Source organism: Dendrobates tinctorius, unplaced genomic scaffold (genome assembly GCF_039654945.1).
Source record: "Dendrobates tinctorius isolate UK_male_01 unplaced genomic scaffold, ASM3965494v1 ptg000254l, whole genome shotgun sequence".
NCBI classification, from domain to species: Eukaryota; Metazoa; Chordata; class Amphibia; order Anura; family Dendrobatidae; genus Dendrobates; species Dendrobates tinctorius.
Window position 1 is genome coordinate 26811390 of NW_027361921.1, and position 144179 is coordinate 26955568.

Genomic DNA, 144179 nt, shown 5'->3' on the forward strand with positions numbered 1-144179 from the left:
ATGAGCATCCCACTTATGCGTCTGCTCATGCAAACTTTGACGCACCTTAAGGAGCAGGCGTCTGCAGCCAATGTTGATGAGGAGGAAGAAGAGGAGGGAATCCTTGATGACATTCAGCCATTGTCTGCTCAGGGACCTCTCCTGGACGAGGTGGAGGAAGAAGAGGAGGAGGAGGAGGATGATGGGGATGATTACTTAGGGGAGGAGGATGCATCTCGTGGGACAAGTGAAAATGTTGGCGTGGCAAGGTCTGGTACAGGGTTTGTGCGTGACTGGAGGGATGTGGATTTGCCAGAAAGTGCTCCTCCACCCAGCACTCGCAGTGCATCATTGACACCGGGAACATTGGCCCACATGTCAGATTATGCCTTGCGGATCCTAAAAAGGGACCCCCGCATTGCCAAAATGATGAACGATGACGACTACTGGTTGGCCAGCATCCTGGATCCACGCTATAAAGGCAATTTACAAAACATCATGCCACAGGAGAACCTTGACCTAATATTGGCTAATAAACAAGCAACTCTGGTAAATCGGTTGCTTGAGGCATTCCCAGCACACAGCAGCGGTGATGGTTCTCACACGAGCCGTACGGGCCAGGGGCAGCTTGGCAGAGGTGTTCGTGGTGCACACAGCAGAAGTGGCGTTGGAGACAGGGGTTTCATGACAATGTTGTGGACTGATTTTTCAAATACCGCTCACACAACTGGTAATACTGCATCGATGGAAAGTGACAGGAGACAGCAGTTGTCAACTATGGTTACAAACTACTTTTCCTCCCATATCGATGTTCTCCCACACAGGTCATTCCCCTTTGACTATTGGGCCGCTAAACTGGACACCTGGCCTGAATTGGCCCAATATGCCTTACAGGAGCTCGCTTGCCCAGCTGCAAGTGTGCTATCGGAAAGAGTCTTCAGTGCAGCTGGATCAATCCTGACAGAAAAAAGGACCCGTCTGTCAACCCAAAATGTGGATGATCTAACCTTCATTAAAATGAACCACGCATGGATTTCCAAGGATTTTGTCCCACCATCCCCTGATGACACATAGGGTGACAGAAAAATGGCTTGCTTTGGTCCACCTCTTCCTGGTACTTCACCTATTTCGCCTTTTGCATCAGCTGAATGTCCAACATCAACATATGCCACTTTCTAAAACTCCCTAACTGTGCTGCCTCCCCCCCCATGGCCGGGGTAACCACCTAGCGCACGACACCGTGCGAGTGCCGTTGCCCTGGACAGGTGGGTAGGCCGACTCTTGGGCGCGGGCACTGGCACAGGGTCCCTCATAGTGCAACCAAGTGTCTCTGATGGTGGTGGTGCACACCCGCCGTCAGACACACCGCTGTACTATGAGGGGCCCAGTGCCAGTACCGACGCCCAAGAGTGGGCCCCCCTTGCTTGGGCAGGGCCCCAGCATTTGCAATCTTTACCTCTCCCTGCTCCTCCGCTGTGTAATCTGGGCCGTCAAATCCATACTGTGCCTGACACCGTCTGAGCCTGCCTCCTGAGACATATATTTTGAATGTGTACGCTATCCATACATGTTATCCAGGGATACGGTACCCTTTCTAACCTTTGTGCAATGACGTGCAATCCATACTGGGCCTAACACCGTCTGAGCCTGCCTCATGCTGTATAGACATATATTTTGAATGTGTACGCTATCCATACATGTTATCCGGGGATACGGTACCCTTTCTAACCTTTGTGCAATGACGTGCAATCCATACTGGGCCTAACAACGTCTGAGCCTGCCTCATGCTGTATAGACATATATTTTGAATGTGTACGCTATCCATACATGTTATCCGGGGATACGGTACCCTTTCTAACCTTTGTGCAATGACGTGCAATCCATACTGGGCCTAACAACGTCTGAGCCTGCCTCATGCTGTATAGACATATATTTTGAATGTGTACGCTATCCATACATGTTATCCAGGGATACGGTACCCTTTCTAACCTTTGTGCAATGACGTGCAATCCATACTGGGCCTAACACCGTCTGAGCCTGCCTCATGCTGTATAGACATATATTTTGAATGTGTACGCTATGCATACATGTTATCCGGGGATACGGTACCCTTTCTAACCTTTGTGCAAAGACGTGCAATCCATACTGGGCCTAACACCGTCTGAGCCTGCCTCATGCTTTATAGACATATATTTTGAATGTGTACGCTATCCATACATGTTATCCAGGGATACGGTACCCTTTCTAACCTTTGTGCAATGACGTGCAATCCATACTGGGCCTAACACCGTCTGAGCCTGCCTCATGCTGTATAGACATATATTTTGAATGTGTACGCTATCCATACATGTTATCCGGGGATACGGTACCCTTTCTAACCTTTGTGCAATGACGTGCAATCCATACTGGGCCTAACACAGTCTGAGCCTGCCTCATGCTGTATAGACATATATTTTGAATGTGTACGCTATCCATACATGTTATCCAGGGATACGGTACCCTTTCTAACCTTTGTGCAATCACGTGCAATCCATACTGGGACTAACACCGTCTGAGCCTGCCTCATGCTGTATAGACATATATTTTGAATGTGTACGCTATCCATACATGTTATCCGGGGATACGGTACCCTTTCTAACCTTTGTGCAATGACGTGCAATCCATACTGGGCCTTACACCGTCTGAGCCTGCCTCATGCTGTATAGACATATATTTTGAATGTGTACGCTATCCATACATGTTATCCGGGGATTCGGTACCCTTTCTAACCTTTGTGCAATGACGTGCAATCCATACTGGGCCTAACAACGTCTGAGCCTGCCTCATGCTGTATAGACATATATTTTGAATGTGTACGCTATCCATACATGTTATCCGGGGATACGGTACCCTTGCTAACCTTTGTGCAATGACGTGCAATCCATACTGGGCCTAACACCGTCTGAGCCTGCCTCATGCTGTATAGACATATATTTTGAATGTGTACGCTATCCATACATGTTATCCAGGGATACGGTACCCTTTCTAACCTTTGTGCAATGACGTGCAATCCATACTGGGCCTAACACCGTCTGAGCCTGCCTCATGCTGTATAGACATATATTTTGAATGTGTACGCTATCCATACATGTTATCCAGGGATACGGTACCCTTTCTAACCTTTGTGCAATGACGTGCAATACATAATGGGCCTAACACCATCTGAGCCTGCCTCATGCTGTATAGACATATATTTTGAATGTGTACGCTATCCATACATGTTATCCAGGGATACGGTACCCTTTCTAACCTTTGTGCAATGACGTGCAATCCATACTGGGCCTAACACCGTCTGAGCCTGCCTCATGCTGTATAGACATATATTTTGAATGTGTACGCTATCCATACATGTTATCCGGGGATACGGTACCCTTTCTAACCTTTGTGCAATGACGTGCAATCCATACTGGCCTATCAACGTCTGAGCCTGCCTCATGCTGTATAGACATATATTTTGAATGTGTACGCTATCCATACATGTTATCCGGGGATACGGTACCCTTTCTAACCTTTGTGCAATGACGTGCAATCCATACTGGGCCTAACAACGTCTGAGCCTGCCTCATGCTGTATAGACATATATTTTGAATGTGTACGCTATCCATACATGTTATCCAGGTATACGGTACCCTTTCTAACCTTTGTGCAATGACATGCAATCCATACTGGGCCTAACACCGTCTGAGCCTGCCTCATGCTGTATAGACATATATTTTGAATGTGTACGCTATCCATACATGTTATCCGGGGATACGGTACCCTTTCTAACCTTTGTGCAATGACGTGCAATCCATACTGGGCCTAACACCGTCTGAGCCTGCCTCATGCTGTATAGACATATATTTTGAATGTGTACGCTATCCATATATGTTATCCAGGGATACGGTACCCTTTCTAACCTTTGTGCAATGACGTGCAATCCATACTGGGCCTAACACCGTCTGAGCCTGCCTCATGCTGTATAGACATATATTTTGAATGTGTACACTATCCATACATGTTATCCGGGGATACGGTACCCTTTCTAACCTTTGTGCAATGACGTGCAATCCATACTGGGCCTAACACCGTCTGAGCCTGCCTCATGCTGTATAGACATATATTTTGAATGTGTACGCTATCCATACATGTTATCCAGGGATACGGTACCCTTTCTAACCTTTGTGCAATGACGTGCAATCCATACTGGGCCTAACACCGTCTGAGCCTGCCTCATGCTGTATAGACATATATTTTGAATGTGTACGCTATCCATACATGTTATCCAGGGATACGGTACCCTTTCTAACCTTTGTGCAATGACGTGCAATCCATACTGGGCCTAACACCGTCTGAGCCTGCCTCATGCTGTTTAGACATATATTTTGAATGTGTACGCTATCCATACATGTTATCCGGGGATACGGTACCCTTTCTAACCTTTGTGCAATGACGTGCAATCCATACTGGGCCTAACACCGTCTGAGCCTGCCTCATGCTGTATAGACATATATTTTGAATGTGTACGCTATCCATACATGTTATCCGGGGATTCGGTACCCTTTCTAACCTTTGTGCAATGACGTGCAATCCATACTGGGCCTAACAACGTCTGAGCCTGCCTCATGCTGTATAGACATATATTTTGAATGTGTACGCTATCCATACATGTTATCCGGGGATACGGTACCCTTGCTAACCTTTGTGCAATGACGTGCAATCCATACTGGACCTAACACCGTCTGAGCCTGCCTCATGCTGTATAGACATATATTTTGAATGTGTACGCTATCCATACATGTTATCCAGGGATACGGTACCCTTTCTAACCTTTGTGCAATGACGTGCAATCCATACTGGGCCTAACACCGTCTGAGCCTGCCTCATGCTGTATAGACATAGATTTTGAATGTGTACGCTATCCATACATGTTATCCAGGGATACGGTACCCTTTCTAACCTTTGTGCAATGACGTGCAATCCATACTGGGCCTAACACCATCTGAGCCTGCCTCATGCTGTATAGCCATATATTTTGAATGTGTACGGAATCCATACATGTTATCCAGGGATACGGTACCCTTTCTAACCTTTGTGCAATGACGTGCAATCCATACTGGGCCTAACACCGTCTGAGCCTGCCTCATGCTGTATAGACATATATTTTGAATGTGTACGCTATCCATACATGTTATCCGGGGATACGGTACCCTTTCTAACCTTTGTGCAATGACGTGCAATCCATACTGGGCCTATCAACGTCTGAGCCTGCCTCATGCTGTATAGACATATATTTTGAATGTGTACGCTATCCATACATGTTATCCAGGGATACGGTACCCTTTCTAACCTTTGTGCAATGACGTGCAATCCATACTGGGCCTAACACCGTCTGAGCCTGCCTCATGCTGTATAGACATATATTTTGAATGTGTACGCTATGCATACATGTTATCCGGGGATACGGTACCCTTTCTAACCTTTGTGCAATGACGTGCAATCCATACTGGGCCTAACAACGTCTGAGCCTGCCTCATGCTGTATAGACATATATTTTGAATGTGTACGCTATCCATACATGTTATCCGGGGATACGGTACCCTTTCTAACCTTTGTGCAATGACGTGCAATCCATACTGGGCCTAACACCGTCTGAGCCTGCCTCATGCTGTATAGACATATATTTTGAATGTGTAAGCTATCCATACATGTTATCCGGGGATACGGTACCCTTTCTAACCTTTGTGCAATGACGTGCAATCCATACTGGGCCTAACACCGTCTGAGCCTGCCTCATGCTTTATAGACATATATTTTGAATGTGTACGCTATCCATACATGTTATCCAGGGATACGGTACCCTTTCTAACCTTTGTGCAATGACGTGCAATCCATACTGGGCCTAACACCGTCTGAGCCTGCCTCATGCTGTATAGACATATATTTTGAATGTGTACGCTATCCATACATGTTATCCGGGGATACGGTACCCTTTCTAACCTTTGTGCAATGACGTGCAATCCATACTGGGCCTAACACCGTCTGAGCCTGCCTCATGCTGTATAGACATATATTTTGAATGTGTACGCTATCCATACATGTTATCCAGGGATACGGTACCCTTTCTAACCTTTGTGCAATGACGTGCAATCCATACTGGGCCTAACACCGTCTGAGCCTGCCTCATGCTGTATAGACATATATTTTGAATGTGTACGCTATCCATACATGTTATCCAGGGATACGGTACCCTTTCTAACCTTTGTGCAATCACGTGCAATCCATACTGGGACTAACACCGTCTGAGCCTGCCTCATGCTGTATAGACATATATTTTGAATGTGTACGCTATCCATACATGTTATCCGGGGATACGGTACCCTTTCTAACCTTTGTGCAATGACGTGCAATCCATACTGGGCCTAACACCGTCTGAGCCTGCCTCATGCTGTATAGACATATATTTTGAATGTGTACGCTATCCATACATGTTATCTGGGGATTCGGTACCCTTTCTAACCTTTGTGCAATGATGTGCAATCCATACTGGGCCTAACAACGTCTGAGCCTGCCTCATGCTGTATAGACATATATTTTGAATGTGTACGCTATCCATACATGTTATCCGGGGATACGGTACCCTTGCTAACCTTTGTGCAATGACGTGCAATCCATACTGGGCCTAACACCGTCTGAGCCTGCCTCATGCTGTATAGACATATATTTTGAATGTGTACGCTATCCATACATGTTATCCAGGGATACGGTACCCTTTCTAACCTTTGTGCAATGACGTGCAATCCATACTGGGCCTAACACCGTCTGAGCCTGCCTCATGCTGTATAGACATATATTTTGAATGTGTACGCTATCCATACATGTTATCCAGGGATACGGTACCCTTTCTAACCTTTGTGCAATGACGTGCAATCCATACTGGGCCTAACACCATCTGAGCCTGCCTCATGCTGTATAGACATATATTTTGAATGTGTACGCTATCCATACATGTTATCCAGGGATACGGTACCCTTTCTAACCTTTGTGCAATGACGTGCAATCCATACTGGGCCTAACACCGTCTGAGCCTGCCTCATGCTGTATAGACATATATTTTGAATGTGTACGCTATCCATACATGTTATCCGGGGATACGGTACCCTTTCTAACCTTTGTGCAATGACGTGCAATCCATACTGGGCCTATCAACGTCTGAGCCTGCCTCATGCTGTATAGACATATATTTTGAATGTGTACGCTATCCATACATGTTATCCGTGGATTCGGTACCCTTTCTAACCTTTGTGCAATGACGTGCAATCCATACTGGGCCTAACAACGTCTGAGCCTGCCTCATGCTGTATAGACATATATTTTGAATGTGTACGCTATCCATACATGTTTTCCAGGGATACGGTACCCTTTCTAACCTTTGTGCAATGACATGCAATCCATACTGGGCCTAACACCGTCTGAGCCTGCCTCAAGCTGTATAGACATATATTTTGAATGTGTACGCTATCCATACATGTTATCCGGGGATACGGTACCCTTTCTAACCTTTGTGCAATGACGTGCAATCCATACTGGGCCTAACACCGTCTGAGCCTGCCTCATGCTGTATAGACATATATTTTGAATGTGTACGCTATCCATATATGTTATCCAGGGATACGGTACCCTTTCTAACCTTTGTGCAATGACGTGCAATCCATACTGGGCCTAACACCGTCTGAGCCTGCCTTATGCTGTATAGACATATATTTTGAATGTGTACGCTATCCATACATGTTATCCGGGGATACGGTACCCTTTCTAACCTTTGTGCAATGACGTGCAATCCATACTGGGCCTAACACCATCTGAGCCTGCCTCATGCTGTATAGACATATATTTTGAATGTGTACGCTATCCATACATGTTATCCAGGGATACGGTACCCTTTCTAACCTTTGTGCAATGACGTGCAATCCATACTGGGCCTAACAACGTCTGAGCCTGCCTCATGCTGTATAGACATATATTTTGAATGTGTACGCTATCCATACATGTTATCCGGGGATACGGTACCCTTTCTAACCTTTGTGCAATGACGTGCAATCCATACTGGGCCTATCAACGTCTGAGCCTGCCTCATGCTGTATAGACATATATTTTGAATGTGTACGCTATCCATACATGTTATCCGGGGATACGGTACCCTTTCTAACCTTTGTGCAATGACGTGCAATCCATACTGGGCCTAACAACGTCTGAGCCTGCCTCATGCTGTATAGACATATATTTTGAATGTGTACGCTATCCATACATGTTATCCAGGGATACGGTACCCTTTCTAACCTTTGTGCAATGACATGCAATCCATACTGGGCCTAACACCGTCTGAGCCTGCCTCATGCTGTATAGACATATATTTTGAATGTGTACGCTATCCATACATGTTATCCGGGGATACGGTACCCTTTCTAACCTTTGTGCAATGACGTGCAATCCATACTGGGCCTAACACCGTCTGAGCCTGCCTCATGCTGTATAGACATATATTTTGAATGTGTACGCTATCCATACATGTTATCCAGGGATACGGTACCCTTTCTAACCTTTGTGCAATGACGTGCAATCCATACTGGGCCTAACAACGTCTGAGCCTGCCTCATGCTGTATAGACATATATTTTGAATGTGTACGCTATCCATACATGTTATCCGGGGATACGGTACCCTTTCTAACCTTTGTGCAATGACGTGCAATCCATACTGGGCCTATCAACGTCTGAGCCTGCCTCATGCTGTATAGACATATATTTTGAATGTGTACGCTATCCATACATGTTATCCGGGGATACGGTACCCTTTCTAACCTTTGTGCAATGACGTGCAATCCATACTGGGCCTAACAACGTCTGAGCCTGCCTCATGCTGTATAGACATATATTTTGAATGTGTACGCTATCCATACATGTTATCCAGGGATACGGTACCCTTTCTAACCTTTGTGCAATGACATGCAATCCATACTGGGCCTAACACCGTCTGAGCCTGCCTCATGCTGTATAGACATATATTTTGAATGTGTACGCTATCCATACATGTATTCCGGGGATACGGTACCCTTTCTAACCTTTGTGCAATGACGTGCAATCCATACTGGGCCTAACACCGTCTGAGCCTGCCTCATGCTGTATAGACATATATTTTGAATGTGTACGCTATCCATATATGTTATCCAGGGATACGGTACCCTTTCTAACCTTTGTGCAATGACGTGCAATCCATACTGGGCCTAACACCGTCTGAGCCTGCCTCATGCTGTATAGACATATATTTTGAATGTGTACGCTATCCATACATGTTATCCGGGGATACGGTACCCTTTCTAACCTTTGTGCAATGACGTGCAATCCATACTGGGCCTAACACCGTCTGAGCCTGCCTCATGCTGTATAGACATATATTTTGAATGTGTACGCTATCCATACATGTTATCCAGGGATACGGTACCCTTTCTAACCTTTGTGCAATGACGTGCAATCCATACTGGTCCTAACACCGTCTGAGCCTGCCTCATGCTGTATAGACATATATTTTGAATGTGTACGCTATCCATACATGTTATCCAGGGATACGGTACCCTTTCTAACCTTTGTGCAATGACGTGCAATCCATACTGGGCCTAACACCGTCTGAGCCTGCCTCATGCTGTTTAGACATATATTTTGAATGTGTACGCTATCCATACATGTTATCCGGGGATACGGTACCCTTTCTAACCTTTGTGCAATGACGTGCAATCCATACTGGGCCTAACACCGTCTGAGCCTGCCTCATGCTGTATAGACATATATTTTGAATGTGTACGCTATCCATACATGTTATCCGGGGATACGGTATCCTTTCTAACCTTTGTGCAATGACGTGCAATCCATACTGGGCCTAACAACGTCTGAGCCTGCCTCATGCTGTATAGACATATATTTTGAATGTGTACGCTATCCATACATGTTATCCGGGGATACGGTACCCTTTCTAACCTTTGTGCAATGACGTGCAATCCATACTGGGCCTAACAACGTCTGAGCCTGCCTCATGCTGTATAGACATATATTTTGAATGTGTACGCTATCCATACATGTTATCCGGGGATACGGTACCCTTTCTAACCTTTGTGCAATGACGTGCAATCCATACTGGGCCTAACACCGTCTGAGCCTGCCTCATGCTGTATAGACATATATTTTGAATGTGTACGCTATCCATACATGTTATCCAGGGATATGGTACCCTTTCTAACCTTTGTGCAATCACGTGCAATCCATACTGGGTGTGAGAACGGCTGGCGAGCTGTTAAGCAAGCTACAGCACCTGTCCAGACAAGTACAGGGATTCCCTAGCGAGGAGACTTATTTGATTGTTTTCAATGTTGGGACAGCAATTTTTGGGGAGCACTATACTCTGGAGAATGATAGATGGGGCCCACCATACACTGGAACATTCCAAAGGTGGACATCAGACACTGGAGCAGCATTTACAGGGCCCATTATACACTAGAGCATTAGAAATGGGGCCCATTATGTTTGGAGCATTATTTGGGCCCATAAGACAGTGGAGCTTCATCCATGGGGACCAACATATACTGTAGCATTATGTGGAGCTCATCATATACTGTTTCAAACATTATATGGGACCAATGATTCTGTATGGAGAAATAGATGGGCCTCGTCATGAGATGTAAAAAGTGAGGTATTTTTCATTGTACTATACCGCTATTTATCTGCCGTATCGGAGCATGATGAGTTGTGGTATGTGTTAAAGGGGCGCTCTTTCGCCCAGGGCACATGAAAACCTGCAGCCAGCCCTCCCCCCCACAACTTTAGCCAAATAACACCCATTTTTCAGTGCGTAACTAGTATTATGAAGTTAATTAAGGTTGACAAGCTTAAGTAAGAAGAATTGATGCTTTTGGCATTCAAATGGGCACTGTTGGTGTGTTTCCTGTCCTCCTCTCACTGCCGACTTTTATTCCCCATTGACTTACATTGGGTTTCGTGTTTCGGGACGACCCCGACTTTTCCCTATAATCGGACGATCTTGCTCGACCCGACTTTTGGAAAAGTCGGGTTTCACGAAACGAAACGCGACCCTAAAAAAACAAAAGTCGCTCAACTCTAGTGTTCAGTAATGCCAGCTGTTCCCCTGCTGTGTAGACGGCAAAGTCTCCTGCTCCATCCACATGCCAACAACATCAGACCTCAGCCTGCTCCATGCCTCAACCTGGGCTCCAACAATGCTAGTTGGTGCTCAGAAGTGCCGTCTTCACAGAGCAAAACACACTAGCTCCTGTGTTAGTGGGTTTCAGTAATGCCAGCTGTTCCCCTGCTGTGTAGACTGCAATGTCTCCTGCTGCCTCCACATGCAAACTACTACTGATTTTTAACCGTGCTCCACTTAGGCCTCCGGCTCCACTGTCTCTAGTTTTTCCCCTGGCCTCCAACCCTGCTAGTTGCTGCTCTGCAGTGGCGTCTGCACAATCCACACTTGTTCCTGAGTTACTGGGGCTCAGTCACGTCAGTTGATCCCCTGATGTGTGTCTGGCAAGGTCTCCTGCTCTGTCCACATTCCCATTACTAGTAGTGTGAATGAGGACAGAGCAGGAGACTTTGCCAAACACACATCAGGGGATCAACTGACGTGACTGAGTCACAGTTACACAGGAACAAGTGTGGATTGTGCAGATGCCACTTCAGAGCAGCAACTGGCGGGGTTGGAGGCCAGGGGAAATACTACAGACAGTGGAGCCGGAGGCCGTAGTGGAGCATGGTTACAATCAGTAGTAGTCTTCAACCTCTATAAAACCAGCTGCAAGTTGGCCTCCGCCTGCTGCATGCTTCATCCTGGGCTACAACACAGCCAGTTGTAGCCTGGAAGTGGCGTCCGCACAGATTGAAACACTCGCTCTGGTGTCTGTGGGGTTCAGTAACGCCAGCTGTTCCCCTGCTGTGTGGATGGCAAAATCTCCTGCTGCCTCCAAACTCACACTACTACTGATTTTTAACCGTTCTCCACTTAGGCCTCTGGCTCCACTGTCTCTAGTTTTTCGCCTGGCCTCCAACCCCGCCAGTCGCTGCTCTGAAGTGGCGTCTGCACAATCCACACTTGTTCCTAAGTTACTGTGGCTCAGTCACGTCAGTTGATTCCCTGATGTGTGTCCGGCAAGATTTCCCGCTCTGTCCCCAATCCCATTACTAGTAGTGGGAAAATGGACAGAGCAGGAGACCTTGCCGGACACACATCAGTGGTTCAACTGACGTAAATGAGCCCCAGTCACACAGGAACAAGTGTGGATTGTGCACACGCCACTTCAGAGCAGCGACTGGCGGGGTTGGAGGCCAGGGGAAATACTAGAGACAGTAGAGCCAGAGGCCTAAGTGGAGCCCGGTTAAAATCAGTTCTTGTGTACAACCAATATAAAACTCGCTCCAAGTAGGCCTCAGCCTGCTGCATGATTGACCCCTGGGCTCCAACATCGCCAGTTGCAGCTCAGAAGTGTGTTTGGCATGGGCACTCCCTCCAGCCCAGCCTGGTTCCAGCACGCCTTCTGTTTCCGGGTAGTGTCAACGTCACTTTGCGACCGATACGTTGTCCTGTCGTGTTGCGTCGGGTTAGCCGTGCCTATGGTGCCTGCAGTTTTGGTGCTTCCTATGTGGGCTGCGGGTTCTGGTAATAAAGGCTGGTTCTGTAGTGCCAATAGGACAAGCACTCCCTGTTGGACTGTGGGTTTCGGAAACTGCGTCCTGCTCGCCGCCTTGCAACTTTGTTGATCATGGGTACCTTCTGCTACCCATCCGGGTTCCAGCACCGTCTGCTGGTTCCCGGCAGAGCCTTTAGCATTGTTGCCTCCTTGTCGGTATCTGAGTTCCAGCAACGTCTGCTGGTTCTTGGTAGTGCTTTTTAGCACAGGTAACTCCTGCTTAGAAACCGTGTTCCAGCACCGTCAGCTGGTTCACGGTTGTGCCATTGGCTCTTGTTCCTTCTGCTGCCCCTCTGGGTTCCAGCACCGTCAGCTGGTTCTCGGTAGTTCCATTGACTCTTGTAGCTTCTGCTACCCATCCGGGTTCCAGCACCGTCAGCTGGTTTTCGGCAGTGTCTTTGGCAGGGGTACTCCCTCCTGCCCAGCCTGGTTCCAGCACTCCTGCTGTTTCCGGGTAGTGTCAACGTCACTTTGCCACCGATACGTTTGCCGAGTCTATGGTACCTGCAGTTTTGGTGCTTCCTATGTGGGCTGCGGGTTCTGGTAATAAAGGCTGGTTCTGTAGTGCCAATAGGACAAGCACCCCCTGTTGGACTATGGGTTTCGGAAAATGCGTCCTGCTCGCGGCCTTGCAACTTTGTTGATCATGGGTACCTTCTGCTACCCATCCGGGTTCCAGCACCGTCTGCTGGTTCCCGGCAGAGTCTTTGGCAATAGAGTTGAGTGAAACGTGTCAAAAAATTTCAAAAGTTGCGACTTTTGGTAAAGTCGGGTTTCATGAAACAAAACCCGACCCTAGGGTGAGGTCTGCCACGAGCTTGGCGACTTTAGCGCCAAAGTCGCGTTTCAAAAGTTTGTTTTCCGCCCTTTTTCAGCCAATCAGGATCCACGGACACTGTGGGCAACGTGATGACATAGGCAGGGGTCACCATCATCTTTAAGAAGGGCATGCAAGTGATTGGCTTGCTTTGGGGGGCGTCACAGGGGGTATAAAAGGGCGTGCACGCCGACTGCCATGTTACTCATGCTGATCTCAGAATAGGGAGAGCTGCTGCTGCTGATTCTGTAGGGAGAGCGTTAGGCAGGGAAAAAGATACCAAAAACTGCTTCTGCCACTAGCGATTTTGCCTGTACAACACACCAGTCACTGTGTGTGCAGTGCAAGTGGAGGCTATATTTTGCTGGATCAGCTGTGTTGGTTGTTAGGCTGCCTTATAAGGCTTCCTGATAGCTGCATTGCTGTTTTCCCACTGCTCTGCAAACTGCTTTTTTAAAAGCAATCCAAATTTTTTTTTTGTCCTGGTGAGGTACTGAGCGTGCATTTTTTCACACCATACAGCGGTGTACGCTCCTCACACAGTACCGTGTAACGGCTGTTATCACGGCCACAGTGAAGCTATCTGTGTGTGACTGTAAGGATAAGTCGAGGACATGTTCCGTTCTTACAGACCTCCACCTTCTAGTTTTGTCTGGTTTTCAAACAGTTAAGTACATTTGCTGTTTGACCACATTCAAAACTATAGAGAGACAGCGTGTGTCAGTCCGTAAACTTAAAAAACACGGAGCTTGACAATTTTACGGACACCGGACAGCGGTGTACGTGTACGCTCCTCTCTCAGTACCGTGTAACGGCTGTTATCATGGCCACAGTGAAGCTATCTGTTTGTGACCCTGTAAGGATAAGTCGAGGACTTGTTCCGTTCTTACAGACCTACACTCTAGGGAGATTCCTATTCTGACCAATTATATATACACCTTGTAGTTTGTCATACACTAGCCAATTTCTGCCGGTGACATAGCGCTGTGATATTCACTGGGCCTCACACAATCCAACAGTGTCCACAAGTGTGATCAGAAATTCTACATCTCCCGTCCTATAGTGACATTTTTCACACCTACGACATTGAGCCTGTGACATAGCGGTGTGATATTCACTGGGCCTCACACAATCCAACAATGTCCACAAGTGTGTTCAGAAATTCTACATCTCCCCTGTCCTGTAGTGACATTTTTCACACCTGCGACATTGAGCCTGTGACATAGCGGTGTGATATTCACTGGGCCTCACACAATCCAACAGTGTCCACAAGTGTGTTCAGAAATTCTACATCTTCCCTGTCCTATAGTGACATTTTTCACACCTGCGACATTGAGACTGTGACATAGCGGTGTGATATTCACTGGGCCTCACACAATCTAACAGTGTCCACAAGTGTGTTCAGAAATTCTACATCTCCCCTGTCCTACAGTGACATTTTTCACACCTGCGACATTGAGCCTGTGACATAGCGGTGTGATATTCACTGGGCCTCACACAATCCAACAGTGTCCACAAGTGTGTTCAGAAATTCTACATCTCCCCTGTCCTATAGTGACATTTTTCACACCTGCGACATTGAGACTGTGACATAGCGGTGTGATATTCACTGGGCCTCACACAATCCAACAGTGTCCACAAGTGTGTTCAGAAATTCCACATCTCCCCTGTCCTATAGTGACATTTTTCACACCTATGACATTGAGCCTGTGACATAGCGGTGTGATATTCACTGGGCCTCACACAATCTAACATGTCCACAAGTGTGTTCAAAAATTCTACATCTCCCCTGTCCTATAGTGACATTTTTCACACCTGCGACATTGAGACTGTGACATAGCGGTGTGATATTCACTGGGCCTCACACAATCCAACAGTGTCCACAAGAGTGTTCAGAAATTCTACATCTCCCCTGTCCTATAGTGACATTTTTCACACCTACGACATTGAGCCTGTAACATAGCGGTGTGATATTCACTAGGCCTCACACAATCAAACAGTGTCCACAATTGTGTTCAGAAATTCTACATCTCCCCTGTCCTATAGTGACATTTTTCACACCTGCGACATTGAGCCTGTGACATAGCGGTGTGATATTCACTGGGCCTCACACAATCATAGAATCATAGAATCATAGAATCATAGAATCGTAGAGTTGGAAGGGACCTCCTGGGCCATCTGGTCCAACCCCCTGCTCAAAGCAGGATTCGCTAAATCATCCCAGTTAGATGTCTGTCCAGCCTCTGTTTGAAGACTTCCATTGAAGGAGAACTCACCACTTCTCGTGGCAGCCTGTTCCACTCATTGATCACTCTAACTGTCAAAAAGTTTTTTCTAATATCTAATCTGTGTCTCCTCCCATTCAGCTTCATCCCATTGCTTCTAGTCTTTCCTTGTGCAAATGAGAATAAAGTTGATCCTTCTACAATGTGACAGCCCTTTAGATATTTGTAGACAGCTATTAAGTCTCCTCTCAGTCTTCTCTTTTGCAAACTAAACATTCCCAAATCTTGCAACCTTTCCTCATAAGACAGGGTTTGCAGACCGGTCACCATTCTGGTCGCTCTTTTCTGAACTTGCTCCAGTTTGTTGATGTCTTTTTTAAAATGTGGTGCCCAAAATTGGACACAATATTCCAGATGAGGTCTGACCAAAGAGGAGTAGAGGGAAATAATTACTTCACGTGATCTAGACATTTGCCTTTTTTGCTGCTGCATCACACTGTTGACTCATATTCAGTCTGTGATCTATTAGTATACCCAAGTCTTTTTCACATGTGCTGTCACTTAGCCCTATTCCTCCCATTCTATATATGCTTTTTTCATTTTTATTGCCCAGATGTAGTACTTTGCATTTCTCCCTGTTAAAAACCATTCTGTTAGTTGCTGCCCACTTCTCCAGTTTATTTAAATCTTTTTGAATCCTCTCTCTCTCTTCTCTAGTATTAGCTATCCCTCCTAGCTTTGTGTCATCAGCAAATTTAATCAGTTTACCCTCAATTCCTTCATCTAAATCGTTGATAAAGATGTTGAACAATACAGGGCCCAGGACAGAGCCCTGTGGTACCCCACTTGAGACATTCTTCCAACTGGATGTGCAGCCATTTACGACCACTCTTTGGGTCCGATCACTAAGCCAGTTATGAATCCACCTAACAGTTGCCTTGTCCATTCCATACTTAGTCATTTTTTCAATAAGGATTGTATGAGAGACTTTGTCAAATGCTTTGCTGAAGTCAAGATATACTATATCTACAGCATTTCCTTGATCCACCCAATCAGTAATACCATCATAGAAGGAAATTAATTTAGTCTGACATGACTTATTAGTTGCAAACCCATGCTGACTCTGTTTAATCACTTCATTCTTATCCAGGTATTGACATACATGTTGTTTAATAATTTGTTCAAAGATCTTTCCTGGTATAGAAGTCAGACTCACCGGCCTATAGTTGCCTGGGTCCACCTTCTTCCCCTTTTTGAAGATAGGAACAACATTTGCTCTTCTCCAGTCTTCTGGCACTTCTCCTGTTCTCCAAGAATTTTCAAAGATTATGGAGAGGGGTTCAAAAATTTCTTCTGCTATCTCCTTCAGTACTCTGGGGTGTAATTCATCTGGACCTGGAGACTTGAATACATTTAGGTTAGCTAAGTGTTTCCTCACTATCTTTCTGTTTATAGATATCCTGGATTCTTCTATTTCCTTAATAGGACAGTGAATAACAGTTGATGTTACATTTCCTTTCTGAGAGAAAACAGATGCAAAATAGGAATTTAAAAGTTCAGCCTTCTCAACATCCTGTCTTACCATTTCATCATTTTCATCCTGTAAAAATCCTATAGCATCTTTGACTTTTCTTTTACTTTTGACATATCCCCAAAATCCTTTATTATTGCTTTTGACATCTCTTGCAAGCCTCAATTCATTTTCAGCTTTAGATAATCTGATTTGTGCCTTGCAGGTTCTGCAGACAGCATTATATTCTTCTTTAGATATGCCTCCTTCTTTCCATTTTATAAACATTTTTTGCTTCCTTTTTAGCATGTGCTTAAGTTCTGTGTTCATCCATCCTGGTTTCCTTAAATGCTTCCTATTCTTCCCTCTTTTCGGAATTGTTAACAACTGTGCTTTGAGAATTTCATTTTTCAAGATTTCCCATCCTTCCTGGACATTTTTGTCTTTAAGGATATCCAGCCATTGGATCCCTCCAATTCTCTTTCTGAATCCCTTAAAATCTGCCTTTCTGAAATCTAACCTTGACGTCTGAGTCTTCACAGGTCTTCCGCCTCTAGTTATCCAAAATTCTAAAATAGCATGGTCGCTACCTCCTAGGGTCCCAGCCACTTTTACCTCCTCAACCATTTCCTCCCTGTTTATAAGGATTAGATCCAAGGTAGCAGTTCCCCTTGTTTTCTCCTTTACCTTTTGGAAGATAAAGTTGTCAGCAAGAGAGGATAAGAATTTCCTTGACCTGTTAGTTTTGCCTGAGAGAGATTCCCAACAAATGTCTGGATAGTTGAAATCTCCCATGACAACTATGTCATATTTTTTGGAGAACTTGGCCATTTGATGCATAAAGAGTTCATCCATATCTTCAGCTTGCACAGGCGGCCTGTAGTAAATGCCTACAATGGTGTCCTTTCCATTGTTCTGTCCTTGTATTCTTACCCAAACAGTTTCCACAGAACTCCCAGTCTCTGAAGCTTCAATCTCTGTGCAGATATACGCATTTCTAACATACAATGAGACACCCCCTCCTCGTTTATCAAGTCTGTTTCTTGCAAATAAGTTGTATCCTTCTAGTCTTGTATTCCAATCATGTGTATTGTCCCACCAAGTTTCAGTGATTCCAATGACATCATATTTCTTTTCCTGTGTTAGTAGTTCCAATTCTCCTTGTTTGTTGCCCATGCTTTGTGCATTAGTATAGAAACATTTTAGTTTGTGATTGGTTTCTCTTTCTCCAATATTTTTTTTAATTAGATTCTTTCGTCTTTGTTCTTCCTTTCCACTTCTAATAGCAGAGTTCTCAGTAGCATTTGTCAGGTGTATGGCTTTTTCTGGTCTTTTGCTTCCCTTCCCATGTTGTTCTAGTTTAAAGCTCTCCTTACAAGTGTAGCAAGGCGACTTCCAAATACCTGCTTTCCAGTCTTCGTAAGGTGCACCCCATCTCTAGCAAGTAGTCCATCGTATAAGTAGTTCACTCCGTGATCCAGAAATCCAAATCGTTGCTGACGGCACCATCGACGTAACCAGTTGTTCACCTGCAGAATCTTATTCCACCTCCTTGTTCCATGGCCATCCACTGGGAGGATGGAAGAGAAGACCACCTGCGCTCCCAACAGTGTCCACAAGTGTGTTCAGAATTTCTACATCTCCCCTGTCCTATATACACCTTGTACCTTGTTTTACATTACTATATAGTTTGTGGGATTTTGTGTACATTTTTACCAAAAATGAGGAAGGCTGGTGGAAGAGGCCGTGGAATTGGGCGGGGGTTGCCTGCTGGTAATGATGGTGTTGGTGGTGGATCTGATGGTAGTTGCAAAAGCAAAATAGGACCGAATGCAGGAGGTGTTGAGCTTGCGTCATCGTCTGGCTCCACAAGGCCTCGAAGGCTTAGTTTTCTAGGAGTTGGCAAACCGCTTTTAAAGCCAGAGCTTCAGGAAAAAGTTTTGGCTTACATTGCTGACTCAGCCTCCAGCTCTATCGCCTCCTCTTCTGAAGTTGTAAAAAATAAAAGCACTGAGTCGTCATTGGAGGCTCATGTTCATGAACCACACCTTTCCTTGTGTCCTTCATCCCAACCAAGATTGAAGGATGACGCAGGCCATACAACTGATTACTACATGGAGCTGTTTTCACATACCATGCCTGGGTTATCAAGTGAAATGGTGAATTACCCAGGCCAAGATGAATCTGACATGGAGTGCACTGATGCACAGCCACTGATAGATGATTCTGCTGGTACATTCACTCAGAGCACGACATTGTCCTCGCAGTGTAATGAGCCAGATTCTGACCCTGATGAGACTCAGGTGCCCCTTCCCGCATACTATACCACCATACACGGTGACACAGAGGAAGGTGCACATGACATTGAAGAGGAGGTGATGGATGACCCAGTTGTTGACCCAGATTGGCATCCATTGGGGGAAGAGGTTCTTGCTTCCAATAGCTCAGATGAGGAGGAGGAGAATCCACAGCAGACATCGACATCGCAACAGCTGTTATCTGGCAGGCCCGGAGCACTCCAAAGACAGGTTCCAAAAATCAAAAGAGTTGCTGGACAGCTTGTCCAGACGGTCAAAATAGCACAGCGTACTAGGCCGCAAAATGTCTTCCAAAGTAGGAAGAGTGCAGTGTGGCACCTTTTTGAACAAAATCCTCATAATCAGGCCAAGGTTATCTGTAAGAAGTGTGCAAACACCTTTAGCCGAGGGAAAAATCTGAAAAATTTGAATACCAGTTGCATGCTTAGACATTTAACCAGCATGCACTTGCAAGCATGGACACAACACCAAACCTCAAGTACCACATGTGCAACTGATCACAAAGAAGGTAGTCAGCAACGCTACATTGTTTACCCCACTGTAAGCCCACCGGTTAGCACAGCAGCAAATGTTGAGGTGTCATTGCATGGCTAAAGCAGTCAGGGAATCCCACTGTTATATCAATGAAAGATTGAATCTAGGCCATCAGAAAGAACACCAACTCCATCACCATCATCAACCCTCTCTCAGTCCGCCCTGTCCACCGCTAGCCACCATATGCAGCTCTCAAGTCCAGCTCACCCTCCCAGAGACTATGAGTAGGTCAAGAAAGTACTCAGTCTCTCATCCGCATACACTGGGTTTGAACGCCCACATTGCCAAACTAATCTCGCTAGAGATGATGCCCTATCGGTTGGTGGAAAGCGCAGCTTTCTGCAAACTCATGGCCTATGCAGTTCCACGCTATGACCTACCCAGTCGCCACTTTTTCTCTCGCAAAGCCATCCCAGCCCTCCACCATCATGTGAAAGACCGCATTGTCCATGCACTCAAGCAGTCAGTGAGTGGAAAGGTGCACCTCACAACAGATGCATGGTCCAGTCGGCATGGCCAGGGCCGTTACGTGTCCATCACTGCGCACTGGGTTAATGTGGTGGATGCAGGGTCCACAGGGGACAGCGGTGGTGGGACAGTGCTGCCTAGCCCACGGTATAGGAAACAGTTGGCTGTAGGCGTTCGACCCTCCTCCTCCAGAAGCGAAAGCTCGTCCACAGAGCGCAGTCGTACGAGCACTCCATCTGCAGCTGCCACTGTTGCACACGAGGTGTCCCCCTATCGAGCAGCTAGTGGAAAGCGTCAGCAGGCTGTGTTGCAGATGATGTGTTTGGGGCGACAGACACACCGCGGAGGTGCTGGCCGAGTACTTTCAGCGACAAACTGAGTCATGGCTGGGCAGTATACATCTTGAGGCAGGCAAGGTAGTTAGTGATAACGGCCGTAATTTTGTGGCAGCCATAGCCCTTTCAAAACTCAGCCACATACCTTGCTTGGCTCACACCTTGAACCTGGTGGTGCAGTGCTTCCTCAACAATTATCCGGAGTTAACAGCCCTGCTCCAGAAGGTGCGAAGACTGTACGCGCACATCCGCCGGTCGCCTGTACACTCCATTCGTATGCAGAAGTTGCAGCGATTGCTCCACCTTCCCAACCACTGCCTCATTATCGACATTGCAACAAGATGGAACTCCACCCTGCACATGGATGAGCGTCTGTGCGATCATAGGCAGGCCATAATGCATTTGTGGGAGGATACATGGCCAGGCACTTTGAGAGCAGACATGGAGTTGACAGGTGTGCAGTGGTCGAAGCGGAAAGACCTCTGTAAAGTCCTTCAGTGTTTTGAGGAATGCACATGGCTGGTAAGCGCAGGCGACGCCATCCTAAGCATGAGCATCCCACTTATGCGTCTGCTCACGCAAACTTTGACGCACCTTAAGGAGCAGGCGTCTGCAGCCAATGTTGACGAGGAGGAAGAGGAGGAGGGAATCCTTGATGACATTCAGCCATTGTCTGCTCAGGGACCTCTCCTGGACGAGGTGGAGGAAGAAGAGGAAGAGGAGGATGATGATGGGGATGATTACTTAGGGGAGTAGGATGCATCTCGTGGGGCAAGTGAAAATGTTGGTGTGGCAAGGTCTGGTACAGGGTTTGTGCGTGACTGGAGGGATGTGGATTTGCCAGAAAGTGCTCCTCCAACCAGCACTCGCAGTGCATCATTGACACCGGGAACATTGGCCCACATGTCAGATTATGCCTTGCAGATCCTAAAAAAGGACCCCCGCATTGCCAAAATGATGAACGATGACGACTACTGGTTGGCCAGCATCCTGGATCCACTCTATAAAGGCAAATTACAAAACATCATGCCACAGGAGAACCTTGACCTAATATTGGCTAATAAGCAAGCAACTCTGGTAAACCGGTTGGTTGAGGCATTCCCAACACACAGCAGCGGTGATGGTTCTCACACAAGCCGTACGGGCCAGGGGCAGCTTGGCAGAGGTGTTCGTGGTGCACACAGCAGAAGTGGCGTTGGAGACAGGGGTTTCATGACAATGTTGTGGACTGATTTTTCAAGTACCGCTCACACAACTGGTAATACTGCATCGATGGAAAGTGACAGGAGACAGCAGTTGTCAACTATGGTTACAAACTACTTTTCCTCCCATATCGATGTTCTCCCGCACAGGTCATTCCCCTTTGACTATTGGGCCGCTAAACTGGACACCTGGCCTGAATTGGCACAATATGCCTTAGAGGAGCTCGCTTGCCCAGCTGCAAGTGTGCTATCGGAAAGAGTCTTCAGTGCAGCTGGACTAATCCTGACAGAAAAAAGGACCCGTCTGTCAACCCAAAATGTGGATGATCTAACCTTCATTAAAATGAACCATGCATGGGCTTCCAAGGATTTTGTCCCACCTTCCCTTGATGACACATAGGTTGCCAGAAAAATGGCTTGCTTTGGTCCTCCTCCTATTCCGCGAACTTGACCTATTTCGCCTTTTGCAGCAGCTGAATGTCAACATCAACATATGCCACTTTGTAAACTGCCCTAACTGGGCTGCCCCCCCATGGCCGGGGTCACCACCTAGCGCACGAAACCGTGCGAGTGCCGTTGCCCTGGACAGGTGGGTAGGCCGACTCTTGGGTGCGGGCACTGGCACAGGGTCCCTCATAGTGCAATCAAGGGTCTCTGATGGTGGTGGTGCACACCCGCCGTCAGACACACCGCCGTACTATGAGGGGCCCAATGCCAGTACCGACGCCCACGAGTGTGCCCCCTTGCTTGGGCAGGGCCCCAGCATTTGCAATGTTTACCTCTCCCTGCTCCTCCGCTGTGTAGTCTGGGCTGTCAAATCCTTCACTGGGAGTGCCACTACAAATTGATTGAACTGAAAGATGATGGTTAAGATGTAGCTATGCGCTGTCCTGCTGGCCGGGCTCTAGCTCCAGATGATCAATGGCTTCCATTTCTTATGGACGTCGACTCACAATGACATGCAGTGGTGGTTTATCATCAGCTTTCACAGTTTTCCTACTCACAAATGTATGACATTCCGACACACATTTTAAAATGTGCCCTCTCATGCCAATCAAATAGAATCGCCAACGGCCTGTGGCTTCTGTCTTTTGCACTCCAAAGTTACGTGACAGATCATGATAGCCAGTGAGCACCATGTTTACATCGCTCCCTGTGATAAAAATTTGATTGAGATGAGTAACAGTGATGGAATCAACGGAAGTGCGATACAGCAAGACTTTATTCACAAAAAAATGTTTTCACTGTCTCAACACACAAATTAATTGAGGGTCAGCATCGCCTATGAGAATTGTGACTGAAGTTTTTCCTGTGAATAGTAATTCCTAGATTTCTGCAATCACTAGCCTTTATGTCAGTAATTGTATGCATCTCATTTCCTATTGCGGAGAGACTGGACTGTATTACTGAGACAGAAATGTATATGAAGATTTAAAAATAACACCAAAAGTATATAGTTGTGTACGCCTCAAATGCATTTCCTTTTTTCCACTTTTCAGATTGCTGTGTAATCCATACTGAGAACACGGAGATTTTACATGTTTAAACTATGCTATATATACCTGCTATCCAGTGATAAAGTACCCTTTCTCAGCTTTGTACAATCTGGTCAAATCCATACTGGGCCTGAGAACATCTGAGTCTGCCTCCTGATCTATAGACATATATTTTTAATGTGTAAACTAGGCTACATATATATTGTGTTCCAAATTATTATGCGAAAAGAGTTTAGGAGTGATAAGGTTAGAATTTTTTTGGATGTCATTTAAACTCATTGATGGTGATGTGTGTCAGGGCTCTTTATATCACTGAAAGCAATTGCAGATACCTGTGCAAATTAGTTTGGCAGGTGTGTCCAAATAAAGGCATGACTACTTAAGAAGGCTGTTCCACATTATTAAGCAGCCTACATTTTTTGCCAAAATGGGAAAGAAAAAGGATGTGTTGGCTGCAGAGAAGCAACAAATTGTGGAGTTTTTAGGTCAAGGCATGACTACAATCAACATTGCCAAGACACTTCATTGTGATCATCGCACAATCAAGAAGTATGTAGCTGATTCCCAGCACACACATGTGCGTGCTGATAAGGAAAAATTGAGGACTCTTTCCAACAGGCAATTGCGTCAGGTTAAAAGAGCAGCTGCAAAAATGCCTTGTCATAGCAGCAGACAAGTTTTTGAAGCTGCTGGTGCCTCCAACGTCCTCCGAACAACAAGATGCAGGGTCCTTCAGAGGTTTGCAGCTGTGCGTAAGCCATCCTGTCGACCACCTCTATCCACTGCACACAAGCAGAAACGGCTCCAGTGGGCCAAACGATACATGAAGACTGACTTCCAAACTGTTTTGTTCACCGATGAGTGCCGCGCAACGCTCGATGGTCCAGATGGATGGAGTGGAGGATGGCTGGTTGATGGACACCCCATGAAAACACAGCTAAGGTGCCAACAAGGAGGAGGAGTAATGTTTTGGGCTGGAATCATGGGGAGAGAAGGGGTAAAGATGAACTCCAAAATCTATGTGGAGTTTCTAAAACAGCAGTTCCTGCCATGGTTCAAGAGGAAGTACCGTGCGTTCCGCAGCAAGATCATTTTCATGCATGATAATGCACCGTCTCATGCTGCAAATAACACATCTGCATCTCTGGCTGCTATGGGAGGACAAACTTATGGTGTGGCCACCATCTTCCCCTGACCTCAACCCCATTGAGAACCTCTGGAGCATCATCACAAGGAGTGTCTATGATGGCGGGAGGCAGTTCACATCTAAGCAACAGCACTGGGAGGGTATTCTGGCCACATGCAAAACAATTGAAGCACAAACCATCCAAAAAATGACAAATTCAATGGACGAGAGAGTTCAGAAGCTTCTTTCAAACAAGGGGTCCTATGTGCAACTGTAACATCACCTAGAAGAAAGTTTTGACTTGAAAACTGTTTGATTTCATTTTGTAATAAGCTGATAATGCTTATTATTTCACAATTGACCATTTTTTTGTTCAAAATAAAAATAAAAAGGTTGAAGACTCTGCTGTGCATAATAATTTGGAACATGCATTTTGAGTGTTTCTTATTTTTAAAAATATACTGTTTTCATAGGCAGTTTGTTCAAAAACATTGCAATTATACTAGAATATTAGATGACTGGAAAATAACAATGACTGCAATTCATATAGGTAATTTAGAGAAAATATGAGGAAATATTTTTTGCATAATAATTTGGAACACAGAGTATACGTGTTATCCGGTGAAACTGTACCCTTTATCAACTTTCTACAATGTTGTTGAATCCATACTGGGCCTGAGAACGGCTGCCGACTGCCGAGCTGTTAAGCAAGCTACAGCACCTGTGGTTTGGACACGTAATTTTTTCAGGAATGACGGTTAGGCCTAACTCCGGAATTGCGGTTGACCTGAACTTACTGGGAAATCATCGTTTGCGGGGAATAATCTGAATCCCAGATCCCCATCACAAACGGAGTTCAGCAGGTTATCTGCACCTGTAAGCGACAAAAGCTGGTCCTTTCAGTGTAGCGTGCATGCAGCCCTAGACATGTACGGGAATGCTAGACCTGCTATTGCTCGATCTCACGTGCCAGAGCCTCGCTTATCCCTCTAGTAAGCTTGACGCGTACTGCGGGGGCATGCCGGAGTCTCGGACGTTAACGGAATAAAGCTGAGAAATCGCTAGCACAACTACAAACACACATACCACACCACACACAGAATCGACAAAGCTTTCAAAGTGTGCATCTTTTCTTTAGGCGGCATGGTTGTGGTTTCCTGGGTGGAGTCCAATTAAGCCACAGGCTCCACTCCTGGTGGTGCCCTTTTGGACATTCCTTTAAGGTTCAGCTTTGCAATCATACTGCCCCCGGAAACCAAAAACTTTGCCTTCATGGACGCTGTTTGGAGGTTCATGGGAATAACGCAGCCCGATCAGCAGTCGGCATATGAGTCGCCCTCCCAGGGCTGTGGGGTACTCGGTACCGGGCCGGTGTCAGTGGGATGTGTCACAGCAGCGGTGACCCGGACGGTGGCCCTGGGCGCCCATGTAAATGGCGTGGTATAATGTAAAGAGTTTATATAGATAGTTTGACGCCACCTGTGGTGTTCGGCAACATAGATGTTAGACCGACGCTACATGCAGATCCTCTGGGACTGATGGTGTTGTGCAGCAAAGATGGTGAAGCTCCCCCAAAGGTGGACCTGGAGTCCCAGGGAAGTGTAGATGTAGCGATGGGGGAAAGGCACAGGCAGTGTAGGTGCTGGTACCCAGATGTAGCGGTGCTGGAATAACTGTAGGACACCAGAGCGTGCAGTTCCAAAGCTTTACTCACAGTCTGCAGGTTGCACAGATGCCTGCCTCCGTGCTGTGTCCTCCGGGTCAGGACCTCAGCCAACCTCCGGGACCAAAATGGAAAGCTCCCTTCCAACACTCCGCCAACATGTACCTTCCTGAACGTCTCCTTTCTAGCGCTTGTGGGGGAAGCACTCACAGGACCGTGGTTCACTGAAGCGCCTCCTGTCTAACAGATGTTCCTCAGACTTTACTTGTATGGCAGACAGCTGTAGCCTTTTCCTTCTGGCTCCCACACGTTGATGCTGGGGCCTCCGAGCCTTAGTTGGGTACAGAGCATTTATAGCTGCTACTTCCCCCCGGTTTCTGCTGCAGGAACGTCAGTGTCCCTACAAACTCGGAGACCGGAATCGGGACCATGCGTTCCAGCTAGGAGTGAGCCTTAACTCTGCTCATCCTCCAGCTCCCCTTCTCACGTCCACACACTTCCCCTTCCCTGCACAGAGTGCCCTAACTTACCTCCTCCCGACCAAAGAGAGCAGCTCCTCAGCAGTTAGGTTCAGAGGTCTCCCTGCTAGCCTGGAGTGGGAAATGTGTTGTGTGTTGGTTTCACTGCTAGAGAGATCCTTCGTTGCTCCCAAGCTTGACACCACACTCCCTAAGAGGAAGGTAATGCCACAGTGGCGACCGTACTCTTGGGGACGCCACAAGTGCACTGAAGCCCAGCCACTGCTGGATGATGCTGCTGGTACATTGACCCAGACCACTACATTCCCCTCGCACTCTACACTGCCAGAATCTGACCCAGAGGAAACTCAGGTTCCCCTTCCCACATACTATACCACCTTACACGGTGACAAAGAGGAAGGTGCAGATGAAAGTGCAGGTTCCTTGAGCAGGTGGTGGGGCATACTCATGGGCGATGGCACTGGCACAGGGAACCGCATAGTACGCAAAAGTGTTTCTGCCAGTGGGAGGGCCTAAACAGCCAAGTGCAGTAAGATGGAAGATGGGGACGGCAAGGAGTTCAGAGTAGTGCAGGGATTCCCTAGCAAGGAGACTTATGTAATTGTTTTCAATGTTGGGACAGCAATTTTTGGGGAGCACTATACTCTGGTGAATGATATATGGGGCCCACCATACACTAGAGCATTCCAAAGGTGGACATCAGACACTGGAGCAGCATTTACAGGGCCCAATATACACTAGAGCAGTAGAAATGGGGCCCATTATATATGGAGCATTATTTGGGCCCATAAGACAGTGGAGCTTCATCCATTGGGACCAACATATACTATTAAGGGAATAGAAGAATCCAGGATATCTATAAACAGAAAGATAGTGAGGAAACACTTAGCTAACCTAAATGAATTCAAGTCTCCAGGTCCAGATGAATTACACCCCAGAGTACTGAAGGAGATAGCAGAAGAAATTTTTGAACCCCTCTCCATAATCTTTGAAAATTCTTGGAGAACAGGAGAAGTGCCAGAAGACTGGAGAAGAGCAAATGTTGTTCCTATCTGCAAAAAGGGGAAGAAGGTGGACCCAGGCAACTATAGGCCGGTGAGTCTGACTTCTATACCAGGAAAGATCTTTGAACAAATTATTAAACAACATGTATGTCAATACCTGGATAAGAATGAAGTGATTAAACAGAGTCAGCATGGGTTTGTAACTAATAAGTCATGTCAGACTAACTTAATTTCCTCCTATGACGGTATCACTGATTGGGTGGATCAAGGAAATGCTGTAGATATAGTATATCTTGACTTCAGCAAAGCATTTGACAAAGTCTCTCATACAATCCTTATTGAAAAAATGACTAAGTATGGAATGGACAAGGCAACTGTTAGGTGGATGCATAACTGGCTTAGTGATCGGACCCAAAGAGTGGTCGTAAATTGATGCACATCCAGTTGGAAGAATGTCTCAAGTGGGGTACCACAGGGCTCTGTCCTGGGCCCTGTATTGTTCAACATCTTTATCAACGATTTAGATGAAAGAATTGAGGGTAAACTGATTAAATTTGCTGATGACACAAAGCTAGGAGGGATAGCTAATACTAGAGAAGAGAGAGAGAGGATTCAAAAAGATTTAAATAAACTGGAGAAGTGGGTAGCAACTAACAGAAAGGTTTTTAACAGGGAGAAATGCAAAGTACTACATCTGGGCAATAAAAATGAAAAAAGCATATATAGAATGGGAGGAATAGGGCTAAGTGACAGCACATGTGAAAAAGACTTGGGTATACTAATAGATAACAGACTGAATATGAGTCAACAGTGTGATGCAGCAGCAAAAAAGGCAAATACAATTCTAGGATGTATTAACAGAAGCATACAGTCTAGATCACGTGAAGTCATTATTTCCCTCTACTCCTCTTTGGTCAGACCTCATCTGGAATATTGTGTCCAGTTTTGGGCACCACATTTTAAAAAAGACATCAACAAACTGGAGCAAGTTCAGAGAAGAGCGACCAGAATGGTGACTGGTCTGCAAACCCTGTCTTATGAGGAAAGGTTGCAGGATTTGGGAATGTTTAGTTTGCAAAAGAGAAGACTGAGAGGAGACTTAATAGCTGTCTACAAATATCTAAAGGGCTGTCACATTGTAGAAGGATCAACTTTATTCTCATTTGCACAAGGAAAGACTAGAAGCAATGGGATGAAACTGAATGGGAGGAGACACAGATTAGATATTAGAAAAAACTTTTTGACAGTTAGAGTGATCAATGAGTGGAATAGGCTGCCACGAGAAGTGGTGAGTTCTCCTTCAATGGAAGTCTTCAAACAGAGGCTGGACAGACATCTGACTGGGATGATTTAGCGAATCCTGCTTTGAGCAGGGGGTTGGACCAGATGGCCCAGGAGTTCCCTTCCAACTCTACGATTCTACGATTCTATGATTCTATGATTCTATAGCATTATGTGGAGCTCATCATATACGGTTTGAAACATTATATGGGAACAATGATTCCATATGGAGAAATATATGGGCCTCATTACTCTGTATAGCACACTAAGCGCTGGCCATAATACTGTATGGAGTTATATACTGTCCGTTTTTGGAGGTATTGGAGAATTTAAAATGGATATCAGTCATGAAATGTAAGAAGTGAAGTATTTTTCATTGTACTATACTGCTATTTCTCTGCCGTATCGGAGCATCATGAGTTGTGGTATGTGTTAAAGGGGCGCTCTTTGGCCCTGGGCACACGAAAACCTGGAGCCAGCCCTAGCCCCCCACAACTGTAGCCAAATAACCCCCATTTTTCAGTGCGTAACTAGTATTATGAAGTAAATTAAGGTTGACAAGCTTAATAAGAATTGATGCTTTTGGCATTCAAATGGGCACTGTAGTTGTGTTTCCTGTCCTCCTCTCACTGCCGACTTCAATTCCCCATTGACTTACATTGGGTTTCGTGTTTCGGTCGGACCCCCGACTTTTCCCTCTAGTCGGCTGATTTTGCTCGACCCGACTTTTGGAAAAGTCGGGTTTCATGAAACGAAACTCGACCCTAAAAAACCAAAAGTCGCTCAACTCTATTTGGCATTGTTGCCTCCTTGTCGGTATCCGAGTTCCAGCAGCGTCTGCTGATTCTTGGTAGTGCTTTTTAGCACAGGTAACTCCTGCTTAGAAACCATGTTCCAGCACCATCAGCTGGTCCATGGTTGTGCCATTGGCTCTTGTTCCTTCTGCTGCCCCTCCGGGTTCCAGCACCGCCAGCTGGTTCTCGGTAGTTCCATTGAGTATTGTAGCTTCTGCTACCCATCCGGGTTCCAGCACCGTCAGCTGGTTCTCGGCAGTGTCTTTGGCACGGGTACTCCCTCCTGCCAAGCCTTGTTACAGCACGCCTGCTGTTTCCGGCTAGTGTCAACGTCACTTTGCCACCGATATGTTGTCCTGTCATGTTGCGGTAGGGTTAGCCGAGTCTATGGTGCCTGCAGTTTTGGTGCTTCCTATGTGAGCTGCGGGTTCTGGTAAGAAAGGCTGGTTCCATAGTGCCAATAGAACAAGCACCCCATGTAGATCTTTGGGTTTCGGTAACTGCGGCCTGCTCGCGGACGCAAAACTTTGTAACTTAGTAACCGTGTTCCAGCACCATCAGCTTTTCCACGGTTGTCCCATTGGCTCTTGTTCCTTCTGTTGCCCCTCCGGGTTCCAGCACCGTCAGCTGGTTCTCGGTAGTTCCATTGAGTATTGAAGCTTCTGCTACCCATCCGGGTTCCAGCACCGTCAGCTGGTTCTCGGCAGTGCCTTTGGCCTAGGTGCATCCTTCTTGGTATCCGAGTTCCGCCAACGTCTGCTGGTCCTTGGTAGTGCTTTGGAGCACAGGTACCTCCTGCTTAGTAGCCATGTTCCAGCACCGTCAGCTGGTCCACGGTTGTGCCATTGGCTTTTGTTCATTCTGCTGCCTCTCCGGGTTCCTGTACCATCAGCTGGTTCTCGCCAGTTCCTCAGCCTTCTTGTAACTTCTGCTACTTTTCCAAGTTCAAGCTTGTGGAAATGGTTTTTAATTCTCACTCTGGATCTCCATGACAATGACCCTGAAGACGACGACCCTGAAGACCACACAGAAGAATACCTAAAAGATGATCCTGAAGAAGATGACCAAGAGGACAAAGAACAGGAAGACAACCACCAAGATGCAGAACAACAAGAGACGGAAGACCAAGCAGCATAAAAAACAAAAGCAGAAGAACATTAAGCATAAGAATAAAAATCTGAGCAAATGATATTATCAAATTTATTAGCAGAAGAAGACTAAGCAGTGTATGGGGGTGAGTCCGTTCCTCCTCGTGGTGCCCCTGGAAAAGGCCTGCTACTGCAGGCCAAACTGAACGCGGACAAATCCTGTTGTAAATCTTTTGTGACAGGCTGCACGGAAGGTGTAATCTTTAAACATTTATAGATAACAACTACAGGAATGCCTGACACAAATAAGAATATGATGAAGAAGAATAGGAAGAAGATGAAGAAGTAGAATGTGAAGAAGAATAATAGTTGAATAAGAAGAATATGAAGAATGTAAAAAAAAAAAAAAAAAGAAGAAAAAGAAAAAAAAGAAGAAAAAGAAGAAAAAGAAGAAGAAGTTGATGAATAAGATGCTGCTGCTGCTGCTGAGGATGATGAAGGAGAAAGTGTGGGAGAAGTAAAAAAAGAAGGTGAAGAGCATGGAAGTAGTGAAACATACATATCTGACAAAAAATTATAGACTTTAACATAGTCAGTATCTTTGTAACTACGAACATCTTTAAAAAAAAAAAAATCCTGCTATTCCATTTGATTGGGCTAAACCTCTATGGCTTTAATGTCTCCTACACCTCCCACAACACATTCTACATTATTATTAGTTGTTTTTCTTCATGTAGAATTAACCTACAGGGAAAGAAAGGGTTTATTTTAATTCCGATATTTCTGTTCCATTGACTTGAATGGGACTTCCGGGATCGGAATTGGCGATACCCGATGCTTTTTTTAGATCGGCCGATCCATTCCAATACGATATTTTTCAATATCGGGTGGTATCGCTCAACACTACTGATGTATGTAACGTGCTATTGAAATAATAGTACTCTATAAATAAATAAAAAATTAATTATTATTACCTAAGTAAGGCTGGTTTCACATTTGCGTTTTTTAGCGCTGGAAAAAAATGCATATGTGCGCATGCGTTTTTTCCCCTATATTTAACATGGGTGCGCATACCTGCGCGCTTGTAAGCGCATGTATGCGATTTTCATGCGCTGCTTTTTTTGGGGTGTGCGTTTGTATTTTCCAGACGCAGCATGTTGCATTTTTTGGCCCTGCAAAAAAGTGCATGCGCACATATGCGCACGTTTTGCGCTAAAAATGGCCATTATAGCCTATGGATGCGCATATGTGCGCACTGGCATGCTCATGTATGCGTTTTTTTGCATATGCGTTTTTTTTTTTTAACCATGGAATTTAGGGGTTTGGGTTAGAGTTAGGGTTAGTTAAGGGGGTTTAGGGTTAGGGTTAGGGTCAGGGTCAGGGTTAGGGTTGGGGTTTGGGTCAGGGTTAGGGTTAAGTATGGTTTGGTTAAGGGTTAGGGTCAGGGTTAGGGTCAGGATTAGGGTTAAGTATGGTTTGGTTAAGGGTTAGGGTCAGGGTTAGGGTTAGGGTTAGGGTTAGGGTCAGGGTTAGGGTTAGGGTTAGGGTCAGGGTTAGGGTTAGGGTCAGGGTTAGGGTTAAGTATGGTTTTGTTAAGGGTTAGGGTCAGGGTTAGGGTCAGGATTAGGGTTAAGTATGGTTTGGTTAAGGGTTAGGGTCAGGGTTAGGGTTAGGGTTAGGGTTAGGGTCAGGGTTAGGGTTAGGGTTATGGTCAGGGTTAGGGTCAGGGTTAGGGTTAAGTATGGTTTTGTTAAGGGTTAGGGTCAGGGTTAGGGTTAGGGTCAGGGTTAGGGTTAGGGTCAGGGTTAGGGTTAGGGTTAGGGTCAGGGTTAGGGTTAGGGTTAGTTAGGGTTTAGGGTTTGGGTTAGGGTTAAGTATGATTTGGGTAAGGGTTAGGGTCAGGGTTAGGGTTAGGGTTAGGGTCAGGGTTAGGGTTAGTAAAGTCATGGTTTGGGTTAGTGTGAGGGGCCACCTAATGTTGGAAAAAAACGCAAACGCGGTAAAAACGCACTAAAAACGCATACAAACGCATAAAAACGCTGCGTTTTTTTCATGCATGCTCATAAAAATGCTTGAAAAAAACGCAGCAGTTGTATGCTTTTGTATGTGTTTTTTCAATGCGTTTTTTTGCGGGAAAAACGCGCTGCAAAAAAAAGCAAGTGTGAAACTAGCCTTATGTAGGTATGTGTTAGCTATGTAGTTGAAATCTACGTATGTGTGCCTAAATTTTTTTTGTTCAGTATATATACCTATACGTATTTATGTTTCTATGGATTTAAATGTGTCTATGACATATATGTGAAACAGATAATTAGTGTATGATATATCTATCTGCTTAGAATATCTATATATATAACATACTAGTTGAAGAGCCCGGCGCTGCCCGGGCATAGTAACTAACTGTGGTTAGTTATAACAAATTATAATTATCCTCCATCCCATAGTCCCGTGCCCATATACCCATCATACATATCCACCATCCCATAGGCCGATGCCCATATACCCATCATACATATCCTCCATCCCATAATCGAGTGCCCATATACCCATCACACATCCTCCATCCCATAGTCCCATGCCCATATACCCATCATACATCCTCCATCCCATAGTCCCATGCCCATATACCCATCATACATATTCGCCATCCCACAGTCGAGTGCCCATATACCCATCACACATCCTTCATCTCATAGTCCCATGCCCATATGCCCATCATACATATCCTCCATCCAATAGTCCCGTGCCCATATAACCATCATACATATCCGCCATCCCATAGTCGAGTGCCCATATACCCATCACACATCCTCCATCCCATAGTCCCATGCCCATATACCCATCATACATATTCTCCATCCCATAGTCCCATGCCCATATACCCATCATACATATTCTCCATCCCATAGTCCCATTCCCATGTACCCATCATACATATTCGCCATCCCATAGTCGAGTGCCCATATACCCATCACACATCCTTCATCTCATAGTCCCATGCCCATTTACCCATCATACATATCCTCCATCCCATAGTCCCGTGCCCATATACCCATCATACATATCCTCCATCCCATAGTCTCATGCCCATATACCCATCATACATATCCACCATCTCATAGTCCCGTGCCCATATACCCGTCATACATATCCTCCATCCCATAGTCCAGTGCCCATATACCCATCACACATCCTCCATCCCATAGTCCCGTGCCAATATACATATCCGCCATCCCATAGTCCCGTGCCCAAATACCCGTCAAACATATCCTCCATCCCATAGTCAAGTGCCCATATACCCATCACACATCCTCCATCCCATAGTCCTGTGCCCATATACATATCCGCCATCGCATAGTCCCGTGCCCATATACCCGTCATATATATCCTCCATCCCATAGTCTAGTGCCCATATACCCATCACACATCCTTCATCTCATAGTCCCATGCCCATATACCCATCATACATATCCTCCATCCCATAGTCCCGTGCCCATATACCCATCATACATATCCGCCATCTTATAGTCCCGTGCCCATATACCCATCATACATATCCTCCATCCCATTGTCCATTGCCCATATCAACCATTATGACATCATAATGAGTGGCGGCAGGGCTTGCAACCCATGATGACATCAGTGTCGCCATGGCAACCATTGTGACATCATAATGAGGGGCGGGGCTTGATACGCACACACTGTTTCCCCAGTATGCAAATAGGGGCATTATGACATCACAATGAGGGGCGGGGCTTGACGCGCACACACTTTTTCCCCCACTATGTAGATAGGGGCAAAATTGTTTAGTGAATTGGAACGCGTGGGGTTAAAATTTCGCCTCACAACATAGCTTAGGACACTCTCGGGGTCCAGACGTGTGACTGTGCCAAATTTTGTGGCTGTAGCTGCGATGGTGCGGATGCCTATCCTGGACATATACACATACACACATACACACACACATACATACACACATACATACACACTTTGAGCTTTATATATTAGATATCAAGCTATGTATAGAAGTCTTAGAAGTCTATTATTTATATCTCTTTAGAATGTAACTATCATTTATATATCTATATATCTGTCCATTCCAGGACCAACTTAAATAGTTTAAAGTAAGACATTTTTGTAAACGACATTTCTAGTGAAGATTTTTGGGCTATTAGGCAGCAATTGTCCTTGAAGTGGTGTATCCACCACTTTGACCCTAACGTTGCTGCGTTGCTTTACTCAGGAGAATGCAACATACAATTGTCCATGGGCAAATACAGGTTCGGGCAAAAAAAATGCCAACTCGATTGAGGGTCTGTCCTTGGGATTTGTTAATGGTCATAGCAAAAGCAGGTTTTAGAGGAAACTGTCGACGCTTTGATTTAAAAGGTAACCCAGTTTCTGAAGGACACAAATTGATGCGTGGAATAAATACAATGTCTCCTTCAACTGAGCCAGTAATCACTTTAGCCTGTATGATATTGCGGAGTAAGGCAGTGACAATGAGGCGAGTGCCATTGCAGAGACCTTTCTTGGTGTTTAGGGTGTGTGCACACGCTGCGGATTCTGCTGCGTTTCCGCAGCGGATTTGGCCGCTGCAGGTCCGCAGCAGTTTTTGCTGTGGTGTACAATACCATTATTCCCTATGGGAATAAAAAACCGCTGCGTAGACGGTGCGGATTTTTCCGCGCGTTTTTTCTGCGGTTTTGAAACCGCAGAAAGAATTGACATGTCAATTCTTTCTGCGGATCCGCAGCCGTTTGCCATCTCCTCCATTGTGGAGATGAAAAACCGCAGGGCAAAACCGCAGAACAATCCGAAGGTAAAACCGCAGGTCTTTTGACCTGCAGATTTACCTGCGGAATTTACAAAATCCGTGCATCCAAATCCGCACCCAATTCCACAGCGTGTGGACGTAGCTTTTGGTTTCTTAATAGCATCACAATGGTGCCAGTTTTAAGTTTTAAGAGATGTGATGGCATTCCTGATGGTGTCAGAGAGTTTAAAAATTCAACTGGGTAGTTTTCACATTCCTCTGCCTCATCAGCATCGACAGAATCATCGTTTGTATATACAGTATAATCACCACTGATGCGATCCATTACTTTACAGTTCAGAAAATCTACGTCATCATTTTTTGGACATAGTATAGCATTTGATGCAGCAGTGTGGAGGCTTTGTTTGTCATTAACATCATTGCAAATATGGTCTCCAAAGATCTCGGTTACTATAGAGCCAGTGCAAAGCATGTCTGGAGGAATTTCAATGACATCCTCTCCAAGGTTATGTTCATTAGACAGCTCACCATTTCCAAGTTTAAGCAACCAAGTGCTGTATTCAGGATCAGTGGAGCGCATGTTGTTGATTAGCGGTAGTCTGGTAAAATGTTGCCAATGTTGTGAATATTTAATGCAGGAATCTACAATGTCTGTTCTTGTTCCAAGAACAATAACTTTACCTCCAAACGGTATTTTATTTTTTTCAGCAACATTTGTTGTCATGATGTTATGTAGAAGTCTATCTATCACATTCAATGCATGTTTTTGGACCATAGTGCACTCATCAATAATAAAAAGTTTTGTACTCTGTAAATGTTGTCTTGCATTTGTATCGTTTTTAATCCTGGAAACAGATGTTTTGTTGATCGGAATAGGTATGCCATATAGAGAGTGGATTGTTCGGCCGCCTTGTATCAAGTTAGATGCTATTCCTGTAGTCACTGTAGGTGATACAATTTCTCCTTGTCCTCTTAAATGATGTGTAAGTAGATGGTATAGGTAGGTCTTTCCACTGCAACCAGGTCCATCGAGAAAAAAGCACTTTGGTGTTAAACTGCTATTTTGTAATGCTTCAGTAATGACATCGTAGGCAAAAAGTTGCTCCTGATTAAGAGTTTCATTCATCTCTGCAGCTTTTTTTTCACTCATAATCCTTATCATATTGTTTAAGGATGTGTTTAATATTTTTTGCTGGGCGTGGTAAATTGAAATCAGCAAAAGTTTTTCCATGGACTATGAGGACATCTTGGACATCTTTCATAGCATATCCTTCACAATCGATACACTCTTCAGTGTCGCTGTGGTATGTATGACAGTAGTCTTGTAAAAAATGGTCCTTAAATTCATTCCACAATTCAAGTGGATTACTGGGGGGGGCAAAAATACAGATATAAGCAAACATGTCTCTAAGTTGGGAAGGCATGTTAAGAATGCAAGCATCTCTTAAAGTATGTCTCCAGATGCTATCATCGAATAATAATCCGAGTGCTAACACAGCATCCGTAAAGGTTTCATGCATAACTCCATTGACGGTTTTAATGCTGTCAAAACTGGTAGCAGCTTTTACATGCAGTAATAACAAACGTAAATAATAGCATTCTTGGTCTTTCACACTAACAGTATACATTCTTCCAATAACTGTGAGACCCCCTCGTTTTCTTTGTTCCCATGTGCCTTGTTTCCAAACGTAGTTTTCTGGAATTTCACGGTAGAAACAGTTATGTGCATTGTGGTCGATCTTATTAAGGTTGAAATACGCCATAAGTGTAGAATTGGAATTGAGCTTTTGATGGATGTTGTCTGCAGAGTCATTCTCGTGAAAATAGAGTGGTTGAGAATTAGGCAGATGTACGGCTAGGCGAATAATGGCATGAGATTGTTTATGCATAGGAAAAGCAAATATCTGCCACGCAGCCTCAGGTGCACTAACATATCTGTTATCCGTAAATTGGTGTGTTTCATCATGTTGGATGTTATTTTGGGAAATTTCAAGGTTGGCTTTGTCATGTCCTTTGTAAACATATTTAAATAAATATTTTACACTTTGAATGGAAGCACATATTTCTACATTAATATGGGACTTGTATTTGGTGAGTAAAAATAGGTTATATGGAACTACCCATGAATTGTCAATCGTCTTAGAATGGTGTTCATATGTTTTGCCAATGGGTCTGCGGTAAGTGGGATAGCCGTCCTTTTCTTTGATGGTATATGGTTGGTATTGTTTAGGGAAACCTTTGCTACACTTTCCAAGATCCATACAGGGAGAATTAGGATTGTGTTCTCCACAGGGACCATGAATCATGTGTTGAAGAACAATGTTATGGAGCTGAGGGTAGATTGTTTCATCAGGTATTTCAGCCCAGACTATATTGTCTATGTCCACCTCAGTCCGTAATTTAGATAGGCTGTCAAGAATAATTAAAATATGAGCGTATGGGAGACCACACTTCTAAAATTCAATGACATGGACAATTGCGGTGACGTTTACAAATAATCCACTGCTAATGTCTTTTAAAGACGCATGTAACCAAGTCTGGTCTGTGTTCAACATGCTGCCATGGTTCTAAATGTGTAGTAATCTCACTCCACTTAGGATTACATGTCGTGGTGATAAATAGATCTGGTCGACCATACTTCGTAACAATAGCCATAGCATCCTGGTAGCGCTGCTGCATGTTTCTTGGACTGCCTTCAAAAGAAGATGGTAAATTGACAGTTTTTCCAATAGGGATGCCCTTTTGAATCGATTTTTTGAGTAGATGTTCTTGAAGGAGGCAGTAATCCTCCAATTTTAAATCTTTTTGGTGGCTGCGGATGTAATGTAGGCGATTAGCTTCAATTTTGACATAAGCATCTACTAAATATTGCTGTGTTAGCTTACCACCACTGAGGAGTGGATTAAAGTAATTTCTGACAGATAACATATAGCAATAGTTTTGGAGTTGTGTGATCCTCCACGGACTTTTGCCTTGTTGTTTGAGTCCATCATGCCATCCTTGGTCTCCATAAGGGAAAAATATTGGATAGAGGAGGGCATCCAAATTGCTATAGAGAATGCTAATTTGTTGTGTTTTTGGAGCTAAAGGGTTGTGGGGATCAGGTTTTAAATGAATTAATATGTCTCTATTGAAAGGTGGCTCACCATTGTCATTTTGAAACACGACTGCTACTTCACTGACAGTGGGATTATTGTAGCGTCGAGGGTCTTGAGTACGATCTTTTTTAATAGGCATAGTGATGTTTGGCATGACAGTTCCGTTTTGTAGAGATTTCATTTTTTCTTGTTCTTCCACATCATGTAACATTTGATAAGATGCTACAAAAGGATTAATAGTTTGGATTTGAAGGGCAATAATGTTCATCAATGTAGGATGACATTTTTGATTTTCTTTACATCATAAGCGTTGTTCGTTTGCGGTAGGGGTATCGAGAATGTAAAGTTGGGCAAATGCGCGTTGCTGGTCATCTGAGGGATGTAGTGTTCCAGTTCTATGATAGATCTGGCCATGTATGCGGAAACAGTATGGGCCATATCCAGGAGGTGGTGAAATACTTGCACCCATGGAGGCAAAAGCAAAGGAACTGTTAATACTTCGAATATTATCCATGAAATTTTTGCTAAATTCACTTTGCCCTTTCAGCAAACATGTAAAGACATCAGGATATTGTAGTATGGGTGCATGGACTTTACCCTTCTGATAGCAGAGCGTAATGTTGTTATTAGAAGGTATCTCTGCTACAAAATGCAAAGCTTGGCAATGCTCACATACATGGGTCATGTCACCACAGCTGTGTTCAGTAATACTATTTTCATCATTAGTGAAAATGTGAGTTTGTAGTAGAAGTGCATGTCCAAACGGGGGGGTTGCGCCTAGTTTTGAGACCAACGTATATTTCTCTTGGTTGCACTTTCTGTGGGCTAACTGTTGCAGCTTGTATGTGAAGAAACTGTGCGTCGGTATTGACTAATGGTGGTATTGATAGGGCAGAAACAGATTGCTGATTAGTTATGTCAGTGAACGGCATATAGGATGAAGTGTGGTAGTAACTTGTTCCACATGCTGATGTGAAAGCATCCTGTTGTGAGTCTACTAATAATGATGAGTAAGAAGCCGTCTGTTGTCGGCGGTGACGGCATGCAGAGGCTTCTTCAGCCAATCTAATGGATTTAGAGTTAGGGGATTCGTGTGTGAGATGACGGCATTTATAAGCCTTAATCTTGTCAAGGCGATGCTGTTTTTCCTCAGGAGTCTCATTAGCACGGCGTTGTTTTTGACGTAGTGCTAAAGCGGCTTTCCTTTAACTGGCATTGCCATACTGTGCGTCGGTATTGACTAATGGTGGTATTGATAGGGCAGAAACAGATTGCTGATTAGTTATGTCAGTGAGCGGCATATAGGATGAAGTGTGGTAGTAACTTGTTCCATATGCTGATGTGGAAGCATCCTGTTGTGAGTCTACTAATAATGATGAGGAAGAAGCCATCTGTTGTCGACGGTGACGGCGTGTAGAGGCTTCTTCAGCCAATCTAATGGATTTAGAGTTAGGGGATTTGTGTGTGAGAAGACGACGTTTATAAGCCTTAATCTTGTCAAAGCAATGGTGTTTTTCCTCAGGAGTCTCATTAGCACGGCGTTGTTTTTGACGTAGGGCTAAAGCTGCTTTCCTTTCACTGGCATTGGCATACTTTTTGGTATGACTCATGTTGGCACAGGTAAAGGAGTCTATTTGGCAGTTATCTGGCAGTGAAGAAGGCGTCCTGGAGTATTGTAGTGTAAACAGATACTTATAGTACTTATAGTCTTCTTATAGAAGTGGGGTACAACAAAACAGGGCATATAAATGGCGTGAGATAAATGACTTATTAACTGGTGTAATTAGGCAGAAGACTTAAACTGGGGTCCTCCTGTAGTTATGCTTAACGTTTGAAGAAATTGGTGTCTTCCTAGTCGAGGCAAAATTGGCCCTGTAATTGCCCAGCAGTAGTTATGAAGTGGTAGAGGCAAATTGGCCCTCTAATTGCCCAGCAGTAGTTATGAAGTGGTGGAGGCAAATTGGCCCTGTAATTAGACACCGGCAGTGAACAGGCAGAGGAGCAAGGCAACACGTCCGCACAGCAAGTCGGCGTGAGGTAAATGACAAAATTCCGCGGGATCCAAGATGGCATCGGCGAAATCTCGCGAGATTTCGCCAACGCCAACTTGAGTATCGCAGGATTTCGCCGATCCAAGATGGCGTCGCCGCAAGAATATGTCGTGGACAACGTCTGGATCCACGATGGCGCCGGTGGAAGAAAATGTCGGGGATCGTGCTGATGCCGACGGTGATCGTGGAGCAGCGGCGATGACGGCGTGAGTATGAGAGACGGAGTGAGAGAAAGGGTCGTATGTGGACTGAAAGAGGGGGGACATGAGTGGAGATGGTGAAAGGTGAGAGGAGTGTGTGTTGAGGAGGTGTGTGTGTTGAGGAGGAGTGTGTGTTGACTGTTATCATGGCAAGAGGTGTGTGGTGACAGCTGGCATGGTGAGGAAGGTGTGTGTTAGGAAGGTTTATGGTGTCGGGGAGCGTGCAGGGGGCAGAAGAGGCATAGTGCTACTGCCAAAGGCAGCTTCTGTCTGGATGTGACGTCTCCAAGTTACAACCGGACAGAAGCTGCATTACAACCGGACGGAAGCTGCTTGGCGCATTTATTATTAGAGATATACTTGGAAGACATGGCATTAATTAAAAAAACCTGACAGAATCAGACAAATGTTAAATTACAACGACAAGTCTTTGCAATAACATAACCATAGCAAACTCAGTCTTGCAACACCAAGAAATGACAGCATGCATGCGGAACCCCAACCAGCAGTAATCAGAGGAAGGGGGCAAAGGAAGGTATGTGTGCGCGAACATGTTTTGGGCATCGAGGCATCGGCTGGCCCTGAGGATGTATACACGTTGAAGACGATTCCCCGTCATTTTAAGCTTTGCACACTAGTGACAGTAGCCAGATACGGTTCAGAGGGATTGACACTATTGATATCAATATACGGGGTGGCAAATTATCCACCAGACTGGCACGTATATTGATATCAATAGTGTCAATCCCTCTGAACCGTATCTGATTACAGCTGGTTGGGGTTCCGCATGCATGCTGTTGGCATTTCTTGATTTAAATTTTTTATATATTTTTTAGGTATTTTTATGTTTTGGGTTCCCCGATGGACTTGCTTGTTTATTGAAGAAGTGGATGATGCCTTCATGGTATGGCTTTTTGGACTGACATGCTGTTACACAGATGAAGTGGATGTTATATATCTATCTCCATTACTGGTGTTGCAAGACTGAGTTTGCCATGGTTATGTTATTGCAAAGACTTGTCGTTATAATTTAACATTTGTCTGATTATGTGTCAGGTTTTTTTAATTAATGCCATGTCTTCCAAGTATATTTATATAATATATCATATTATGATAACCAATTATGCTGTGTTATTTGTTTAATAGTATTAAGGTGGATAGTTGGTTGTACATACCCTGATATCATATTGCTCTTCTTCTTTAAACTTTGCCAAATGTATTCTTTATTTTCATTTGTGTGTCATAAAGGGATTACTATTCTAATGTTAATCTCATTTCTTATTGTAATGACTCTGCATGATTTTTGCTATAACTCGCATAGTAGTATGTTATCTTGTATATGATTATTATTACATCATGCCGCTGTTGTGGTTATTATATACAGGTCTTGTTTTTCGTCCACTTCTAATATGTCATGGCTGCCCTCACTCCCCTTTCTGCACCTGCGTTGTGCTCCAGGCATTCTCGGACGGCGCCGGGGAGTTATGGGCATCTAGTCACGTGGAGCCCCACGTGATCTGGACGTCACACCTCCCCGTTCATTGTACTTGGACGGCTTGGGCATCCCTCAGGTTACAGACCATTAGATCCGCCAACACTGTCTGCGCAACTGCGGGGACTTATGGCGTGGGCGTTGTCTCGGGAACGGTTGACCACTTCCGGTTGCGTCATTTGCGGTCCTTCCGGTTTTATGCCCTTTTCAAACTGAGTGTTCGTGCTTAATAGTGCGCCCCCTGACAAAGGTGCTTCTGAATCGCGCGTTGGGTCAGGCACGGGAACCCTCTGTTTGCCTGCACTTGCATCCTTCAGGTAACATATAATATGAGTATGATTGATTTGATCTTTATTTGACGTGTTATCTATCAGCTTGCAATATGAGATGGCCTTTTAGGTATCTTGATTGCGTTATTTCTTTGCTGATTCAATCCTGATTAGTGATTTTCCTTTATGTCATATATGGCAATATTCTTGTATTATCGGCAACATGGTTCACCTTGTCCTGATTCTTTGTAATGACTAACTAGCACTGTTGCATGTTTTAGCGCATTTTGTTCCTTGCCTTACCACATAATAAAGCAATTTAATATCTTGACCATTGGTTGTTGTTTTTGGACTCGTCCCTCCCCTTTTTTCAACACTGTATACAGCAGAACGCTTCTGATACAGTAACCTTTTTAGCTATTTATATTCTGGTGTAATCCATAATGAGCCTGTAAATGTCTGTCTGTTACCCCAGCAATATATTTGGAACTTTAAGATTACCCCAACACTGTATACAGCTGTACGCTTGTGTTACATAACCCATTTACAGCTTTTCATATTCTTGTGTAATCCATACTGGGCCTGAGAGCATTTGTGTCTGCCTCCTGAAATGTATACGGAGAATCAGATGTTTACATTATACTATATATACCTTGTATCTGGTGATACTGTACCCTTTTTCACCTTTTTATTTTATTGGGTAATCCATACTGAGCCTGTGAGCATCTGTGTATGACTCATGAAATACATACGGAGATTTACTGTTATCCCTAGACTGTATAGAGCTGTACGCTTCTGATACCGTACCATATATCTTCTGGTATTTTGGGTCAATTTTCTAAAACATGAGGAGGTATGGTGGAAGAGGACGTGCCAAAAACACAATAGCAGCTAAGGCAGGAGGTGTTGAGGATGCGTCATGGTGTAGCTCTGGAAGGCCTGTAAGGCTCCATTTTCTGGGAGTAGGTAGACTGCTTTTAAAGCCGGAGCTTCTGTTTTTGGCTTACATTGCTGAAACAGCCTCCAACTCTATCGCCTCCTCTTCTGAAGTTTTAAAAAATGCAAGCACTGAGTCGTAAGTGCGGGCTTCTGGTCAAGAGCAACCACTTTCCTTGTGTCCTTCACCCACACCAAAAGTGAAGGATGCGGCAGCACACACTTCAGATTACTCCATGGATCTCTTTTCACATGCCATGCCTGGGTTAATTAAAAATAGGGCCCATCATGTACTGGAGCAATGTAAATGGGGTAGATCAGACACTGGAGCAGCATCTAAGGGGCACATTATACACTGGAGGATTACAAATGGGGCCCATTATATATGGAGCATTATTAGGGCCCATAATACACTGGAGCATCATCCATGAGGCCCATCATGTACTGGAGCAATGTAAATGGGGCAGATCAGACACTGGAGCAGCATCTAAGGGGCACATTATACACTGGAGAATTACAAATGGGGCCCATTATATATGGAGCATTATTAGGGCCCATGATACACTGGAGCATCATCCATGAATCTATGAGGCCCATCATGTACTGGAGCAATGTAAATGGGGCAGATCAGACACTGGAGCAGCATCTAAGGGGCCCATTATACACTGGAGCATTACAAATGGGGCCCATTATATATGGAGCATTATGGGGAGCTCATCATATACTGTATGGAACATTATATGTGACTAAGTATTTGGTATGGAGAAATATATGGGGCTCATTATTCTCTATGGTGCACAATGTGGTGGCCATAACACTGTATGGAGTAATATACTGTCCTGTTATTGAGCTATTGTACAATTTAAAATAGATCAGTCATGTCTAGAGTTGAGTGAAACGGGTCGAAAATATTCAAAAGTCGCTGACTTTCGTCAAAGTCGGGTTTCATGAAACGAAACCCGACCTTAGCGTGAGGTCAGCCACGAGGTCGTCAACCATTGCGCCAAAGTCGCGTTTCAAAAGATGCTTTAGCGCCCTTTTTCAGCCAATTAGGAAGAACGGACACTGTGGGCAACGTGATGACATACTGTATGCAGCGGTCACCACCATCTTTGAGAAGGGCATGCAAGTGATTGGCTTGCTTTGTGTGGCGTCACAGGGGGTATAAAAGGGTATGCACGCCGACCGCCATGTTACTTATGCTGATCTCAGAATAGAGAGAGCTGCTGCTGCTGCTGATTCTGTAGGGAGAGCGTTAGGAAGGCCAAAAGAAAAAAAACCGCTTCTGCTGATAGCGCTTTTCACTGTAGTTAGTGTGCAGTGAAAGGTGAAGATTTTTGCTTTTGTGCAGCAGCGCTGGTGGTGATTAGGCTGCCTTTTAAGGCTACCTGCATTGCTGTGTGCACACTGGTGTTCAAACTGCTTTTTTAAAAGCAATCCAAATTTTATTGTTTTGTCCTGGTGAGGTACTGAGCGTTCATTTTTTCACACACCGTACACCGGTGTACGCTCCTCACACAGTACCGTGTACGGGCTGTTATCACGGCCAAATTGAAGCTATCTGTGTGTGACTCTGTAAGGAAAAGCCGAGGAGTTTGTCCGTTCTTACAGACCTACACCTTAGAGTTTTGTCCATTTTTCAAACAGTTTCGTATATCTGCTGTTTGATTACATTCAAAACTAGGGAGAGACAGCGTGTGTCAGTCCATATACAAAAACACAGAGCTTGACAATCTGTGTGTGACTCTGTAAGGAAAAGCCGAGGAGTTTGTCCGTTCTTACAGACCTACACCTTAGAGTTTTGTCCGTTTTTCAAATAGTTTCATATATCTGCTGTTTGATTACATTCAAATCTAGAGAGAGACAGCGTGTGTCAGTCCATATACAAAAACACGGAACTTGACAATCTGTGTGTGACTCTGTAAGGAAAAGCCGAGGAGTTTGTCCGTTCTTACAGACCTACACCTTAGAGTTTTGTCAGTTTTTCAGTTTCGTATATTTGCTGTTTGATTACATTCAAAACTAGAGAGAGCGTGTGTCAGTCCATATACAAAAACACGGAGCTTGACAATTTTACATACACACACCGTACAGAGTTGTACGTGTACGCTCCTCTCACCGTACCGTGTACCGGCTGTTATCATGGCCAAATTGAAGCTATCTGTGTGTGACTCTGTAAGGAAAAGCCGAAGAGTTTGTCCATTCTTACAGACCTACACTCTAGGGAGATTCCAATTCTGCCCAATTCTATATACACCTTGTAGTTTGTCATACACTAGGCAATTTCTGCCTGTTACATTGCGGTGTAATATACACAGGGCCTGACAGAATACAACGGTGTCCTTAAGTCTGTAGAGAGATTCCATTTCTCCCCAGTCCTCTATGCACCGTTTTTACACCATCCAGATTCAGCCTGCTACTTTGAGGTGTAAAATACACAGGGCCTGACAGAATCCAACTGTGTCCTGAAGTCTGTAGAGAGATTCCATTTCTCTCCAGTCCTCTATACACCTTTTTTACACCATCCAAAATCAACCTGTTACTTTGAGGTGTAAAATACACAGAGCCTGACAGAATCCAACTGTGTCCTGAAGTCTGTAGAGTGATTCCATTTCTCCCCAGTCCTCTATACACCTTTTTTACACCATCCAGAATCAGCCTGTTACTTTGAGGTGTAATATACACAGGGCCTGACAGAATCCAACTGTGTCCTGAAGTCTGTAGAGAGATTCAATTTCTCCCCAGGCCTCTATACACCTTTTTTACACCATCCAGAATCAGCCTGTTACTTTGAGGTGTAAAATGCACAGGGCCTGACAGAATCCAACTGTGTCCTGAAGTCTGTAGAGAGATTCCATTTCTCCCCAGTCCTCTATACACCTCTTTTACACCATCCAGAATCAGCCTGTTACTTTGAGGTGTAATATACACAGGGCCTGACAGTATCCAACTGTGTCCTGAAGTCTGTAGAGTGATTCCATTTCTCCCCAGTCCTCTATACACCTTTTTTACACCATCCAGAATCAGCCTGTTACTTTGAGGTGTAATATACACAGGGCCTGACAGAATCCAACTGTGTCCTGAAGTCTGTAGAGAGATTCAATTTCTCCCCAGGCCTCTATACACCTTTTTTACACCATCCAGAATCAGCCTGTTACTTTGAGGTGTAAAATGCACAGGGCCTGACAGAATCCAACTGTGTCCTGAAGTCTGTAGAGAGATTCCATTTCTCCCCAGTCCTCTATACACCTCTTTTACACCATCCAGAATCAGCCTGTTACTTTGAGGTGTAATATACACAGGGCCTGACAGTATCCAACTGTGTCCTGAAGTCTGTAGAGTGATTCCATTTCTCCCCAGTCCTCTATACACCTTTTTTACACCATCCAGAATCAGCCTGTTACTTTGAGGTGTAATATACACAGGGCCTGACAGAATCCAACTGTGTCCTGAAGTCTGTAGAGAGATTCAATTTCTCCCCAGGCCTCTATACACCTTTTTTACACCATACAGAATCAGCCTGTTACTTTGAGGTGTAATATACACAGGGCCTGACAGAATCCAACTGTGTCCTGAAGTCTGTAGAGTGAATAAAATACTCCCCACTACTATATACACCTTGTACCTTGTTTTACAGTACCATATAGTTGGTGGTATTTTGGGTACATTTTCCCCAAAAATGAGGAAGTGTGGTGGAAGAGTCCGCGGAATTGGGGATGGGTTGGCAGCTGGTAATGAAGGTGTTGGTGGTGGATCTGCTGGTAGTGGCAAAAGCAAAATAGCACCAAATGCAGGAGGTGTTGAGCCTGCATCATCGTCTGGCTCCACAAGGCCTCGAAGTCTCCCTTTTCTGGGAGTAGGTAAACCGCTTTTAAAGCCGGAGCTTCAGGAACAAGTTTTGGCATACATTTCTGACTCAGCCTCCAGCTCTATTGCCTCCTCTTCTGAAGTTTTAAAAAATAAAAGCACTGAGTCGTTATTGGAGGCTCATGGTCATGAACCACACCTTTCCTTGTGTCCTTCACTCCAACCAAAATTGAAGGATGTGGCAGGCCACACTACAAATTACTCCATGGAGCTGTTTTCACATACCATGCCTGGGTTGTCAAGTCAAATCGTGAATTACCCAGGCCAAGATGAATCTGACATGGAGTGCATTGATGCACAGCCACTGCTAGATTTATCTGCTGGTACATTCACTCAGAGCACTACATTGTCCTCGCAGTGTACTGAGCCAGAATCTGACCCTGATGAAACTCAGGTGCCCCCTCCCGCATACTATACCACCATACACGGCGACACAGAGGAAGGTGCACATGACATTGAAGAGGAGGTGATGGATGACCCAGTTGTTGACCCAGATTGGCATCCATTGGGGGAAGAGGGTGCCGCTGCCAATAGCTCAGAAGAGGAGGAGGAGGAGCATCCGCAGCAGGCATCGACATCGCAACAGCTGTTTTCTGGCATGCCCAGATCAGTCCAAAAACGGGTTACAAAAACCAAAAGAGTTGCAGGACAGCTTGGCCAGACGGTCAAAATAGCTCAGCGTGCAAGGCCTCAAAATGTCTTCCATAGTAGGAAGAGTGCAGTGTGGCACTTTTTTGAACAAAATACTAATGATCAGGCAAAGGTTATCTGTAAGAAGTGCGCAAAGACCTTTAGCCGGGGGAAAAATCTGTGAAATTTGAATACCAGTTGCATGCTTAGACATTTAACCACCATGCACTTGCAAGCGTGGATGGACTACCAAACCTCGCGTACCACATGTGCAACTGCTCCCAAAGAAGGTAGTCAGCAACGCTACATTGTTTCCCCCACTGTAAGCCCACCGGTTAGCACACAACCAGCAGCAAATGTTGAGGTGTCGTCGCAAGGCCAAAGCAGTCAGGGAATCACAATGTTATATCAACGAAAGACTGAATCTAGGCCATCAGAAAGAACATCAACTCCATCACCATCATCAACTCTCTCTCAGTCCGCCATGTCCACCGCTAGTTCCACAATATGCAGCTCTCATGTCCAGCTCACCCTACCAGAGACTATGAGTAGGACAAGATAGTTCTCATCCGCGTACACTGGGTTTGAACGCCCACATTGCCAAACTAATCTCATTAGAGATGATGCCCTACTGGTTGGTTGAAAGCGCAGCTTTCCGCGAACTCATGGCCTACGCAGTACCACGCTATGACCTATCCAGTCGCCACTTCTTTTCTCGCAAAGCCATCCCAGCCCTCCACCTTCATGTGAAAGACCGCATTGTCCATGCACTCAAGCAATCAGTGAGTGGAAAGGTGCACCTCACAACTGATGCATGGTCCAGTAGGCATGGCCAGGGCCGTTATGTGTCCATCACTGCGCACTGGGTTAATGTGGTGGATGCAGGGTCCACAGGGGACAGCGGTGGTGGGACAGTGCTGCCTAGCCCACGGTATAGGAAACAGTTGGCTGTAGGCGTTCGACCCTCCTCCTCCTTCTCCAGAAGCAAAAGCTCGTCCACAGAGCGCAGTCGCACGAGCACTCCATCCGCAGCTGCAGTGTTGCACATGAGGTGTCCCCCTATCGATCAGCTAGTGGAAAGCGTCAGCAGGCTGTGTTGCAGATGATGTGTTTGGGCGACAGACACACCGCGGAGGTACTGGCTGACTACTTGCAGCGACAAACTGGGCATGTCATGGCTGGCTGTCATGGCTGGGCAGTCTACATCTTGAGGCAGGCAAGGTAGTTAGTGATAACGGCCGGAATTTGGTGGCAGCCATAGCCCTTTCAAAACTTAGACACATACCTTGCTTGGCTCACACCTTGAACCTGGTGGTGCAGTACTTCCTCAATAATTATCCAGAGTTAACAGACCTGCTCCATAAGGTTTGAAGACTGTGCTCACAGATCCGCCAGTCGCCGGTACACTCCAGTCATATGCAGAAGCTGCAGCGATTGCTCCACTTTCCCAAGCACCGCCTAATTATCGACGTTCCACCAAGGTGGAACTCCACCCTGCACATGGTTGAGCGGCTGTGCGAACAGAGGCAGGCCGTAATGCATTTGTGGGAGGATACACGGGCAGGCACTTTGAGGGCAGACATGAAGTTGGCAGGTGTGCAGTGGTCAAAGCTGAAAGATCTCTGTAACGTCCTTCAGTGTTTTGAGGAATGCACATGGCTGGTAAGCGCAGACGATGCCATCATAAGCATGAGCATCCCACTTATGCGTCTGCTCATGCAAACTTTAACGCACATTAAGGAGCAGGCATCTGCAGCCGAGGAGGAAGAGGAGGAGGGAAGCCTTGATGACAGTCAGCCATTGTCTGGTCAGGGAAGTCCCGTGGACGAGGTGGAGGAAGAAGAGGAGGAGGAGGATGATGATGGGGATGATTATTTAGTGGAGAAGGATGCTTCTAGTGGGGCTACAGAAAATGTCGGTGTGGCAAGGTCTGGTACAGGGTTTGTGCGTGACTGGAGGGATGTGGATTTGCCAGAAAGTGCGCCTCCACCAAGCACTCACAGTGCATCATTGACACCAGGAACATTGGCCCACATGTCAGATTATGCCTTGCATTCCCAGCACACAGAAGCAGTGATGGTTCTCACATGAGCCGTAGGGGCCCAGGGCAGCTTGGAAGAGGTGTTCGTGGTGCACACAGCAGAAGTGGCGTTGGAGACAGGGGTTTCATGACCATGTTGTGGACTGATTTTTCAACTCCCGCTCACATGACTGATAATATTGCATCAATTGAAAGTGACAGGAGACAGCAGTTGTCAACTATGGTTACAAACTACTTCTCGTCCCATATCGATGTTCTCCCTCACAGGTCATTCCCATTTGACTATTGGGCCGCTAAACTGGACTCCTGGCCAGAATTGGCACAATATGCCTTACAGGAGCTCGCTTGCCCAGCTGCAAGTGTGCTATCGGAAAGAGTCTTCAGTGCAGCTGGATCAATCCTGACAGAAAAAAGGACCCATCTGTCGACCAAAAATGTGGATGATCTAACCTTCATTAAAATGAACCATGCATGGGTTTCCAAGGATTTTGTCCCACCTTACCCTGATGACACATAGGTTGCCAGAAAAATGGCTTGATTTGGTCCTCCACTTCCTCGGACTTGACCAATTTCGCCTTTAGCAGCAGCTGAATGTCCCACATCAACATATGCCATTTTGTAAACCTCCATAACTGGGCTGTCTCCCCCCCCATGGCCGGGGCCACCACCTAGCGCACGCAACCATGTGAGTGCCGTTGCCCTGGACAGGTGGGTAGGCCGACTCTTGGGCGCGGGCACTGGCACAGGTTCCTTCATAGTGCAATCAAGTGTCTCTGACGGTGGGGGTGCACACCCGCCGTCAGACACACCGCCGTACTATGAGGGGCCCTGTGCCAGTACTGACGCCCACGAGTGTGCCCCCCTTGCTTGGGCAGGGCCACAGCATTTGCAATGTTTACCTCTCCCTGCTCCTCCGCTGTGTAGTCTGGGCTGTCAAATCCTTCACTGGGACTGCCACTACAAATTTGTTGAACTGATATATGATGATTAAGACGTAGCTATGCCCTGTCCCGCTGGCCGGGCTCTAGCTTCAGATGATCAATGGCTTCCATTTCTTATGGACATTGACTCACAGTGACATGCAGTGGTGGTTTATCATCAGCTTTCACAGTTTTCCTACTCACAGACGTGTGACATTCCGGCACACATTTTTAAATGTGCCCTCTCATGCCAATCCTATAGAATCGCCAACGGCCTGTGGCTTCTGTCTTTTGCACTCAAAAGTTACGTGACAGATCATGATAGGCAGTGAGCACCATGTTTACATCTCTCCCTGTGATAAAAATTTGATGGAGATGAGTAACGCTGATGGGATCAACGGTACTGCGATACAGCAACACTTTCTTCACAACTAACTGTTTTTGCTTTCTCCACACACAAATTAATTGAGGGTCAGCATCGCCTCTGAGAATTGTGTGACAGAAGTTTTTCCCCTGATTCTTAATTCCTAGATTTCTGCAATCACTAGACTTTATGTCAGTAATTGTATGCATCTCATTTCCTATTGCGGAGAGGCTGGACTATCTTACTGAGACAGAAATATATAAGAATATTTAAAAATACCACCATAAGTGTATACTGGTGTGCGCTTCAAATACATTTCCTTTTTTCTACTTTTTAGATTGTTGTCTAATCCATACTGAGAACACGGAGATTTTAAATGTTTAAACTATGCTCTATATATCTGCTATCCAGTGATAATGTACCCTTTCTCAACATTGTACTATCTGGTTAAATCCATACTGGGCCTGAGACCGTCTGAGCCTGCCTCCTGATCTATAGACATAGGTTTTTAAGGTGTAAACTATGCTATACATACCTGTAATCTGGTGATACGTTACCCTTTCTCACCTTTGTCCAATCACGTCTAATCCATACTGGGCCTGGGACCGTCTGAGCCTGCCTCCTGATCTATAGACATAGGTTTTAACGTGTAAACTATGCTATACATAAAGTACCTGTAATCCGGTGATACGTTACACTTTCTCACCTTTGTCCAATCTGGTCAAATCCATACTGGGCCTGAGACTGCTTTGAGTATTGTATTGCTGTATTGTGCCGCAGTGACTGTTGTCCTTGATGGCACTGTTGGGTTTCGTGCTAGATATATTCTAGCAGGAAACCCAACAGTGTCATCGGGCACTACAGTGACTGCTTTGAGTATTGTATTGCTGTATTGTGCCGCAGTGACTGTTGTCCTTGATGGCACTGTTGGGTTTCGTGCTAGATATATTCTAGCAGGAAACCCAACAGTGTCATCAGGCTCTAGTGACTGCTTTGAGTATTGTATTGCTGTATTGTGCCGCAGTGACTGTTGTCCTTGATGGCACTGTTTTTTTTTCCCAACAGTGGACAAAGTCCGAACACGTTGGCGTTCGATCAAGGACCGCTTCAACAGTGATGTTCGTGCTGAGTGCCAGGTTCACAGTGGATCTGTGTCAAGGACCAGAACTAGATACCGTCACTACCACGCGTTGCAGTTCCTAAGACCAGTCCTTGCCACGAGATCGTAAGTATTATAAATTTTGGGTTTTTATTTTTATTAATCTGTGTTTTTCTAATCCACAGCTGATGCTTCTTGTAAAGGCATGGTAGTAATGATTTTCCTTTCTTCCACAGCACCTGGAGCAGCACCCTGCAACCTGGCCCTGGAGCGGTCCTTCCTCGGATGTCCTCTGACCCGTCCCAGCCATCCGACAGCCAGGAAGCACCTTGCAGGTCAGACACACACACAGCTGGTGACCAGGAAGCTGGGCCATCAGGTGTTCCCCTGTCCCAGGTCTCTGCCACTGGTTATGCGGTCACTACCCACCAGCGGCAGAGGGCCTTGGACAGGAATGTCTTGCCCGAGTTTATGCATTTGAGCGAGGCCTTTAGTGCCAGCCTCAAGTCGCTGTCCGACAGAGTTGAAAGCGGTTTTGCACTCATGGAACGTGGTTTTAACCACTTTGAACACCGCTTCAATTCTGTAGAACAGCGCCTTGACCGTCTGGAGGCCGATCTCAACAGACCAGCGCACCATTTTTTTAGTAAGATTGAAAAGGGCATGGCGGAACACCTTAGTCCTGAGCAACAGCCGAATGTGCTGCAGGCCTGCAACAATGCTTTCTTGCAGGGTATGCAGCATAATCGGTACGGTCAGCAGTCAGTGGTGTCATTTCCACCTGTGCCCCCATTGACTCGCTTCACCTCACTACCGACTTGTGCTGCATACCACTGCACGGACACCTCTATTCAAAGCCAGGACACCCACTGATACACCACCACAAGTCTGAGTTCAGCTGGTCACTTCACCAACACCACCATGGCAAGCACTGCTCCTGTCTGGAGCACCACCGCCACCCCCATGCATGCGTAGAGCTCAGCCACCACTAGGCAAACGTGGAACAGCCCTGCCGCTACAACAACATGTAGTAGCCCTGCCACCACCACTCCGCAAACCTGGACCATCACTGCCGCCACCAGTCCTCCTGCAAGGACGAGCACTGCCAACCAAGAGCATCAGCAGCAGCCACAGCAGCAGCAGGCACAGCAGCAACAGCCACAGCAGCAGCAGGCACAGCAACAGCAGGCACAGCAGCAGCAGCCACCGCAGCAGCAGCCACATCAGCAGCAGCCACCTCAGCAGCAGCCACAGCAGCAGCAGCCACAGCAGCAGATGGGGGACCTCCATTCAATATTTGCCCCAAGTTCAAGGCGAAATCAATCAAGGCGGGTATTGGGCCCAAGTCGGTCCAGGCAGACAAGCCTACGGCGACATGCAATTAGAACAAATGTACCTGAACCGATTTCCTCTCCTCCAAGTGTTCCTAGTTTAATTCCCTTAACTGGACTACCTTCCCCAACAAGTTTTGTTGCCCCTTCCCCTCAAACACCGTCTTCAACTGCAAGTGTTGCATCTTCCCTGCACACCCACAAATTGCAACCATCTGCCCCCAAATGCCGAAAAAAATAATTTTATTTTTATTTTTGTGGTTAAAAATAAATTTACATTTGTGGTTCACCATTACAAAGTTTGATTAATGTTTTTTGCGCCGCTCACACACACTGATGTGTAAATACACGTAATATGTTAAAAACCAAGGCCTAATATAGTCATATACAAAGGCCTAGTATAGGAATATGTGAAATAACAAGGCCTAGTATAATAAATACCAAGGCCTAGTATAATCATGTGTTAAATACCAAGGCCTAGCATAGTCATATGTGAAATACCACGTCCTAGTATAGTCATACCAAGGCCTAGTGTAATAACTCAAGTTTTACCAACTAGGATCTGATTTCCTGAAAAACAAACTGGTGAATCTTGTCTAAAAAAATAAATTTCTTTCTAAAAAAATGTTTCTTTCTACACTACCAAAATTTTGGTTAATGTTAAATAAAAGTTGGAATTGAGCTGATTACATTCATCCACTCAATGCTGACTTTTATTCCCCATTGACTTTCATTGGGGTTGGGTTTTGAACAAATCACATACTTTTTTTTACACTAGTTGGACAATTTTCTTTTGAAAAAATTTGGTTTCCTGATTCATGGCCTGGTTAATACACATCAGATTTAACATGCAGCTTTGCTTATGTTCCAATATATTTCACGCAGACTAGCAATGCTGCATTTTAACTCATATGTGTATTTACCTGCCCAGGTGTGAGAACATCAAAAAATTCACAGTTATACATGGGAAGTTTTTTATTTAATTGGAGTTTAAAAAATATAGTGCACTCAGTAATGGTATCAAATAAGGTTTTTTATTACCATAAACAAACAAAAACATTATTACAACATTTCATCTTGCCAGTGCACCCGTCCTACATCAGAAATAAAGTAGGCCGCAAATTGGTTCCTCATTTGGCCAACTTCAACGGATGACCTGAGAGGGTGCTGAGTGAATTCAGGCAATGGGTTAGGAGCATCATCGTCCAGTTCAAAGGTCGGGTGCTCTTTAGCCATCACAAAATTATGTAGAACCACACAGGCCTTCACCACCTCATCGACTGTTTCAAGTTTAAGATTAATGGCCGTGCCGAGAATTCGCCATCTGGAGACAAGAATCCCAAAAGCACACTCGACAGTTCTTCTGGCCCTGGTCAGCCTGTAATTAAATATTTTTTTGGTGTGGTCCAAGTTCCGGCTAGAGTAGGGTTTCAGTAAGTTTGCGCACATTTGAAAAGCCTCATCGCCAACCATTACAAAGGGCAGTGGCGGAGCTTCGGTGTGAGGAAGAGGCCGTGGCATAGGGAAATTAAATTGGTTGCCATACAACCTCCGGCCCATGTCTGAGTTTTTAAAAGCCTGTGAGTCATTACCACGGCCAAATGCTCCAATGTCCACTGCTACAAACATACATCCGGCATCCGCAATGGCCATGAGTACTATTGAAAAGTACTTTTTGTAATTATAGTACTCAGATCCTGTTCTTTGGGGTTTGATGATCCGTATGTGTTTACCATCAACAGCTCCCAAACAGTTGGGGAAATTGCATACTGTCCAGAATTTGTCAGCAATTTCCATCCACTTTTCAGCGGTGGGCAGGGGCATAAATTCTGGACAAAGAACATTCCAGAGAGCCCGGCAGGTGTCCGCAACAATTCCAGACAAGGTAGAGATTCCAATACGGTACTGGAAGTGTAGTGAAGATAGGGTTTCTCCAGTCGCCAGGAATCTGTGAACAGAGAAAGAAGTAAAATTAATATTTATGTATATTATTTTAAAAAACTATAAAATAAAATATTAATACATTCACGAAAACTAATTACCCAAGGTTTTGAATACTAAATTTTAAAAAAACCCATCAGACCGCACCCCTTGGTTTTTAAATATTGCGTACCGTAATGTCACCAGTAGCCGTTCCTCAGGAGGAATCGCACGACGGAGCTGTGTGTCCTGTCTCCGGATGGATTGTTGGACACGAGCAAGCAAATCCCTGAAGCTTTATTGGGACATCCGGATATAATCTGTAAATTTCTCCGGGTTTGCCTGTAGCTCACTGTAGAGGGTGTGGTATGCCCCACGGCTCTCCCGGAGTTCGACAATCGGATGTATCCACATACGCCGCCGCTGCCGTCTTCGCTGCCTCTGTCTCTTCCTTTGTTCTTGGCAAGCAACTGCATACGCCTGAGCCATCGCGATGTCCAAATCCAAGTTGAAGTGAAAACTCTTCCAGCGCAGATCCATGGTGACACGAGAAGAATCAAGCAAATCGGAAGAATACTGTAGACAGGGTCTATATGTTACATACCACACCGCCCACTGACGTCCCATTGGTCTTGTGTGTTGTTGAATGTTTTTTTTTTCTTTTTTGGGGGTTGTCCAAAAATCTGTAAAAAAACGCAAACGCACAAAAAACGCATACAAACGCACAAAAACGCTGCGTTTTTTTCCTGCATGCACATAAAAATGCTTGAAAAAAACGCAGCGTTTGTATGCATTTGTATGCATTTTTTCTATGCGTTTTTTTGCGCTAAAAACGCGCTGCAAAAAAAAGCAAGTGTGAAATTAGCCTAAACTATGTTATACATACCTGTAATCCGGTGATACATTACCCTTTCTCACCTTTGTCCAATCTGGTCAAATCCATACTGGGCCTGAGACCGTCTGAGCCTGCCTCCTGATCTATAGACATTGTTTTTTAATGTGTAAACTATGCTTTACATACCTGTAATCCGGTGATACATTACCCTTTCTCACCTTTGTCCAATCTGGTCAAATCCATACAGGGCCTGAGACCGTCTGAGCCTGCCTCCTGATCTATAGACATAGGTTTTTAATGTTTAAACTATGCTACATATACCTGCTATCCAGTGATAATGTACCCTTTCTCAACTTTGTACAATCTGGTCAAATTCATACTGGGCCTGAGAACGGCTGCTGAGCTGTTAAGGAAGCTACAGCACCTGTGGTTTGGACACGTAATTTTTTCATTTTGTCAGGAATGCCGGTTTGGCCTAATTCCATAATTGCGGTTGACCTGCACTTACTGGGAAATCATCGTTCGTGGGGAATATTTTGAATCCCAGATCCCCTTCACTAACGGTGTTCAGCGGGTTATCAGCACCTGTAAGCGACAAAAGCTGGTCCTTTCAGTGTAGCGCGCATTCAGCCCCAGACATGTAAGGGCATGATATACCTGTTATTGCTCGATCTCGAGAGCCAGAGCCTCGCGTATCCCTCTAGTAAGATTGACGTGTACCGCGGGGGCATGCCAGAGTCTCGGTCGTTAACGGAATAAAGCTGAGAAATCGCTAGCACAACTACAAACGGACATACCACTCCACACACAGATTCGACAAAGCTTGCAATCTGTCCATCTTTTCTGTAGCTTGTATGGTTGTGGTTTCCCGGGTGGAATCCAATTAAGCCACAGGCGCCACAACTGGTGGTGCCCTTTTGGACATTCCTTTAAGGTTCAGCTTTGCAATCATACAGCCCCCGGAAACCAAACACTTTGCCTTCATGGACGCTGTTTGGAGGTTCGTGGGAATAACGCCGCCCCATCGTCAGTTGGCATAATTTATTGGTGGGAAGTCCGACGGTATATGATCGTGTTCGATTTCAGAATTTTTTATTTTTTTTTGGTTTGTATTTTACATTTTTATTCCAGCCTTTCTGGACTTCATAAGGGCATGACAAGTCTATATCTGTGTCTCCTCCACCTCCTCCTTTTACTCCTCCACCTCTTTTCTAAATGTAGTTGTCCTTTTCCATATGTTATTTTTGTCCTCTGAGCATTTTGTCTGCTTTGGGACACCTTTAAAGGTGTTTTGTAATTGTTTTCTATGTGTTTGTATGTGTTTGTGTTTGCCTGCCATTGTTTTCAATGGGGTTCGACGGTGTTCTTCGAACGTTCGACGAACATTCAACGAACTTGCCTCCTGTGCGATGAATCAAAACACTAGCGGGGTGGCTCAACACTACTCCTGATATATAGAAGTACATTGTTAATGTTTAAACTATGCTATATATACCTGGTATCTGGTGATACTGTACCCTTTCTGCCAGGAAGTCCTCCTCCAACCAACACTCTAAGTGTATCATTGACACCTGGAACATTGTCCCACATGTGTGATTTTTTCTTGCGGATCTTCTTGTTATATTGTGGTGTGATCCATCCTGAGCATGTGAGTGTCTATGGGTTACTCTTGCGATTTAGATGTACATTTAAAAATTACCCCAACACTGTATACAGCTCTACGCTTGGGATACATTACCCATTTACTGCTTGTTATATTCTGGTCTAATCCAAACTGACCAAGTGAGAGTTATTATCTGACTGTGGAAATAAATACTGAGATTGACAACAATGACACCTACACTGTGTACAGCTGTACTCTTGAGATCCATTACCGTTTTATGGCTTTTTAGATTGTGTTGTAATCCAATACTGAGCCTGAGAGTGTCTGTGTGTGCCTCCTCAAATATCTACGGAGATTTAGAATGTTAAAACTATACTATATATACCGGCTTTCTGATGGTACTGTACACTTTGTCTAATTTTTATATTCTTGTCTAATCCATACTGAGCCTGTGAGCGTCTCTGTGTGACTGATGGAATATATAGGAAGATTGACAATCATTCTTTGACTGAATAGAGCTGTATGCTGCTGATACAGTGCCATATATCTGATGTTATTTTGGGTCTATTTTCTGCAAAATTTTGAAGTTTGGTGTAAGAGGCCACGGACGTGGGCGTGGGGGGGCCAGCTGGTGCTGATGGTGGTGGTGCATCTGCTGGTAGTGGCAAAAGCACAATAGAAGTTAAGGCAGGAGGTGTTGAGCCTGTGTCATGGTCTGGCTCCGGAACGCCTGGAAGGCTACCTTTTCTGGGAGTAGGTTAACCGCTTTTAAAGCCAGAGCATGAGGAACTGGTTTTGGCTTACATTGCCGAAACAGACTCCAGCAAATATGCCCTCCTCTTCTGAAGTTTCAAAAAATGCAAGCACTGAGTCGTCAAGTGCTGGCTTCTGGTCAGGAAGAACCCCTTTCCTTGTGTCCTTCACCCCCACCAAAAGTGAATGATGCAGCAGGCCACACTTCACATTAGTCCATGTAGCTCTTTCTATCATACTATGCCTGGGTTATGAAGTCAAATCGTGAATTCCCAAGTCCAAGATGAATCAGACACGGAGTGTGGGTGGCCAGCCAGGGCAGTGTGGTTAATCGGTACCGGGCCGGTGTCTCACAGGGATGTGTCACGGTGGTGGTTACCCATTCCGTGGCCCTGGGCGTCCGTGCAAAGGGGTGAATTATGTTTATAGGTGAATGATACGTGACGCCACCAGTGGTTTCTGATTAGATTGACCAGCGCTGCAGTGTCGCTTCTCTGGGACAGATGTTGTGGTGCAGCTATGATGTAGAAGCCCTGCCCAGGTAGGGCCGTAGTCGCAGGGCAGATGAAAGAGTTGGTAGATGGTGTGCAGTGCAGGATGTAGCAGAGCCGTGCGCCAGGCACAGGAGAAAGATGACAGACACAGTCATGCAGTTCCCTTACCTGTACTTGGTAAGTGCCATCCAGGACCCAGAGTACAGATGGAGAAGGAGTTGGTCAGCCTGGAAGCCAATTTCAAATTCTCTCTCTGCAGATAGGTAGTGTGGCCTCCGTTCTAGCGCTTATCTGAGGTACTCGCAGTGCTGAGTTCAATGAAGTTCCCCCTGTTGACTCTCTTTTGGAACTTTCTCGTATGGCAGGCAGCCATAGCCTTTTCCTTCTGGCTCCCACACGTCGATGCTGGGGCCTCCGAGCCTTAGTTGGGTACAGAGCATTTACAGCTGCTACTTCCTCCAGTTTCTGCTGCAGGAACGTCAGTGTCCCTACAAACTCGGGGACCGGAATCCGGACCGTGCGCTCCTGCTAGGCGTGAGCCTTAACTCTGCTCATCCTCCAGCTCCCCTTCTCATGTCCGCACACTTCCCCTTCCCTGCACAGAGTGCCCTAACTTACCTCCTCCTGACCACAGAGAGCAGCTCCTCAGCAGTCAGGTTCAGAGGTCTCCCTGCTGGCCTGGAGTGGGAAATGTGTTGTGTGTTGTTTTAACTGCTAGAGAGATCCTTCGTTGCTCCCAGGCATGACATCACACTCCCTAGGAGGAAGGTAATGCCACTGTGGCGACCGTACTCCTGATGACGCCACAAGTGCACTGATACTCAGCCACTTCCAGATGATTCTGCTGGTACATTGACCCAGACCACTTCATTCCCCTCACACTCTACACAGCCAGAATCTGACCTGAGGAAACTCAGGTTCCCCTTCCTGCATACTATACCACCTTACACGGTGACAAAGAGGAAGGTGCAGATGAAAGTGCAGGTTCCTTGAGCAGGTGGGGGGTGCATACTCATGGGCGATGGCACTGGCACAGGGCCCCTCATAGTACGCAAAAGTGTCTCTGCCGGTGGGAGGAAGGCCCGCCGTCAGACACACCGCCACACACTGCCGTACTATGAGGGGCCCTGTGCCAGTGCCGTCGCCAACGAGTGGGCCCCCCTGCTTGCTCCGGATCACAGCACTTGCAACGTTGAAATACTTACCTCTCCCTGCTCCACTGCCATGACGTCTTACACGTGTCCTGACAGTGATATTCTGATCAGAGAGTGCAATGACATCACGTTTGCATGCCCTCTGCCTAAACGGCCAAATGCAGTGAGATGGAAGATGGGGACGACGAGGAGTCCAGACTAGTACAGGGATTCCCTAGCGACGAGACTTATTTAATTGTTTTCAATGTTGGGACAGCAATTTTTGGGAGCACTATACTCTGGAGAATGATATATGGGGCCCACCATACACTGGAGCATTCCAAAGGTGGACATCAGACACTGGAGCAGCATTTACAGGGCCCATTATACACTAGAGCATTAGAAATGGGACCCATTATATATGGAGCATTATTTGGGCCCATAACATAGTAACATAGTAACATAGTTATTAAGTTTGAAGGAAGACTTTAAGTCCATCTAGTTCAACCCATATCCTATCCTAACTTGCCCTAACATGTTGATCCAGAGGAAGGCAAAAAAAACCCATGTGGCAAACAGTAAGCTTCACATTGGGGAAAAAAATTCCTTCCCGACTCCACATTCGGCAATCAGACTAGCTCCCTGGATCAATGCAATATTAAGGAAACTAGTGTATATACCCTGTAATATTATACTTTTAAAGAATGGCATCCAGTCCCTTCTTAAATTTTAGCAGGGAATCACTCATTACAACATCATATGGCAAAGAGTTCCATAGTCTCACTGCTCTTACAGTAAAGAATCCGCGTCTGTGAGTATGCTTAAACCTTCTTTCCTCCAGACGTAGAGGATGCCCCCTTGTCCCCGTCACAGGTCTAAGAGTAAAAAGATCATTTGAAAGGTCTTGGTATTGTCCCCGCATATATTTATACATTGTAATAAGATCAACCCTAAGCCTTCGATTCTCCAAACTAAATAACCCCAAGTGTAATAACCTGTCTTGGTATTGCAGACCCCCTAGTTTCCTAATAACCTTGGTCGCTCTTCTCTGCACCCGCTCCAGTTCAGCTATGTCTTTCTTATACTCCGGAGACCAGAACTGTACACAGTATTCTAAGTGTGGTCGCACTAGTGACTTATATAGAGGTAAAATTATGTTCTCCTCATGAGCATCTATGCCTCTTTTAATGCATCCCATTATTTTATTTGCCTTTGCAGCAGCTGTCTGACACTGGCCGCTAAATGTGAGTTTGTCGTCCACCCATACACCAAGGTCTTTTTCGGTGACTGTTTTGCCCAGTGTTTTACAATTAAGCACATAATTATACATCTTGTTCGTTCTACCCAAGTGCATGACCTTACATTTATCCCCATTAAAGCTCATTTGCCATTTATCAGCCCAAGCTTCTAGTTTACATAAATCCTCCTGTAATATAAAATTGTCCTCCTCTGTATTGATTACCCTGCAGAGTTTAGTGTCATCTGCAAATATTGAAATTCTACTCTCTATGCCCCCTACAAGGTCATTAATAAATATGTTAAAAAGAGGCGGGTCCAAAACTGACCCCTGTGGTACCCCACTGCTAACCGTGACCCAGTCCGAGTGTGCTCCATTAATAGCAACCCTTTGTTTCCTATCCCTGAGCCAGCTCTTAACCCACCTACACATATTTTCCCCTTTCCCCATTGTTCTCATTTTATGTATCAACCTTTTGTGTGGCACCGTATCAAAAGCTTTTGAAAAGTCCATGTACACCACGTCCACTGCATTCCCTTGGTCCAGTCCGGAACTTACCTCTTCATAAAAGCTTATCAGATTAGTCTGACAGGAACGGTCCCTTGTAAACCCATGTTGATATTGGGTCATAAGGTTATTCTTCTCCAGATACTCCAGTATAGTATCTCTTAGAAAACCCTCCAGCATTTTACCCACAGTTGAGGTTAAACTTACTGGCCTATAATTTCCAAGTTCAGTTTTTGTCCCCTTTTTGAATATTGGCACCACATTTGCTATACGCCAGTCCTGTGGTACAGACCCTGTTATTATGGAATCTTTAAAGATTAAAAATAATGGTCTATCTATGACTGTGCTTAATTCCTGCAGTACTCGGGGGTGTATCCCATCCAGGCCCGGGCATTTGTCAATTTAAGTGATTTTTAGACGCCGCCGTACTTCCTGCTGAGTTAAGCAGGTGACATTTAACGGAGAATTTTTATCCCTGATCATGTTGTCCGTCATGGGATTTTGTTGTGTAAATACTGTTGAAAAAAAGTCATATAGCATATTGGCTTTTTCCTCATCCTCATCCACCATTTCACCCAGACTATTTTTAAGGGGGCCAACACTATCATTTTTTAGTTTCTTACTATTTATGTAGTTAAAGAATATTTTGGGATTATTTTTACTTTCTCTGGCAATGAGTCTCTCTGTCTCAATCTTTGCTGTTTTGATTTGCTTTTTACAGAATTTATTTAATTTTCTGTATTTATTTAATGCCTCATCACTACCTACTTGCTTTAATTCTCTAAATGCTTTATTTTTATCTCTTATTGCACCCCTTACAGCTCTATTTAGCCATAGTGGTTTCCTCCTATTTCTCGCATGTTTATTCCCATACGGTATATATTGTGCACAGGTCCTATTCAGGATGCTAATAAACTTCTCCCATTTTCTTTGTGTATTTTTATGTCTCAGGATATCGTCCCAGTTAATTGCACCAAGATCATCTCTCATCCGTTGGAAATTTGCCTTCCTGAAGTTTAGTGTCCTTGTAACCCCTCTACTACACATCTTATTAAAGGATACATGAAAACTTATTAATTTGTGATCACTATTACCCAAGTGACCCTCAACCCTTACATTTGATATGCGGTCTGGCCTGTTGGTTAATATTAGGTCTAGCAGTGCCCCCACTCTTGTTGGGTCCTGAACCAGTTGTGAAAGGTAATTGTCTCTCATAGTTGTCAAAAACCTATTATCTTTGCTGGAACTGCAGGTTTCGGTTCCCCAATGTGTTTCAGGGTAGTTGAAGTCCCCCATAATAATGACTTCTCCTTGAGTCGCTGCTTCATCTATTTGCTTTATGAGGATATTCTCTGTTGCTTCCATTATTTTTGGAGACTTATAACAAACCCCTATCAGTAATTTATTATTTTTCCCCCCTCCCCTTATCTCTACCCACAGGGACTCTACATTTTCATTAGAATCATATATATTATCACGAAGGATGGGTTTTAAGGATGATTTTACATATAAACACACGCCTCCCCCTCGCTTATTTGTACAGTCATTTCTGAACAGACTATAGCCCTGTAAATTAACCGCCCAGTCGTGGCTCTCGTCCAGCCATGTCTCAGATATCCCCACCATGTCATAATTATGTTCCAACAACATTAACTCCAATTCCTCCATTTTGTTGGCGAGGCTTCTGGCATTAGTATACATGCACTTTATGTATCTCTCTGTACCTCTATTCTTTCTTAAATTATTAACTGTTCTAACCCCACCCCCAATTTCATTATTTGTGCCCAGGTCTCTATCTGCACTGTCTTCCCCTCGTATAAAAGGAATACCCTCCCCCCCCCGTCCCTAGTTTAAACACTCCTCCAACCTTCTAGCCATCTTCTCCCCCAGCACAGTGGAGCTTCATCCATGTGGACCAACATATACTGTAGCATTATGTGGAGCTCATCATATACTTTTTCAAGCATTATATGGGACCAATGATTCTGTATGGAGAAATATATGGGCCTCATTACTCTGTATAGCGCACTATGCAGTGCCCATAATACTGTATGGAGTTATATACTGTCCGTTTTTGGAGCTATTGGAGAATTTAAAATGGATATCAGTCATGAGATGTAAAAAGTGAAGTATTTTTCATTGTACTATACCGCTATTTCTCTGCCGTATGAGAGCATCAAGAGTTGTGGTATGTGTTAAAGGGGCACTCTTTGGCCCAGGCCACATGAAAACCTGGAGCCAGCCCTATCCCCCCACAACTTTAGCCAAATAACCCCCAATTTTCAGTGCGTAACTATTATTATGAAGTAAATTAAGGTTGACAAGCTTCAGTAATAAAAATTGATGTTTTTGCCATTCAAATGAGCACTGTAGGTGTGTTTAATGTCCTCCACTCCCTGCTGACTTTGCTTTCCCATTGACTTGCATTGGGTTTCATGTTTCAGTCTGCCTTCGACTTTTTACAATAATCGGCCGATTTCGTTCGACCCGACTTTTGAGAAAGTCGGGTTTCATGAAACCCGACTCGACCCGAAAAAAGGCAAAGTCACTCATCTCTAGTCATGTGCATGACAGTGAGGGAAACCCTGCTTCTGATCAGAGGTAAAATCATTAACGCCGGTAAGACTGCCACGGTTCCCACGCCATCAATGAACAGTGTAAGCACTCAGTTGTAATCGGAGGTACAAAAGTTTACCTCCTGTCATTGGTGTCAGCTGATATGACTACTGCTCCCATCAGCCGATGCATACTGCCACAAATAACAGAGACAAGAGCGGCTGATGGGAGTATTCATCAGCCAGCACCTGCGCTGTAAATAAATCATTTAAAAAAAAATTCACTGTGGTGAATTTCAACTGCGGTGAAATCGCCTCTCCACCATGAGACTTTTTCTCACTGTGCTAGTGGGGAACTCACAGAGGTCACCGCAGCTCAGCCCGACTGGGAATGCAGCCTCAATGACTGGCAGTAACCTCGATGACATCACTGCTAGTCATTGATGCTGCCCTCGCTGCAGTTCATTCACTAGTGGTTCTCAGCCTGGACGGTCCCATCTTGGCACCGTCCAGGTTGAAAACTGTTTATCCCCCAGACATGGATTACGGTGTGGGACAGAACGGTGGACAGGTGAGGGATTTGGTTGTTTTTTGTTTTATTACAGGAGACAAGGGATTCAGTGGAATTAGGCTTTAGGTGACTGTAGCTTTGTTTGTTATTTTTAAATGAAAATGGAAAAGTGTGTTTTGTTTTATTTCACATAAAAGACTTTATTGTGATTGTGTGTTTATTTACAATATGATTATAGAATTAGTAATGGATAGGTGTCTTGGAGACGCCTCTGCATTACTAATCCGTGGGCCTGATGTCACAGGACAATAACAAAAGTGATATTAAACCCACAAATATGAACCCCACTTGCCACCACTACAGGGCAAGTGGGAAGAGTTGGGCAAAGTGCCAAAATTGGTGCATCTAATAGATGCACCTTTTCTGGGTGGCTGCTGTCTGATTTTTTTAGGCTGGGGGACTAATATCCATGGCTCCTTACCAGACTGAGAATACCAGCCCCCAGCTCTCCGCTTTAGCAAGGCTTTTTGTCAAAAATGGGGGGACCCCACGCTGCTTATTTAAATTATTTATTTAAATAAATAAAAAATGCAGCGTATTCTTGATAACCAGCCTTACTGAGGGTTGCAGCTCCTGCTCTCTCTGTTATTAGCAGCAGCAGTGACCAGAGGTAAACTTTATACCCCCGATCATTGAGTGTGTCTTGATAATTGCAAATAATTTCCATCTGTTGTCTATTCCATTTGAACAGCAGCATGTGAAATTGATTGTCAATCAGTGTTGCTTCCTAAGTGGACGGTTTGATTTCACAGAAGTTTGATTTATTTGGAGTTATATTCTGTTGTTTAAGTGTTCCCTTTATCTTTTTTGAGCAGTGTATTACTAATAATACTCTAGATGGAGGAAAGCAAGATTTGCTGCAAGTCCAATATTTCTAATGATACCGTGTTTCCCCGAAAGTAGGACCCCCCCGAAAGTAAGACAGGGTGGGGGTTACGGGAGGGTCCTTCAATGTAAGGCCTCCCCCGAATGTAAGGCAGGGTTGGGGGCCGCTGTGAAATGTAAGGCCCTTACCTTTGGGCCGCCGCTGTCCCCCATTGGGTCCCCAGGCTCCAGAGGTGTCCTCAGGTGCAGCTGGGCGGGTCCAGCGCTCATGGGGTTAACTCGCCGTGTTAACCCCGCAATCCGCCCAGCTCAACAGCTCATTGGCCGCCCCTGTTCCCCACGTCACCGCCGGCCCCCGGCTCGAGCACTGATTGGTCCAGCAGCTCGGGCTGTAATTGGCCACCCCAGCCCCACGTCACCGCTGTTTCCCTGCTGATTGGCACAGCGTTCCCTGCAGCACAGGCCTTCCGCACCCACAGCCGCACCGCAGAGGAAAACGTCCAGCATTTAAAAACCAAGTAGGGAAACATGTACTGTATAGGGTATGGGGCTGTGTGCAGTGGGATACGGCACTGTTATGGGGTGTGGGGCTGTGTGCAGTGGGATACGGCACTGTTATGGGGTGTGGGGCTGTGTGCAGTGGGATACGGCACTGTTATGGGGTATAACAGCATGTTAATAAATGTTAATTTATTGGTTAAAAAGAAATTGTCATTTTTTTTCGGCTAATGTAAGACCTCCCCGAAAGTAAGACAGGGTGGGACTTTTTGGGGTAAAATTAATGTAAGACAAGGTCTTACTTTCGGGGAAACACGGTACATGTGGCCTGCTGGGGTAAGTGACGGAGTCAGCGACTTTGTGCTCCGTCACAAGTCTTAACATTATGGATGTCTTGAGAACACCGATTCTGTTAACAACGTAGCAATTAGCAGGCATTTACCAGAATTGCTAGATGGCCAGTCCGACCCTGATGGTCACATGAATACAAAGTTCCCATTTTAATTAATTTGCTACTCCCATAATGTTAGCCTATGCATTGAATGCAAAGCCTGCCCTGCCCCAAAGTAACATGCAAAACAATAACCCTTTGAACCAATGTACTGGATGGCCATATGAAATCAAATTTCCCATTCTTATTGATTTGGTAGTGCCATACTGTTAGCCTATGCATTGAATGCAATACCTGCCCTGCTCCAAAGTAACACGCATCCCTATAATCTTTTAAGCCAATGTACTGGATGGTAACATGAAACCAAAGATCCCATTCTTATTTGTTTGGTACTGCCACACTGTTAGCTTATGCATTGAATGCAAGGCCTGCCTTGCCCCAATATACAGTGGGGCAAAAAGTATTTAGTCAGTCAGCAATAGTGCAAGTTCCACCACTTAAAAAGATGAGAGGCGTCTGTAATTTACATCATAGGTAGACCTCAACTATGGGAGACAAACTGAGAAAAAAAAATCCAGAAAATCACATTGTCTGTTTTTTTTCATTTTATTTGCATATTATGGTGGAAAATAAGTATTTGGTCAGAAACAAGCAAACAAGATTTCTGGCTCTCACAGACCTGTAACTTCTTCTTTAAGAGTCTCCTCTTTCCTCCACTCATTACCTGTAGTGATGGCACCTGTTTAAACTTGTTATCAGTATAAAAACACACCTGTGCACACCCTCAAACAGTCTGACTCCAAACTCCACTATGGTGAAGACCAAAGAGCTGTCAAAGGACACCAGAAACAAAATTGTAGCCCTGCACCAGGCTGGGAAGACTGAATCTGCAATAGCCAACCAGCTTGGAGTGAAGAAATCAACTGTGGGAGCAATAATTAGAAAATGGAAGACATACAAGACCACTGATAATCTCCCTCAATCTGGTGCTCCACGCAAAATCCCACCCCGTGGGGTCAGAATGATCACAAGAACGGTGAGCAAAAATCCCAGAACCACGCGGGGGACCTAGTGAATGAACTGCAGAGAGCTGGGACCAATGTAACAAGGCCTACCATAAGTAACACACTACGCCACCATGGACTCAGATCCTGCAGTGCCAGACGTGTCCCACTGCTTAAGCCTGTACATGTCCGGGCCCGTCTGAAGTTTGCTAGAGAGCATTTGGATGATCCAGAGGAGTTTTGGGAGAATGTCCTATGGTCTGATGAAACCAAACTGGAACTGTTTGGTAGAAACACAACTTGTCGTGTTTGGAGGAAAAAGAATACTGAGTTGTATCCATCAAACACCATACCTACTGTAAAGCATGGTGGTGGAAACATCATGCTTTGGGGCTGTTTCTCTGCAAAGGGGCAAGGACGACTGATCCGGGTACATGAAAGAATGAATGGGGCCATGTATCGTGAGATTTTGAGTGCAAACCTCCTTCCATCAGCAAGGGCATTGAAGATGAAACGTGGCTGGGTCTTTCAACATGACAATGATCCAAAGCACACCGCCAGGGCAACGAAGGAGTGGCTTCGTAAGAAGCATTTCAAGGTCCTGGAGTGGCCTAGCCAGTCTCCAGATCTCAACCCTATAGAAAACCTTTGGAGGGAGTTGAAAGTCTGTGTTGCCAAGTGAAAAGCCAAAAACATCACTGCTCTAGAGGAGATCTGCATGGAGGAATGGGCCAACATACCAACAACAGTGTGTGGCAACCTTGTGAAGACTTACAGAAAACGTTTGACCTCTGTCATTGCCAACAAAGGATATATCACAAAGTATTGAGATGAAATTTTGTTTCTGACCAAATACTTATTTTCCACCATAATATGCAAATAAAATGAAAAAAAAACAGACAATGTCATTTTCTGGATTTTTTTTTCTCAGTTTGTCTCCCATAGTTGAGGTCTACCTATGATGTAAATTACAGACGCCTCTCATCTTTTTAAGTGGTGGAACTTGCACTATTGCTGACTGACTAAATACTTTTTTGCCCCACTGTAGCATGCACCCCAATAACCCTTTGAACCAACGTACTGGATGGCCACGTGAAACCAATGTTCCCATTCTTACTTATGTGGTATGCTATAATGTTAGCTTATGCATTTAATGCAAGGCCTGCCGTGCCCCAAAGCAACACGCAAACCAGTAACCCTTTGAACCAACGTACTGGATGGTCACATGAAAACAAAGTTCCCATTCTTATGTTTTTGGTACTGCCATACTGTTAGCTTATGCACTGAATACAAAGCCTGCCATGCCCCATAATAACACACACTCCAATAACCCTTTGAACCAACATACTGAATGACTACATTTTTATTAATTTGCTACTCCCATAATGTTAGCTTATGCAGTGAATCCAAGACCATTCCCCAAAGTAACACTCATTGCAATAACCTTTTAAACCAACGTACTGGATGGCCACGTGAAACCAAAGACCCCATTCTTATTTATTTAGTACTCCCTTAAATTTAGCCTATGCATTTAAATGCAAGGCATGCCCTTTCCAAAGTAACGCGCACCCCAATAACTTTTTAAACCAATGTATAGGATTGCCACATGAAAGGTTCACATTCTTATTTATTTGGTATTGCCATACCGTTAGCCTAATCATTGAATCAAAGACTTACCCTTCCCCAAAGTAATATGCACCCCAATAAACCTTTGAGCTAACATACTGGATGGCCACATGAAAACAAAGTTCCCATTTTTATTAATTTGCTACTGCCATACCGTTAGCCTATGCATTGAATCGAAGGCTTACCATTCCCTAAAAATAACATTCACCCCAATAACCCTTTGAACTAACGTACTGGATGACTACATGAAAGCAAAGTTCCCATTTTTATTAATTTGCTACTCACATAATGTTATCCTATGCATTGAATGCAAGGCCAGCCCTGCCCCAAAGTAACACGCACCCCAATAACCCTTTGAACCAATGTACTGGATGGCCACATGAAAAGAAAGTAGCCATTCTTATTTACTTGGTACTTGATACTTGTTACTCTATACATTGAATGCAAGGCCTGCCTTGCCCCAATGTAACATGCACCCGAATAACCTTTTGAACCAACATGCTTAATAGCCACACGGAACCAAAGTTCACTTTCTTATTTATTTGGTACTGCCAATCTGTTAGCCTATGCACTGAATGCAAATCCTGCCCTCACCCAAAGTAACAAGCTCCCCAATAACCCTTTGAACCAACACACTGGATGGCCACATGAAACCAAAGTTCCCATTTTTATTAATTTGCTACTTCCATAATATTAGCCTATGCATTTAATGCAAGGCTTTCCCTGCCCCAAAGTAACACGCATCCCAATAACCTTTTTAGCCAATGTACTAGATGGCCATATGAAACTAAAGATCCCAGTCTTATTTGTTTGGCACTGCCACACTGTTGGCTTTTGCACTGAATGCAAGAACTGGCCATCTCCAAAGTAGCACACACTCCAATAACCCTTTAAACCAAGGTATGGGATGGCTACATGAAACCAAAGATCCCATTTTTATTAATTTGCTACTCCCATACTTTTAGCCTATGCAATGAATGCAAGGCCTGCCCTGCCACAAAGGAACACGCCCCCAATAACCCATTGAACCAACGAACTGCATGACCACATGAAACCAAAGATCACTTTCTTATTTATTTGGTACTGCCATACTGTTAGCCTATGCACATAATTCACAGCCGGCCGTGCCCCTAAGAAATTCGCACCCCAATAACACTTTGAAGCAATGTACTGGATGGCCACATGAAACCAATGTTCCCATTTTTTTATTAATTTGCTACTCCCATAATGTTAGCCTATGCATTGAATGCAAGGCCTGCCCTGCAAGAAAGGAACACGCACCCCAATAACCCATTGAACCAACATTCTGGATGGCCATATGAAACCAAAGTTCCCTTTCTTGTTTATTTGGTATTCCCAAAATGTTAGCCTATGCATTCAATCCAAGACCTGCCCTACCCCAAAGTAACACTCACTGTAATAAACGTTTAAATCAACTTACTGGATGGCCACATGAAACCAAAGTTCCCATTCTTACTTATTTGGTAGGCCATAATGTTAGCCTATGCATTGAAGGAAAGGCCTGCCCTGACACAAATTAACATGCACCCCAACAACCTTTTAAACCAATGTATAGGATGGCCACATGAAACCAAGGTTCACATTCTTATTTATTATAGTGGTTTGAAAAAACCACTATATTGTAATCCGAACGCTGCTAACTTATTATAGTGGTTTGAAAAAACCACTATATTGTAATCCGAACGCTGCTAACTTATTATAGTGGTTTGAAAAAACCACTATATTGTAATCCGAACGCTGCTAACTTATTCTTCTTCTTATTATTATTAAGTTGATTTCCGCAATTAATACAGCCCGAACCGCTACACGCACAGACGCCGTTGAGGTGTTGTTTCGAAGCCAGCGTCCACGAGAGGTGTGCTAAGTATTTTTCGTGTCGATCGGATTTGTAGTTTTTGCGCAATTTGCGTTTGAAAATGTTTTTTCCCGTCATTGGAATGCACTGTCTCAATGCTTTTCAATGGGAAGCTTAAAACATGCCCTGAGGCGATTGAAATGGCAGTTGAGCTCATTGATATGCGCAGGCACACGCAGTTACTATGCCAACGCCTACGAACGTCACATGACATCCCAAGGACAGAGATTCTGCCACATAATATCAGCTCTTAAAGTGAAACCCACAGCACAAATGCAAATCTAGCTTCATCACATGACACATGCCCCTGAGATAGAATGTGCGACAAAGTGGATTTAGAAACCCAGTGAGCCACCCTGGCTCTTAAAGGGCCGACGTGCCACAGTGATTCTTAAAGGGCCAGCGCACCGAAATGAGTCTTAAAGGGCCGGCGCGCCAAATCGAAAGCTGAGTGACCCCGGCCTCCAAATCGGAGGCTGAACCACCCCGGCCTCCAAATCGGAGGTTGAGCCACCCTGGCCTCCAAATCGGACCCAGTGTGGCCACGCTCAAAAAATCAGACCCAGAGTAGCACAGCCCACCAAATCGGATCCTGAGGGGCCCCGCCCACCAAATCAGACTCCGAGTGGCCCCGCCCACCAAATCGGACCCTGAAGGGCCCCGTCCACCAAATCGGACCCTGAGGAGCCCCGCCCACCAAATCAGACCCTGAGAAGCCCCGCCCACCAAATCGGACCCAGAGTGACCCCGCCCACCAAATCGAACCCTGAAGGGCCACGCCGATCAAATCGGACCCAGAGTGGCCCCGCCTACCAAATCGGACCCAGAGGGGCACCGCCCATCAAATCGGAACCTGAGGGGCCCCGCCCACCAAATCGGAACCTGAGGAGCCCCGCCCACCAAATCGGACCCAGATTGACCCCGCCCACCAAAACGGACCCCAAGGAGCCCCGTCCACCAAATCGGACCCAGATTGACCCCGCCCACCAAATCAGACCCTGAAGGGCCCTGCCCACCAAATCGGACCCAGAGGTGCCCCGCCCACCAAATCGGACCCTGAAGGGCCCCGCCCACCAAATCGGACCCAGAGGGGCCCCGCCCACCAAATCGGTCCCAGGGGGCCCCGCCCACCAAATCGGACCATGAGGGGCCCCGCCCACCAAATCAGACCATGAGGGGCACCGCCCACTAAATCGGACCATGAGGGGCACCGCCCACCAAAATGGACCCAGGGGGCTCAACCCACAAAATCAGACCCTAAGGGGCCCCACCCACAAAATCAGACCCTGAGTGGGCCCGGCCACAAAATCAGACCCTGAGGGGCCCCAGTCACAAAATCAGACCCTAAGGGGCCCAGGTCACGAAATCGGACACTGAGGGGCCCCACCCACAAAATCAGACCCTGAGGGGCTCCGCCCACCAAATTAGACCCTGAGGGGCCCCACCCTTAAAATCAGACCCTGAGAGGCCCCAGCCACAAAATCAGACCCTGAGGGGCCCCAGCCACAAAATCGGACTCTGAGGGGCCCCACCCACAAAATCGGACCCTGAGGGGCCCCACCCACAAATCCAGACCCTGAGGGGACCCGGCCACAAAATCGGACCCTGAGAGACCCCGGCCACAAAATCGGACCCTGAGGGGCCCCAACCACAAAATCAGACCCTGAGGGGCCCCAGTCACAAAATCGGACCCTGAGGGGCCCCACCCACAAAATCAGACCCTGAGGGACCCCAGCCACAAAATCAGAACCTGAGGGGCCCCAACCACAAAATCAGAACCTGAGGGGCCCCACCCACAAAATCAGACCATGAGGGACCCACCCACAAAATCGGACCCAGAGGGGCCCCGCTCACCAAATTAGACCCTGAGGGGCCCCACCCTCAAAATCGGTCGGTGAGGGGCCCCACCCACAAAATCGGACCCTGAGAGACCCCGGCCACAAAATCGAACCCAGAGGGGCCTCAGTTACAAAATCAGACCCTAAGACGCCCCGGCCACAAAATTGGACCCTGAGGGGCCTCACCCACAAAATCAGACCCTGAGGGACCCCAGCCACAAAATCGGACCCTGAGGGGCCCCAACCACAAAATCAGACCCTGTGGGGCCCCAGTCACAAAATCGGACCCTGATGGGCCCCAGCCACAAAATCAGACCCTGAGGGGCCCCAGCCACAAAATCGGACCCTGAGGGGCCCCACCCACAAAATCAGACCCTGAGGGGTCCCGCCCACCAAATTAGACCCTGAGGGGCCCCACCCTCAAAATCAGACCCTGAGGGGCCACAGCCACAAAATCAGACCATGAGGGGCCCCAGCCACAAAATCGGACCCTGAGGGGCCCCACCCACAAAATCTGACCCGGATGGGCCCCACCCACAAATCCAGACCCTGAGGGGCCCCAGCCACAAAATCAGACCCTGAGAGACCCCGGCCACAAAATCGGACCCTGAGGGGCCCCAACCACAAAATCAGACCCAGAGGGGCCCCGGTCACAAAATCGGACCCTGAGGGGCCCCACCCACAAAATCAGACCCTGAGGGACCCCAGCCACAAAATCAGACCCTGAGGGGCCGCAGCCACAAAATCAGACCCTGAGGGGCCCCAGCCACAAAATCGGACCCTGAGGGGCCCCAGCCACAAAATCGGACCCTGAGGGGCCCCACCCACAAAATCGGACCCTGAGGGGCCCCTCCCACCAAATTAGACCCTGAGGGGCCCCACCCTCAAAATCGGTCCCAGAGGGGCCCCGGCCAAAAATCGGACCCTAAGGGGCCCCACCCGCAAAATCGGACCCTAAGGGGCCCCGGCCACAAAATCGGACCCTGAGGGTCCCCATCCGCAAAATCGGACCCTGAGGGGCCCCATCCGCAAAATCGGACCCTGAGGGGCCCCACCCGCAAAATCGGACCCTGAGGGGCCCCACCCGCAAAATCGGACCCTGAGGGGCCCCACCTGCAAAATCGGACCCTGAGGGGATCCACCCGCAAAATCGGACCCTGAGGGGCCCCGGCCCCAAAAATCGGACCCTGAGGGGCCCCAACCGCAAAATCGGACCCTGAGAGGCACCGGCTACAAAATCGGACCCTGAGGGGCCCCGGACACAAAATCGGACCCTGAGGGGCCCCGGCCACAAAATCGGACCCTGAGGGGCCCAACCCACAAAATCAGACTCAGTGTCCCCGCCCACCAAATTGGACCCTGAAGGGCCCCATCCACCAAGTCGGACCCAAAGTGGCACCGCCCACCAAATCAGACCCAGAGTGGCCCCGCCCGCCAAATTGGACCCTGAGGGGCCCCGCCCGCCAAATTGGACCCTGAGGGGGCCCGCCCACCAAATTGGACCCTGAGGGGCCCCGCCCACCAAATTGGACCCTGAGGGGCCCCGCCCACCAAATTGAACTCTGAGGGGCCCCGCCCACCAAATCGAACCCCGAGGGATCCCACCCACCAAATCGGACCCCGAGGGTCCCCGCCAACCAAATCGGACCCTGAGGGGCCCCGCCCACCAAATCGGACTCTGATAGATCCCGCCCACCAAATCAGACCCTGAGGGGCCCAGCTCACCAAATTGGACCCAGAGTGGCCCCGCCCACCAAATCAGACCCAGAGTGGCCCCGCCCACCAAATTGTACCCTGAGGGGCCCAACCCACAAAATTGGACCCTGAGGGGCCCCGACCACAAAATTGGACCCTGAGGGGCCCCACCCACAAAATCGGACCCTGAGGGGATCCGGCCACAGCATCGGACCCTGAGTGGCCCCACTCACAAAATCGGACCCTGAGGGGCCCTACCCACAAAATCGGACCCTGAGGGGCCCTACCCACAAAATCGGACCCTGACGGGCCCCGGCCGCAAAATCGGACCATGACGGGCCCCGGCCACAAAATCGGACCCTGATTGACCCCACCTACAAAATTGAACCCTGAGGGGCCCCAACCACAAAATCAGATCCTGAGGGGCCCCACCCACAAAATCGGACCCTGAGGGGCCCCACCCACAAAATTGGACCCTCAGGGACCCCGGCCACAAAATCAGATCCTGAGGGGCCCCAACCACAAAATCGGACCCTGAGAGGCTCCGGCTGCAAAATCGGACCCTGAGGGGCCCCATCCACAAAATCGGACCCTAAGAGGCACCGGCCACAAAATCGGACCCTGAGGGGCCCCGGACACAAAATCGGACCCTGAGGGGCCCCGCCCACCAAATCGGAACCTGAGGAGCCCCGCCCACCAAATAGGACCCTGAAGGGCCCCGCCCACCAAATCGGACCCAGAGGGTCCCCGCCCACCAAATCGGACCCTGAAGGGCCCCGCCCACCAAATCAGACCCAGGGGGCCCCGCCCACCAAATCGGACCCAGGGGGGCCCCGCCCACCAAAATGGACCCAGGGGGCTCCACTCACAAAATCGGACCATGAGGGGCCCCGCCCACCAAATCGGACCATGAGGGGCACCGCCCACTAAATCGGACCCAGAGTGGCCCCGCCCACCAAAATGGACCCAGGGGGCTCCACTCACGAAATCGGACCCTGAGGGGCCCTACCCACAAAATCGGACCCTGATGGGCCCCGGCCACAAAATCGGACCCTGAGGGGCCCCGGCCACAAAATCGGACCCTGATTGACCCCACCTACAAAATTGAGCCCTGAGGGGCCCCAACCACAAAATCGGATCCTGAGGGGCCCCACCCACAAAATCGGACCCTGAGGGGCCCCACCCACAAAATTGGACCCTAAGGGCCCTGGCCACAAAATCGGACCCTGAGGGACCCCGGCCACAAAATCAGATCCTGAGGGGCCCCACCCACAAAATTGGACTCTGAGGGACCCCACCCACAAAATCGGACCCTGAGGGGCCACACCCACAAATCCAGACCCTGAGGGGACCCAGCCACAAAATCGGACCCTGAGGGGCCCTGCCCACCAAATCGGACCCTGAGGGGCCCCGCCCACTAAATCGGATTATGAAATGCCCCAACCACAAAATCAGACCCTGAGGGGCCCCGCTGACCAAATTGAACTCTGAGGGGCCCCGCCCACCAAATCGGACCCAGAGTGGCCCGCCTACCAAATCAGACCTAGAGTGGCCCCGCTCACCAAATAGGACCCGGAGGGGCCTCACCTACCAAATCGGACTCTGAGGGGCCCCACCCACCAAATCAGACCCTGAGGGGCCCCGCTAACTAAATCGGACCCTGAGGGGCCCCGCTCACCAAATCGGACCCTGAGGGGCCCCACCCACCAAATCGGACACTGAGGGGCCCCGGCCAAAAAATTGGACCCTGAGGGGCCCCACCCACAAAATTGGACCCTGAGGGGCCCCGGCCACAAGATTGGACCCTGAGGGGCCCCACCCACCAAATCGGATCCTGAGGGGCCCCACCCACAAAATCGGGCCACGAGGGCCCCACCCACAAAATCGGACCCTGAGGCCAAAGTGGCCCCTGAGAGGCACCCACAGTTAAAACGGATCCTGAGTTGAAAGTCTTGCGGGTGCAGCAGGCAAGTCTCTCTTAAAGGGGCAGCCTGGGGAGCATTTCAAACCACTATCTGTACTTCCTTCAGGAAATACACATCTAGTTACAGTGGTTTGAAAAAACCACTATATTGTAATCCGAACGCTGCTAACTTATTCTTCTTCTTATTATTATTATTAAGTTGATTTCCGCAATTAATGCGGCCCGAACCGCTACACGCACAGACTCCGTTGAGGTGTCGTTTCGAAGCCAGCGTCCATGAGAGGTGTGCTAAGTATTTTTCGTGTCGATCGGATTTGTAGTTTTTGCGCAATTTGCGTTTGAAATTTTTTTTTCCCGTCATTGGAATGCACTGTCTCCAATGCTTTTCAATAGGAAATGGCAAAACGTGCCCTGAGGCGATTGAAATGACAGTTGAGCTCATTGATATGCGCAGGCAGACCCAGTTACTATGCCAACGCCTACGAACTTCACTTGAACCCCAGCACAGAGCCTCTGCCACATAATATCAGCTCTTAAAGCGAAACTCACAGCACAAATGCAAATCTAGCTTCATCACATGACACATGCCCCTGAGAGAGAATGTCCGCCAAATTTGATTTAGAAGAAGCCCAGTGAGCCAAACTAGCTCTTAAAGGGCCAACGCGCCAAAGTGATTGTTAAAGGGCCAGCGCACCCAAATGAGTCTTAAAGGGCCGACACACCAAATCGGAGACTGAGCCACCCCGGCCTCCAAATCGGAGGCTGAGCCACCCCGGCCTCCAAATCGGAGGCTGAGCCACCCCGGCCTCCAAATCGGAGGCTGAGCCACCCCGGCCTCCAAATCGGAGGCTGAGCCACCCCGGCCTCCAAATCGGAGGATGAGCCACCCCGGCCTCCAAATCGGAGGCTGATCGACCCCGGCCTCCAAATCGGAGGCTGAGCCACCCCGGCCTCCAAATCGGAGGCTGAGCCACCCCGGCCTCCAAATCGGAGGCTGATCGACCCCAGGCTCCATATCGGAGGCTGATCGACCCCGGCCTCCAAATCGGAGGCTGATCGACCCCGGCCTCCAAATCGGAGGCTGAGCCACCCCGGCCTCCAAATCGGAGGCTGAGCCACCCCGGCCTCCAAATCGGAGGCTGAGCCACCCCGGCCTCCAAATCGGAGGCTGAGCCACCCCGGCCTCCAAATCGGAGGCTGAGCCACCCCGGCCTCTAAATCGGAGGCTGATCCACCCCGGCCTCCAAATCGGAGGCTGAGCCACCCCGGCCTCCAAATCGGAGGCTGAGCCACCCCGACCTCCAAATCGGAGGCTCATCGACCCCGGCCTCCAAATCAGAAGCTCATCGACCCCTGCCTCCAAATCTGAGGCTCTTTGACCTCGGCCTCCAAATCGGAAGCTCAACGACCCCGGCCTCCAAATTGGAGGCTGAGCGACCCCAGCCTCCAAATCTTACCCAGAGTGGCCCCACCCACCAAATCAGACCCAGAGAGGCCCTGCCCACCAAATAGGACCCTGAGGGGCCCCGCCCACCAAATCGGACCCTGTGGGGCCCCGCCCACCAAATCGGACCCTGAGAGGCCCCGCCCACCAAATTGGACCCAGAGTGGTCCCGCCCACCAAATTGGACCCAGAGTGGTCCCGCCCACCAAATTGGACCCAGTGGGGCTCCGCCCACGAAATCGGACCCTGAGGGGCCGCGGCCACAAAATCAGGCCCTGAGGGGCCGCGGCCACAAAATCGGACCCTGAGGGGCCCCAACCACAAAATCGGACCCTGAGGGGACCCAACCACAAAATCGGACCCTGAGGGGCCCCTGACACTAAATCGCACCCTGAGGGGCCCCGGCCACAAAATCGGACCCTGAGGGGCCCAACCCACCAAACTGGACCCTGAGGGGCCCTGCCCACCAAATTGGACCCTGAGGGGCCCCGCCCACCAAATCGGACCCTGAGGGGCCCCGCCCACCAAATCGGACCCTGAGGGGCCCCAGCCACAAAATCGGACCCTGAGGGGCCCCACCCACAAAATTGGACCCTGAGGAGTTCCGGCCACAAAAATCGGATCCTGAGTGGCCCCGGCCACAAAATCGGACCCTGAGGGGCCCCAGCTACAAAATCGGACCTTGAGGGGCCCCACCCACCAAATCAGACCCTGAGGGGCCCCGGCCACCAAATCGGACCCTGAGTGGCCCCGGCCACAAAATCGGACCCTGAGTGGCCCCGGCCACAAAATCGGACCCTGAGGGGCCCCACCCACAAAATCGGACCCTGAGGGGCCCCACCCACAAAATCAGACCCTGAGGCCAAAGTGGCCCCTGAGAGGCACCCACAGTTAAATCGTATCCTGACTTGAAAGTCTTGCAGGGGCAGCAGGCAAGTCTCTCTTAAAGGGGCAGCCCGGGCACCATTTCAAACCACTATCTGTACTTCCTTCAGGAAATACACATCTAGTATTATTATTACTATTCAGTTGATTTCCGCAATTAATGCGGCCCGAACCGCTACACGCACAGACTCCGTTGAGGCCTCGTTTCGAAGCCAGCGTCCACGAGTGGTGTGCTAAGTATTTTTCATGTAGATCGGATTTGGAGTTTTTGCGCAATTTGCGTTTGAAAAAACATTTTCCTCAATGCATTTCAATGGGAAAATGTTGTCATAGGGAAAACATGGGACAGTTGTGAGGTGGCAGTTAAGCTCATTGATATGCGCAGGCTCACCCAGTTAGTATGCCAACGCCTATGAATTTCACATGACCTCTCTAGGACAGCGTTTCTGGCAGATAATTTCAGCTCTTAAAGCGAAACTAACAGCATAAATGCAAATCTAGCTTCATTACATGACGTATGCCACTGAGAGAGAATGTGCGCCAAAGTGGATTTAGAAGCCCAGTGAGCCAAACTGGCTTTTATAGGGCCGACGCGCCAAAGTGATTCTTAAAGGGCCGGCTCACCGAAATGAGTCTTAAAGGGGCGGCGCGCCAAATCGAAAGCTGAGTGACCCCAGGCTCCAAATCGGAGGCTGAGCCACCCCGACCTCCAAATCGGACCGAGCGTGGCCCCGCTAAAAAATCAGACCCCGAGTGGCCCCGCCCACCAAAACAGACCCAGAGTGGCATAGCCCACCAAATCGGGCCCCGCCCACCAAATTGGACCCAGAGTGGCCCCGCCCACCAAATCGGACCCTGAGGAGCATCGCCCACCAAATCGGACCCAGAGTGACCCCGCCCACTAAATCGGACCCTGAGGGGCCCCGCTCACCAAATCGGACCCTGAGGGGCCCCGCTTACCAAATCGGACGCTTACAGGCCACACCCACCAAATCGGACCCAGAGTGGCCCCGCCCACCAAATCGGACCCCAAGGGGCCCCACCCACCAAATCAGCCCCTGAGGGGCCCCGGCCACCAAATCGGACCCTGAGGGGCCCCACCTACCAAATCGGACCCTGAGGGGCCCCGGCCACAAAATTGGACCCTGAGGGGTCCCACCCACAATATCGGGCCCTGAGGGGCCCCACCCACAAAATTGGACCATGAGGCCAAAGATGCCCCTGAGAGGCACCCACAGTTAAAACAGATCCTGAGTTGAAAGTCTTGCAGGGGCAGCAGGCAAGTCTCTCTTAAAGGGGCAGCCCGGGCACCATTTCAAACCACTATCTGTACTTCCTTCAGGAAATACACATCTAGTTATAGTGGTTTGAAAAAACCACTATATTGTAATCCGAATGCTGCTAACTTATTCTTCTTCTTCTTATTATTATTAAGCTGATTTCCGCAATTAATGCGGCCCGAACCGCTACACGCACAGACTCTGTTGAGGTGTCGTTTCGAAGACAGCATCCACGAGAGGTGTGCTAAGTATTTTTCGTGTCGATCGGATTTGTAGTTTTTGCGCAATTTGCGTTTGAAAATTTTTTTTCCCGTCATTGGAATGCACTGTCTCCAATGCTTTTCAATAGGAAATGGCAAAACGTGCCCTGAGGCGATTGAAATGACAGTTGAGCTCATTGATATGCGCAGGCAGACCCAGTTACTATGCCAACTCCTACGAACTTCACTTGAACCCCAGCACAGAGCCTCTGCCACATAATATCAGCTCTTAAAGCGAAACTCACAGCACAAATGCAAATCTAGCTTCATCACATGACACATGCCCCTGAGAGAGAATGTCCGCCAAATTTGATTTTGAAGAAGCCCAGTGAGCCAAACTAGCTCTTAAAGGGCCAACGCGCCAAAGTGATTGTTAAAGGGCCAGCGCACCCAAATGAGTCTTAAAGGGCCGACACACCAAATCGGAGACTGAGCCACGCCGGCCTCCAAATCGGAGGCTGAGCCACCCCGGCCTCCAAATCGGAGGCTGATCGACCCAGGCCTCCAAATCAGAGGCTGAGCCACCCCGGCCTCCAAATCGGAGGCTAAGCCACCCCGGCCTCCAAATCGGAGGCTGAGCCACCCCGGCCTCCAAATCGGAGGCTGAGCCACCCCGGCCTCCAAATAGGAGGCTGAGCCACCCCGGCCTCCAAATCGGAGGCTGAGCCACCCCGGCCTCCAAATCGGAGGCTGATCGACCCCGGCCTCCAAATCGGAGGCTGATCTACCCCGGCCTCCAAATCGGAGGCTGATCCACCCCGGCCTCCAAATCGGAGGCTGAGCCACCCCGGCCTCCAAATCGGAGGCTGACCCACCCCGGCCTCCAAATCGGAGGCTGATCCACCCCGGCCTCCAAATCGGAGGCTGATCAACCCCGGCCTCCAAATCGGAGGCTGAGCCACCCCGGCCTCCAAATCGGAGGCTGATCCACCCCGGCCTCCAAATTGGAGGCTGATCCACCCCGGCCTCCAAATCGGAGGCTGATCCACCCCGGCCTCCAAATCGGAGGCTGATCGACCCAGGCCTCCAAATCGGAGGCTGAGCCACCCCGGCGTCCAAATCGGAGGCTGAGCCACCCCGGCCTCCAAATCGGAGGCTGAGCCACCCCGGCCTCCAAATCGGAGGCTGAGCCACCCCAGCCTCCAAATAGGAGGCTGAGCCACCCCGGCCTCCAAATCGGAGGCTGATCGACCCCGGCCTCCAAATCGGAGGCTGATCGACCCCGGCCTCCAAATCGGAGGCTGATCGACCCCGGCCTCCAAATAGGAGGCTGAGCCACACCGTCCTCCAAATCAGAGGCTGAGCCACCCCGGCCTCCATATCAGAGGCTGAGCCACCCCGGCCTCCAAATCGTAGACTGAGCCTTCCCGGCCTCCAAATCAGAGGCTGAGCCACCCCGTCCTCCAAATAAGAGGCTGAGCCACCCCGGCCTCCAAATCGGAGGCTGATCGACCCCAGCCTCCAAATCGGAGGCTGATCGACCCCGGCCTCCAAATCGTAGGCTGATCGACCCCGGCCTCCAAATCGGAGGCTGATCGACCTCGGCCTCCAAATCGGAGGCTGATCGACCCCGGCCTCCAAATCGGAGGCTGATCGACCCCGGCCTCCAAATCGGAGGCTGATCGACCCCGGCCTCCAAATCGGAGGCTGATCCACCCCGGCCTCCAAATCGGAGGCTGATTGACCCCGACCTCCAATTGGAGGCTGAGCCACCCCGGCCTGCAAATCAGAGGCTGAGCCACCCCGGCCTCCAAATCGGAGGCTGATCGACCCCGGCCTCCAAATCGGAGGCTGATCGACCCCGGCCTCCAAATCGGAGGCTGAGCCACCCCGGCCTCCAAATCGTAGGCTGATAGACCCCGGCCTCCAAATCGGAGGCTGATAGACCCCGGCCTCCAAATCGGAGGCTGATCGACCCCGGCCTCCAAATCGGAGGCTGATCCACCCCGGCCTCCAAATCGGAGGCTGATTGACCCCGACCTCCAATTGGAGGCTGAGCCACCCCGGCCTGCAAATCAGAGGCTGAGCCACCCCGGCCTCCAAATCGGAGGCTGATTGACCCCGGCCTCCAAATCGGAGGCTGATCGACCCCGGCCTCCAAATCGGAGGCTGAGCCACCCCGGCCTCCAAATCGGAGGCTGAGTCACTCCGGCCTCCAAATCGGAGGCTGAGCCAAACCGTCCTCCAAATCGGAGGCTGATCGATCCCAGCCTCCAATTTGGAGGCTGAGCCACCCCGGCCTCCAAATCGGAGGCTGAGCCACCCCGGCCTCCATATCGGAGGCTGAGCCACCCCGACCTTCAAATCGGAGGCTGAGCCACCCCGGGCTCCAAATCGGACCCTGAGGGGACCCGCCCACCAAATCGGACCCTGAGTAGCCCCGCCCACCAAATCGGACCCAGAGTGGCCCCACCCACCAAATCGGACCCAGAGTAGCCCCAACCACAAAATCGGACCCTGAGGGGCCCCATCCACAAAATAGGACCCTGAGGGCCCCACCCACAAAATCGGACCCTGAGGGGATCCGGCCACAAAATCAGACCCTGAGGGGCCCCAGCCACAAAATCGAACCCTGAGGGGCCCCACTCACAAAATCGGACCCTGAGGGGATCCGGCCACAAAATCAGACCCTGAGGGGCCCCAGCCACAAAATCGAACCCTGAGGGGCACCACTCACAAAATCGGACTCTGAGGGGCCCCAACCCACAAAATCGGACCCTGAGGGGCCACACCCACAAATTCGGAGCCTGAGGGATCCCCGCCAACAATTCAAGCCCTGAGGAGCCCAGGCCATGGAATCAGATCCTGAGGGGACCCACCCACCAAATCAGACCCTGAGGCCAAAGTGGCCCCTGAGAGGCACTCACAGTTAAAACGGATCCTGAGTTGAATGTCTTGCAGGGGCAGCAGGCAAGTCTCTCTTAAAGGGGCAGCCCGGGCACCATTTCAAACCACTATCTGTACTTCCTTCAGGAAATACACATCTAGTTATAGTGGTTTGAAAAAACCACTATATTGTAATCCGAACGCTGCTAACTTATTCTTCTTCTTCTTCTTCTTCTTATTATTATTAAGTTGATTTCCGCAATTAATACAGCCCGAACCGCTACACGCACAGACGCCGCTGAGGTGTTGTTTCGAAGCCAGCGTCCACGAGAGGTGTGCTAAGTATTTTTCGTGTCGATCGGATTTGTAGTTTTTGCGCAATTTGCGTTTGAAAATTTTTTTTCCCGTCATTGGAATGCACTGGCTCCAATGCTTTTCAATGGGTAATGGCGAAACGTGCCCTGAGGCGATTGAAATGGCAGTTGAGCTCATTGATATGCGCAGGCAGACCCAGTTACTATGCCAACGCCTACGAACGTCACATGACATCCCAAGGACAGAGATTCTGCCACATAATATCAGCTCTTAAAGTGAAACCCACAGCACAAATGCAAATCTAGCTTCATCACATGACACATGCCCCTGAGATAGAATGTGTGACAAAGTGGATTTAGAAACCCAGTGAGCCACCCTGGCTCTTAAAGGGCCGACGTGACACAGTGATTCTTAAAGGGCCAGCGCACCGAAATGAGTCTTAAAGGGCCGGCGCGCCAAATCGAAAGCTGAGTGACCCCGGCATCCAAATCGGAGGCTGAGCCACCCCGGCCTCCAAATCGGAGGCTGAACCACCCCGGCCTCCAAATCGGAGGTTGAGCCACCCTGGCCTCCAAATCGGACCCAGTGTGGCCCCGCTCAAAAAATCAGACCCAGAGTAGCACAGCCCACCAAATCGGATCCTGAGGGGCCCCGCCCACCAAATCAGACTCCGATTGGCCCCGCCCACCAAATCGGACCCTGAAGGGCCCCGCCCACCAAATCGGAACCTGAGGGGCCCCGCCCACCAAATCGAAACCTGAGGAGCCCCGCCCACCAAATCGGACCCAGATTGACCCCGCCCACCAAATCGGACCCCGAGGAGCCCCGCCCACCAAATCGGACCCAGATTGACCCCACCCACCAAATCAGACCCTGAAGGGCCCCGCCCACCAAATCGGACCCAGAGGGGCCCCGCCCACCAAATCGGTCCCAGGGGGACCCGCCCACCAAATCGGACCATGAGGGGCCCCGCCCACCAAATCAGACCATGAGGGGCACTGCCCACTAAATCGGACCATGAGGGGCACCGCCCACCAAAATGGACCCAGGGGGCTCAACCCACAAAATCAGACCCTAAGGGGCCCCACCCACAAAATCGGACCCTGAGTGGGCCCGGCCAAAAAATCAGACCCTGAGGGGCCCCAACCACAAAATCGGACCCTGAGAGACCCCGGCCACAAAATCGAACCTAGAGGGGCCCCAGTCACAAAATCAGACCCTAAGGGGCCCAGGTCACGAAATCAGACCCTGAGGGGCCCCACCCACAAAATCAGACCCTGAGGGGCCCCGCCCACCAAATTAGACCCTGAGGGGCCCCACCCTTAAAATCAGACCCTGAGGGGCCCCAGCCACAAAATCAGACCCTGAGGGGCCCCAGCCACAAAATCGGACTCTGAGGGGCCCCACCCACCAAATCGGACCCTCAGGGGCCCCGCCCACAAAATCGGACCCTGAGGGGCCCCGCCCTCAAAATCGGACCCTGAGAGGCCCCGCCCACCAAATCAGACCTTGAGGGGCCCCGCCAACCATATCGGACTCTGAGGGGCCCCACCCACAAAATCGGACCCTGAGGGCCCCCAACCACAAAATAGGACCATAAGGGGCCCCGCCCTCAAAATCGGACCCTGAGTAGACCTGGCCACAAAATCAGACCCTAAGGGGCCCTAACCACAAAATCGGACCCTGAGGGGCCCCGGCCACAAAATCGAACCCTGAGGGGCCCCACCCACAAAATCGGAACCTGAAGGGCCCCGGCCACAAAATCGGAACCTGAGGGGCCCCGGCCACAAAATCGGACCCTGAGCAGCCCAACCACAAAATCGGACCCTGAGGGGCCCCGGCCACAAAATCGGACCCTGAGGGCCCCCAACCACAAAACCAGACTCTGAGGGGCCCCAACTACAAAATCGGACCCTGAGGGGCCCCAACCACAAAATCGGACCCTGAGGGGCCCCGGCCACAAAATCGGACCCTGAGAGACCCCGTCCACAAAATCGAACCCAGAGGGGCCCCACCCACAAAATTGGACCCTGAGGGGCCCCGCCCACCAAATCGGACCCTGAGGGTCCTCGCCCACAAAATCGGACCCTGATGGGCCCCGCCCTCAAAATCGGACCCTGAGGGGCCCCGTCCACCAAATCGGACCCTGAGGGGCCCCGCGAACCAAATCGGACTCTGAGGGGCCCCACCCACAAAATCAGACCCTGAGGGGCCCCACCCTCAAAATCGGACCCTGAGTGGCCCAACCAACAAAATCGGACCCTGAGGGGCCCCAGCCAAAAAATCGGGCCCTTAGGGGCCCTGGCCACAAAATCGGACCATGAGGGGCCCCGGCCACAAAATCAGACCCTGAGGGGCCCCGGCCACAAAATCGGACCCTGAGGGGTCCTGGCCACAAAATCAGGCCCTGAGGGGCCCCACCTGCAAAATCAGACCCTGAGGGGCCCCGGCCTTAAAATCAGACCCTGAGGGGCCCCGGCCATAAAATCGGACCCTGAGGGGCCCCACCCACAAAATCGTACCCTGAGGGGCCCCACCCACAAAATCAGACCATGAGGGGCCCCACCCACAAAATCGGACCCTGAGGGGCCCCACCCATAAAATCGGACCCTGAGGGGCCCCGGCCATAAAATCGGACCCTGAGGGGCCCCACCCACAAAATCGGACCCTGAGGGGCCACACCCACAAAATCAGACCCTGAGAGGCCACACCCAAAAAATCAGACCCTGAGGGGCCCCACCCACAAAATTGGACCCTGAGGAATCCCGGCCACTAATTCAAATCCTGAGGAGCCCAGGCCACCGAATCGGATCCTGAGGGGCCCCACCCACCAAATCAGACCCTGAGGCCAAAGTGGTCCCTGAGAGGCACCCACATTTAAAACGGATCCTGAGTTGAAAGTCTTGCAGGGGCAGCAGCCAAGTCTCTCTTAAAGGGGCAGCCCAGGCACCATTTCAAACCACTATCTGTACTTCCTTCAGGAAATACACATCTAGTATTATTATTATTATTCAGTTGATTTCCGCAATTAATGCGGCCCTCACCGCTACACGCACAGACTCTGTTGAGGCGTCGTTTCGAAGCCAGCGTCCATGAGAGGTGTGCTAAGTATTTTTCGTGTCGATCAGATTTGTAGTTTTTGCGCAATTTGCATTTGAAAAAACATTTTCCTGTCATTGGAATGCACTGTGTCAATGCATTTCAATGGGACAATTTTGCCATAGGGAAAACATGGGACAGTCGTGAGGTGGCAGTTAAGCTCATTGATATGCACAGGCACACCCAGTTGCTATGCCAACGCCTACGAACTTTGCATGACCCCAGCAGGACAGCGTTTTTGCCAAATAATATCAGCTCTTAAAGAAAAACCCAAGCACAAATGCAAATCTGATCGACCCTGGCCTACAAATCAGAGGCTGAGCCACATAGGCCTCCAAATCGGACCCAGAGTGGCCCCACCCACCAAATGGGACCCAGAGAGCCCCCGCCCACCAAATCGGATTCTGAGGGGTCCCGCCCACCAAATCCGACTCTGAGGGGCCCCACCCACAAAATCGGACCCTGAGGGGCCCCACCCTCAAAATCGGACCCTGAGGGGCCCACCCATAAAATCGGACCCTGAGGGGCCCCGGTCACAAAATCGGACCTTGAGGGGCCCCAACCACAAAATCGGACCCTGAGGGTCCCCACCCACAAAATCAGACCCTGAGGGGCCACACCCACAAAATCGGACCCTGAGGGATCCCGGCCACCAATTCAAGCCCTGAGGAGCCCAGGCCACCGAATCGGATCCTGAGGGGCCCCACCCACCAAATCAGACCCTGAGGCCAAAGTGGCCCCTGAGAGGCACCCACAGTTAAAACGGATCCTGACTTGAAAGTCTTGCAGGGGCAGCATACAAGTCTATCTTAAAGGGGCAGCCCGGGCACCATTTCAAACCACTATCTGTACTTCCTTCAGGAAATACACATCTAGTTATAGTGGTTTGAAAAAACCACTATATTGTAATCCGAACGCTGCTAACTTATTCTTCTTCTTCTTCTTATTATTATTATTAAGTTGATTTCCGCAATTAATACAGCCCGAACCGCTACACGCACAGACGCCGTTGAGGTGTTGTTTCGAAGCCAGCGTCCACGAGAGGTGTGCTAAGTATTTTTCGTGTCGATCGGATTTGTAGTTTTTGCGCAATTTGCGTTTGAAAATTTTTTTTCCCGTCATTGGAATGCACTGGCTCCAATGCTTTTCAATGGGTAATGGCGAAACGTGCCCTGAGGCGATTGAAATGGCAGTTGAGCTCATTGATATGCGCAGGCAGACCCAGTTACTATGCCAACGCCTACGAACGTCACATGACATCCCAAGGACAGAGATTCTGCCACATAATATCAGCTCTTAAAGTGAAACCCACAGCACAAATGCAAATCTAGCTTCATCACATGACACATGCCCCTGAGATAGAATGTGCGACAAAGTGGATTTAGAAACCCAGTGAGCCACCCTGGCTCTTAAAGGGCCGACGTGCCACAGTGATTCTTAAACGGCCAGCGCACCGAAATGAGTCTTAAAGGGCCGGCGCGCCAAATCGAAAGCTGAGTGACCCCGGCCTCCAAATCGGAGGCTGAGCCACCCCGGCCTCCAAATCGGAGGCTGAACCACCCCGGCCTCCAAATCGGAGGTTGAGCCACCCTGGCCTCCAAATCGGACCCAGTGTGGCCCCGCTCAAAAAATCAGACCCAGAGTAGCACAGCCCACCAAATCGGATCCTGAGGGGCCCCGCCCACCAAATCAGACTCCGATTGGCCCCGCCTACCAAATCGGACCCTGAAGGGCCCCGCCCACCAAATCGGAACCTGAGGGGCCCCGCCCACCAAATCGGAACCTGAGGAGCCCCGCCCACCAAATCGGACCCAGATTGACCCCGCCCACCAAATCGGACCCCGAGGAGCCCCGCCCACCAAATCGGACCCAGATTGACCCCACCCACCAAATCAGACCCTGAAGGGCCCCGCCCACCAAATCGGACCCAGAGGGGCCCCGCCCACCAAATCGGTCCCAGGGGGACCTGCCCACCAAATCGGACCATGAGGGGCCCCGCCCACCAAATCAGACCATGAGGGGCACTGCCCACTAAATCGGACCATGAGGGGCACCGCCCACCAAAATGGACCCAGGGGGCTCAACCCACAAAATCAGACCCTAAGGGGCCCCACCCACAAAATCGGACCCTGAGTGGGCCCGGCCACAAAATCAGACCCTGAGGGGCCCCAACCACAAAATCGGACCCTGAGAGACCCCGGCCACAAAATCGAACCTAGAGGGGCCCCAGTCACAAAATCAGACCCTAAGGGGCCCAGGTCACGAAATCAGACCCTGAGGGGCCCCACCCACAAAATCAGACCCTGAGGGGCCCCGCCCACCAAATTAGACCCTGAGGGGCCCCACCCTTAAAATCAGACCATGAGGGGCCCCAGCCACAAAATCAGACCCTGAGGGGCCCCAGCCACAAAATCGGACTCTGAGGGGCCCCACCCACCAAATCGGACCCTCAGGGGCCCCGCCCACAAAATCGGACCCTGAGGGGCCCCGCCCTCAAAATCGGACCCTGAGAGGCCCCGCCCACCAAATCAGACCTTGAGGGGCCCCGCCAACCATATCGGACTCTGAGGGGCCCCACCCACAAAATCGGATCCTGAGGGCCCCCAACCACAAAATAGGACCATAAGGGGCCCCGCCCTCAAAATCGGACCCTGAGTAGACCTGGCCACAAAATCAGACCCTAAGGGGCCCTAACCACAAAATCGGACCCTGAGGGGCCCCGGCCACAAAATCGAACCCTGAGGGGCCCCACCCACAAAATCGGAACCTGAAGGGCCCCGGCCACAAAATCGGAACCTGAGGGGCCCCGGCCACAAAATCGGACCCTGAGCAGCCCAACCACAAAATCGGACCCTGAGGGGCCCCGGCCACAAAATCGGACCCTGAGGGCCACCAACCACAAAACCAGACTCTGAGGGGCCCCAACTACAAAATCGGACCCTGAGGGGCCCCAACCACAAAATCGGACCCTGAGGGGCCCCGGCCACAAAATCGGACCCTGAGAGACCCCGGCCACAAAATCGAACCCAGAGGGGCCCCACCCACAAAATTGGACCCTGAGGGGCCCCGCCCACCAAATCGGACCCTGAGGGGCCCCGCCCTCAAAATCGGACCCTGAGAGGCCCCGCCCACCAAATCAGACCTTGAGGGGCCCCGCCAACCATATCGGACTCTGAGGGGCCCCACCCACAAAATCGGACCCTGAGGGCCCCCAACCACAAAATAGGACCATAAGGGGCCCCGCCCTCAAAATCGGACCCTGAGTAGACCTGGCCACAAAATCAGACCCTAAGGGGCCCTAACCACAAAATCGGACCCTGAGGGGCCCCGGCCACAAAATCGAACCCTGAGGGGCCCCACCCACAAAATCGGAACCTGAAGGGCCCCGGCCACAAAATCAGAACCTGAGGGGCCCCGGCCACAAAATCGGACCCTGAGCAGCCCAACCACAAAATCGGACCCTGAGGGGCCCCGGCCACAAAATCGGACCCTGAGGGCCCCCAACCACAAAACCAGACTCTGAGGGGCCCCAACTACAAAATCGGACCCTGAGGGGCCCCAACCACAAAATCGGACCCTGAGGGGCCCCGGCCACAAAATCGGACCCTGAGAGACCCCGGCCACAAAATCGAACCCAGAGGGGCCCCACCCACAAAATTGGACCCTGAGGGGCCCCGCCCACCAAATCGGACCCTGAGGGTCCTCGCCCACAAAATCGGACCCTGATGGGCCCCGCCCTCAAAATCGGACCCTGAGGGGCCCCGTCCACCAAATCGGACCCTGAGGGGCCCCGCGAACCAAATCGGACTCTGAGGGGCCCCACCCACAAAATCAGACCCTGAGGGGCCCCACCCTCAAAATCGGACCCTGAGTGGCCCAACCAACAAAATCGGACCCTGAGGGGCCCCAGCCAAAAAATCGGGCCCTGAGGGGCCCTGGCCACAAAATCGGACCATGAGGGGCCCCCGGCCACAAAATCAGACCCTGAGGGCCCCCGGCCACAAAATCGGACCCTGAGGGGTCCTGGCCACAAAATCAGGCCCTGAGGGGCCCCACCCACAAAATCAGACCCTGAGGGGCCCCGGCCTTAAAATCAGACCCTGAGGGGCCCCGGCCATAAAATCGGACCCTGAGGGGCCCCACCCACAAAATCGGACCCTGAGGGGCCCCACCCACAAAATCGTACCCTGAGGGGCCCCACCCACAAAATCAGACCATGAGGGGCCCCACCCACAAAATCGGACCCTGAGGGGCCCCACCCATAAAATCGGACCCTGAGGGGCCCCGGCCATAAAATCGGACCCTGAGGGGCCCCACCCACAAAATCGGACCCTGAGGGGCCACACCCACAAAATCAGACCCTGAGAGGCCACACCCAAAAAATCAGACCCTGAGGGGCCCCACCCACAAAATTGGACCCTGAGGAATCCCGGCCACTAATTCAAATCCTGAGGAGCCCAGGCCACCGAATCGGATCCTGAGGGGCCCCACCCACCAAATCAGACCCTGAGGCCAAAGTGGTCCCTGAGAGGCACCCACATTTAAAACGGATCCTGAGTTGAAAGTCTTGCAGGGGCAGCAGCCAAGTCTCTCTTAAAGGGGCAGCCCAGGCACCATTTCAAACCACTATCTGTACTTCCTTCAGGAAATACACATCTAGTATTATTATTATTATTCAGTTGATTTCCGCAATTAATGCGGCCCACACCGCTACACGCACAGACTCTGTTGAGGCGTTGTTTCGAAGCCAGCGTCCATGAGAGGTGTGCTAAGTATTTTTCGTGTCGATCAGATTTGTAGTTTTTGCGCAATTTGCATTTGAAAAAACATTTTCCTGTCATTGGAATGCACTGTGTCAATGCATTTCAATGGGACAATTTTGCCATAGGGAAAACATGGGACAGTCGTGAGGTGGCAGTTAAGCTCATTGATATGCACAGGCACACCCAGTTGCTATGCCAACGCCTACGAACTTTGCATGACCCCAGCAGGACAGCGTTTTTGCCAAATAATATCAGCTCTTAAAGAAAAACCCAAGCACAAATGCAAATCTGATCGACCCTGGCCTACAAATCAGAGGCTGAGCCACATAGGCCTCCAAATCCGACCAAGAGTGGCCCCACCCACCAAATGGGACCCAGAGAGGCCCCGCCCACCAAATCGGATTCTGAGGGGTCCCGCCCACCAAATCCGACTCTGAGGGGCCCCACCCACAAAATCGGACCCTGAGGGGCCCCACCCTCAAAATCGGACCCTGAGGGGCCCACCCATAAAATCGGACCCTGAGGGGCCCCGGTCACAAAATCGGACCTTGAGGGGCTCCGGCCACAAAATCGGACCCTTAGGGGCCCCAACCACAAAATCGGACCCTGAGGGTCCCCACCCACAAAATCAGACCCTGAGGGGCCACACCCACAAAATCGGACCCTGAGGGATCCCGGCCACCAATTCAAGCCCTGAGGAGCCCAGGCCACCAAATCGGATCCTGAGGGGCCCCACCCACCAAATCAGACCCTGAGGCCAAAGTGGCCCCTGAGAGGCACCCACAGTTAAAACGGATCCTGACTTGAAAGTCTTGCAGGGGCAGCATACAAGTCTATCTTAAAGGGGCAGCCCGGGCACCATTTCAAACCATTATCTGTACTTCCTTCAGGAAATACACATCTAGTTCTTCTTATTATTATTATTAAGTTGATTTCCGCAATTAATGCGGCCCGAACCGCTACACGCACAGACTCCGTTGAGGTGTCGTTTCGAAGCCAGCGTCCTTGAGAGGTGTGCTAAGTATTTTTCGTGTCGATCGGATTTGTAGTTTTTGCGCAATTTGCGTTTGAAAATTTTTTTTCCCGTCATTGGAATGCACTGTCTCCAATGCTTTTCAATAGGAAATGGCAAAATGTGCCCTGAGGCGATTGAAATGACAGTTGAGCTCATTGATATGCGCAGGCAGACCCAGTTACTATGCCAACGCCTACGAACTTCACTTGAACCCCAGCACAGAGCCTCTGCCACATAATATCAGCTCTTAAAGCGAAACTCACAGCACAAATGCAAATCTACCTTCATCACATGACACATGCCCCTGAGAGAGAATGTCAGCCAAATTTGATTTAGAAGAAGCCCAGTGAGCCAAACTAGCTCTTAAAGGGCCAACGCGCCAAAGTGATTGTTAAAGGGCCAGCGCACCCACATGAGTCTTAAAGGGCCGACACACCAAATCGGAGACTGAGCCACCCCGGCCTCCAAATCGGAGGCTGATCCACCCCGGCCTCCAAATCGGAGGCTGAGCCACCTCGGCCTTCAAATCGGAGGCTGAGCCACCCCGGCCTCCAAATCGGAGGCTCATCGACCCCGGCCTCCAAATCGGAAGCTCATCGACCCCTGCCTCCAAATCGGAGGCTCTTTGACCTCGGCCTCCAAATTGGAAGCTCAACGACCCCGGCCTCCAAATTGGAGGCTGAGCGACCCCAGCCTCCAAATCTTACCCAGAGTGGCCCCACCCACCAAATCAGACCCAGAGAGGCCCTGCCCACCAAATAGGACCCTGTGGGGCCCCGCCCACCAAATCGGACCCTGTGGGGCCCCGCCCACCAAATCGGACCCTGAGAGGCCCCGCCCACCAAATTGGACCCAGAGTGGTCCCGCCCACCAAATTGGACCCAGAGTGGTCCCGCCCACCAAATTGGACCCAGTGGGGCTCCGCCCACAAAATCGGACCCTGAGGGGCCGCGGCCACAAAATCAGACCCTGAGGGGCCGCGGCCACAAAATCGGACCCTGAGGGGCCCCAACCACAAAATCGGACCCTAAGGGGCCCCAACCACAAAATCGGACCCTGAGGGGCCCCTGACACTAAATCGGACCCTGAGGGGCCCCGGCCACAAAATCGGACCCTGAGAGGCCCAACCCACCAAATTGGACCCTGAGGGGCTCTGCCCACCAAATTGGACCCTGAGGGGCCCCGCCCACCAAATCGGACCCTGAGGGGCCCCAGCCACAAAATTGGACCCTGAGGGGCCCCACCCACAAAATTGGACCCTGTGGAGTTCCGGCCACAAAAATCGGATCCTGAGTGGCCCCGGCCACAAAATCGGACCCTGAGGGGCCCCAGCCACAAAATCGGACCTTGAGGGGCCCCACCCACCAAATCAGACCCTGAGGGGCCCCGGCCACCAAATCAGACCCTGAGGGGCCCCGGCCACCAAATTGGACCCTGAGGGGCCCCGGCCACCAAATCGGACGCTGAGTGGCCCCGGCCACAAAATTGGACCCTGAGGGGCCCCGGCCACCAAATCGGACTCTGAGGGGCCCCGGCCACCAAATCGGACTCTGAGGGGCCCCGGCCACAAAATCGGACCCTGAGTGGCCCCGGCCACAAAATCGGACCCTGAGGGGCCCCACCCACAAAATCGGACCCTGAGGGGCCCCACCCACAAAATCGGACCCTGAGGGGCCCCACCCACAAAATCAGGCCCTGAGGGGCCCCACCCACAAAATCAGACCCTGAGGCCAAAGTGGCCCCTGAGAGGCACCCACAGTTAAATCGTATCCTGAATTGAAAGTCTTGCAGGGGCAGCAGGCAAGTCTCTCTTAAAGGGGCAGCCCGGGCACCATTTCAAACCACTATCTGTACTTCCTTCAGGAAATACACATCTAGTTCTTCTTCTTCTTATTATTATAGTGGTTTGAAAAAACCACTATATTGTAATCCGATCGCTGCTAACTTATTCTTCTTATTATTATTATTAAGTTGATTTCTGCAATTAATGCGGCCCGAACCGCTACACGCACAGACTCCGTTGAGGTGTCGTTTCGAAGCCAGCGCCCATGAGAGGTGTGCTAAGTATTTTTCGTGTCGATCAGATTTGTAGTTTTTGCGCAATTTGCGTTTGAAAATTTTTTTTCCCGTCATTGGAATGCACTGTCTCCAATGCTTTTCAATAGGAAATGGTAAAACGTGCCCTGAGGCGATTGAAATGACAGTTGAGCTCATTGATATGCGCAGGCAGACCCAGTTACTATGCCAACGCCTACGAACTTCACTTGAACCCCAGCACAGAGCCTCTGCCACATAATATCAGCTCTTAAAGCGAAACCCACAGCACAAATGCAAATCTAGCTTCATCACATGACACATGCCCCTGAGAGAGAATGTGTGCGCCAAAGTGGATTTAAAAGAAGCCCAGTCAGCCAAACTAGCTCTTAAAGGGCCAACGCGCCAAAGTGATTGTTAAAGGGCCAGCGCACGCAAATGAGTCTTAAAGGGCCGACACACCAAATCGGAGACTGAGCCACCCTGGCCTCCAAATCGGACAATGAGCCACCCCGGCCTCCAAATCGGAGACTGATCCACCCCGGCCTCCAAATCAGAGCCTGATCCACCCCGGCCTCCAAATCGGAGGCTGATCGACCCAGGCCTCCAAATCAGAGGCTGAGCCACCCCGGCCTCCAAATCGGAGGCTAAGTCACCCCGGCCTCCAAATCGGACCCAGAGCCACCCCAGCCTCCAAATAGGAGGCTGAGCCACCCCGGCCTCCAAATCAGAGGATGAGCCACCCTGGCCTCCAAATCGGAGGCTGATCGACCCCGGCCTCCAAATCGGAGGCTGAGCCACCCTGGCCTCCAAATCGGAGGCTGATCCACCCCGGCCTCCAAATCGGAGGCTGATCCACCCCGGCCTCCAAATCGGAGGCTGATCCACCCCGGCCTCCAAATCGGAGGCTGAGCCACCCCGGCCTCCAAATCGGAGGCTGATCCACCCCGGCCTCCAAATTGGAGGCTGATCCACCCCGGCCTCCAAATCGGAGGCTGATCCACCCCGGCCTCCAAATCGGAGGCTGATCGACCCCGGCCTCCAAATCGGAGGCTGATCCACCCCGGCCTCCAAATCGGAGGCTGATTGACCCCGACCTCCAATTGGAGGCTGAGCCACCCCGGCCTCCAAATCGGAGGCTGAGCCACCCCGGCCTCCATATCGGAGGCTGAGCCACCCCGACCTCCAAATCGGAGGCTGAGCCACCCCGGGCTCCAAATCGAACCCTGAGGGGACCCGCCCACCAAATCGGACCCTGAGTAGCCCCGCCCACAAAATCGGACCCTGAGGGGCCCCATCCACAAAATAGGACCCTGAGGGCCCCACCCACAAAATCGGACCCTGAGGGGATCCGGCCACAAAATCAGACCCTGAGGGGTCCCAGCCACAAAATCGAACCCTGAGGGGCCCCACTCACAAAATCGGACCCTGAGGGGATCCGGCCACAAAATCAGACCCTGAGGGGCCCCAGCCACAAAATCGAACCCTGAGGGGCACCACTCACAAAATCGGACTCTGAGGGGCCCCAACCCACAAAATCGGACCCTGAGGGGCCACACCCACAAATTCGGAGCCTGAGGGATCCCCGCCAACAATTCAAGCCCTGAGGAGCCCAGGCCAAGGAATCAGATCCTGAGGGGACCCACCCACCAAATCAGACCCTGAGGCCAAAGTGGCCCCTGAGAGGCACTCACAGTTAAAACGGATCCTGAGTTGAATGTCTTGCAGGGGCAGCAGGCAAGTCTCTCTTAAAGGGGCAGCCCGGGCACCATTTCAAACCACTATCTGTACTTCCTTCAGGAAATACACATCTAGTTCTTCTTATTATTATTATTAAGTTGATTTCCGCAATTAATGCGGCCCGAACCGCTACACGCACAGACTCCGTTGAGGTGTCGTTTCGAAGCCAGCGTCCATGAGAGGTGTGCTAAGTATTTTTCGTGTCGATCGGATTTGTAGTTTTTGCGCAATTTGCGTTTGAAAATTTTTTTTCCCGTCATTGGAATGCACTGTCTCCAATGCTTTTCAATAGGAAATGGCAAAACGTGCCCTGAGGCGATTGAAATGACAGTTGAGCTCATTGATATGCACAGGCAGACCCAGTTACTATGCCAACGCCTACGAACTTCACTTGAACCCCAGCACAGAGCCTCTACCACATAATATCAGCTCTTAAAGCGAAACTCACAGCACAAATGCAAATCTACCTTCATCACATGACACATGCCCCTGAGAGAGAATGTCAGCCAAATTTGATTTAGAAGAAGCCCAGTGAGCCAAACTAGCTCTTAAAGGGCCAACGCGCCAAAGTGATTGTTAAAGGGCCAGCGCACCCACATGAGTCTTAAAGGGCCGACACACCAAATCGGAGACTGAGCCACCCCGGCCTCCAAATCGGAGGCTGATCCACCCCGGCCTCCAAATCGGAGGCTGAGCCACCCCGGCCTTCAAATCGGAGGCTGAGCCACCCCGACCTCCAAATCGGAGGCTCATCGACCCCGGCCTCCAAATCGGAAGCTCATCGACCCCTGCCTCCAAATCGGAGGCTCTTTGACCTCGGCCTCCAAATCGGAAGCTCAACGACCCCGGCCTCCAAATTGGAGGCAGAGCGACCCCAGCCTCCAAATCATACCCAGAGTGGCCCCACCCACCAAATCAGACCCAGAGAGGCCCTGCCCACCAAATAGGACCCTGTGGGGCCCCGCCCACCAAATCGGACCCTGTGGGGCCCCGCCCACCAAATCGGACCCTGAGAGGCCCCGCCCACCAAATTGGACCCAGAGTGGTCCCGCCCACCAAATTGGACCCAGAGTGGTCCCGCCCACCAAATTGGACCCAGTGGGGCTCCGCCCACAAAATCGGACCCTGAGGGGCCGCGGCCACAAAATCAGACCCTGAGGGGCCGCGGCCACAAAATCGGACCCTGAGGGGCCCCAACCACAAAATCGGACCCTAAGGGGCCCCAACCACAAAATCGGACCCTGAGGGGCCCCTGACACTAAATCGGACCCTGAGGGGCCCCGGCCACAAAATCGGACCCTGAGGGGCCCAACCCACCAAATTGGACCCTGAGGGGCTCTGCCCACCAAATTGGACCCTGAGGGGCCCCACCCACCAAATCGGACCCTGAGGGGCCCCAGCCACAAAATTGGACCCTGAGGGGCCCCACCCACAAAATTGGACCCTGTGGAGTTCCGGCCACAAAAATCGGATCCTGAGTGGCCCCGGCCACAAAATCGGACCCTGAGGGGCCCCAGCCACAAAATCGGACCTTGAGGGGCCCCACCCACCAAATCAGACCCTGAGGGGCCCCGGCCACCAAATCAGACCCTGAGGGGCCCCGGCCACCAAATTGGACCCTGAGGGGCCCCGGCCACCAAATCGGACTCTGAGTGGCCCCGGCCACAAAATTGGACCCTGAGGGGCCCCGGCCACCAAATCGGACTCTGAGGGGCCCCGGCCACCAAATCGGACTCTGAGGGGCCCCGGCCACAAAATCGGACCCTGAGTGGCCCCGGCCACAAAATCGGACCCTGAGGGGCCCCACCCACAAAATCGGACCCTGAGGGGCCCCACCCACAAAATCGGACCCTGAGGGGCCCCACCCACAAAATCAGGCCCTGAGGGGCCCCACCCACAAAATCAGACCCTGAGGCCAAAGTGGCCCCTGAGAGGCACCCACAGTTAAATCGTATCCTGAATTGAAAGTCTTGCAGGGGCAGCAGGCAAGTCTCTCTTAAAGGGGCAGCCCGGGCACCATTTCAAACCACTATCTGTACTTCCTTCAGGAAATACACATCTAGTTCTTCTTATTATTATTTTTATAGTGGTTTGAAAAAACCACTATATTGTAATCCGATCGCTGCTAACTTATTCTTCTTATTATTATTATTAAGTTGATTTCTGCAATTAATGCGGCCCGAACCGCTACACGCACAGACTCCGTTGAGGTGTCGTTTCGAAGCCAGCGTCCATGAGAGGTGTGCTAAGTATTTTTCGTGTCGATCAGATTTGTAGTTTTTGCGCAATTTGCGTTTGAAAATTTTTTTTCCCGTCATTGGAATGCACTGTCTCCAATGCTTTTCAATAGGAAATGGTAAAACGTGCCCTGAGGCGATTGAAATGACAGTTGAGCTCATTGATATGCGCAGGCAGACCCAGTTACTATGCCAACGCCTACGAACTTCACTTGAACCCCAGCACAGAGCCTCTGCCACATAATATCAGCTCTTAAAGCGAAACCCACAGCACAAATGCAAATCTAGCTTCATCACATGACACATGCCCCTGAGAGAGAATGTGTGCGCCAAAGTGGATTTAAAAGAAGCCCAGTCAGCCAAACTAGCTCTTAAAGGGCCAACGCGCCAAAGTGATTGTTAAAGGGCCAGCGCACGCAAATGAGTCTTAAAGGGCCGACACACCAAATCGGAGACTGAGCCACCCCGGCCTCCAAATCGGACAATGAGCCACCCCGGCCTCCAAATCGGAGGCTGATCCACCCCGGCCTCCAAATCAGAGCCTGATCCACCCAGGCCTCCAAATCAGAGGCTGAGCCACCCCGGCCTCCAAATCAGAGGCTAAGCCACCCCAGCCTCCAAATCGGAGGCTGATCCACCCCGGCCTCCAAATCGTAGGATGATCGACCCCGGCCTCCAAATCGGAGGCTGATCGACCCCGGCCTCCAAATAGGAGGCTGAGCCACCCCGGCCTCCAAATCAGAGGATGAGCCACCCTGGCCTCCAAATCGGAGTCTGATCGACCCCGGCCTCCAAATCGGAGGCTGAGCCACCCTGGCCTCCAAATCGGAGGCTGATCCACCCCGGCCTCCAAATCGGAGGCTGATCCACCCCGGCCTTCAAATCGGAGGCTGAGCCACCCCGGCATCCAAATCGGAGGCTGATCCACCCCGGCCTCCAAATCGGAGGCTGATCCACCCCGGCCTCCAAATCGGAGGCTGATCCACCCCGGCCTCCAAATCGGAGGCTGAGCCACCCCGGCCTCCAAATCGGAGGCTGAGCCACCCCGGCCTCCAAATAGGAGGCTGAGCCACCCTGGCCTCCAAATCGGAGGCTGATCGACTCCGGCCTCCAAATCGGAGGCTGATCGACCCCGGCCTCCAAATCGGAGGCTGATCGACCCCGGCCTCCAAATAGGAGGCTGATCGACCCCGGCCTCCAAATCGGAGGCTGAGCCACCCCGGCCTCCAAATCGGAGGCTGAGCCACCCCGGCCTCCAAATCGGAGGCTGATCCACCCCGGCCTCCAAATCGGAGGCTGATCCACCCCGGCCTCCAAATCGGAGGCTGATCCACCCCGGCCTCCAAATCGGAGGCTGAGCCACCCCGGCCTCCAAATCGGAGGCTGAGCCACCCCGGCCTCCAAATCGGAGGCTGAGCCACCCCGGCCTCCAAATCGGAGGCTGAGCCACCCCGGCCTCCAAATCGGAGGCTGATCGACCCCGGCCTCCAAATCGGAAGTTCATCGACCCCGGCCTCCAAATCAGAGGCTCTTTGACCTCGGCCTCCAAATCGGAGGCTGAGCCACCCCGGCCTCCAAATAGGAGGCTAAGCCACCCTGGCCTCCAAATTGGAGGCTGATCGACCCCGGGCCTCCAAATTGGAGGCTGATCCACCCCGGCCTCCAAATCGGAGGCTGATCCACCCCGGCCTCCAAATCGGAGGCTGAGCCACCCCGGCCTCCAAATCGGAGGCTGAGCCACCCCGGCCTCCAAATCGGAGGCTGAGCCACCCCGGCCTCCAAATCGGAGGCTCATCGACCCCGGCCTCCAAATCGGAAGTTCATCGACCCCGGCCTCCAAATCAGAGGCTCTTTGACCTCGGCCTCCAAATCGGAAGCTCAACGAACCCTGCCTCCAAATTGGAGTCTGAGCGACCCCAGCCTCCAAATCTTACCCAGAGTGGCCTCGCCCACCAAATCGGACCCTGTGGGGCCCCGCCCACCAAATCGGACCCTGTGGGGCCCCGCCCACCAAATCGGACCCAGAGTGGTCCCGCCCACCAAATTGGACCCAGAGTGGTCCCGCCCACCAAATTGAACCCAGAGGGGCTCCGCCCACAAAATCAGACCCAGAGGGGCTCCGCCCACAAAATCAGTCCCAGAGGGGCCCCTGCCACAAAATCAGACCCTGATGGGCCCCAGTCACAAAATTGGACCCTGATAGACCCTGGCCACAAAATCGGACCCTGAGGGGCCCCAACCACAAAATCGGACCCTGAGGGGACCCAACCACAAAATCGGACCCTGAGAGGCCCCGCCCACCAAATTGGACCCAGAGTGGCCCGCCCACCAAATTGGACCCATAGGGGCCCCACCCACAAAATCGGACCCAGAGGGGCCCCTGCCACAAAATCGGACCCAGAGGGGCCCCGGCCACAAAATCGGACCCTGAGGGGACCCAACCACAAAATCGGACCCTGAGGGGACCTAACCACAAAATCGGACCCTGAGGGGCCCCACCCACAAAATCAGGCCCTGAGGGGCCCCACCCACAAAATCAGACCATGAGGCCAAAGTGGCCCCTGAGAGGCACCCACAGTTAAATCGTATCCTGAGTTGAAAGTCTTGCAGGGGCAGCAGGCAAGTCTCTCTTAAAGGGGCAGCCCGGGAACCATTTCAAACCACTATCTGTACTTCCTTCAGGAAATACACATCTAGTTATAGTGGTTTGAAAAAACCACTATATTGTAATCCGAACGCTGCTAACTTATTCTTCTTATTATTATTATTAAGTTGATTTCCGCAATTAATGCGGCCCGAACCGCTACACGCACAGACTCCGTTGAGGTGTCGTTTCGAAGCCAGCGTCCACGAGAGGTGTGCTAAGTATTTTTCGTGTCGATCGGATTTGTAGTTTTTGCGCAATTTGCGTTTGAAAATTTTTTTTCCCGTCATTGGAATGCACTGTCTCCAATGCTTTTCAATAGGAAATGGCAAAACGTGCCCTGAGGCGATTGAAATGACAATTGAGCTCATTGATATGCGCAGGCAGACCAGTTACTATGCCAACGCCTACGAACTTCACTTGAACCCCAGCACAGAGCCTCTGCCACATAATATCAGCTCTTAAAGCGAAACCCACAGCACAAATGCAAATCTAGCTTCATCACATGACACATGCCCCTGAGAGAGAATGTGAGCGCCAAAGTGGATTTAAAAGAAGCCCAGTCAGCCAAACTAGCTCTTAAAGGGCCAACGCGCCAAAGTGATTGTTAAAGGGCCAGCGCACCCAAATGAGTCTTAAAGGGCCGACACACCAAATCGGAGACTGAGCCACCCCGGCCTCCAAATCGGACAATGAGCCACCCCGGCCTCCAAATCGGAGGCTGATCCACCCCGGCCTCCAAATCAGAGCCTGATCCACCCAGGCCTCCAAATCAGAGGCTGAGCCACCCCGGCCTCCAAATCAGAGGCTAAGCCACCCCAGCCTCCAAATCGGAGGCTGAGCCACCCCGGCCTCCAAATCGGACAATGAGCCACCCCGGCCTCCAAATCGGAGGCTGATCCACCCCGGCCTCCAAATCGGAGGCTGATCGACCCCGGCCTCCAAATCGGAGGCTGATCGACCCCGGCCTCCAAATAGGAGGCTGATCGACCCCGGCCTCCAAATAGGAGGCTGATCGACCCCGGCCTCCAAATCGGAGGCTGAGCCACCCCGGCCTCCAAATAGGAGGCTGAGCCACCTTGGCCTCCAAATCGGAGGCTGATCGACCCCGGCCTCCAAATCGGAGGCTGATCCACCCCGGCGTCCAAATCAGAGGCTGATCCACCCCGGCCTCCAAATCGGAGGCATTCCACCCCGGCCTCCAAATCGGAGGCTGAGCCACCCCGGCCTCCAAATCGGAGGCTGAGCCACCCCGGCCTCCAAATCGGAGGCTGAGCCACCCCGGCCTCCAAATCGGAGGCTGAGCCACCCCGGCCTCCAAATCGGAGGCTGATCCACCCCTGCCTCCAAATCGGAGGCTGATCCACCCCTGCCTCCAAATCGGAGGCTGAGCCACCCCGGCCTCCAAATCGGAGGCTGAGCCACCCCGGCCTCCAAATAGTTGACTGAGCCACCCCGGCCTCCAAATCGGAGGCTGATCGACCCCGGCCTCCAAATCGGAGGCTGATCGACCCCGGCCTCCAAATCGGAGGCTGAGCCACCCCGGCCTCCAAATCGGAGGCTGAGCCACCCCGGCCTCCAAATCGGAGGCTGATTGACCCCGGCCTCCAAATCGGAGGCTGATCGACCACGGCCTCCAAATAGGAGGCTGATCGACCCCGGCCTCCAAATCGTAGGCTGAGCCACCCCGGCCTCCAAATCGAAGGCTGATCGACCCAGGCCTCCAAATCAGAGGCTGAGCCACCCCGGCCTCCAAATCGGAGGCTGAGCCACCCCGGCCTCCAAATCGGAGGCTGAGCCACCCCGGCCTCCAAATAGTTGACTGAGCCACCCCGGCCTCCAAATTGGAGGCTGAGCCACCCCGGCCTCCAAATCGGAGGCTGATCGACCCCGGCCTCCAAATCGGAGGCTGATCGACCCCGGCCTCCAAATCGGAGGCTGATCCACCCCGGCATCCAAATCGGAGGCTGATCGACCCAGGCCTCCGAATCGGAGGCTGAGCCACCCCTGCCTCCAAATCGGAGGCTGAGCCACCCCGGCCTCCAAATCGGAGGTTCATCGACCCCGGCCTCCAAATCAGAAGCTCTTTGACCTCGGCCTCCAAATCGGAAGCTCAACGACCCCGGCCTCCAAATTGGAGGCTGAGCGACCCCAGCCTCCAAATCTTACCCAGAGTGGCCCCGCCCACCAAATTGGACCCTGTGGGGCCCCGCCCACCAAATCGGACCCTGAGAGGCCCTGCCCACCAAATCGGACCCAGAGTGGTCCCGCCCACCAAATTGGACCCAGAATGGTCCCGCCCACCAAATTGGACCCAGAGGGGCTCCGCCCACAAAATCAGACCCAGAGGGGCCCCTGCCACAAAATCAGACCCTGAGGGGCCGCGGCCACAAAATCGGACTCTGATGGGCCCCAGTCACAAAATTGGACCCTGATAGGCCCCGGCCACAAAATCGGACCCTGAGGGGCCACAACCACAAAATCGGACCCTGAGGGGACCCAACCACAAAATCGGACCCTGAGAGGCCCCGCCCACCAAATTGGACCCAGAGTGGTCCCGCCCACCAAATTGGACCCAGAGGGGCCCCACCCACAAAATCGGACCCAGAGGGGCCCCTGCCACAAAATCGGACCCAGAGGGGCCCCGGCCACAAAATCGGACCCTGAGGGGCCGCGGCCACAAAATCGGACCCTGAGGGGACCCAACCACAAAATCGGACCCTGAGGGGACCTAACCACAAAATCGGACCCTGAGGGGCCCCACCCACAAAATCAGGCCCTGAGGGGCCCCACCCACAAAATCAGACCATGAGGCCAAAGTGGCCCCTGAGAAGCACCCACAGTTAAATCGTATCCTGAGTTGAAAGTCTTGCTGGAGCAGCAGGCAAGTCTCTCTTAAAGGGGCAGCCCGGGCACCATTTCAAACCACTATCTGTACTTCCTTCAGGAAATACACATCTAGTAGTAATGTTGTAATCCGACCGCTGCTAACTTATTCTTATTATTCAGTTGATTTCCACAATTAATGCGGCCCGAACCGCTACACGCACATACTCCGTTGAGGTGTCGTTTCGAAGCCAGCGTCCACGAGAGGTGTGCTAAGTAATTTTCGTGTCGATTGGATTTGTAGTTTTTGCGCAATTTGCATTAGAAATTTTTTTTTCCCGTCATTTGAATGTATTGTCTCAATGCTTTTCAATGGGGAAATTTTGCCTTAGAGAAAACATGCCCTGAGGCGATTCAAATGGCAGTTTAGCTCATTGATATGCGCAGGCAGACCCAGTTACTATGCCAGCGCCAAAGAACTTCACATGACCCCAGCAGGACACAGTTTCTGGCGATAATATCAGCTCTTAAAGCGAAACCCACAGCACAAATGCAAATCTAGCTTCATCACATGACGCGTGCCCCTGAGAGAGAATGTACGCCAAAGTGAATTTAGAAGCCCAGTGCGCCAAACTAGCTCTTAAACAGCCGACGCGCCTAAGTTAATCTTAAAGGGCCGGCGCACCAAAATGAGCCTTAAAGGGCTGGCGCGCCAAATCGAATGCTGAGTGACCCCAGGCTCCAAATCGGAGGCTAATCGACCCTGGCCTACAAATCGTCGGCTGAGCCACCCAGGCCAACAAATAGGCCCCGGAGTGGCCCCGCCCTCCAAATCAGACCCAGAGAGGCCCCGCCCACCAAATTGGACCCTGAGGGGCCCCGCTCACCAAATCAGACCCGTAGTGGCCCCGCCCTCCAAATCGGACCAAGAGTGACCCGCCCACCAAATTGAACCCTGAGGGGCCCCTCCCACCAAATCAGACTCAGAGTGGTCCTGCCTACCAAATTGTACCCTGAAGGGCCCCGCCCACCAAATTGGACCCAGAGTGGCCCCGCCCACCAAATCAGACCCTGAGGGGTCCCACCCACCAAATCTGACCCTAAGGGGCCCCGCCCACCTAATCAGACCCAGAGTGGCCCCGCCCACCAAATCAGGCCATGAGGGGCGCCGCCCACCAAATCAGACCCTCATGGGCCCCGCCTGCCAAATCATACCCTGAAGAGCCCCACCCACCAAATCGGATCCTGAGGGGACCCGCCCACCAAATCGGACCCTGAGAGGCCCCGTCTACCAAATCGGAACCAGAGGAGCTCTGTCCACGAAATTGGACCCTGTGGGGCCCCGCTCACCAAATTGGACCCAGAGTGGCCCCTCCCACCAAATCAGACCCTGTGGGGCCCCGCCCAGCAAATCGGACCCTGTGGTGCCCCACCCACCAAATCGAACTCTGAGGGGCCCCGCCCACCAAATCAGACCCTGAGGGGCCGTGCCCACCAAACCGGACCCTGAGGGGCCTCGCCCACCAAATCGGCTCACCAATTCAAGCCCTGAGGAGCCCAGTCCACTGAATCGGATCCTGAGGGGCCCCACCCACCAAATCAGACCCTGAGGGGCCCCACAGGCCAAAGTGGCCCCTGAGAGGCATCCACAGGTAAAATGGATACTGAGTTGAAAGTCGTGCAGGGGCAGCAGGCAAGTCTCTCTTAAAGTCGCAGCCCGGGCACCATTTCAAACCACTATCTGTACTTCCTTCAGGAAATACACATCTAGTTATTAAGTTGATTTCCGCAATTAATGCGGCCCGAACCGCTACACGCACAGACTCCGTTGAGGTGTCGTTTCGAAGCCAGCGTCCATGAGAGGTGTGCTAAGTATTTTTCGTGTCGATCGGATTTGTAGTTTTTGCGCAATTTGCGTTTGAAAATTTTTTTTCCCGTCATTGGAATGCACTGTCTCCAATGCTTTTCAATAGGAAATGGCAAAACGTGCCCTGAGGCGATTGAAATGACAGTTGAGCTCATTGATATGCGCAGGCAGACCCAGTTACTATGCCAACGCCTACGAACTTCACTTGAACCCCCAGCACAGAGCTTCTGCCACATAATATCAGCTCTTAAAGCGAAACCCACAGCACAAATGCAAATCTAGCTTCATCACATGACACATGCCCCTGAGATAGAATGTGCGACAAAGTGGATTTAAAAGAAGCCCAGTCAGCCAAACTAGCTCTTAAAGGGCCAACGCGCCAAAGTGATTGTTAAAGGGCCAGCGCACCCAAATGAGTCTTAAAGGGCCGACACACCAAATCAGAGACTGAGCCACCCCGGCCTCCAAATCGGACAATGAGCCACCCCGGCCTCCAAATCGGACAATGAGCCACCCCGGCCTCCAAATCGGAGGCTGATCCACCCCGGCCTCCAAATCGGAGGCTGATCCACCCCGGCCTCCAAATCGGAGGCTGATCCACCCTGGCCTCCAAATCGGATCCTGATCCACCCCGGCCTCCAAATCGGAGCCTGATCCACCCCAGCCTCCAAATCGGAGGCTGATCGACCCAGGCCTCCAAATCGGATGCTGAGCCACCCCGGCCTCCAAATAGGAGGCTGAGCCACCACGGCCTCCAAATCGGAGGCTGATCGACCCCGGCCTCCAAATCGGAGGCTGAGCCACCCCTGCCTCCAAATCGGAGGCTGATCCACCCCGGCCTCCAAATCGGAGGCTGATCCACCCCGGCCTCCAAATCGGAGGCTGAGCCACCCCGGCCTCCAAATCGGAGGCTGAGCCACCCCGGCCTCCAAATCGGAGGCTGATCGACCCCGGCCTCCAAATCGGAGGCTGATCGACCCCGGCCTCCAAATCGGAGGCTGATCGACCCCGGCCTCCAAATCGGAGGCTGAGCCACCCCGGCCTCCAAATCGGAGGCTGAGCCACCCCGGCCTCCAAATCGGAGGCTGATCCACCCCGGCCTCCAAATCGGAGGCTGATCCACCCCGGCCTCCAAATCGGAGGCTGAGCCACCCCAGCCTCCAAATCGGAGGCTGAGCCACTCCGGCCTCCAAATCGGAGGCTGATCCACCCCGGCCTCCAAATCGGAGGCTGATCCACCCCGGCCTCCAAATCGGAGGCTGATCCACCCCGGCCTCCAAATCGGAGGCCGATCGACCCAGGCCTTCAAATCGGAGGCTGAGCCACCCCGGCCTCCAAATCGGAGGTTGAGCCACCCCGGCCTCCAAATAAGAGGCTGAGCCACCCCGGCCTCCAAATCGGAGGCTGAGCCACCCCGGCCTCCAAATCGGAGGCTGAGCCACCCCGGCCTCCAAATCGGAGGCTGAGCCACCCCGGCCTCCAAATCGGAGGCTGATCCACCCCGGCCTCCAAATCGGAGGCTGAGCCACCCCGGCCTCAAAATCGGAGGCTGAGCCACCCCGGCCTCCAAATCGGAGGCTGAGCCACCCCGGCCTCCAAATCGGAGGCTGAGCCACCCCGGCCTCCAAATCGGAGGCTGAGTCACCCCGGCCTCCAAATCAGAGGCTGAGCCACCCCGGCCTCCAAATCGGAGGCTGATCCACCCCGGCCTCCAAATCGGAGGCTGATCCACCCCGGCCTCCAAATCGGAGGCTGATCCACCCCGGCCTCCAAATCGGAGGCTGATCCACCCCGGCCTCCAAATCGGAGGCTGATCCACCCGGCCTCCAAATCGGAGGCTGATCGACCCAGGCCTTCAAATCGGAGGCTGAGCCACCCCGGCCTCCAAATAAGATGCTGAGCCACCCCGGCCTCCAAATAAGAGGCTGAGCCACCCCGGCCTCCAAATAAGAGGCTGAGCCACCCAGAGTGGCCCCGCTCACCAAATCGGACCCTGTGGGGCCCCGCCCACCAAATCGGACCCTGAGAGGCCCCGCCCACCAAATCGGACCCAGAGTGGTCCCGCCCACCAAATTGGACCCAGAGTGGTCCCGCCCACCAAATTGGACCCAGAGGGGCTTCGCCCACAAAATCAGACCCAGAGGGGCCCCTGCCACAAAATCAGACCCTGAGGGGCCGCGGCCACAAAATCGGACCCTGATGGGCCCCAGTCACAAAATTGGACCCTGATGGGCCCCGGCCACAAAATCGGACCCTGAGGGGCCCCAACCACAAAATCGGACCCTGAGGGGACCCAACCACAAAATCGGACCCTGAGAGGCCCCGCCCACCAAATTGGACCCAGAGTGGTCCCGCCCACCAAATCGGACCCAGAGGGGCCCCACCCACAAAATCGGACCCAGAGGGGCCCCTGCCACAAAATCGGACCCTGAGGGGCCGCGGCCACAAAATCAGACCCTGAGGGGCCGCGGCCACAAAATCGGACCCTGAGGGGCCCCAACCACAAAATCGGACCCTGAGTGGCCCCACCCACAAAATCAGGCACTGAAGGGCCCCACCCACAAAATCAGACCATGAGGCCAAAGTGGCCCCTGAGAGGCACCCACAGTTAAATCGTATCCTGAGTTGAAAGTCTTGCAGGGGCAGCAGGCAAGTCTCTCTTAAAGGGGCAGCCCGGGCACCATTTCAAACCACTATCTGTACATCCTTCAGGAAATACACATCTAGTATTATTATTACTATTCAGTTGATTTCCGCAATTAATGCGGCTCGAACCGCTACACGCACAGACTCCATTGAGGCCTCGATTCGAAGCCAGCGTCCACGAGTGGTGTGCTAAGTATTTTTCATGTAGATCGGAATTGGAGTTTTTGCGCAATTTGCGTTTGAAAAAACATTTTCCTCAATGCATTTCAATGGGAAAATGTTGCCATAGGGAAAACATTGGACAGTCGTGAGGTGGCAGTTAAGCTTATTGATATGCGCAGGCTCACCCAGTTACTATGCCAACACCTATGAACTTCACATGACCTCTCTAGGACAGCGTTTCTGGCAGATAATTTCAGCTCTTAAAGCGAAACCAACAGCATAAATGCAAATCTAGCTTCATCACATGACGCAAGCCACTGAGAGAGAATGTGCGCTAAAGTGGATTTATAATCCCAGTGAGCCAAACTGGCTCTTAAAGGGCCGACGCATCAAAGTGATTGTTAAAGGGCCGGCTCACCGAAATGAGTCTTAAAGGGCCGGCGCGCCAAATTGAAAGCTGAGTGACATCAGGTTCCAAATCGGAGGCTGTGCCACCCCGACTCAGAGTGTCCACGCCCACCAAATCGGACCCTGAAGGGCCCCGCCCACCAAATCGGACCCAGCGTGGCCCCACTAAAAAAATCAGACCCTGAGTGGCCCCGCCCACCAAAACGGACCCAGAGTGGCACAGCCCACCAAATCGGACCCTGAGGAGCCCCGCCCACCAAATCAGACCCTGAGAAGCCCCGCCCACCAAATCGGACCCAGAGTGACCCCGCCCACCAAATCGAACCCTGAAGGGCCCCGCCGATCAAATTGGACCCAGAGTGGCCCCGCCTACCAAATCGGACCCAGAGGGTCCCCGCCTACCAAATCGGACCCAGAGGGGCCCCGCCCACCAAATCGGACCCTGAGGGGCCCCGCCCACCAAATCGGACCCTGAGGGGCCCCGCCCACCAAATCAGAACCTGAGGAGCCCCGCCCACCAAATCGTACCCAGATTGACCCCGCCCACCAAATCGGACCCTGAAGGGCCCCGCCCACCAAATCGGACCCACAGGGGCCCCGCCCACCAAATCGGTCCCAGGGGGCCCCGCCCACCAAATCGGACCATGAGGGGCCCTGCCCACCAAATCAGACCATGAGGGGCACCGCCCACTAAATCGGACCATGAGGGGCACCGCCCACCAAAATGGACCCAGGGGGCTCAACCCACAAAATCAGACCCTAAGGGGCCCCACCCACAAAATCGGACCCTGAGTGGGCCCGGCCACAAAATCAGACCCTGAGGGGCCCGAACCACAAAATCGGACCCTGACAGACCCCGGCCACAAAATCGAACCTAGAGGGGCCCCAGTCACAAAATTAGACCCTAAGGGGCCCAGGTCACGAAATCGGACCCTGAGGGGCCCCACCCACAAAATCAGACCCTGAGGGTCCCCGCCCACCAAATTAGACCCTGAGGGGCCCCACCCTTAAAATCAGACCCTGAGGGGCCCCAGCCACAAAATCAGACCCTGAGGGGCCCCAGCCACAAAATCGGACTCTGAGGGGCCCCACCCACAAAATCGGACCCTGAGGGGCCCCACACAAAATCAGACCCTGAGGGACCCCAGCCACAAAATCAGAACCTGAGGGGCCCCAACCACAAAATCAGAACTTGAGGGTCCCCGCCCACCAAATTAGACCCTGAGGGGACCCGGCCACAAAATCGGACCCTGAGAGACCCCGGCCACAAAATCGGACCCTGAGGGGCCCCAACCACAAAATCAGACCCTGAGGGGCCCCAGTCACAAAATCGGACCCTGAGGGGCCCCACACACAAAATCAGACCCTGAGGGACCCCAGCCACAAAATCAGAACCTGAGGGGCCCCAACCACAAAATCAGAACCTGAGGGGCCCCACCCACAAAATCAGACCATGAGGGACCACAGCCACAAAATCGGACCCTGAGGGGCCCCGCCCACCAAATTAGACCCTGAGGGGCCCCACCCTCAAAATCGGTCGCTGAGGGGCCCCACCCACAAAATCGGACCCTGAGAGACCCCGGCCACAAAATCGAACCCGGAGGGGCCTCAGTCACAAAATCAGACCCTAAGGGGCCCCGGCCACAAAATTGGACCCTGAGGGGCCTCACCCACAAAATCAGACCCTGAGGGACCCCAGCCACAAAATCGGACCCTGAGGGGCCCCACCCACAAAATCAGACCCTGTGGGGCCCCAGTCACAAAATCGGACCCTGATGGGCCCCAGCCACAAAATCAGACCCTGAGGGGCCCCAGCCACAAAATCGGACCCTGAGGGGCCCCACCCACAAAATCAGACCCTGAGGGGCCCCACCCACAAAATCGGACCCTGAGGGGCCCCGCCCACCAAATTAGACCCTGAGGGGCCCCACCCTCAAAATCAGACCCTGAGGGGCCACAGCCACAAAATCAGACCATGAGGGGCCCCAGCCACAAAATCGGACCCTGAGGGGCCCCACCCACAAAATCTGACCCGGATGGGCCCCACCCACCAATCCAGACCCTGAGGGGCCCCAGCAACAAAATCGGACCCTGAGAGACCCCGGCCACAAAATCGGACCCTGAGGGGCCCCAACCACAAAATCAGACCCAGAGGGGCCCCGGTCACAAAATCGGACCCTGAGGGGCCCCACCCACAAAATCAGACCCTGAGGGACCCCAGCCACAAAATCAGACCCTGAGGGGCCCCAGCCACAAAATCGGACCCTGAGGGGCCCCAGCCACAAAATCGGACCCTGAGGGGCCCCACCCACAAAATCGGACCCTGAGGGGCCCCGCCCACCAAATTAGACCCTGAGGGGCCCCACCCTTAAAATCAGACCCTGAGGGGCCCCAGCCACAAAATCAGACCCTGAGGGGCCCCAGCCACAAAATCGGACTCTGAGGGGCCCCACCCACAAAATCGGACCCTGAGGGGCCCCACACACAAAATCAGACCCTGAGGGACCCCAGCCACAAAATCAGAACCTGAGGGGCCCCAACCACAAAATCAGAACTTGAGGGTCCCCGCCCACCAAATTAGACCCTGAGGGGACCCGGCCACAAAATCGGACCCTGAGAGACCCCGGCCACAAAATCGGACCCTGAGGGGCCCCAACCACAAAATCAGACCCTGAGGGGCCCCAGTCACAAAATCGGACCCTGAGGGGCCCCACACACAAAATCAGACCCTGAGGGACCCCAGCCACAAAATCAGAACCTGAGGGGCCCCAACCACAAAATCAGAACCTGAGGGGCCCCACCCACAAAATCAGACCATGAGGGACCACAGCCACAAAATCGGACCCTGAGGGGCCCCGCCCACCAAATTAGACCCTGAGGGGCCCCACCCTCAAAATCGGTCGCTGAGGGGCCCCACCCACAAAATCGGACCCTGAGAGACCCCGGCCACAAAATCGAACCCGGAGGGGCCTCAGTCACAAAATCAGACCCTAAGGGGCCCCGGCCACAAGATTGGACCCTGAGGGGCCTCACCCACAAAATCAGACCCTGAGGGACCCCAGCCACAAAATCGGACCCTGAGGGGCCCCACCCACAAAATCAGACCCTGTGGGGCCCCAGTCACAAAATCGGACCCTGATGGGCCCCAGCCACAAAATCAGACCCTGAGGGGCCCCAGCCACAAAATCGGACCCTGAGGGGCCCCACCCACAAAATCAGACCCTGAGGGGCCCCACCCACAAAATCGGACCCTGAGGGGCCCCGCCCACCAAATTAGACCCTGAGGGGCCCCACCCTCAAAATCAGACCCTGAGGGGCCACAGCCACAAAATCAGACCATGAGGGGCCCCAGCCACAAAATCGGACCCTGAGGGGCCCCACCCACAAAATCTGACCCGGATGGGCCCCACCCACCAATCCAGACCCTGAGGGGCCCCAGCAACAAAATCGGACCCTGAGAGACCCCGGCCACAAAATCGGACCCTGAGGGGCCCCAACCACAAAATCAGACCCAGAGGGGCCCCGGTCACAAAATCGGACCCTGAGGGGCCCCACCCACAAAATCAGACCCTGAGGGACCCCAGCCACAAAATCAGACCCTGAGGGGCCCCAGCCACAAAATCGGACCCTGAGGGGCCCCAGCCACAAAATCGGACCCTGAGGGGCCCCACCCACAAAATCGGACCCTGAGGGGCCCCGCCCACCAAATTAGACCCTGAGGGGCCCCACCCTCAAAATCGGTCCCTGAGGGGCCCCGGCCAAAAATCGGACCCTAAGGGGCCCCGGCCACAAAATCGGACCCTGAGGGGCCCCATCCGCAAAATCGGACCCTGAGGGGCCCCACCCGCAAAATCGGACCCTGAGGGGCCCCACCCACAAAATCGGACCCTGAGGGGCCCCACCCGCAAAATCGGACCCTGAGGGGATCCACCCGCAAAATCGGACCCTGAGGGGCCCCGGCCCCAAAAATCGGACCCTGAGGGGCCCCAACCGCAAAATCGGACCCTGAGAGGCACCGGCCACAAAATCGGACCCTGAGGGGCCCCGGACACAAAATCGGACCCTGAGGGGCCCCGGCCACAAAATCGGACCCTGAGGGGACCAACCCACAAAATCAGACTCAGTGTCCCCGCCCACCAAATTGGACCCTGAAGGGCCCCATCCACCAAATCGGACCCAAAGTGGCACCGCCCACCAAATCAGACCCAGAGTGGCCCCGCCCACCAAATTGGACCCTGAGGGGCCCCGCCCACCAAATTGGACCCTGAGGGGCCCCGCCCACCAAATCGGACCCCGAGGGGCCCCGCCCACTAAATCGGATTCTGAAAGGCCCCAACCACAAAATCGGACCCTGAGGGTCCCCGCTGACCAAATTGAACTCTGAGGGGCCCCGCCCACCAAATCGAACCCCGAGGGATCCCGCCCACCAAATCGAACCCCGAGGGATCCCGCCCACCAAATCGGACCCCGAGGGTCCCCGCCAACCAAATCGGACCCTGAGGGGCCCCGCCCACCAAATCGGACTCTGATAGATCCCGCCCACCAAATCAGACCCTGAGGGGCCCAGGTCACCAAATCGGACCCAGAGTGCCAGAGTGGCCCCGCCCACCAAATTGTACCCTGAGGGGCCAACCCACAAAATCGGACCCTAAGGGGCCCCACCCACAAAATTGGACCCTGAGGGGCCCCGACCACAAAATTGGACCCTGAGGGGCCCCACCCACAAAATCGGACCCTGAGAGGATCCGGCCACAACATCGGACCCTGAGTGGCCCCACTCACAAAATCGGACCCTGAGGGGCCCTACCCACAAAATCGGACCCTGAGGGGCCCTACCCACAAAATCGGACCCTGAGGGGCCCCAACCACAAAATCGGACCCTGAGAGGCTCCGGCTGCAAAATCGGACCCTGAGAGGCCCCATCCACAAAATCGGATCCTGAGAGGCACCGGCCACAAAATCGGACCCTGAGGGGCCCCGGACACAAAATCGGACCCTGAGGGGCCCCGGCCACAAAATCGGACCTTGAGGGGCCCAACCCACAAAATCAGACCCTGAGGGGCCCCGCCCACCAAATTAGACCCTGAGGGGCCCCAGCCACAAAATCGGACTCTGAGGGGCCCCAGCCACAAAATCAGACCCTGAGGGGCCCCAACCACCAAATCAGACCCTGAGGGGCACCGTCCACCAAATCGGACCCTGAGGAGCCCCACCCACCAAATCAGACCTTGAGAAGCCCCGCCCACCAAATCGGACCCAGAGTGACCCCACCCACCAAATCGAACCCTGAAGGGCCCCGCCCATCAAATCGGACCCAAAGTGGCCCCACCCATCAAATCGGACCCTGAGGGGCCCCGCCCACCAAATCGGAACCTGAGGAGCCCCGCCCACCAATTCAGACCCAGATTGACCCCGCCCACCAAATCGGACCCTGAAGGGCCCCGCCCACCAAATCGGACCCAGAGGGTCCCCGCCCACCAAATCGGACCCTGAAGGGCCCTGCCCACCAAATCGGACCCAGAGGGGCCCCGCCCACCAAATCAGACCCAGGGGGGCCCCGCCCACCAAAATGGACCCAGGGGGCTCCACTCACAAAATCGGACCATGAGGGGCCCCGCCCACCAAATCGGACCATGAGGGGCACCGCCCACTAAATCGGACCCAGAGTGGCCCCGCCCACCAAAATGGACCCAGAGGGCTCCACTCACAAAATCGGACCCTGAGGGGCCCTACCCACAAAATCGGACCCTGAGGGGCCCCAACCACAAAATCGGACCCTGATGGGCCCCGGCCACAAAATCGGACCCTGAGGGGCCCCGGCCACAAAATCGGACCCTGAGGGACCCCACCTACAAAATTGAACCCTGAGGGGCCCCAACCACAAAATCGGATCCTGAGGGGCCCCACCCACAAAATCGGACCCTGAGGGGCCCCACCCACAAAATTGGACCCTCAGGGCCCCGGCCACAAAATCGGACCCAGAGAGGCCCCACCCACAAAATCGGCCCCTGAGGGGCCCCACCCACAAAATCAGACACTGAGGCCAAAGTGGCCCCTGAGAGGCACCCACGGTTAAAACGGATCCTGAGTTGAAAGTCTTGCAGGGGCAGCAGGCAAGTCTCTATTAAAGGGGCAGCCTGGGCACCATTTCAAACCACTATCTGTACTTCCTTCAGGAAATACATATCTAGTTCTTCTTCTTCTTATTTTCCAGTTGATTTCCGCAATTAATGCAGCCCGAACCGCTACATGCACAGACTCTGTTGAGGTGTCGTTTCGAAGCCAGCGTCCATGAGAGGTGTGCTAACTATTTTTCGTGTCGATCGTATTTGTAGTTTTTGCGCAATTTGCGTTAGAAATTTTTTTTTCCCATCATTGGAATGAATTGTCTCAATGCATTTGAATGGGGAAATTTTGCCATAGACAAAACATGCCCTGAGGCGATTGAAATGGCAGTTGAGCTCATTGATATGCACAGGCAGACCCAGTTACTATGCCAACGCCTACGAACGTCACATGACGCCCCAAGGACAGAGCTTCTGCCACATAATATCAGCTCTTAAAGCGAAACCCACAGCACAAATGCAAATCTAGCTTCATCACATGACGCATGCCCCTGAAAGAGAATGTGAGCCAAAGTGTATTTAGAAGCCCAGTGAGCCAAACTGGCTCTTAAAGGGCCGAAGTGCCAAAGTGATTCTTAAAGGGCCGGCGCACCGAAATGAGTCTTAAAGGGCCGACGCGCCAAATCGAAAGCTGAGTGACCCCAGGCTCCAAATCGGAGGCTGAGCCACCCCGGCCTCCAAATCGGAGGCTGAAACACCCCAGCCTCTAAATCGGAGGCTGAGCCACCCTGGCCTCCAAATCGGACCCAGTGTGGCCCCGCTCAAAAAATGAGACCCAGAGTGGCACAGCCCACCAAATCGGATCCTGAGGGGCCCCGCCCACCAAATCAGACTCCGAGTGGCCGCCGCCCACCAAATCGGACCCTGAAGGGCCCCGTCCACCAAATCGGACCCTGAGGAGCCCCGCCCACCAAATCGGACCCAGAGTGACCCCACCCACCAAATCGGACCCTGAAGGGCCCCGCCCACCAAAATGGACCCAGGGGACTCCACCCACAATATCAGACCCTAAAGGGCCCCACCTACAAAATCGGACCCTGAGGGGCCCCAACCACAAAATCGGACCCTGAGAGACCCCGGCCACAAAATCGAACCTAGAGGGGCCCCAGTCACAAAATAGGACCCTGAGGGGCCCCAACCACAAAATCAGACCCTGAGGTGCCCCGGTCACAAAATCAGACCCTAAGGGGCCCCACCCACAAAATCAAACCCAGAGGGGCCCCTGTCACAAAATCAGACCCTTAGGGGCCCCAGTCACAAAATCAGACCCTGAGGGGCCCCACCCACAAAATCAGACCCTGAGGGACCCCAGCCACAAAATCGGACCCTGAGAGACCCCGGCCACAAAATCGGACCCTGAGGGGCCCCAACCACAAAATCAGACCCTGAGCGTCCCCGGTCACAAAATCGGACCCTGAGGGGCACCACCCACAAAATCAGACCCTGAGGGGCCCCAGCCACAAAATCAGACCCTGAGGGGCCCCAGCCACAAAATCGAACCCTGAGGGGCCCCACCCACAAAATCGGACCCTGAGGGGCCCCGTCCACAAAATCGGACCCTGAGGGGCCCCGCCCACCAAATTAGACCATGAGGGACCCCGCCCTCAAAATAGGACCCTGAGGGGCCCCAGCCACAAAATCAGACCCTGAGGGGCCCCAGCCACAAAATCAGACCCTGAGGGGCCCCAGCCACAAAATTGGACTCTGAGGGGCCTCACCCACAAAATCGGACCCTGAGGGGCCCCACCCACAAATCCAGACCCTGAGGGGGCCCGGCCAGAAAATCGGACCCTGAGAGACCCCGGCCACAAAATCGGACCCTGAGGGGCCCCAACCACAAAATCAGACCCTGAGGGGCCCCGGTCACAAAATCGGACCCTGAGGGGCCCCACCCACAAAATCAGACCCTGAGGGACCCCAGCCACAAAATCAGACCCTGAGGGGCCCCAGCCACAAAATCGGACCCTGAAGGGCCCCACCCACAAAATTGGACCCTGAGGGGACCCGCCCACCAAATTGGACCCTGAGGGGCCTCACCCTCAAAATCGGACCCTGAGGGACCTCGGCCACAAAATTGGACCCTGAGGGGCCCCGGCCACAAAATCGGACCCTGAGTGGCCCCGGCCACAAAATCGGACTCTGAGGGGCCCCACCCGCAAAATCAGACCCTGAGGGGCCCCGGCCACAAAATCAGACCCTGAGGGGCCCCGGCCACAAATTCGGACCCTGAGGGTCCCCGGCCACAAAATCGGACCCTGAGAGGCCCCACCCACAAAATTGGACCATAAGGGGCCCCACCCACAAAATCGGACCCTGAGGGGCCCCACCCACAAAATCAGACCATGAGGGGACCCACCCACAAAACTGGACCCTGAGGCATTCCGGCCACCAATAAAAACCCTGAGGAGCCCAGGCCACCGAATCGGATCCTGAGGGGCCCCACCCACCGAATCAGACCCTGAGTCCAAAGTGGCCCCTGAGAGGCACCCACACTTAAAACGGATCCTGAGTTGAAAGTCTTGCAGGGGCAGCAGGCAAGTCTCTCTTAAAGGGGCAGCCCGGGCACCATTTCAAACCACTATCTGTACTTCCTCTAGGAAATACACATCTAGTTATAGTGGTTTGAAAAAACCACTATATTGTAATCCGAACGCTGCTAACTTCTTCTTATTATTATTATTATTTTCCAGTTGATTTCCGCGATTAATACAGCCCGAACCGCTACACGTACAGACGCTGTTGAGGTGTCGTTTCGAAGCCAGCGTCCACGAGAGGTGTGCTAAGTATTTTTCGTGTCGATCGGATTTGTAGTTTTTGCGCAATTTGCGTTTGAAATTTTTTTTTCCCGTCATTGGAATGCACTGTCTCCAATGCTTTTCAATAGGAAATGGCAAAACGTGCCCTGAGGCGATTGAAATAGCAGTTAAGCTCATTGATATGCGCAGGCAGACCCAGTTACTATGCCAACGCCTACGAACATCACATGATGCCCCAAGGACAGAGCTTCTGCCACATAATATCAGCTCTTAAAGCGAAACGCACAGCACAAATGCAAATCTAGCTTCATCACATGCCCCTGAGAGAGAGAATGTCCGCCAAAGTTGATTTAGAAGAAGCCCAGTGAGCCAAACTAGCTCTTAAAGGGCCGACGCGCCAAAGTAATTGTTAAAGGGCCGGCACACCGAAATGAGTCTTAAAGGGCCGACACACCAAATCAAAAGCTGAGTGACCCCAGGCTCCAAATCGGAAGCTGAGCCACCCCGGCCTCCAAATCGGAGGCTGATCGACCCCGGCCTCCAAATCAGAGGCTGATCCACCCCGGCCTCCAAATCAGAGGCTGATCCACCCCGGCCTCCAAATCGGAGGCTGATCCACCCCGGCCTCCAAATCGGAGGCTGATCCACCCCGGCCTCCAAATCGGAGGCTGAGCCAGCCCGGCCTCCAAATCGGAGGCTGAGCAACCCCGGCCTCCAAATCGGAGGCTGAGCCACCTCGGCCTCCAAATCGGAGGCTGAGCAACCCCGGCCTCCAAATCGGAGGCTGAGCCACCCCGGCCTCCAAATCGGAGGCTCATCAACCGCGGCCTCCAAATCGGAGGCTCTTTGACCCCGGCCTCCAAATCGGAAGCTCTTCGACCCCGGCCTCCAAATCGGAGGCTGAGCGACCCCAGCCTCCAAATCTTACCCAGAGTGGCACCACCCACCAAATCGGATCCAGAGAGGCCCCACCCACCAAACCAGACCCTGAAGGGCCCCGCCCACCCAATCGGACCCAGAGGAGCCCCGCCCACCAAATTGGACCCTGAGAGTCCCCGCCCACCAAATTGGACGCAGAGTGGTCCCACCAACCAAATCGGACCCAGAGTGGCCCCGCCCACCAAATTGGACCCTGAGAGGCCCCGCCCACTAAATTGGACGCAGAGTGGTCCCGCCCAACAAATCGGACCCAGAGTGGTCCCGCCCACCAAATTGGACCCAGAGGGGCTCCGCCCACAAAATCAGACCCTAAGGGGCCCCACCCACAAAATCGGACCCTGAGGGGCCCTTGCCACAAAATCAGACCCTGAGGGGACCCAACAAAATCAGACCCTGAGGGGCCTCGGCCACAAAATCGGACCCTGAGTGGCCCCAACCACAAAATCAGACCCTGAGGGGCCCCGGACACAAAGTTGGACCCTGTGGGGCCCCGGCCACAAAATCGGACCCTGAGGGGACCCAAGAAAATCGGATCCTGAGGGGCCCCGGCCACAAAATCAGACCCTGAGGGGACCCAACAAAATCGGACCCTGAGGGGCCTCGGCCACAAAATCAGACCCTGAGGGGTCCCAACCACAAAATCGGACCCTGAGGGGCCCCGGACACAAAGTCAGACCCTGTGGGGCCCCGGCCACAAAATCAGACCCTGAGGGGCCCAATCCACAAAATCGGACTCTGAGGGGCCCCGGCCAGAAAATCGGACCCTAAGAGGCCCCGCCCACCAAATTGGACCCTGATGGGTACCGCCCACCAAATTGGACCCAGAGGGGCCCCACCCACCAAATCGGACCCTGAGGGGACGCGCCCGCCAAATCGGACCCTGAGTAGCCCCGCCCAACAAAACGGACCCAGAGTGGCCCCACCCACCAAATCGGACCCAGAGTGGCCCCACCCACAAAATCGGACTCTGAGGGGCCCCAACCACAAAATCGGACCCTGAGGATCCCCGGCCACAAAATCGTGCCCTGAAGGGCCCCGCCCACAAAATTGGACCCTGAGGGGCCCCGGCCACAAAATCGGACCCTGAGGGGCCCTGGCCACAAAATCGGGCCCTGAGGGGCCCCACTCACAAAATCGGACCCTGAGGGGCCCCACTCACAAAATCGGATCCTGAGGGGCCACACCCTCAAAATCGGACCCTGAGGGGCAACACCCTCAAAAGAGGAGCCTAAGGGATCCCGGCCAACAATTCAAGCCCTGAGGAGCTGTCATGTCGGACGCTGTTCACACCACAGCATCCGGCAGGCAGAGGTAGTTCCACCTCCAGCCACTATAGCCTCAGTGGCGCCGGCCTGATCTTCAGGCTCTCGGGGGTTAATCCTGCTGGAGACCAGGTTGGATGGTTAGTCACGCCCACGGTCTTTAAATAGTCATGCTGGCCTATGTGCGTCGCCGATTATAGCTTGTGTGTCATACCAAGTGGTTCCGGTCTGGAGTGGAGGTGTTCAAGAGAGAGAGATTCATATCTGGTGTCGTATGATCCGTCGTTATCCTTTCTCCTTCCCATATTTGTGTTTAGTTGTGCCCTGTTCACATTACTGTTTATTCCTGTGTGTGTGCGGCGCAGTGCAGTTTAAGTTCTCCCTGTCTGTCATTATTTGTGTGGGAGCTTTGGTGGTGACTTCTCACTGGGTGGAGGGTGGAGGGTTAAGTGCAGGGCTGAGCAGGAGATAAGGAAAGGTCGGAGGCTCAGGCATTTGCACCTTCAGCAAAAACCCTGGGTTGAGGGTCAGACAGGGTTTCCCCTAGTAAAGGGACACCACAGGGGCCCCGGGTCTTTCAGCCTTAGTTGAACAAAGCCCCCGTGACAGGAGCCCAGTCTAAGGAATCAGATCCTGAGGGGCCCCGGCCACAAAATCAGACCCTGAGGGGCCCCAACCACCAAATCAGACCCTGAGGGGCCCGTCCACCAAATCGGACCCTGAGGAGCCCCACCCACCAAATCAGACCTTGAGAAGCCCCGCCCACCAAATCGGACCCAGAGTGACCCCACCCACCAAATCGAACCCTGAAGGGCCCCGCCCATCAAATCGGACCCAAAGTGGCCCCACCCATCAAATCGGACCCTGAGGGGCCCCGCCCACCAAATCGGAACCAGAGGAGCCCCGCCCACCAATTCAGACCCAGATTGACCCCGCCCACCAAATCGGACCCTGAAGGGCCCCGCCCACCAAATCGGACCCAGAGGGTCCCCGCCCACCAAATCGGACCCTGAAGGGCCCTGCCCACCAAATCGGACCCAGAGGGGCCCCGCCCACCAAATCAGACCCAGGGGGGCCCCGCCCACCAAAATGGACCCAGGGGGCTCCACTCACAAAATCGGACCATGAGGGGCCCGCCCACCAAATCGGACCATGAGGGGCACCGCCCACTAAATCGGACCCAGAGTGGCCCCGCCCACCAAAATGGACCCAGAGGGCTCCACTCACAAAATCGGACCCTGAGGGGCCCTACCCACAAAATCGGACCCTGAGGGGCCCCAACCACAAAATCGGACCCTGATGGGCCCCGGCCACAAAATCGGACCCTGAGGGGCCCCGGCCACAAAATCGGACCCTGAGGGACCCCACCTACAAAATTGAACCCTGAGGGGCCCCAACCACAAAATCGGATCCTGAGGGGCCCCACCCACAAAATCGGACCCTGAGGGGCCCCACCCACAAAATTGGACCCTCAGGGCCCCGGCCACAAAATCGGACCCAGAGAGGCCCCACCCACAAAATCGGCCCCTGAGGGGCCCCACCCACAAAATCAGACACTGAGGCCAAAGTGGCCCCTGAGAGGCACCCACAGTTAAAACGGATCCTGAGTTGAAAGTCTTGCAGGGGCAGCAGGCAAGTCTCTCTTAAAGGGGCAGCCTGGGCACCATTTCAAACCACTATCTGTACTTCCTTCAGGAAATACATATCTAGTTCTTCTTCTTCTTCTTCTTCTTCTTCTTATTTTCCAGTTGATTTCCGCAATTAATGCAGCCCGAACCGCTACATGCACAGACTCTGTTGAGGTGTCGTTTCGAAGCCAGCGTCCATGAGAGGTGTGCTAAGTATTTTTCGTGTCGATCATATTTGTAGTTTTTGCGCAATTTGCGTTAGAAATTTTTTTTTCCCATCATTGGAATGAATTGTCTCAATGCATTTGAATGGGGAAATTTTGCCATAGACAAAACATGCCCTGAGGCGATTGAAATGGCAGTTGAGCTCATTGATATGCACAGGCAGACCCAGTTACTATGCCAACGCCTACGAACGTCACATGACGCCCCAAGGACAGAGCTTCTGCCACATAATATCAGCTCTTAAAGCGAAACCCACAGCACAAATGCAAATCTAGCTTCATCACATGACGCATGCCCCTGAAAGAGAATGTGAGCCAAAGTGTATTTAGAAGCCCAGTGAGCCAAACTGGCTCTTAAAGGGCCGAAGCGCCAAAGTGATTCTTAAAGGGCCGGCGCACCGAAATGAGTCTTAAAGGGCCGACGCGCCAAATCGAAAGCTGAGTGACCCCAGGCTCCAAATCGGAGGCTGAGCCACCCCGGCCTCCAAATCGGAGGCTGAAACACCCCAGCCTCTAAATCGGAGGCTGAGCCACCCTGGCCTCCAAATCGGACCCAGTGTGGCCCCGCTCAAAAAATGAGACCCAGAGTGGCACAGCCCACCAAATCGGATCCTGAGGGGCCCCGCCCACCAAATCAGACTCCGAGTGGCCGCCGCCCACCAAATCGGACCCTGAAGGGCCCCGTCCACCAAATCGGACCCTGAGGAGCCCCGCCCACCAAATCGGACCCAGAGTGACCCCACCCACCAAATCGGACCCTGAAGGGGCCCGCCCACCAAAATGGACCCAGGGGACTCCACCCACAAAATCAGACCCTAAAGGGCCCCACCCACAAAATCGGACCCTGAGGGGCCCCAACCACAAAATCAGACCCTGAGAGACCCCGGCCACAAAATCGAACCTAGAGGGGCCCCAGTCACAAAATAGGACCCTGAGGGGCCCCAACCACAAAATCAGACCCTGAGGTGCCCCGGTCACAAAATCAGACCCTAAGGGGCCCCACCCACAAAATCAGACCCAGAGGGGCCCCAGTCACAAAATCAGACCCTAAGGGGCCCCAGTCACAAAATCAGACCCTGAGGGGCCCCACCCACAAAATCAGACCCTGAGGGACCCCAGCCACAAAATCGGACCCTGAGAGACCCCGGCCACAAAATCAGACCCTGAGGGGCCCCAACCACAAAATCAGACCCTGAGGGTCCGCGGTCACAAAATCGGACCCTGAGGGGCCCCACCCACAAAATCGGACCCTGAGGGGCCCCGTCCACAAAATCGGACCCTGAGGGGCCCCGCCCACCAAATTAGACCATGAGGGACCCCGCCCACAAAATTGGACTCTGAGGGGCCTCACCCACAAAATCGGACCCTGAGGGGCCCCACCCACAAATCCAGACCCTGAGGGGGCCCGGCCAGAAAATCGGACCCTGAGAGACCCCGGCCACAAAATCGGACCCTGAGGGGCCCCAACCACAAAATCAGACCCTGAGGGGCCCCGGTCACAAAATCGGACCCTGAGGGGCCCCACCCACAAAATCAGACCCTGAGGGACCCCAGCCACAAAATCAGACCCTGAGGGGCCCCAGCCACAAAATCGGACCCTGAAGGGCCCCACCCACAAAATTGGACCCTGAGGGGACCCGCCCACCAAATTGGACCCTGAGGGGCCTCACCCTCAAAATCGGACCCTGAGGGACCTCGGCCACAAAATTGGACCCTGAGGGGCCCCGGCCACAAAATCGGACCCTGAGTGGCCCCGGCCACAAAATCGGACTCTGAGGGGCCCCACCCGCAAAATCAGACCCTGAGGGGCCCCGGCCACAAAATCGGACCCTGAGGGGCCCCGGCCACAAATTCGGACCCTGAGGGTCCCCGGCCACAAAATCGGACCCTGAGAGGCCCCACCCACAAAATTGGACCATAAGGGGCCCCACCCACAAAATCGGACCCTGAGGGGCCCCACCCACAAAATCAGACCATGAGGGGCCCCACCCACAAAACTGGACCCTGAGGCATTCCGGCCACCAATAAAAACCCTGAGGAGCCCAGGCCACCGAATCGGATCCTGAGGGGCCCCACCCACCGAATCAGACCCTGAGTCCAAAGTGGCCCCTGAGAGGCACCCACACTTAAAACGGATCCTGAGTTGAAAGTTTTGCAGCGGCAGCAGGCAAGTCTCTCTTAAAGGGGCAGCCCGGGCACCATTTCAAACCACTATCTGTACTTCCTCTAGGAAATACACATCTAGTTATAGTGGTTTGAAAAAAACACTATATTGTAATCCGAACGCTGCTAACTTCTTCTTCTTCTTATTATTTTCCAGTTGATTTCCGCGATTAATACAGCCCGAACCGCTACACGCACAGACGCCGTTGAGGTGTCGATTCGAAGCCAGCGTCCACGAGAGGTGTGCTAAGTATTTTTCGTGTCGATCGGATTTGTAGTTTTTGCGCAATTTGCGTTTGAAATTTTTTTTTCCCGTCATTGGAATGCACTGTCTCCAATGCTTTTCAATAGGAAATGGCAAAACGTGCCCTGAGGCGATTGAAATAGCAGTTAAGCTCATTGATATGCGCAGGCAGACCCAGTTACTATGCCAACGCCTACGAACATCACATGATGCCCCAAGGACAGAGCTTCTGCCACATAATATCAGCTCTTAAAGCGAAACCCACAGCACAAATGCAAATCTAGCTTCATCACATGCCCCTGAGAGAGAGAATGTCCGCCAAAGTTGATTTAGAAGAAGCCCAGCGAGCCAAACTAGCTCTTAAAGGGCCAACGCGCCAAAGTAATTGTTAAAGGGCCGGCACACCGAAATGAGTCTTAAAGGGCCGACACACCAAATCAAAAGCTGAGTGACCCCAGGCTCCAAATCGGAGGCTGATCCACCCCGGCCTCCAAATCGGAGGCTGATCCACCCCGGCCTCCAAATCGGAGGCTGATCCACCCCGGCCTCCAAATCGGAGGCTGATCCACCCCGGCCTCCAAATCGGAGGCTGAGCCAGCCCGGCCTCCAAATCGGAGGCTGAGCCAGCCCGGCCTCCAAATCGGAGGCTGAGCCACCTCGGCCTCCAAATCGGAGGCTGAGCAACCCCGGCCTCCAAATCGGAGGCTGAGCAACCCCGGCCTCCAAATCGGAGGCTGAGCCACCCCGGCCTCCAAATCGGAGGCTCATCAACCGCGGCCTCCAAATCGGAGGCTCTTTGACCCCGGCCTCCAAATCGGAAGCTCTTCGACCCCGGCCTCCAAATCGGAGGCTGAGCGACCCCAGCCTCCAAATCTTACCCAGAGTGGCACCACCCACCAAATCGGATCCAGAGAGGCCCCACCCACCAAACCAGACCCTGAAGGGCCCCGCCCACCCAATCGGACCCAGAGGAGCCCCGCCCACCAAATTGGACCCTGAGAGTCCCCGCCCACCAAATTGGACGCAGAGTGGTCCCACCAACCAAATCGGACCCAGAGTGGCCCCGCCCACCAAATTGGACCCTGAGAGGCCCCGCCCACTAAATTGGACGCAGAGTGGTCCCACCAACCAAATCGGACCCTGAGAGTCCCCGCCCACCAAATTGGACGCAGAGTGGTCCCACCAACCAAATCGGACCCAGAGTGGCCCCGCCCACCAAATTGGACCCTGAGAGGCCCCGCCCACTAAATTGGACGCAGAGTGGTCCCGCCCAACAAATCGGACCCAGAGTGGTCCCGCCCACCAAATTGGACCCAGAGGGGCTCCGCCCACAAAATCAGACCCTAAGGGGCCCCACCCACAAAATCGGACCCTGAGGGGCCCTTGCCACAAAATCAGACCCTGAGGGGACCCAACAAAATCGGACCCTGAGGGGCCTCGGCCACAAAATCGGACCCTGAGTGGCCCCAACCACAAAATCAGACCCTGAGGGGCCCCGGACACAAAGTTGGACCCTGTGGGGCCCCGGCCACAAAATCGGACCCTGAGGGGACCCAAGAAAATCGTATCCTGAGGGGCCCCGGCCACAAAATCAGACCCTGAGGGGACCCAACAAAATCGGACCCTGAGGGGCCTCGGCCACAAAATCAGACCCTGAGGGGTCCCAACCACAAAATCGGACCCTGAGGGGCCCCGGACACAAAGTCAGACCCTGTGGGGCCCCGGCCACAAAATCGGACCCTGAGGGGCCCAATCCACAAAATCGGACTCTGAGGGGCCCCGGCCAGAAAATCGGACCCTAAGAGGCCCCGCCCACCAAATTGGACCCTGATGGGTACCGCCCACCAAATTGGACCCAGAGGGGCCCCACCCACCAAATCGGACCCTGAGGGGACGCGCCCGCCAAATCGGACCCTGAGTAGCCCCGCCCAACAAAACGGACCCAGAGTGGCCCCACCCACCAAATCGGACCCAGAGTGGCCCCACGCACAAAATCGGACTCTGAGGGGCCCCAACCACAAAATCGGACCCTGAGGCTCCCCGGCCACAAAATCGTGCCCTGAAGGGCCCCGCCCACAAAATTGGACCCTGAGGGGCCCCGGCCACAAAATCGGACCCTGAGGGGCCCTGGCCACAAAATCGGGCCCTGAGGGGCCCCACTCACAAAATTGGACCCTGAGGGGCCCCACTCACAAAATCGGATCCTGAGGGGCCACACCCTCAAAATCGGACCCTGAGGGGCAACACCCTCAAAAGAGGAGCCTAAGGGATCCCGGCCAACAATTCAAGCCCTGAGGAGCCCAGTCTAAGGAATCAGATCCTGAGGGGCCCCACCCACCAAATCAGACCCTGAGGCCAAAGTGGCCCCTGAGAGGCACTCACAGTTAAAACGGATCCTGAGTTGAAAGTCTTGCAGGGGCAGCAGGCAAGTCTCTCTTAAAGGGGCAGCCGGGTACGATTTCAAACCACTATCTGTACTTCCTTCAGGAAATACACATCTAGTTATAGTGGTTTGAAAAAACCACTATATTGTAATCCGAACGCTGCTAACTTATTCTTCTTCTTCTTCTTCTTATTAAGTTGATTTCCGCAATTAATGCGGCCCGAACCGCTACACGCACAGACTCCGTTGAGGTGTCGTTTCGAAGCCAGCATCCATGAGAGGTGTGCTAAGTATTTTTCGTGTCGATCGGATTTGTAGTTTTTGCGCAATTTGCGTTTGAAAATTTTTTTTCCCGTCATTGGAATGAACTGTGTCAATGCTTTTCAATGGGAAGCTTAAAACGTGCCCTGAGGCGATTGAAATGTCAGTTGAGCTCATTGATATGCGCAGGCAGACCCAGTTACTATGCCAACGCCTACGAACGTCACATGACATCTCCAGAACAGAGCTTTTGCCACATAATATCAGCTCTTAAAGCTAAACCCACGGCACAAATGCAAATCTAGCTTCATCACATGACGCATGCCCCTGAGAGAGAATGTGTGCGCCAAAGTGGATTTAGAAGCCCAGTGAGCCACCCTGGCTCTTAAAGGGCCGACGCGCCAAAGTGATTCTTAAAGAGCCGGCGCACCAAAATGAGTCTTAAAGGGCCGGCGTGCCAAATCGAAAGCTGAGTGACCCAAGGCTCCAAATCGGAGGCTGATAGACCCTGGCCTACAAAAAGGAGGCTGAGCAACCCTGGCATCCAAATCGGACCCAGAGTGGCCCCGCCCATGAAATCGGACCCAGAGTGGCCTCGCCCACCAAATCAGACCCAGAGTGGCCCCGCCCACCAAATTGGACCCTGAGGAGCCCCACCCACAAAATCGGACCGTGAAGGCCCCACCCACAAAATCAGACCCTGAGGGGCCCCACCCACAAAATCGGACCCTGAGGGGCCCCGGCCACAAAATCGGACCCTGAGAGACCCCGGCCACAAAATCGAACCCAGAGGGGCCCCACCCACAAAATTGGACCCTGAGCGCCCCCAACCACAAAATCGGACCCTGAGGGGCCCCAACCCCAAAATCGGACCCTGAGGGGCCCCGGCCACAAAATCGGACCCTCAGGGGCCCCGCCCTCAAAATCGGACCCTGAGCTGCCCCTCCCTCAAAAATCGGACCCTGAGAGGCCCCGCCCACCAAATCAGACCCTGAGGGGCTCCGCCAACCAAATCGGACTCTAAAGGGCCCCACCCACAAAATCAGACCCTGAGGGCCCCCAACCACAAAATAGGACCCTAAGGGGCCCCACCCTCAAAATCGGACCCTGAGTAGACCCGGCCACAAAATCGGACACTGAGGGGCCCCACCCACAAAATCGGACCCTGAGGGGTCCCAACCACAAAATCAAATCCTGAGGGGCCCCACCCTCAAAATCGGATCCTGAGGAGCCCAACCAACAAAATCGGACCCTGAGGGGCCCCGGCCACAAAATTGGAACCTGAGGGGCCCCGGCCACAAAATCGGACCCTGAGGGGTCCCAACCACGAAATCAGACCCTGAGGGGCCCCGGACTCAAAATCGGACCGTGAGGGCCCCCAACCACAAAATCGGACCCTGAGGGGCCCCAACCACAAAATCGGACCCTGAGAGACCCCGGCCACAAAATCGGACCCTGAGGGGCCCCGGCCACAAAATCGGACCTTGAGAGGCCCCGGCCACAAAATCGGACCCTGAGGGGCCCCGGCCACAAAATCGGACCCTGCGGGGTGCCGGCCACAAAATCAGACCCTGAGGGGTCCCAACCACAAAATCAGACCCTGAGGGGCCCCAGTCACAAAATCAGACCCTGAGCGACCCCAACCACAAAATCGGACCCTGAGGGGCCCCGCCCTCAAAATCGGACCCTGAGGGGCCCCACCCACAAAATCGGACCCTGAGGGGCCCCACCCTCAAAATCGGACCCTGAGGGGTCCAACCAAGAAAATCGCCACAAAATCGGACCATGAGGGGCCCCGGCCACAAAATCGGAGCCTGAGGGGCCCCGGCCACAAAATCGGACCCTTAGGGGTCCTGGCCACAAAATCAGGCCCTGAGGGGCCCCACCCACAAAATCAGACCCTGAGGGGCCCCGGCCATAAAATCGTACCCTGAGGGGCACCGGCCATAAAATCGTACCCTGAGGGGCCCCGGCCACAAAATCGTACCCTGAGGGGCCCCACCCACAAAATCAGACCATGAGGGGCCCCACCCACAAAATCGGACCCTGAGGGGCCCCACCCATAAAATCGGACCCTGAGGGGACCCACCCACAAAATCGGACCCTGAGGGTCCACACCCACAAAATCGGACCCTGAGAGGCCACACCCACAAAATCAGACCCTGAGGGGCCCCACCCACAAAATTGGACCCTGAGGAATCCCGGCCACTAATTCAAATCCTGAGGAGCCCAGGCCACTGAATCGGATCCTGAGGGGCCCCACCCACCAAATCAGACCCTGAGGCCAAAGTGGCCCCTGAGAGGCACCCACATTTAAAACAGATACTGAGTTGAAAGTCTTGCAGGGGCAGCAGCCAAGTCTCTCTTAAAGGGGCAGCCCAGGCACCATTTCAAACCACTATCTGTACTTCCTTCAGGAAATACACATCTAGTATTATTATTACTATTCAGTTGATTTCCGCAATTAATGCGGCCCGATCCGCTACACGCACAGACTCCGTTGAGGTGTCGTTTCGAAGCCAGCGTCCACGAGAGGTGTGCTAAGTATTTTTCGTGTCGATCGGATTTGTAGTTTTTGCGCAATTTGCGTTTGAAAAAACATTTTCTTGTCATTGGAATGCATTGTCTCATTGCATTTTAATGGGAAAATGTTGCCATAGGGAAAACATGGGGCAGTCATGAGGTGACGGTTATGCTCATTGATATGCGTAGGCCAGGGCCGGCGTCAGCACCCGGGCAAGTGCCGGGGCCCTGGCGAGATGGGAGGACCCACTCACGCTGTCTGGGATACCCGCCGGCCGCCGCCACGCCCCCCATGTACTGACCCCATCCTGCGCCCTCCACGAGGGACCCACGCAGTGACGCAGCCCCTTAGGCTGAGTGCACACGACTTTTTAGCCCTGCGGATTTTTCCACTCAGAATGGAAGAAATCCGCAGGTTAAATGACCTGCATTTTTCCTGCGGATTTCTTCCATTTTTCCTGCGGTTTTCTGTGGTTTTCCTCCTGCTGATTTGGTGACAGGGGAGATGGAAAACCGCACAAAAGAAGTAACATGCTGCGGATTTTGTACCGCAGGAAAACTGCGCAGAAAAATCCGCAGCGTCTGCTGTACTTTTTTTTTTTTTCATTGATGTTAAGGCTACTGTACATCACAATGCGGATATGCAATGTTTCTGCGCGGTAAAATCCGCTGCGGATCCACTGGATATCCGCATCGTGTGCACACAGCCTTACTGCCAGCAATGGTCATCGCTTCCTTCGGCTGTAATCTTGTGTGCGGTGTTGTCACAGGACCTGTGATGAGGTCACAGGAGGGGAGGAGTCAGGGGTCACATGATCAGGGCAGCTGCAGGACTCTGCTGTGCTGGTCGCTTGTCATTACGGTGCTGGTCTGGATGGATGAGGTAATATTTATGTGTGGGACAGTGGGGTCAAGGAGGTGTTTTACAAGGTGGATGTAGCAGAGCCGTGTGTGTACTTGTGTGGGGTCAGGAGGTGTTTTACAAGGTGGATGTAGCAGGGTCGTGTGTGTTCTTGTGTGGGGTCAGGAGGGGTTTACAAGGTGAATGTAGCAGAGCCATGTGTGTACTTGTGTGGGGTCAGGAGGAGGGGTTTACAAGGTGGATGTAGCAGAGCTGTGTGTGTACTTGTGTGGGGTTAGGAGGGGTTTACAAGGTGGATGTAGCAGAGCCGTGTGTGTAATTTGTGTGGGGTTAGGAGGGGTTTACAAGGTGGATGTAGCAGAGCCGTGTGTGTACTTGTGTGGGGTCAGGAGGGGTTTTACAAGGTGGATGTAGCAGAGCCGTGTGTGTACTTGTGTGGGGTCAGGAGGGGTTTTTCAAGGTGGATGTAGCAGAGCCGTGTGTGTACTTGTGTGGGGTCTGGAGGGGTTTTACATGGTGGATGTAGCAGAGCCATGTGTGTACTTGTGTGGGTCAGGAGGTGTTTTACAAGGTGGATGTAGCAGAGCTGTGTGTGTACTTGTGTGGGTCAGGAGGTGTTTTACAAGGTGGATGTAGCAGAGCCGTGTGTGTACTTGTGTGGGGTCAGGAGGGATTTTACAAGGTGGATGTAGCAGAGCCGTGTGTGTACTTGTGTGGGGTCAGGAGGTGTTTTACAAGGTGGATGTAGCAGAGCCGTGTGTGTACTTGTGTGGGGTCAGGGAGGTGTTTTACAAGGTGGATGTAGCAGAGCCGTGTGTGTACTTGTGTGGGGTCAGGAGGGTTTTACAAGGTGGATGTAGCAGGGCCGCGTGTGTACTTGTGTGGGGTCAGGAGGGGTTTTACAAGGTGGATGTAGCAGAGCCGCGTGTGTACTTGTGTGGGGTCAGGAGGGGTTTACAAGGTGGATGTAGCAGAGCCGTGTGTGTACTTGTGTGTGGTCAGGAGGTTTTTACAAGGTGGATGAAGCAGAGCCGTGTGTGTACTTGTGTGGGGTCAGGAGGGGTTTACAAGGTGGATGTAGCAGAGCCTTGTGTGTACTTGTGTGGGGTCAGGGAGGGGTTTTACATGGTGGATGTAGCAGGGCCGTGTGTGTACTTGTGTGGGGTCAGGAGGGGTTTTACAAGGTGGATGTAGCAGAGCCGTGTGTGTACTTGTGTGGGGTCAGGAGGGGTTTTACAAGGTGGATGTAGCAGAGCCATGTGTGTACTTGTGCGGAGTCAGGAGGGGTTTTACAAGGTGGATGTAGCAGAGCCGTGTGTGTACTTTATGTGGGGTTAGGAGGGGTTTACAAGGTGGATGTAGCAGAGCCGTGCGTGTACTTGTTCGGGGTCAGGAGGGGTTTTACAAGGTGGATGTAGCAGAGCCGCGTGTGTACTTGTGTGGGGTCAGGAGGGGTTTACAAGGTGGATGTAGCAGAGCCTTGTGTGTACTTGTGTGGGGTCAGGAGGGGTTTTTCATGGTGGATGTAGCAGGGCCGTGTGTGTACTTGTGTGGGGTCAGGAGGGGTTTACAAGGTGGATGTAGCAGAGCCGTGTGTGTACTTGTGTGGGGTTAGGGAGGGGTTTTACAAGGTGGATGTAGCAGTGCCGTGTGTGTACTTGTGTGGGGTCAGGGAGGGGTTTTACAAGGTGGATGTAGCAGGGCCGTGTGTGTACTTGTGTGGGGTCAGGGAGGGGTTTTACATTGTGGATGTAGCAGAGCCGTGTGTGTACTTGTGTGGGGTCAGGGAGGGGTGTTACAAGGTGGATGTAGCAGGGCCGTGTGTGTTCTTGTGTGTTGTCAGGAGAGGTTTTTCAAGGTGGATGTAGCAGAGCCATGTGTGTACTTGTGTGGGGTCAAGTGGGGTTTTACATGGTGGATGTAGCAGTGCCGTGTGTGTACTTGTGTGGGGTCGGGAGGGGTTTACAAGGTGAATGTAGCAGAGCCGTGTGTGTACTTGTGTGGGGTCAGGGAGGGGTTTTACAATGTGGATATAGCAGAGCCGTGTGTGTACTTGTGTGGGGTCAGGGAGGGGTTTTTCAAGGTGGATGTAGCAGGGTCGTGTGTGTTCTTGTGTGGGGTCAGGAGGGGTTTACAAGGTGAATGTAGCAGAGCCATGTGTGTACTTGTGTGGGGTCAGGAGGAGGGGTTTACAAGGTGGATGTAGCAGAGCCGTGTGTGTACTTTGTGTGGGGTTAGGAGGGGTTTACAAGGTGGATGTAGCAGAGCCGTGTGTGTACTTGTGTGGGGTTAGGAGGGGTTTACAAGGTGGATGTAGCAGAGCCGTGTGTGTACTTTGTGTGGGGTTAGGAGGGGTTTACAAGGTGGATGTAGCAGAGCCGTGTGTGTACTTGTGTGGGGTCAGGAGGGGTTTTACAAGGTGGATGTAGCAGAGCCGTGTGTGTACTTGTGTGGGGTCAGGAGGGGTTTTTCAAGGTGGATGTAGCAGAGCCGTGTGTGTACTTGTGTGGGGTCTGGAGGGGTTTTACATGGTGGATGTAGCAGAGCCATGTGTGTACTTGTGTGGGTCAGGAGGTGTTTTACAAGGTGGATGTAGCAGAGCCGTGTGTGTACTTGTGTGGGGTCAGGAGGGATTTTACAAGGTGGATGTAGCAGAGCCGTGTGAGTACTTGTGTGGGTCAGGAGGGGTTTTACAAGGTGGATGTAGCAGAGCCGTTTGTGTACTTGTGTGGGTCAGGAGGGGTTTACAAGGTGGATGTAGCAGAGCCGTGTGTGTACTTGTGTGGGGTCAGGAGGGGTTTACAAGGTGGATGTAGTAGAGCCGTGTGTGTACTTGTGTGGGGTCAGGAGGGGTTTTACAAGGTGTATGGAGCAGAGCCGTGTGTCTACGAGGTGTACGGAGCAGAGCCGTGTGTGTACGAGGTGTACGGAGCGGAGCCGTGTGTGTACGAGGTGTACGGAGCAGAGCCGTGTGTGTACGAGGGGTACGGAGGGGAGCTGAGTGTTTATGAAGCAGAGCCGTGTGTTTATGGAGCGGAGCAGAGCCGGGGGTGTACGAGGTGTATGGTGGGGAGCATTTATACCTCCCAACTGTCCCGGATCCAGCGAGACAGTCCCGATTTTGAGAGAGAGACTGCCCCAGCCGGGAGCATACTTTCCCCGCGAGACACAGGAGTACACAGTGGAGCCCCAAGGAGCAATTTAAAACTTGCACGTAACTTTCTACCGGAAGTGACGTGCTGGAAGCTGACCAGAAATGAGGTAATTTCGGGAGGAGATTGTGACGGAACCATGGAGGCACTTCAGGGAATGCTTCAGATCCATTACCGTGTCCTCCTCTGATAGCGCGGACAGTGGATCGCCTTGGAATCGGGGATGTCGGCCATGTGAGCGGATCATGATATGTCCTGCACCAGGAGGCTCAGGTAGGCATTACAATGGGAGCTGGGCTGCTATAGTATCTTTATAGAATTTTTCTTTCTCTGTTTCTCTCTCTCTGTTCTCTTTCTTTCTTTCTTTCTTTCTCTCTCTGGCCCCGCCCACCAAATCAGCCCCCGAGTGGCCCCCACAGTTAAAACGGATCCTGAGTTGAAAGTCTTGCAGGAGCAGCAGGCAAGTTTCTATTAAAGGGGAAGCCCAGGCACCATTTCAAACCACTATCTGTACTTCCTTCAGGAAATACACATCTAGTATTACAATTATAATGCGCCAATCACAAGTTATTCAGTTGATTTCCGCAATTAATACAGCCCGAACCGCTACACGCACAGACTCCGTTGAGGTGTCGTTTCGAAGCCAGCGTCCACGAGAGTATTTTTCGTGTCGATCGGATTTGTAGTTTCTGTGCAATTTGCGTTTGAATGGCCTCCATCCACCAAATTGGACCCTGAGGGGCCCCGCCCACCAAATCAGACCCTGAGGGGGCCCGGCCACCAAATCGGACCCTGAGGGGCCCCACCCACAAAATCGGACCCTGAGGGGACCCGCCACAAAATCGGACCCTGAGGGGCCCCACCCACCAAATCGGACCCTGAGGGGTCCCGGCCACAAAATTGGACCCTGAGGGGCCCCACCCACAAAATCGGACCCTGAGGGTTCCGCCCACAAAATCGGACCCTGAGGGGCCCCAACCACCAAATCGGACCCTGAGGGGCCCCGGTCACAAAATCGGACCCTAAGGGGTCCCGACCACCAAATCGGACCCTGAGGGGCTCCGGCCACCAAATCGGACCCTGAGGGGCCCCACCCACCAAATCAAACCCTGAGGGGCCCCACCCACCAAATCAGACCGTGAGGGGCCCCAGCCACCAAATCAGACCCTGAGGGGCCACACCCAGAAAATCGGACCCTGAGGGGCCCCACCCACAAAATCGGACCCTGAGGGGCCCCGGCCACAAGATTGGACCCTGAGGGACCCCGGCCACAAGATTGGACCCTGAGGGGCCCCAACCACCAAATCAGACCCTGAGGGGCCCTGGCCACAAAAATGGACCCAGGGGGCTCCACCCACAAAATCAGACCCTAAGGGGCCCCACCCACAAAATCGGACCCTGAGGGGCCCCACCCACAAAATCGGACCCTGAGGGGCCCCGGCCACAAGATTGGACCCTGAGGGGCCCCACCCACAAAATTGGACCCTGAGGGGCCCCGGCCACAAGATTGGACCCTGAGGGGCCCCGGCCACAAGATTGGACCCTGAGGGGCCCCAACCACCAAATCAGACCATGAGGGGCCCCGGCCACAAAATCAGACCCTGAGGGGCCCCACCCACAAAATCGGGCCCTGAGGCCAAAGTGGCCCCTGAGAGGCACCCACAGTTAAAACGGATCCTGAGTTGAAAGTCTTGCAGGTGCAGCAGGCAAGTCTCTCTTTAAGGGGCAGCCCGGGCAGCATTTCAAACCACTATCTGTACTTCCTTCAGGAAATACACATCTAGTATTAATGTTGTAATCCGAACGCTGCTAACTTATTCGTATTATTCAGTTGATTTCCGCAATTAATGCGACCCGAACCGCTAAACGCACAGACTCCGTTGAGGTGTCGTTTCGAAGCCAGCATCCATGAGAGGTGTGCTAAGTAATTTTCGTGTCGATCGGATTTGTAGTTTGTGCAATTTGCGCTAGAAAAATTTTTTTCCCCGTCATTGGAAAGTATTGTCTTAATGCTTTTCAATGGGGAAATTTTGCCATAGAGAAAACATGCCCTGAGGTGATTCAAATGGCAGTTAAGCTCCTTGATATGCACAGGCAGACCCAGTTACTATGCCAACGCCTACGAACTTTACATGACGCCCCCAGGACACAGTTTCTTGCAGATAATATCAGCTCTTAAAGCGAAACCCACAGCACAAATGCAAATCTAGCTTCATCACATGACGCATGTCCCTGAGAGAGAATGTACGCCAAAGTGGATTTAGAAGCCCAGTGCGCCAAACTAACTCTTAAACAGCCGACGAGCCTAAGTGATTCTTAAAGGGCCGGGGCACCAAAATGAGCCTTAAAGGGCGGGCGCGCCAAATCGAAAGCTGAGTGACCCATCATTAATGCGGCCCGAACCGCTACACGCATAGACTCCATTGAGGTGTCGTTTCAAAGCCAGCGTCCACGAGAGGTGTGCTAAGTATTTTTCGTGTCGATCGGATTTGTAGTTTTTGTGCAATTTGCATTTGAAAAAACATTTTCCACAAAAACCACAAAATCGGACCCTGAGGGGCCCCACCCACAAAATTGGACCCTGAGGGGCCCCACCCACAAAATTGGACCCTGAGGGGCCCCGGCCAAAAAACTGGACCCTGAGGGGCCCCACCCACAAAATTGGACCCTGAGGGGCCCCGGCCACAAAATCGGACCCTGAGGGGCCCCAGCCACAAAATCGGACCCTGAGGGGCCCCGGCCACAAAATCAGATCCTGAGGGGCCCCAACCACAAAATCGGACCCTGAGAGGCTCCGGACACAAAATCGGACCCTGAGGGGCCCCAACCACAAAATCGCACCCTGAGAGGCACCGGCCACAAAATCGGACCCTGAGGGGCCCCGGCCACAAAATCGGACCCTGAGGGGCCCAACCCACAAAATCACTCAGTGTCCCCGCCCACCAAATTGGACCCTGAAGTGCCCCGCCCAGCAAATCGGACCCAGAGAGGCCCCGCCCACCAAATCAGACCCAGAGTGGCCCCGCCCACCAAATCGGACCCTGAGGGGCCCCGCCCACCAAATCGGACCCTGAGGGGCCCCGCCCATCAAATCGGACCCTGAGGGGCCCCGCCCACCAAATCGGACCCTGAGGGGCCCCGCCCACCAATTCAGACCCTGAGGGGCCCCGCCCACTAAATCGGATTCCGAAAGGCCCCAACCACAAAATCGGACCCTGAGGGGCCCCACCCACAAAATCGGACCCTGAGGGGGCCCGCCCACCAAATCGGACCCTGAGGGGCCCCGCCCACCAATTCAGAACATGAAAGGCCACGCCCACTAAATCGGATTCTGAAAGGCCCCAACCACAAAATCGGACCCTGAGGGGCCCCACCCACAAAATCGGACCCTGAGGGGCCCCGCTGACCAAATTGAACTCTGAGGGGCCCCACTCACCAAATCGGACCCTGAGTGGCCCCGCCCACCAAATTGGACCCTGAGTGGCCCCGCCCACAAAATCGGACCCTGAGTGGCCCCACCCACAAAATCGGACCCTGAGGTGCCCCGGCCACAAAATCGGACCCAGAGGGGCCCCACCCACAAAATCGGGCCCTGAGGGGTCCCACCCACAAAATCGGACCCTGAGGCCAAAGTGGCCCCTGAGAGGCACCCACAGTTAAATCGTATCCTGAGTTGAAAGTCTTGTAGGGGCAGCAGGCAAGTCTCTCTTAAAGGGGCAGCCCGGGCACCATTTCAAACCACTATCTGTACTTCCTTCAGGAAATACACATCTAGTATTATTATTACTATTCAGTTGATTTCTGCAATTAATACGGCCCAAACCGCTACACGCACAGACTCCGTTGAGGCCTCGTTTCGAAGCCAGCGTCCACGAGTGGTGTGCTAAGTATTTTTCATGTAGATCGGATTTGGAGTTTTTGCGCAATTTGCATTTGAAAAAACATTTTCCTCAATGCATTTCAATGGGAATATGTTGCCATAGGGAAAACATGGGACAGTCGTGAGGTGGCAGTTAAGCTCATTGATATGCGCAGGCTCACCCAGTTACTATGCCAATGCCTACGAACTTCACAAGACCTCTCTAGGACAGCATTTCTGGCAGATAATTTCAGCTCTTAAAGCGAAACCAACAGCATAAATGCAAATCTAGCTTCATCACATGACGCATGCCACTGAGAGAGAATGTGCGCCAAAGAGGATTTAGAAGCCCAGTGAGCCAAACTGGCTCTTAAAGGGCCGACGCGCCAAAGTGATTCTTAAAGGGCCGGCGCACCGAAATGAGTCTTAAAGGGCCAGCGCGCCAAATCGAAAGCTGAGTGACCCCAGACTCCAAATCGGAGGCTGAGCCACCCCGACCTCCAAATCAGAGGCTGATCCACCCTGGCCTCCAAATCGGACCCAGCGTGGCCCCGCTAAAAAAATCAGACCCTTAGTGGCCCCGCCCACCAAAACGGACCCAGAGTGGCACAGCCCACCAAATCGGACCCTGAGGGGCCCCACCCACCAAATCAGATTCAGTGTCCTCGCCCACCAAATTGGACCCTGAAGGGCCCCGCCCACCAAATCGAACCCTGAGGGGCCCCGCCCACCAAATCGGACCCTGAGGGGCCCCACCCACCAAATCGGACCCTGAGGGGCCCCAACCACAAAATCGGACCCTGAGGGGCCCCGCCCACCAAATTGGACCCTGAAAGGCCCCGCCCACCAAATCGGACCCTGAGGGGCCTCGCCCACCAATTAGGACCCTAAGGAGCCCCGCCAATAAAATCGGACCGAGAGGCCCCAGCCACAAAATCTGACCCTGAGGGATCCTGTCCACCATTTCAAGCCCTGAGGAGCCCAGGCCACCAAATCGGACCCAGAGGGGCTCCGCCCAGAAAATCAGACCTTAAGGGGCCCCACCCACCAAATCGGACCCTGAGGGGCCCCGCCCACCAAATCGGACCCTGAGGGGCCCCACCCACAAAATCAGACCCTGAGAGACCCCGGCCACAAAATCGGACCCTGAGGGGCCCCGCCCACCAAATTAAACCCTGAGGAGCCCCGCCCTCAAAATCGGACCCTGAGGGGCCCCAGCCACAAAATCCGACCCTGAGGGGCCCCAGCCACAAAATTGGACCCCGAGGGGCCCCACCCACAAAATCGGACCCTGAGGGGCCCCACCCACAAATCCAGACCCTGAGGGGGCCCGGCCACAAAATCGGACCCTGAGAGACCCCGGCCACAAAATCGGACCCTGAGGGGCCCCAACTACACAATCAGACCCTGAGGTGCCCCGGTCACAAAATCGGACCCTGAGGGGCCCCACCCACAAAATCAGACCCTGAGGGACCCCAGCCACAAAATCAGACCCTGAGGGGCCCCACCCACAAAATCGGACCCGCCCACCAAATTGGACCCTGAGGGGCCTCACCCTCAAAATAGGACCCTGAGGGGCCCCGGCCACAAAATCGGACCCTGAGGGGCCCCGGCCACAAAATCGGACCCTGAGGGGCCCCGGCCACAAAATCAGACCCTGAGGGGCCCCACCCGCAAAATCGGATCCTAAGGGGCCCCACCCGCAAAATCGGACCCTGAGGGGCCTCGGCCACAAAATCGGACCCTGAGGGTCCCCAGCCACAAAATGAGACCCTGAGGGGCCCCAGCCACAAAATCGGACTCTGAGGGGCCCCACCCACCAAATCGGATCCTGAGGGGCCCCGCTCACCAAATCGGACCCTGAGGGGCCACGCTCACCAAATCGGGTTCTGAGGGGTCCCGCCCAGCAAATAGGTTTCTGAGGGGCCCCGCCCACCAAATTGGACCCTGAGGGGCCCCACCCACCAAATTGGACCCAGAGGGGCCCCGCCCACCAAATCGACCTCTGAGAGGCTGTGCTCACCAAATCAGACCCTGAGGGGCCCCGCCCACCAAATCGGACCCTGAGGGGCCCCGCTCACCAAATCGGACCCTGAGGGGCCCCTCCCCAAGAAATCGGACCCTGAGGGGCCCCGCCCACCAAATCGGACCCTGAGGGGCCCCGCCCACAAAATCGGACCCTGAGGGACCCCGGCCACAAAATCAGATCCTGAGGGGCCCCAACCACAAAATCGGACCCTGAGAGGCTCCGGCCACAAAATCGGACCCTGAGGGGCCCCGGCCACAAAATCGGACCCTGAGGGGCCCCGGCCACAAAATCAGACCCTGAGGGGCCCAACCCACAAAATTAGACCCTGAGGGGCCCCGCCCACCAAATTAGACCCTGAGGGGCCCCACCCTCAAAATCGGACCCTGAGGTGCCCCAGCCACAAGATCAGACCCTGAGGGGCCCCAGCCACAAAATCGGACCCTGAGGGGCCCCACCCACAAATCCAGACCCTGAGGGGACCCGGCCACAAAATCGGACCCTGAGGGGCCCCGCCCACCAAATCGGACGCTGAGGGGCCCCGCCCACCAAATCGGACCCTGAGGGGCCCCGCCCACTAAATCGGATTCTGAAAGGCCCCAACCACAAATTCGGACCCTGAGGGGCCCCGCTGACCAAATTGAACTCTGAGGGGCCCCGCCCACCAAATCGGACCCAGAGTGGCCCGCCTACCAAATCAGACCTAGAGTGGCCCCGCTCACCAAATCGGACCCCGAGGGGCCCCACCCACCAAATCGGACCCCGAGGGTCCCCGCGCACCAAATCGGACCTCGAGGGGCCCCGCCCACCAAATCGGACCCCGAGGGATCCCACCCACCAAATCGGACCCCGAGGGTCCCCGCCCACCAAATCGGACACTGAGGGATCCCGGCCACCAATTCAAGTCCGGAGGAGCCCAGACCACCGAATCGGATACTGAGGGGCCCCACCCACCAATTCAGACCCTGAGGCCAATGTGGCCCCTGAGAGGCACCCACAGTTAAAACGGATCTTGAGTTGAAAGTCTTGCAGGGGTAGCAGGCAAGTCTCTCTTAAAGGGGCAGCCCGGGCACCATTTCAAACCACTATCTGTACTTCCTTCAGGAAATACACATCTAGTATTATTATTACTATTCAGTTGATTTCTGCAATTAATACGGCCCAAACCGCTACACGCACAGACTACGTTGAGGCCTCGTTTCGAAGCCAGCGTCCACGAGTGGTGTGCTAAGTATTTTTCATGTAGATCGGATTTGGAGTTTTTGCGCAATTTGCGTTTGAAAAAACATTTTCCTCAATGCATTTCAATGGGAATATGTTGCCATAGGGAAAACATGGGACAGTCGTGAGGTGGCAGTTAAGCTCATTGATATGCGCAGGCTCACCCAGTTACTATGCCAACGCCTACGAACTTCACAAGACCTCTCTAGGACAACGTTTCTGGCAGATAATTTCAGCTCTTAAAGCGAAACCAACAGCATAAATGCAAATCTAGCTTCATCACATGACGCATGCCACTGAGAGAGAATGTGCGCCAAAGTGGATTTAGAAGCCCAGTGAGCCAAACTGGCTCTTAAAGGGCCGACGCGCCAAAGTGATTCTTAAAGGGCCGGCGCATCGAAATGAGTCTTAAAGGGCCAGCGCGCCAAATCGAAAGCTGAGTGACCCCAGACTCCAAATCGGAGGCTGAGCCACCCCGACCTCCAAATCGGAGGCTGATCCACCCTGGCCTCCAAATCGGACCCAGCGTGGCCCCGCTAAAAAAATCAGACCCTTAGTGGCCCCGCCCACCAAAACGGACCCAGAGTGGCACAGCCCACCAAATCGGACCCTGAGGGGCCCCACCCACAAAATCAAACCCTGAGGGGCCCCACCCACCAAATCAGATTCAGTGTCCTCGCCCACCAAATTGGACCCTGAAGGGCCCCGCCCACCAAATCGGACCCAGAGGGGCCCCGCCCACCAAATCGGACCCTGAGGGGCCCCACCCACCAAATCGGACCCTGAGGGGCCCCACCCACAAAATCAAACCCTGAGGGGCCCCGCCCACCAAATCGGACCCTGAAAGGCCCCGCCCACCAAATCGGACCCTGAGGGGCCTCGCTCACCAAATAGGACCCTAAGGAGCCCCACCAACAAAATCGGACCGAGAGGCCCCAGCCACAAAATCTGACCCTGAGGGATCCTGTCCACCATTTCAAGCCCTGAGGAGCCCAGGCCACCGAATCGGATCCTGAGGGGCCCCACCCACGTAATCAGACCCTGAGGGACCCCGCCCACCAAATCGGACCCAGAGGGGCTCCGCCCAGAAAATCAGACCTTAAGGGGCCCCACCCACCAAATCGGACCCTGAGGGGCCCTGCCCACCAAATCGGACCCTGAGGGGCCCCACCCACAAAATCAGACCCTGAGGGACCCCAGCCACAAAATCGGACCCTGAGAGACCCCGGCCACAAGATCGGACCCTGAGGGGCCCCGCCCACCAAATTAAACCCTGAGGGGCCCCGCCCTCAAAATCGGACCCTGAGGGGCCCCAGCCACAAAATCAGACCCTGAGGGGCTCCAGCCACAAAATTGGACCCCGAGGGGCCCCACCCACAAAATCGGACCCTGAGGGGCCCCACCCACAAATCCAGACCCTGAGGGGGGCCGGCCACAAAATCGGACCCTGAGAGACCCCGGCCACAAAATCGGACCCTGAGGGGCCCCAACCACAAATTCAGACCCTGAGGTGCCCCGGTCACAAAATCGGACCCTGAGGGGCCCCACCCACAAAATCAGACCCTGAGGGACCCCAGCCACAAAATCAGACCCTGAGGGGCCCCACCCACAAAATCGGACCCGCCCACCAAATTGGACTCTGAGGGGCCTCACCCTCAAAATCGGACCCTGAGGGGCCCCACCCACAAAATCGGACCCGCCCACCAAATTGGACCCTGAGGGGCCCCGGCCACAAAATCAGACCCTGAGGGGCCCCACCCGCAAAATCGGACCCTAAGGGGCCCCACCCGCAAAATCGGACCCTGAGGGGCCCCGGCCACAAAATCGGACCCTGAGGGTCCCCAGCCACAAAATGAGACCCTGAGGGGCCCCAGCCACAAAATCGGACTCTGAGGGGCCCCACCCACCAAATCGGATCCTGAGGGGCCCCGCTCACCAAATCGGACCCTGAGGGGCCCCGCTCACCAAATCGGGTTCTGAGGGGCCCCGCCCAGCAAATCGGTTTCTGAGGGGCCCGGCCCACCAAATTGGACCCTGAGGGGCCCCGCCCACCAAATCGACCTCTATGGGGCTGTGCTCACCAAATCAGACCCTGAGGGGCCCCGCCCACCAAATCGGACCCTGAGGGGACCCCCTCACCAAATCGGACCCTGAGGGGCCCCTCCCCAAGAAATCGGACCCTGAGGGGCCCCGCCCACCAAATCGGACCCTGAGGGGCCCCGCCCACAAAATTGGATCCTGAGGGGCCCCACCCACAAAATCGGACCCTGAGGGGCCCCACCCACAAAATTGGACCCTCAGGGGCCCCGGCCACAAAATCGGACCCTGAGGGACCCCGGCCACAAAATCAGATCCTGAGGGGCCCCAACCACAAAATCGGACCCTGAGAGGCTCCGGCCACAAAATCGGACCCTGAGGGGCCCCGGACACAAAATCGGACCCTGAGGGGCCCCGGCCACAAAATCAGACCCTGAGGGGCCCAACCCACAAAATCAGACCCTGAGGGGCCCCGCCCACCAAATTAGACCCTGAGGGGCCCCACCCTCAAAATTGGACCGAGGTGCCCCAGCCACAAAATCAGACCCTGAGGGGCCCCAGCCACAAAATCGGACCCTGAGGGGCCCCACCCACAAATCCAGACCCTGAGGGGACCTGG